Genomic DNA, 144179 nt, shown 5'->3' with positions numbered 1-144179 from the left:
TATATGTAAACGCTGACAGCCTCACTGGTGATTATGTATATGTAAACGCTGACAGCCTCACTGGTGATTATGTATATGTAAACGCTGACAGCCTCACTGGTGATTATGTATATGTAAACGCTGACAGCCTCACTGGTGATTATGTATATGTAAACGCTGACAGCCTCACTGGTGATTATGTATATGTAAACGCTGACAGCCTCACTGGCGATTATGTATATGTAAACGCTGACAGCCTCACTGGTGATTATGTATATGTAAACGCTGACAGCCTCAGCCTCACTGGCGATTATGTATATGTAAACGCTGACAGCCTCACTGGTGATTATGTATATGTAAACGCTGACAGCCTCACTGGTGATTATGTATATGTAAACGCTGACAGCCTCACTGGAGATTATGTATATGTAAACGCTGACAGCCTCACTGTTGATTATGTATATGTAAACGCTGACAGCCTCACTGGTGATTATGTATATGTAAACGCTAACAGCCTCACTGGTGATTATGTATACGTAAACGCTGACAGCCTCACTGGTGATTATGTATATGTAAACGCTGACAGCCTCACTGGTGATTATGTATATGTAAACGCTGACAGCCTCACTGGTGATTGTGTATATGTAAACGCTGACAGCCTCACTGGTGATTATGTATATGTAAACGCTGACAGCCTCCCTGGTGATTATGTATATGTAAACGCTGACAGCCTCACTGGCGATTATGTATATGTAAACGCTGACAGCCTCACTGGTGATTATGTATATGTAAACGCTGACAGCCTCAGCCTCACTGGCGATTATGTATATGTAAACGCTGACAGCCTCACTGGTGATTATGTATATGTAAACGCTGACAGCCTCACTGGTGATTATGTATATGTAAACGCTGACAGCCTCACTGGAGATTATGTATATGTAAACGCTGACAGCCTCACTGTTGATTATGTATATGTAAACGCTGACAGCCTCACTGGTGATTATGTATATGTAAACGCTAACAGCCTCACTGGTGATTATGTATACGTAAACGCTGACAGCCTCACTGGTGATTATGTATATGTAAACGCTGACAGCCTCACTGGTGATTATGTATATGTAAACGCTGACAGCCTCACTGGTGATTGTGTATATGTAAACGCTGACAGCCTCACTGGTGATTATGTATATGTAAACGCTGACAGCCTCCCTGGTGATTATGTATATGTAAACGCTGACAGCCTCACTGGTGATTGTGTATATGTAAACGCTGACAGCCTCACTGGTGATTGTGTATATGTAAACGCTGACAGCCTCACTGGTGATTATGTATATGTAAACGCTGACAGCCTCACTGGTGATTGTGTATATGTAAACGCTGACAGCCTCACTGGTGATTGTGTATATGTAAACGCTGACAGCCTCACTGGTGATTATGTATGTGTAAACGCTGACAGCCTCACTGGTGATTATGTATATGTAAACGCTGACAGCCTCACTGGTGATTATGTATATGTAAACGCTGACAGCCTCACTGGCGATTATGTATATGTAAACGCTGACAGCCTCACTGGCGATTATGTATATGTAAACGCTGACAGCCTCACTGGCGATTATGTATATGTAAACGCTGACAGCCTCACTGGTGATTATGTATATGTAAACGCTGACAGCCTCACTGGTGATTATGTATATGTAAACGCTGACAGCCTCACTGGTGATTATGTATATGTAAACGCTGACAGCCTCACTGGTGATTATGTATATGTAAACGCTGACAGCCTCACTGGTGATTATGTATATGTAAACGCTGACAGCCTCACTGGTGATTATGTATATGTAAACGCTGACAGCCTCACTGGTGATTATGTATATGTAAACGCTGACAGCCTCACTGGTGATTATGTATATGTAAACGCTGACAGCCTCACTGGTGATTATGTATATGTAAACGCTGACAGCCTCACTGGTGATTATGTATATGTAAACGCTGACAGCCTCACTGGTGATTATGTATATGTAAACGCTGACAGCCTCACTGGTGATTATGTATATGTAAACGCTGACAGCCTCACTGGCGATTATGTATATGTAAACGCTGACAGCCTCACTGTTGATTGTGTATATGTAAACGCTGACAGCCTCACTGGCGATTATGTATATGTAAACGCTGACAGCCTCACTGGTGATTATGTATATGTAAACGCTAACAGCCTCACTGGCGATTATGTATATGTAAACGCTGACAGCCTCACTGGTGATTATGTATATGTAAACGCTGACAGCCTCACTGGTGATTATGTATACGTAAACGCTGACAGCCTCACTGGTGATTATGTATATGTAAACGCTGACAGCCTCACTGGTGATTATGTATATGTAAACGCTGACAGCCTCACTGGTGATTATGTATATGTAAACGCTGACAGCCTCACTGGCGATTATGTATATGTAAACGCTGACAGCCTCACTGTTGATTGTGTATATGTAAACGCTGACAGCCTCACTGGCGATTATGTATACGTAAACGCTGACAGCCTCACTGGTGATTATGTATACGTAAATGCTGACAGCCTCACTGGTGATTATGTATATGTAAACGCTGACAGCCTCACTGGTGATTATGTATATGTAAACGCTGACAGCCTCACTGGTGATTGTGTATATGTAAACGCTGACAGCCTCACTGGTGATTATGTATATGTAAACGCTGACAGCCTCACTGGTGATTATGTATATGTAAACGCTGACAGCCTCACTGGTGATTATGTATACGTAAACGCTGACAGCCTCACTGGTGATTGTGTATATGTAAACGCTGACAGCCTCACTGGTGATTATGTATATGTAAACGCTGACAGCCTCACTGGTGATTATGTATATGTAAACGCTGACAGCCTCACTGGTGGTTATGTATATGTAAACGCTGACAGCCTCACTGGTGATTATGTATATGTAAACGCTAACAGCCTCACTGGTGATTATGTATACGTAAACGCTGACAGCCTCACTGGTGATTATGTATATGTAAACGCTGACAGCCTCACTGGTGATTATGTATATGTAAACGCTGACAGCCTCACTGGTGATTGTGTATATGTAAACGCTGACAGCCTCACTGGTGATTATGTATATGTAAACGCTGACAGCCTCACTGGCGATTATGTATATGTAAACGCTGACAGCCTCACTGGTGATTATGTATATGTAAACGCTGACAGCCTCACTGGTGATTATGTATATGTAAACGCTGACAGCCTCACTGGTGATTGTGTATATGTAAACGCTGACAGCCTCACTGGTGATTGTGTATATGTAAACGCTGACAGCCTCACTGGTGATTGTGTATATGTAAACGCTGACAGCCTCACTGGTGATTATGTATATGTAAACGCTGACAGCCTCACTGGTGATTGTGTATATGTAAACGCTGACAGCCTCACTGGTGATTATGTATATGTAAACGCTGACAGCCTCACTGGTGATTGTGTATATGTAAACGCTGACAGCCTCACTGTTGATTGTGTATATGTAAACGCTGACAGCCTCACTGGCGATTATGTATATGTAAACGCTGACAGCCTCACTGGTGATTATGTATATGTAAACGCTGACAGCCTCACTGTTGATTGTGTATATGTAAACGCTGACAGCCTCACTGGCGATTGTGTATATGTAAACGCTGACAGCCTCACTGGTGATTATGTATATGTAAACGCTGACAGCCTCACTGGCGATTATGTATATGTAAACGCTGACAGCCTCACTGTTGATTATGTATATGTAAACGCTGACAGCCTCACTGGCGATTATGTATATGTAAACGCTGACAGCCTCACTGGTGATTATGTATATGTAAACGCTGACAGCCTCACTGGTGATTATGTATATGTAAACGCTGACAGCCTCACTGGTGATTATGTATATGTAAACGCTGACAGCCTCACTGGAGATTATGTATATGTAAACGCTGACAGCCTCACTGTTGATTATGTATATGTAAACGCTGACAGCCTCACTGGTGATTATGTATATGTAAACGCTAACAGCCTCACTGGTGATTATGTATACGTAAACGCTGACAGCCTCACTGGTGATTATGTATATGTAAACGCTGACAGCCTCACTGGTGATTATGTATATGTAAACGCTGACAGCCTCACTGGTGATTGTGTATATGTAAACGCTGACAGCCTCACTGGTGATTATGTATATGTAAACGCTGACAGCCTCACTGGTGATTATGTATATGTAAACGCTGACAGCCTCACTGGTGATTGTGTATATGTAAACGCTGACAGCCTCACTGGTGATTGTGTATATGTAAACGCTGACAGCCTCACTGGTGATTGTGTATATGTAAACGCTGACAGCCTCACTGGTGATTATGTATATGTAAACGCTGACAGCCTCACTGGTGATTGTGTATATGTAAACGCTGACAGCCTCACTGGTGATTGTGTATATGTAAACGCTGACAGCCTCACTGGTGATTATGTATATGTAAACGCTGACAGCCTCACTGGTGATTATGTATATGTAAACGCTGACAGCCTCACTGGTGATTATGTATATGTAAACGCTGACAGCCTCACTGGCGATTATGTATATGTAAACGCTGACAGCCTCACTGGCGATTATGTATATGTAAACGCTGACAGCCTCACTGGCGATTATGTATATGTAAACGCTGACAGCCTCACTGGCGATTATGTATATGTAAACGCTGACAGCCTCACTGGTGATTATGTATATGTAAACGCTGACAGCCTCACTGGTGATTATGTATATGTAAACGCTGACAGCCTCACTGGTGATTATGTATATGTAAACGCTGACAGCCTCACTGGTGATTATGTATATGTAAACGCTGACAGCCTCACTGGTGATTATGTATATGTAAACGCTGACAGCCTCACTGGCGATTATGTATATGTAAACGCTGACAGCCTCACTGTTGATTGTGTATATGTAAACGCTGACAGCCTCACTGGCGATTATGTATATGTAAACGCTGACAGCCTCACTGGCGATTATGTATATGTAAACGCTAACAGCCTCACTGGCGATTATGTATATGTAAACGCTGACAGCCTCACTGGTGATTATGTATATGTAAACGCTGACAGCCTCACTGGTGATTATGTATACGTAAACGCTGACAGCCTCACTGGTGATTATGTATATGTAAACGCTGACAGCCTCACTGGTGATTATGTATATGTAAACGCTGACAGCCTCACTGGTGATTATGTATATGTAAACGCTGACAGCCTCACTGGCGATTATGTATATGTAAACGCTGACAGCCTCACTGTTGATTGTGTATATGTAAACGCTGACAGCCTCACTGGCGATTATGTATACGTAAACGCTGACAGCCTCACTGGTGATTATGTATACGTAAATGCTGACAGCCTCACTGGTGATTATGTATACGTAAACGCTGACAGCCTCACTGGTGATTATGTATACGTAAACGCTGACAGCCTCACTGGTGATTATGTATACGTAAACGCTGACAGCCTCACTGGTGATTATGTATATGTAAACGCTAACAGCCTCACTGGTGATTATGTATACGTAAACGCTGACAGCCTCACTGGTGATTATGTATATGTAAACGCTGACAGCCTCACTGGTGATTATGTATATGTAAACGCTGACAGCCTCACTGGTGATTGTGTATATGTAAACGCTGACAGCCTCACTGGTGATTGTGTATATGTAAACGCTGACAGCCTCACTGGCGATTATGTATATGTAAACGCTGACAGCCTCACTGGCGATTATGTATATGTAAACGCTGACAGCCTCACTGGTGATTATGTATATGTAAACGCTGACAGCCTCACTGGTGATTGTGTATATGTAAACGCTGACAGCCTCACTGGTGATTATGTATATGTAAACGCTGACAGCCTCACTGGTGATTGTGTATATGTAAACGCTGACAGCCTCACTGGTGATTATGTATATGTAAACGCTGACAGCCTCACTGGTGATTATGTATATGTAAACGCTGACAGCCTCACTGGTGATTGTGTATATGTAAACGCTGACAGCCTCACTGGTGATTGTGTATATGTAAACGCTGACAGCCTCACTGGTGATTATGTATATGTAAACGCTGACAGCCTCACTGGTGATTATGTATATGTAAACGCTGACAGCCTCACTGGTGATTATGTATATGTAAACGCTGACAGCCTCACTGGTGATTATGTATATGTAAACGCTGACAGCCTCACTGGTGATTATGTATATGTAAACGCTGACAGCCTCACTGGTGATTATGTATATGTAAACGCTGACAGCCTCACTGGCGATTATGTATATGTAAACGCTGACAGCCTCACTGGCGATTATGTATATGTAAACGCTGACAGCCTCACTGGTGATTATGTATATGTAAACGCTGACAGCCTCACTGGTGATTATGTATATGTAAACGCTGACAGCCTCACTGGTGATTATGTATATGTAAACGCTGACAGCCTCACTGGTGATTATGTATATGTAAACGCTGACAGCCTCACTGGTGATTATGTATATGTAAACGCTGACAGCCTCACTGGTGATTATGTATATGTAAACGCTGACAGCCTCACTGGTGATTATGTATATGTAAACGCTGACAGCCTCACTGGTGATTATGTATATGTAAACGCTGACAGCCTCACTGGTGATTATGTATATGTAAACGCTGACAGCCTCACTGGTGATTATGTATATGTAAACGCTGACAGCCTCACTGGTGATTATGTATATGTAAACGCTGACAGCCTCACTGGTGATTATGTATATGTAAACGCTGACAGCCTCACTGGTGATTATGTATATGTAAACGCTGACAGCCTCACTGGTGATTATGTATATGTAAACGCTGACAGCCTCACTGGTGATTATGTATATGTAAACGCTGACAGCCTCACTGGTGATTATGTATACGTAAACGCTGACAGCCTCACTGGTGATTATGTATATGTAAACGCTGACAGCCTCACTGGTGATTATGTATACGTAAACGCTGACAGCCTCACTGGCGATTATGTATACGTAAACGCTGACAGCCTCACTGGCGATTATGTATATGTAAACGCTGACAGCCTCACTGGTGATTATGTATATGTAAACGCTGACAGCCTCACTGGTGATTATGTATATGTAAACGCTGACAGCCTCACTGGTGATTATGTATATGTAAACGCTGACAGCCTCACTGGTGATTGTGTATATGTAAACGCTGACAGCCTCACTGGTGATTATGTATACGTAAACGCTGACAGCCTCACTGGTGATTATGTATATGTAAACGCTGACAGCCTCACTGGTGATTATGTATACGTAAACGCTGACAGCCTCACTGGTGATTATGTATATGTAAACGCTGACAGCCTCACTGGTGATTATGTATATGTAAACGCTGACAGCCTCACTGGCGATTATGTATACGTAAACGCTGACAGCCTCACTGGCGATTATGTATATGTAAACGCTGACAGCCTCACTGGTGGTTATGTATACGTAAACGCTGACAGCCTCACTGGTGATTATGTATATGTAAACGCTGACAGCCTCACTGGTGATTATGTATATGTAAACGCTGACAGCCTCACTGGTGATTATGTATATGTAAACGCTAACAGCCTCACTGGTGATTATGTATATGTAAACGCTGACAGCCTCACTGGCGATTATGTATACGTAAACGCTGACAGCCTCACTGGCGATTATGTATATGTAAACGCTGACAGCCTCACTGGCGATTATGTATACGTAAACGCTGACAGCCTCACTGGTGATTATGTATATGTAAACGCTGACAGCCTCACTGGTGATTATGTATATGTAAACGCTGACAGCCTCACTGGTGATTATGTATACGTAAACGCTGACAGCCTCACTGGTGATTATGTATATGTAAACGCTGACAGCCTCACTGGTGATTATGTATACGTAAACGCTGACAGCCTCACTGGTGATTATGTATATGTAAACGCTGACAGCCTCACTGGTGATTATGTATATGTAAACGCTGACAGCCTCACTGGTGATTATGTATATGTAAACGCTAACAGCCTCACTGGTGATTATGTATACGTAAACGCTGACAGCCTCACTGGTGATTATGTATATGTAAACGCTGACAGCCTCACTGGTGATTATGTATATGTAAACGCTGACAGCCTCACTGGTGATTATGTATATGTAAACGCTGACAGCCTCACTGGTGATTATGTATATGTAAACGCTGACAGCCTCACTGGTGATTATGTATACGTAAACGCTGACAGCCTCACTGGTGATTATGTATATGTAAACGCTGACAGCCTCACTGGTGATTATGTATATGTAAACGCTGACAGCCTCACTGGTGATTATGTATATGTAAACGCTGACAGCCTCACTGGTGATTATGTATATGTAAACGCTGACAGCCTCACTGGTGATTATGTATATGTAAACGCTGACAGCCTCACTGGTGATTATGTATATGTAAACGCTGACAGCCTCACTGGTGATTATGTATATGTAAACGCTGACAGCCTCACTGGCGATTATGTATATGTAAACGCTGACAGCCTCACTGGTGATTATGTATATGTAAACGCTGACAGCCTCACTGGCGATTATGTATATGTAAACGCTGACAGCCTCACTGGTGATTATGTATATGTAAACGCTGACAGCCTCACTGGTGATTATGTATCTGTAAACGCTGACAGCCTCACTGGTGATTATGTATATGTAAACGCTGACAGCCTCACTGGTGATTGTGTATATGTAAACGCTGACAGCCTCACTGGTGATTGTGTATATGTAAACGCTGACAGCCTCACTGGTGATTATGTATATGTAAACGCTGACAGCCTCACTGGTGATTATGTATATGTAAACGCTGACAGCCTCACTGGTGATTGTGTATATGTAAACGCTGACAGCCTCACTGGCGATTGTGTATATGTAAACGCTGACAGCCTCACTGGTGATTATGTATATGTAAACGCTGACAGCCTCACTGGCGATTATGTATATGTAAACGCTGACAGCCTCACTGTTGATTATGTATATGTAAACGCTGACAGCCTCACTGGCGATTATGTATATGTAAACGCTGACAGCCTCACTGGTGATTATGTATATGTAAACGCTGACAGCCTCACTGGTGATTATGTATATGTAAACGCTGACAGCCTCACTGGTGATTATGTATATGTAAACGCTGACAGCCTCACTGGAGATTATGTATATGTAAACGCTGACAGCCTCACTGTTGATTATGTATATGTAAACGCTGACAGCCTCACTGGTGATTATGTATATGTAAACGCTAACAGCCTCACTGGTGATTATGTATACGTAAACGCTGACAGCCTCACTGGTGATTATGTATATGTAAACGCTGACAGCCTCACTGGTGATTATGTATATGTAAACGCTGACAGCCTCACTGGTGATTGTGTATATGTAAACGCTGACAGCCTCACTGGTGATTATGTATATGTAAACGCTGACAGCCTCACTGGTGATTATGTATATGTAAACGCTGACAGCCTCACTGGTGATTGTGTATATGTAAACGCTGACAGCCTCACTGGTGATTGTGTATATGTAAACGCTGACAGCCTCACTGGTGATTGTGTATATGTAAACGCTGACAGCCTCACTGGTGATTATGTATATGTAAACGCTGACAGCCTCACTGGTGATTGTGTATATGTAAACGCTGACAGCCTCACTGGTGATTGTGTATATGTAAACGCTGACAGCCTCACTGGTGATTATGTATATGTAAACGCTGACAGCCTCACTGGTGATTATGTATATGTAAACGCTGACAGCCTCACTGGTGATTATGTATATGTAAACGCTGACAGCCTCACTGGCGATTATGTATATGTAAACGCTGACAGCCTCACTGGCGATTATGTATATGTAAACGCTGACAGCCTCACTGGCGATTATGTATATGTAAACGCTGACAGCCTCACTGGCGATTATGTATATGTAAACGCTGACAGCCTCACTGGTGATTATGTATATGTAAACGCTGACAGCCTCACTGGTGATTATGTATATGTAAACGCTGACAGCCTCACTGGTGATTATGTATATGTAAACGCTGACAGCCTCACTGGTGATTATGTATATGTAAACGCTGACAGCCTCACTGGTGATTATGTATATGTAAACGCTGACAGCCTCACTGGCGATTATGTATATGTAAACGCTGACAGCCTCACTGTTGATTGTGTATATGTAAACGCTGACAGCCTCACTGGCGATTATGTATATGTAAACGCTGACAGCCTCACTGGCGATTATGTATATGTAAACGCTAACAGCCTCACTGGCGATTATGTATATGTAAACGCTGACAGCCTCACTGGTGATTATGTATATGTAAACGCTGACAGCCTCACTGGTGATTATGTATACGTAAACGCTGACAGCCTCACTGGTGATTATGTATATGTAAACGCTGACAGCCTCACTGGTGATTATGTATATGTAAACGCTGACAGCCTCACTGGTGATTATGTATATGTAAACGCTGACAGCCTCACTGGCGATTATGTATATGTAAACGCTGACAGCCTCACTGTTGATTGTGTATATGTAAACGCTGACAGCCTCACTGGCGATTATGTATACGTAAACGCTGACAGCCTCACTGGTGATTATGTATACGTAAATGCTGACAGCCTCACTGGTGATTATGTATACGTAAACGCTGACAGCCTCACTGGTGATTATGTATACGTAAACGCTGACAGCCTCACTGGTGATTATGTATACGTAAACGCTGACAGCCTCACTGGTGATTATGTATATGTAAACGCTAACAGCCTCACTGGTGATTATGTATACGTAAACGCTGACAGCCTCACTGGTGATTATGTATATGTAAACGCTGACAGCCTCACTGGTGATTATGTATATGTAAACGCTGACAGCCTCACTGGTGATTGTGTATATGTAAACGCTGACAGCCTCACTGGTGATTGTGTATATGTAAACGCTGACAGCCTCACTGGCGATTATGTATATGTAAACGCTGACAGCCTCACTGGCGATTATGTATATGTAAACGCTGACAGCCTCACTGGTGATTATGTATATGTAAACGCTGACAGCCTCACTGGTGATTGTGTATATGTAAACGCTGACAGCCTCACTGGTGATTATGTATATGTAAACGCTGACAGCCTCACTGGTGATTGTGTATATGTAAACGCTGACAGCCTCACTGGTGATTATGTATATGTAAACGCTGACAGCCTCACTGGTGATTATGTATATGTAAACGCTGACAGCCTCACTGGTGATTGTGTATATGTAAACGCTGACAGCCTCACTGGTGATTGTGTATATGTAAACGCTGACAGCCTCACTGGTGATTATGTATATGTAAACGCTGACAGCCTCACTGGTGATTATGTATATGTAAACGCTGACAGCCTCACTGGTGATTATGTATATGTAAACGCTGACAGCCTCACTGGTGATTATGTATATGTAAACGCTGACAGCCTCACTGGTGATTATGTATATGTAAACGCTGACAGCCTCACTGGTGATTATGTATATGTAAACGCTGACAGCCTCACTGGCGATTATGTATATGTAAACGCTGACAGCCTCACTGGCGATTATGTATATGTAAACGCTGACAGCCTCACTGGCGATTATGTATATGTAAACGCTGACAGCCTCACTGGCGATTATGTATATGTAAACGCTGACAGCCTCACTGGTGATTATGTATATGTAAACGCTGACAGCCTCACTGGTGATTATGTATATGTAAACGCTGACAGCCTCACTGGTGATTATGTATATGTAAACGCTGACAGCCTCACTGGTGATTATGTATATGTAAACGCTGACAGCCTCACTGGTGATTATGTATATGTAAACGCTGACAGCCTCACTGGTGATTATGTATATGTAAACGCTGACAGCCTCACTGGTGATTATGTATATGTAAACGCTGACAGCCTCACTGGTGATTATGTATATGTAAACGCTGACAGCCTCACTGGTGATTATGTATATGTAAACGCTGACAGCCTCACTGGTGATTATGTATATGTAAACGCTGACAGCCTCACTGGTGATTATGTATATGTAAACGCTGACAGCCTCACTGGTGATTATGTATATGTAAACGCTGACAGCCTCACTGGTGATTATGTATACGTAAACGCTGACAGCCTCACTGGTGATTATGTATATGTAAACGCTGACAGCCTCACTGGTGATTATGTATACGTAAACGCTGACAGCCTCACTGGCGATTATGTATACGTAAACGCTGACAGCCTCACTGGCGATTATGTATATGTAAACGCTGACAGCCTCACTGGTGATTATGTATATGTAAACGCTGACAGCCTCACTGGTGATTATGTATATGTAAACGCTGACAGCCTCACTGGTGATTATGTATATGTAAACGCTGACAGCCTCACTGGTGATTGTGTATATGTAAACGCTGACAGCCTCACTGGTGATTATGTATATGTAAACGCTGACAGCCTCACTGGTGATTATGTATATGTAAACGCTGACAGCCTCACTGGTGATTATGTATACGTAAACGCTGACAGCCTCACTGGTGATTATGTATATGTAAACGCTGACAGCCTCACTGGTGATTATGTATACGTAAACGCTGACAGCCTCACTGGTGATTATGTATATGTAAACGCTGACAGCCTCACTGGTGATTATGTATATGTAAACGCTGACAGCCTCACTGGTGATTATGTATATGTAAACGCTAACAGCCTCACTGGTGATTATGTATACGTAAACGCTGACAGCCTCACTGGTGATTATGTATATGTAAACGCTGACAGCCTCACTGGTGATTATGTATATGTAAACGCTGACAGCCTCACTGGTGATTATGTATATGTAAACGCTGACAGCCTCACTGGTGATTATGTATATGTAAACGCTGACAGCCTCACTGGTGATTATGTATACGTAAACGCTGACAGCCTCACTGGTGATTATGTATATGTAAACGCTGACAGCCTCACTGGTGATTATGTATATGTAAACGCTGACAGCCTCACTGGTGATTATGTATATGTAAACGCTGACAGCCTCACTGGTGATTATGTATATGTAAACGCTGACAGCCTCACTGGTGATTATGTATATGTAAACGCTGACAGCCTCACTGGTGATTATGTATATGTAAACGCTGACAGCCTCACTGGTGATTATGTATATGTAAACGCTGACAGCCTCACTGGCGATTATGTATATGTAAACGCTGACAGCCTCACTGGTGATTATGTATATGTAAACGCTGACAGCCTCACTGGCGATTATGTATATGTAAACGCTGACAGCCTCACTGGTGATTATGTATATGTAAACGCTGACAGCCTCACTGGTGATTATGTATCTGTAAACGCTGACAGCCTCACTGGTGATTATGTATATGTAAACGCTGACAGCCTCACTGGTGATTGTGTATATGTAAACGCTGACAGCCTCACTGGTGATTATGTATATGTAAACGCTGACAGCCTCACTGGTGATTATGTATATGTAAACGCTGACAGCCTCACTGGTGATTATGTATATGTAAACGCTGACAGCCTCACTGGTGATTGTGTATATGTAAACGCTGACAGCCTCACTGGTGATTGTGTATATGTAAACGCTGACAGCCTCACTGGTGATTGTGTATATGTAAACGCTGACAGCCTCACTGGCGATTATGTATATGTAAACGCTGACAGCCTCACTGGTGATTATGTATATGTAAACGCTGACAGCCTCACTGGTGATTATGTATATGTAAACGCTGACAGCCTCACTGGTGATTATGTATATGTAAACGCTGACAGCCTCACTGGAGATTATGTATATGTAAACGCTGACAGCCTCACTGGAGATTATGTATATGTAAACGCTGACAGCCTCACTGTTGATTATGTATATGTAAACGCTGACAGCCTCACTGTTGATTATGTATATGTAAACGCTGACAGCCTCACTGGAGATTATGTATATGTAAACGCTGACAGCCTCACTGGTGATTATGTATATGTAAACGCTGACAGCCTCACTGGTGATTGTGTATATGTAAACGCTGACAGCCTCACTGGTGATTATGTATATGTAAACGCTGACAGCCTCACTGGAGATTATGTATATGTAAACGCTGACAGCCTCACTGTTGATTATGTATATGTAAACGCTGACAGCCTCACTGTTGATTATGTATATGTAAACGCTGACAGCCTCACTGGAGATTATGTATATGTAAACGCTGACAGCCTCACTGGTGATTATGTATATGTAAACGCTGACAGCCTCACTGGTGATTGTGTATATGTAAACGCTGACAGCCTCACTGGTGATTATGTATAAGTAAACGCTGACAGCCTCACTAGGGCTCTGCAGCGTTGGGAGCGCTGGTGTCCTATCTCCTGTGTCTCCCCTTGCTTGTATTGTATTTCAGGCTGTGTTGTATGTGTATGGGTTCACTACGATATGCCGGCGGTCGGGCTCCCGGCGACCAGCATACCGGCGCCGGGAGCCCGACTGCCGGCTTACCGACAGTGTGACGAGCGCAAATGAGCCCCTTGCGGGCTCGCTGCGCTCGCCACACTACGGGCACTCTCCCTCTAGGGGGGTCATGGACCCCCACGAGGGAAAATAAGTGTCGGTATGCCAGCGGTCGGGCTCCCGGCGCCGGTATACTGAGCGCCGGGAGCCCGACCGCCGGCATACAGAAGACCACCCATGTGTATTGTACCTGTTTTTTTCACAATGGTAAAACAGAAGTTATGCAGTGTATGTAATGCTAGATATTCCCCTAGTTCATCTGACTCCGTATCATGTGAGCAGTGTAGTCAGTCATCACAAAATGCTGATAACAATGTGAGACTCCAGAGCCCTCCTGGCTGGGGGCTATCAAAAGTATGATGTCTGATATGTCATCTCAACTCACTGCAAATGCCAATAAAACTTGGGAACTGCATCAAGCAGTGGCAAATCTAGCTGCAAAACATCCCCCCTGTCCACTGCAGGTGCACAAAAACATGCTCTACCTGCGCTCCTATCAGATACTGATGATGATATACAGGATGATGGTGATGATGTGTATCCCATAAGCGGGGACTCCAACCCTACACAGGGTATTGAACCCCTCATATTGGCTATTTGGGATGTGTTAAAGCTCCCCCTGGAGGATGCTACTAATCAGCAGTCATTTTTCCTCCCACAAGACAAACTTTTCCTGATTCTAAAGAATTAGATTTATTTAAATTAGCCTGGAAAAATTCAGATAAAAAATATCAGGTGTCCAAGAGGTTTTTAAATACCTTCCCTTTTTCCCCTGAAGGCAGGAAATTCTGGGAAGAATCTCCAGCAGTGGACGCCTCAGTCTCTCGCCTTTCTAAAAAGACAGTGCTCCCTGCTCCGTGCTCCTTTACGGTAAAAGATCCGTGGGATAGGAAAATAGAGACCACCCTAAAATCTAGCTACAGTGCTGCAGGTGTAGCTCAAAGGCCGGTCATTGCTGGTTGCTGGATGACACATGCCATTCATACATGGGCTTCTGGAGGGCGTTTCAGGGGATATGACCTTAGTTACTACTGTAACTTTCCTAAAACACATTCAGGACATGGCAAGAGTCCTCTGTGACTCCCTTAAAGAGACTGTCAATATACAGGCTAGAACATCTGCTATGGCGGTGTCTGCTCGCAGAGCCATATGGATGCGTCAGTGGATTGCTGACGCCAAACGTAATGTGGAATCTCCTTCATTCACAGGCGAATGGCTCTTTTGGGGTGAATTGGACGCATGGATCTCCAAATGTCACGATCCGGGTATCTGGACGCCATTACCTGCCGTTTAGGTGTCTTCTGAGACTGGTCCAGCGTTCCAAGTCCGGATCTCATCTGTGTCAACACTCTGCACATCCCTCCTGTCATTCTGAGACACTACCACAGCGGCGCCATGTTTGAATCCAACATGGCGTCTCCCGTCCTCCGCGGCCTCCGCCGCCGTTCCTGTGTTATTGCTGCAGGTTCTCAGAATCATGTATCATGCCTGCCGCGGCCTCCGCTGTCCTCCACGTGTCTCAGCATATAACTGTCATCTGGCGTCTCCTGTCCTCCGCGGCCGGCGCCGCCATTATCACTATGTTTGCACATTTCATTTCAAACCAGTTTTCCCTCCAGGTTCCAGCATGGGCGCAGCCATGTTGGATTTGATCACATGCTCCAATTCCTCCAATCCACCATCCCTGGAATCTGCATAATTGCCCAGCCAATGCCTGCATAGCAGCAGGTATAAGTATCCTGTGTCTGGGCCAGATAGATGTCAGTGCTTTGAATGTCATACCTTGTTCCAGTCTCTCTCTCCTGTGGCTTGTTTCTCCAGGTTCCAGCTCCTGTCTCCATCATCCACAAAGAGACCCGCACCTGCTTTCCATCCTGCGGTGCAGCCTGACTCTACAGTCCTCCGTGGCTGTCCAGTTTCCAGCTATCTACTATCTGCTTCCAGCAGCCTGCTTTCAACTGATTCCAGCTTCTACCAAACACCGGTGCTGATCCAGCGGATCCTATCTTACCAGCAGTATCCACTACCACCGGTAATCATCTTTCAGCTATTCTGTTTCTACGCTCCCTAGCATCTCACATCATCCACTCTGTGTTTCATCACCTGGCTGGTCCCATCCAGCATCCACTCCGTGACTTTAGTACCTGGCTGATTCCATTCAGCATCCACTCTGTGTTTCATTACCTGGCTGATTCCATTCAGCATCCACTCCGTGTCTTACCACCTGGCTGGTTCCATCCAGCTGATACAGCAGCTTACTCAAGTTACCAGATTCACCTGTTACAACTACTGGCATGTTCCTCGGCTATGTCCACTACTACAACCAGGCCTGGTAAGGTTTTTCCATCAAAGGACTATAACATCTGTTCTTAACCTACCAGTGCTCTGTGATACCTTCTATGGTTACGTGTTCCAGGAACTGTGTTATTTGCCACTGTCATTGCTAAACCTGAATGCTGCTTGTTATTTCACGGAGTCTGTTAATAAACTTTTATTTTGAATTTTAACTTGGTTGTCATGGTCACACCTTCGGGTAATCATTCTGCACTTACATGTCCAGGAGTCTGATTAAAACTCCCAAAGTTTAATTTCATCTCAGCCCCTACAACTGAGGCTTCCTCCCGTCAGCCTAAACCCTCAGTTGTGACACCAAAGCTGCCAGAAAATCCACGTTTCTCCCTTCAGAGGCTCCACCTGCTAGACGTACCTACCCGGGACCATCTACACAGTCCTTTCGGTCCTCCAGATTTTGATCTAGGGCCCAGGGTGCCTCCAGTGCAGCTAGAGGCTCCAGAGATAAGCCTAAGAAACCAGCCGTTGGATCTCAGGACCAGAACACCAGTTCAGCTTCCGCTAAGACTGCAGCATGACAGTGCCCACCCACCCCGAGGGGATCTCGCAGTGGGAGCTCAGTTACGTCACTTCAGTCACATCTGTGATGGTTCCTGCCAAGATGCCTGGGTAAGGGACCTTATCTCTCAGGGTTACATGATGGAATTCGACAGTGCTCCTCCACATCAATTTTTCAAATCAGGCTTACTAGCTTTGGAAAATATGCGTGTTACGCTATGACTGGCCATTGACAAGTTGGTCTAGTCCCAGGTCATTGTTCCAGTACCCTTGATACAACAAGGACAAGGTTACAACTCCAGTCTGTTTGTAGTGCCAAAACCAGACAGGTCTGTGAGATCCATTTTAAATCTGAAGTCCTTGAATCCTTACCTGGAGGTTTTCAAATTCAAGATGGAATCTTTGAGAGCGGTGATCGCAGGCCTGGAACAACAAGAATTCCTCATGTCCCTGTATATCAAGGACGCCTACCTGCATATCCCGATTTGGCCTCCTCATCAGGCCTATCTACGGTTCACCCTACTGAACGATCGCTACCAGTTTCTGGCGTTGCCATTTGGCCTGTCTACAGCTCCGAGGGTGTTCACAAAGGTGATACTGGGAATGTTCCAGCTCAGTCCAGGGGGTCAACATCGTACCTTACCTGGACGATCTCCTGATAAAAGGAAGTTCCAGGGAGCTTCTTTTGCTTCATATAGATCGCACTATCCAACTTCTGTCTCACCATCGGTGGATCCTCAATCTTCAGAATTCTCAACTGGAACCATCTCAACGTTTCCTGTTTCTGGGAATGATACTGGATACTGTAGCTCAAAGAGTGTTTCTCCCAGAGGACAAGGTGATATAACACTCCAAGAGATGGTTCGAATGGTTCTCCGTCCTGCTCGAGTTTCCATACACCTTTGCATAAAGTTGTTGGAAAAAATTGCCAGACCTTTCCAAGTGGTCCGGTTCACATCTCCAGATGCACCGACTGATTCAGCTATCACCCCAGGCCAGGATTTCGCTCCTGTGGTGGTTGCAGTATTGTAACCTGCTGGAAGGTCAACATTTCAGGATTCAGGATTGGACCCTCTTCACAACGGATGCGAGTCTGAGAGGATGGGGAGCTGTCACCCAGAGTGCCCAGTTCCAGGGCAGGTGGTCTGCCCAAGAGGCCCTACTCCCGATCAACATTCTGCTCAGGGATCAGGCGATCCAGGTTCAATTGGACAACACCATGGCAGTGGCGTACATCAATCGACAAGAAGGGACAAAAAGCAAGGCCTGCATGCGAGAAGTGTTAAAAATACTTCTCTGGGCAGAAAGAAATGCAAGAGCCCTGTTCGCAATTTTTATTCTGGGTGTGGACAACTGGGAAGCAGACTTCCTGAGTTGCCATGACCTCCACCTGGGGGAGTGGGGATCACATCCTCAGGTGTTTCAACAGATCATCGACAAGTGGGGATACCTGCAGATTGACATGATGGCATCTCGCCTCAACTGCTCGTGAACCAGGGACCCTCAGGCGAGTGCAGTGGATGCACTGACATCACCTTGGCCTTACCAGCTGATCTACATTTCCCCCGCTACCGTTGATCCCAAGGGTACTCCAATAGATCAGACATCACAGAGTACAAGCAATCCTGATTGCGCTGGATTGGGCCCGAAGGGCGTGGTACTCAACTCTTCTGGACATGTCCGTGGAAGACCTTTGGACTCTGCCGTTACGAAAGGATTTTCTTCAGCAAGGACCGTTCCTAGCTTACAAAGGGTTTTCCAAAAAGGTCATTGCCACTAACTATCAGAAAACCTGTGCCGTCAAAACATTATCATCGTATCTGGTGGAGATACATCTCTTGGTGCGAGGAACGCATGTATCCGACTGCGGAGTTTCACTTCGGACGTTTCCTAAGTTTCCTGCAGACTGGTGTGGATAAAAACTTACGTCTGGGTTCCGTTAAGGACCAGATTTCAGCTTTTTCAATTTTCTTTCAGAAGAAATTGGCTGTGTTGCCAGAATTTCAGACCTTCTTACAGGGGGTGCTCCACATACAACCCCCCTTTGTGCCACCTACGGCACATTGGATATAGTGTTGCAATTTCTACAGTCCTCCTGGTTCGAGCCTCTGATGACCGTAGAAGACAAGTACCTCACTTTGAAGACAGTGATGTTGTTGGCCCTGGCTTCTGCTAGACACGTCTCAGAATTGGGGGCCTTATCGTGTAAAAGTCCCTACTTGGTCTATTTCGAGGACAGAGCGGAGCTCCGGACTAGACAGTAGTTCCTGCCGAAGGTTGTCTCCGCCTTCCATCTGAATCAACCTATTGTGGTTCCGTCTTGTTCTGACGCTTTGGCTCCTCCGGAGTCTTTGGATGTGGTGCGTGCTTTGAAGATCTATGTCAGCCCGGGTCAGAAAGACAGATTCCTTGTTCGTGCTCTATGATACGCAGAAGAAGGGTTGTCCTGCTTCAAAGCAGTCCATTGCTCATGTGATTAGGCTTACTATCCAACAGGCCTATGTGTCGGCAGCCTCACCTGTTCCTAAGTCTCTGAAGGCCCACTCTACGAGATCTGTGGGGTCTTCCTGGGCAGCTGCCTGTGGAGTCTTGGCCTTGCAACTGTGCTGAGCTGCTATCTGGTCGGGGAAGAACACCTTTGTGAAATTGTACAAATTTGATACCTGGCCAAAGAGGATACCCAGTTTGGGCAGGCGGTGCTGCAGATGTCTCCGCACGTTCCCGTCCGTTCTGGAAGCTTTGGGACATCCCAGTCGTACTAATTTTGTCCCCAATATCCCTTATGGATGCTAGAGAAAATATGATTTTAAATACCTACCGGTAAATCCTTTTCTTGTAGTCCATAAGGGATATTGGGGGTCATTCCGAGTTTATCGCCGCTGTGCTATATTTAGCACAGCTACGATCATTCACACTGACATGCAGGGGGACGACCAGCACAGGGCTAGTCCGCCCCGCATGTCAGTGCCGCCCCCCCTGCAGAAGTGCAAAGGCATCGCACAGCGGCGATGCCTTTGCACTTCAAAAGTTGCTCCCGCCTCTGTGCGGTTACTTTCTGCAGGTTTCTCGGTTCGGTGTTCCTGTTCAGCTGTTGCTGTTAATGTTGCCAGACGTTGCTGGCTTGGTTTTGTTTCACCACCATTATTATTGTTATGTTCCTTCTCTCAAGTATGTCATTCTCCTTCGGGCACTGTTTTACATATAACTGACCTGTAGGAGGAGGCATAGAAGGGAGGAGCCAGCACACCCAGTTGAAGAAATTTAAAGTGCACTGGCTCCTTTGGACCCATCTATACCCCTTCATACTAATTCTGTCCCCAATATCCCTTATGGATTACGAGAAAAGGATTTACTGGTAGGTATTTAAAATCCTATTTTCTCATTGTTTGGGCCTAGTCAGAGTTTCCCTCCAAGTCCAGACATGGGCACTGTCATCTTGGATTCCATCAGCTGATCCTCCACTGTCCAATCCTGGAGCTCCTTTCATCAGCTGACTGCAACACCCAATGAATCCATACTACAAGGTATAAAGGTAACTTCCTGGGATTACCAATTCATCAGTACAACAGTCTCTATCCAGGAAGTAACAGCTCTGTGCTGAGCACCTTCATCCCAGTGACTTTGTATGATCCAGTCCGTCCTGATTACACTCTGGCTACCATTGTTATATGGACTTTGTCTTTCTTCAATGCTGTCAGTGTTAATATTTCAGATCAAGCCCGATGAGCACTCCATTATTTTATTACTTTATACAAATGTGTATAAAAGAGCAATTGCTCTTTGGGAGGTGTACGTAGCACTACATAGGAGCTTACACATGTTATATTAGAATTGTCTTGGAGATCACCTAAAGTGGGATATATTATTTTTATTTCAAAAACATAAATGTTGTCTTTTTGCTGACGATGTACTATGATTTGTTTCACACCCTTCTTCCTCTCTTCCGTATCAAAATTCTTTACTGAATAGTTTTAGCGAAGTCTCCTATTATAAACTAAACACGACCAAAACGGACGCTTTTCCTATCAACGTGTCCGATGCAGTTCTAGCGTCTTTGCGCTCTCATTGCCCATATCATTGAAAAATGGACTCGCTTACATACCTAGTGTCACGATCCGGGTATCTGGACGCCATTTCTTACCTATCAGATGCCTTCTAAGCCTGGCTCAGCGCTCCAGGACCGGATCCCATCTGTCATCCTGATGTGCACATTCCCGCATCCTCTCCTGTCTCTCTGGACGCAGTCACAGTAACGCCTTATACATCTGGCATGGCGTCTCCCGCGGCCTCCGCCGCCGTCCCTGAGCTTCTGCATTCAGAGTGGCGATTACGTCAGCCGCGGCCTCCGCTGTGTCCGCGTGGTCGGTTGTGCATCTGTCAGCCTGACGTCTCCTGTCTCCGGTGGCCGGCGCCGCCATTACTGTTTTCCAGACCACATGGATTACAATCCAAACTTCCCTCCAAGTGTCTGCATGGGCGCAGCCATCTTGGATTCTGTCAGCTGATCTTTCCTACCAATCCGTTGTCAGTATTATTAATTTGCATAATTGCCTAGCCAATGCCTTCCTTGCTGCAGGTATAAATAGGTTGTGCCTGAGCAAGGAAGGCGTCAGTGCTTTGGTTGTCAAACCTAGTTCCAGTTTGTCTCTCTCCTGTGGTTGTCTTCCAGGTTCCAGCTCCTGTCTCCAGACTTCTGCTATAGAGACCCGCACCAGCATTCCATCTGCGGTGTAGCCTGACTCTCCGATCCATACTGGACTCACCTGTTTCCAGCTACAACATCACCTGCTTCCAGCTCAGCTTCCAGCAGTGTACAGCTTCTCTTAAAGGGCCGGTGTCCTTTCTGCAGTTTACCACTCTCCACCGGTATTATTATTTCTCCGCTCTCAAAGTCTACATTTCATCTACATTGTATCGCTCTCAAGCTTTATTTATTATTTAACTGGTTCCAGCCAGTATCCACTCCGTGCCAACACCTGTCTGGTTCTAACCAGTACCCACAGCAGCATTTTATCTACAGCAGTCCAGCTTTCCCTGGAACACCAGCTGGTACGACCCTGGGCTTTCCTCATTGCTACAGTTGAGCCTGGTAAGGACTTTCCAACTTGCAGATAATAAGAACTGTCTCATACCACCAGAGCTCTGTGGCCCCTGCCACCCTGTAGTACCCAGGAACTGTATTATTATTTCTCTGCTGATTTTTATGTTACTTTTTACTGCTACTGTGATGCATGGAGTTTGTCATAAATAAATATCATTGACTTTTACTCAAGTTGTCGTGGTCACGCCTTCGGGCGGTTTCTCTTCATGTTACTTACATGTCCAGGGGTCTGATACAACCTCCCAGGTTCCGGTACATCTCAGCCCCTACAACTGAGGCTGCCTTCCGTCAGCTCAGGCCCTCAGTTGTGACAGTAAGCACTGACCTAATGAATCCAGCCGGAGACCAGGATCAAGCGGCCAGGCCGATGCAAGAACTGGCAGCCCGACTAGAACATCAGGAGGCTGCACAGGGCCACATCATCCGCTGTCTCCAGGATCTCTCTATTCGGCTAGATGGGATTCAGACAACTCTCCGTGGATCAGGCGCATCTGGGGCGTCAACCACAGTGACTCCAACTATAACCCCACCCACCTTACCCGTTTCTGCTCCACGTCTTCATCTTCCAACGCCAGCAAAATTTGACGGATCTCCAAGATTCTGCAGGGGATTTCTCAACCAGTGTGAGATTCAGTTTGAGCTACAACCTGGCAATTTTCCCAGTGACCGTACAAAAATTGCCTACATCATCTCACTTCTCAGTGGCTCAGCCCTTGACTGGGCATCACCGTTATGGGAGAGGTCCGACACCCTGCTATCTTCTTACACTGCATTCGTGTCAACATTCAGGCGCATCTTCGACGAGCCAGGCCGGGTAACTTCAGCTTCGTCTGAGATTCTCCGTTTACGCCAGGGATCACATACTGTAGGACAGTATCTTATACAGTTCCAGATTCTGGCATCTGAACTGGCATGGAACGACGAGGCCCTGTATGCTGCATTCTGGCATGGTTTATCCGAGCGTATTAAAGATGAGTTAGCTACCAGAGACTTACCCTCCAAATTAGATGAGCTAATCTCACTTTGTACAAAAGTTGACTTACGTTTCAGAGAGAGAGCAACTGAGCGTGGAAGATCATCTGCTCCAAAATCTTCTGCTCCTCCTCCTCGCCAACTGTCACCAACTAAAGATGAACCCATGCAAATTGGCCGTTCCCGTTTAACTCCTGCTGAGCGCCGAAGACGTCTCTCTGAGTCTCTCTGTCTGTATTGTGCAGCTCCGTCTCACACTATTAATGCCTGTCCCAAACGTCCGGGAAAACTCCAAATCCTAGCTCGCCAAGGAGAGGGCCGGCTAGGAGTAATGATCTCCTCTCCATCTCCTCAAGATTGTAATCTCCCAGTCTCACTTCAAGTTGCTCAACGTTATCAGAACGTAATTGCCCTCCTGGATTCCGGAGCAGCTGGGAACTTTATTACCGAAGCCTATGTTAAACGGTGGTCCCTACCCACCGAGAGACTTCCTTCCTCCTTTTCCTTAACTGCCGTGGATGGCAGTAAAATTTTTGATACAGTTATTGCTCTAAGGACTCTACCAGTTCGTCTGAGAGTGGGAGTTCTTCATTCCGAACTTATTTCACTTTTAGTGATTCCAAGAGCCACACATCCTGTGGTCCTGGGCCTTCCATGGCTCCGTCTTCACAATCCTACAATTGATTGGACGACTACGCAAATTCTGGCATGGGGTCCCTCCTGTGCTGAGACATGTTTGTTTAAAGTGTTGCCTGTCTGTTCTTCCTCCCCCAGGTCGTCTGATGTTCCACCTCCTCCATATCAAGATTTCACGGATGTGTTCAGTAAAGCTTCTGCTGATATCCTTCCTCCTCATAGAGAATGGGACTGCCCGATTGATCTCGTTCCAGGGAAGGTTCCACCTCGAGGCCGAACTTATCCGTTGTCTCTGCCTGAGACGCATTCTATGGAGGAATACATTAAAGAGAACCTAGCAAAGGGGTTCATTCGACCTTCTTCTTCTCCAGCCGGCGCAGGCTTCTTTTTTGTAAAAAAGAAAGATGGTGGTCTGCGGCCGTGCATCGACTACAGAGGTTTGAACGACATTACCATCAAGAACCGCTATCCTTTACCCCTGATTACTGAGCTCTTTGACAGAGTTAGCGGAGCTACCATCTTTACAAAGCTGGACCTGAGAGGTGCATACAATCTCATCCGGATCCGTGAGGGTGACGAGTGGAAGACCGCATTTAACACCCGTGACGGACATTTTGAGTACCTCGTCATGCCCTTCGGATTGAGCAATGCTCCAGCTGTCTTCCAGCATTTCGTCAATGAGATTTTCAGAGACATTCTATACCGTCATGTCGTGGTCTATCTAGATGATATCCTCATTTTTGCCAACAATTTAGAGGAACATCGTTTTTGGGTAAAGGAGGTTCTGTCCCGTCTCCGTGTCAATCATCTCTATTGCAAATTAGAGAAATGCGTCTTTGAAGTCAAGTCCATTCCGTTTCTAGGGTACATTGTGTCCGGTTCCGGACTAGAGATGGATCCTGAGAAACTACAAGCAATCCAGAATTGGCCGGTACCCTTAACCCTCAAAGGGGTCCAGAGGTTCTTAGGGTTCGCCAATTATTACCGAAAGTTTATACGAGACTTTTCCACCATTGTGGCGCCTATTACTGCTTTCACCAAGAAGGGTGCTAACCCGTCCAAGTGGTCTGAAGAAGCCATGCAAGCTTTTCATCTTTTAAAACAGAGGTTCATCTCTGCGCCTGTCCTGAAACAGCCTGACATCGACTCTCCTTTCATCCTAGAGGTGGATGCCTCCTCCGTTGGAGTAGGAGCGGTGTTATCTCAGAGGGCTAAAGATGGCCATTTACATCCTTGCAGTTTCTTCTCACGGAAGTTCTCCCCAGCGGAGCGCAACTATGCCATTGGCGACCAGGAGTTGCTAGCCATCAAGCTCGCTCTAGAGGAGTGGAGATATCTGTTGGAGGGAGCTTCTCATTCAATCACCATCCTTACAGACCACAAGAACCTTCTATATCTGAAAGGCACACAATGTCTCAACCCTCGTCAGGCCAGATGGGCACTTTTCTTTTCCAGGTTCGACTTTAAACTCCAGTTCTGTCCGGGCTCTCAGAATCGCAAGGCCGATGCCCTTTCCCGCTCATGGGAGCAAGAAAATGAGTCAGAGTCTTCAGACAAGCATCCTATTATAAATCCGTTGGCATTCTCCACGGTAGGGATGGACTCTACGCCCCCATCAGGGAAAAGTTTTGTGAAGCCGACACTAAGGAAGAAGCTCATGCATTGGGCCCATGCTTCCCGCTTTGCCGGACATACAGGTATCCAAAAAACCCTGGAGTTTATCTCTAGGTCCTATTGGTGGCCAACTCTGAAAAAGGACGTTTTGGAGTTTATTGCATCTTGCCCAAAGTGTGCTCAACATAAAGTATCCCGCCAGTCGCCTGCGGGGCAACTGGTTCCACTATCTGTTCCCCGTCGACCATGGACCCATTTGTCGATGGATTTTATTACAGATTTGCCCATGTGCAACAAGTTTAATACCATCTGGGTGGTAGTTGACCGGTTCACCAAGATGGCACACTTCATTCCTCTCACCGGTCTTCCGTCAGCTTCCAAGTTGGCTCAAATATTCATACAAGAGATCTTCCGACTCCACGGTCTTCCAGAAGAAATTATCTCAGATCGAGGAGTTCAATTCACAGCCAAATTCTGGCGAAGTTTATGTCAAGTCCTCCAAGTCAAGCTAAAGTTTTCCACGGCTTACCATCCTCAGACCAATGGTCAAACTGAGAGGGTGAATCAGGACTTGGAGGCCTTCCTCCGCATCTATGTGTCCTCCTCTCAAGATGACTGGGTTCAATTACTTCCCTGGGCCGAGTTCTGTCATAACAACCAGTATCATTCTTCATCTGCTTCAACACCATTCTTCACTAACTTTGGATTCCACCCTAAAGTCCCTGAGTTCCAACCGCTTCCAGCAACTTCTGTTCCCGCAGTGGATATCACCTTGCATCAGTTTGCCAATATCTGGAAGAGCGTACGATCAGCTCTGCTCAAGGCATCGTTCAGGTACAAGAAGTTTGCGGATAAGAAGCGTCGAGCAGTTCCTGCTCTCAAGGTGGGTGATCGGGTATGGTTATCCACGAAGAATTTGAGGTTAAGAGTTCCCAGTATGAAGTTTGCACCTCGCTACATCGGTCCTTTTAAAATTGATCAAGTCATCAATCCTGTTGCTTACAGACTCCAGTTGCCTCCCTTCTTAAAAATACCCAGGACATTCCATGTTTCCCTGTTGAAACCGCTGATCTTGAATCGGTTTCATTCCTCACTTCCTCCAACTCCGAAAGTCCAAACTCAACGAGGCGTTGAGTATGAAGTAGCCAAGATCCTAGACTCACGTCACCGTTACGGTCAACTTCAGTATCTTATTGACTGGAAGGGTTATGGCCCTGAGGAACGTTCTTGGACCAATGCTTCTGATGTCCACGCTCCTGCCTTGGTCCGGAGATTCCATTCCAAGTTTCCTCAAAAGCCAAAGAAGTGTCCTGGGGCCACTCCTAAAGGGGGGGGTGCTGTCACGATCCGGGTATTTGGACGCCATTTCTTACCTATCAGATGCCTTCTAAGCCTGGCTCAGCGCTCCAGGACCGGATCCCATCTGTCATCCTGATGTGCACATTCCCGCATCCTCTCCTGTCGCTCTGGACACAGTCACAGTAACGCCTTATACATCTGGCATGGCGTCTCCCGCGGCCTCCGCCGCCGTCCCTGAGCTTCTGCATTCAGAGTGGCGATTACGTCAGCCGCGGCCTCCGCTGTGTCCGCGTGGTCGGTTGTGCATCTGTCAGCCTGACGTCTCCTGTCTCCGGTGGCCGGCGCCGCCATTACTGTTTTCCAGACCACATGGATTACAATCCAAACTTCCCTCCAAGTGTCTGCATGGGTGCAGCCATCTTGGATTCTGTCAGCTGATCTTTCCTACCAATCCGTTGTCAGTATTATTAATTTGCATAATTGCCTAGCCGATGCCTTCCTTGCTGCAGGTATAAATAGGTTGTGCCTGAGCAAGGAAGGCGTCAGTGCTTTGGTTGTCAAACCTAGTTCCAGTTTGTCTCTTTACTGTGATTGTCTTCCAGGTTCCAGCTCCTGTCTCCAGACTTCTGCTATAGAGATCCGCACCAGCATTCCATCTGCGGTGTAGCCTGACTCTCCGATCCATTCTGGACTCACCTGTTTCCAGCTACAACATCACCTGCTTCCAGCTCAGCTTCCAGCAGTGTACAGCTTCTCTTAAAGGGCCGGTGTCCTTTCTGCAGTTTACCACTCTCCACCGGTATTATTATTTCTCCGCTCTCAAATTCTACATTTCATCTATATTGCATCGCTCTCAAACTTTATTTATTATTTAACTGGTTCCAGCCAGTATCCACTCCGTGCCAACACCTGTCTGGTTCTAACCAGTACCCACAGCAGCATTTTATCTACAGCAGTCCAGCTTTCCCTGGAATACCAGCTGGTACGACCCTGGGCTTTCCTCATTGCTACAGTTGAGCCTGGTAAGGACTTTCCAACTTGCAGATAATAAGAACTGTCTCATACCACCAGAGCTCTGTGGCCCCTGCCACCCTGTAGTACCCAGGAACTGTATTATTATTTCTCTGCTGATTTTTATGTTACTTTTTACTGCTACTGTGATGCATGGAGTTTGTCATAAATAAATATCATTGACTTTTACTCAAGTTGTCGTGGTCACGCCTTCGGGCGGTTTCTCTTCATGTTACTTACATGTCCAGGGGTCTGATACAACCTCCCAGGTTCCGGTACATCTCAGCCCCTACAACTGAGGCTGCCTTCCGTCAGCTCAGGCCCTCAGTTGTGACACCTAGGGATACATATTCCCTCTTCCACCTCCCCTGATAGCTACTTTCTAAGCCCTGACATCCTCTTGGCTTTAATATGAAATATCCTGGTTGGGACGTCTAGCTGCATTTAAAATGACCTTATTGCCTAAGCTTATGTACCTATTTTGCACTATACCTTATTCTTTCCCGAAGTGTTATCTTGATAAAGGCAGACTTATTCTGACTAAATATATTAGTAAATCTCATCCCCCTAAATTAGCACGTAGTAGAATGATCCTTCCCTATAATCGTGGAGGTCTTGCTCTCCCTGATTTGGCTTTATATCAAGATGCTTGTCGTCTAGCTCAATTAAAACACTGGAGATGATCTCATTCTAAGTCCCTGTGGGCACATATTGAAAGTATAGAATGTTTAGACTAGCCCCTAGAAGACTTGCTGTGGACTCCATCCATTAAATGTATTCGCTTTTCCTTCTACGATCTCATCTCTACATGTGTGGGATACTTTGATAGGTAAACTTCCCGGATATACTGCCCCATTTCCAGCTCTTTCATTGAAGGCTGTAAGTAAGTTGATACCCAATTTAAATATTTCTACTTGGAGCGCTTGCAGTATTTCTACTATAGGAGATCTGCTAGAAGGAAACACTCCTCACGTTTCACCAACTACATTACATGACCGATTCTCTCTCCCTCATAACGAATTCTTTCACTACTTTCAAATCCGACATTTGTTTCAGAGACTGCCCCGTTCACAAACTCCTCCTTGCTCTATCTGTTATGTCCCGTCTCCTTTTGGCCGCTTCCTCTAAAGATATTACTTTTTGGTATAATACATTTATAGCATTGGCCCCTGGGTAAAATTATATTGTTTAACATTCCGTATGAGTAGATGCTTGAATCATTCAGAAATGCATGTCAAACTATTGAATAGATTATATTTAATCTCCGAGAGGCTGCACACCTTTTGGCCTTCCTGTTCTCAATATTGTTGAAGGAACTGTGGAGAAATAGGTCACCTGTTTCATGTTTTTTGGTCATGCCCTTCACTCCGAATTTTTTGGTCAGATGTTTTCAAACTGATTAATAAAGTCTTACAAATATCCCTGAACCCATCCCCCACTTTAGCGTTGCTTCATATTTACCCTATAGAGGTTCCTACTCATCAAAGATATTTATCTGGACATATATACACTGCTCAAAAAAATAAAGGGAACACTAAAATAACACATCCTAGATCTGAATGAATGAAATATTCTTATTAAATACTTTGTTCTTTACATAGTTGAATGTGCTGACAACAAGATCACACAAAAATTATCAATGGAAATCAAATTTATTAACCCATGGAGGTCTGGATTTGGAGTCACACTCAAAATTAAAGTGGAAAAACACTACAGGCTGATCCAACTTTGATGTAATGTCCTTAAAACAAGTCAAAATGAGGCTCAGTAGTGTGTGTGGCCTCCACGTGCCTGTATGACCTCCCTACAATGCCTGGGCATGCTCCTGATGAGGTGGCGGATGGTCTCCTGAGGGATCTCCTCCCAGACCTGGACAAAAGCATCTGCCAACTCCTGGACAGTCTGTGGTGCAACGTGGCGTTGGATGGAGCGAGACATAATGTCCCAGATGTGCTCAATTGGATTCAGGTCTGGGGAATGGGCGGGCCAGTCCATAGCATCAATGCCTTCGTCTTGCAGGAACTGCTGACACACTCCAGCCACATGAGGTCTAGCATTGTCTTGCATTAGGAGGAACCCAGGGCCAACCGCACCAGCATATGGTCTCAGAAGGGGTCTGAGGATCTCATCTCGGTACCTAATGGCAGTCAGGCTACCTCTGGTGAGCACATGGAGGGCTGTGCGGCCCCCCAAAGGAATGCCACCCCACACCATTACTGACCCACTGCCAAACCGGTCATGCTGGAGGATGTTGCAGGCAGCAGAACGTTCTCCTTGGTGTCTCCAGAATCTGTCACATGTGCTCAGTGAGAACCTGCTTTCATCTGTGAAGAGCACAGGGCACCAGTGGCGAATTTGCCAATCTTGGTGTTCTCTGGCAAATGCAAACGTCCTGCACGGTGTTGGGCTGTAAACACAACCCCCACCTGTGGACGTCGGGCCCTCATACCACCCTCATGGAGTCTGTTTCTGATCGTTTGAGTAGACACATGCACATTTGTTGCTTGCTGGAGGTCATTTTGCAGGGCTCTGGCAGTGCTCCTCCTGTTTCTCCTTGCACCAAGGCGGAGGTAGCGGTCCTGCTGCTGGGTTGTTGCCCTCCTACGGCCTCCTCCACATCTCCTGATGTACTGGCCTGTCTCCTGGTAGCGCCTCCATGCTCTGGACACTACGCTGACAGACACAGCAAACCTTCTTGCCACAGCTCGCATTGATGTGCCATCCTGGATGAGCTGCACAACCTAAGCCACTTGTGTGGGTTGTAGACTCCGTCTCATACTACCACTAGAGTGAAAGCACTGCCAGCTTTCAAAAGTGACCAAAACATCAGCCAGAAAGCATAGGAGCTGAGAAGTGGTCTGTGGTCACCACCTGCAGAACAACTCCTTTATTGGGGGTGTCTTGCTAATTGCCTATAATTTCCACCTGTTGTCTGTTCCATTTGCACACCAGCATGTGAAATTGATTGTCAATCAGTGTTGCTTCCTAAGTGGACAGTTTGATTTCACAGAAGTGTGATTGACTTGGAGTTACATTGTGTTGTTTAAGTGTTCCCTTTATTTTTTTGAGCAGTGTATATAGCTGCAAGAGCCACTATAGCTCAAGCTTGGAAGCAATCGGTGGCACCCCCTTGTTATAAAGGTTTTTCACAAGATTAACTTTCACCATACCACTGAGACTGCTTACGTTCCTTATTCCTCTGCCGCTTCTTTACCTTCTATGAGATGGCTGCCCTGTTATTACATCCTTCTGTTTAGTCTAAATGAAAATCCAGCTTCTTACTGTTTCTTCAGATGTGATAACTGTATTTCCATTATTCCATTTTTAAATTGTTATTGATTTTGAAGTTATTCTCCTCTGCATATTGTTCCTATGGATGTGTCTGATGTTATTGATGTGTACATCCCCCCTCCCCTTTGTTCCTGTCCCCTCCTTATTCCCTATTCTTTTTTCTGTACCCCCTTATTCGTATAAAAGTTCAATAAAAACTATTAATGTTAAAAACAAAAACACACACATAAATGTTGTTCCCTATCGTCTCAATTGGGAATAAAAATTCTTAATGTTATACCACAAACTATTTTTATTGAAAGATCACATCTAATCAAATGATTGCTATTGGAATGATTGTATAGCTGTACAGACCACCCCTCAGAAGAAGTCCTTATAGGACGAAACGCGTCAGGGTTGAGGAGAGCAATACCGCTTCGAAAATTGTATTGACACAAATATATTGTCAAGAAATCTATATCTACATGATGAAAGGGTTTGCATCTATGGGGGTCATTCTGACCCGTTCGCATGGAGCGGTTTATCGCTGAGGTGTGAACGGGTATGGAATGTGCATGCGTGGCGGCAGCAGTGCGCGTGCGCGACACTGCCCGTTACATTGTGATTTACAAAGGAAGCGGACGCAGAGCCGCAAAGAAGATTGACAGGAAGAAGGCGTTCCAGGGTGTATCCGGAGGGTTTGGAGCCGTTTTCGGGAAGTGGTGAGTAAAACGCAGGCGTGTCCAGGAGAACGGAGGGCGGAGGAGTGACGTCAAAGCTGGGCCCATCATCGCTGGATCCATCGCACAGGGTAAGTATGTCCAGGCCTAGTCTTTTTTTGCTTGAAATTTTTTAGCTTAGCAGGACTGCACAAGCAACCGCAACCCTGCTAAGCTAAAATACACTCCCCCATAGGCGTGTACTATTGATCGCAGCCTTGCTATGCTGTAATACACTCCCCCATAGGTGTGGACTATTGATCACAGCCTTGCTATGCTGTAATACACTCCCCCATAGGCGTGGACTATTGATCGCAGCCTTGCTATGCTGTAATACACTCCCCCATAGGTGTGGACTATTGATCGCAGCCTTGCTATGCTGTAATACACTCCCCCATAGGCGTGGACTATTGATCGCAGCCTTGCTATGCTGTAATACACTCCCCCATAGGCGTGGACTATTGATCGCAGCCTTGCTATGCTGTAATACACTCCCCCATAGGCGTGGACTATTCATCGCAGCCTTGCTATGCTGTAATATACTCCACCATAGGCGTGGACTATTCATCGCAGCCTTGCTATGCTGTAATACACTCCCCCATAGGCGTGGACTATTGATCACAGCCTTGCTATGCTGTAATACACTCCACCATAGGCGTGGACTATTGATCGCAGCCTTGCTATGCTGTAATACACTCCCCCATAGGTGTGGACTATTCATCGCAGCCTTGCTATGCTGTAATACACTCCCCCATAGGTGTGTAATATTCATCGCAGCCTTGCTATGCTGTAATACACTCCCCCATAGGCGTGGACTATTGATCGCAGCCTTGCTATGCTGTAATACACTCCACCATAGGCGTGAACTATTGATCGCAGCCTTGCTATGCTGTAATACACTCCACCATAGGCGTAGACCATTGATCGCAGCCTTGCTATGCTGTAATACACTTCCCCATAGGTCTGTACTATTGATCGCAGCCTTGCTATGCTGTAATACACTCCCCCATAGGTGTGTACTATTTATTGCAGCCTTGCTATGCTGAAATACACTCCCCCATAGGCGTGGACTATTGATCGCAGCCTTGCTATGCTGTAATACACTCCCCCATAGGCGTGGACTATTGATCGCAGCCTTGCTATGCTGTAATACACTCCCCCATAGGCGTGGACTATTGATCGCAGCCTTGCTATGCTGTAATATACTCCACCATACGCGTGGACTATTGATCGCTGCCTTGCTATGCTGTAATACACTCCCCCATAGGCGTGGACTATTGATCGCAGCCTTGCTATGCTGTAATACACTCCCCCATAGGCGTGGACTATTGATCGCAGCCTTGCTATGCTGTAATACACTCCCCCATAGGCGTGGACTATTGATCGCAGCCTTGCTATGCTGTAATACACTCCCCCATAGGCGTGGACGATTCATCGCAGCCTTGCTATCCTATAATACACTCCCCCATAGGCGTGGACTATTGATCGCAGCCTTGCTATGCTGTAATACACTCCCCCATAGGCGTGGACTATTGATCGCAGCCTTGCTATGCTGTAATATACTCCACCATAGGCGTGGACTATTCATCGCAGCCTTGCTATGCTGTAATACACTCCCCCATAGGCGTGGACTATTGATCACAGCCTTGCTATGCTGTAATACACTCCACCATAGGCGTGGACTATTGATCGCAGCCTTGCTATGCTGTAATACACTCCCCCATAGGTGTGGACTATTCATCGCAGCCTTGCTATGCTGTAATACACTCCCCCATAGGTGTGTAATATTCATCGCAGCCTTGCTATGCTGTAATACACTCCCCCATAGGCGTGGACTATTGATCGCAGCCTTGCTATGCTGTAATACACTCCACCATAGGCGTGAACTATTGATCGCAGCCTTGCTATGCTGTAATACACTCCACCATAGGCGTAGACCATTGATCGCAGCCTTGCTATGCTGTAATAAACTTCCCCATAGGTCTGTACTATTGATCGCAGCCTTGCTATGCTGTAATACACTCCCCCATAGGTGTGTACTATTTATTGCAGCCTTGCTATGCTGAAATACACTCCCCCATAGGCGTGGACTATTGATCGCAGCCTTGCTATGCTGTAATACACTCCCCCATAGGCGTGGACTATTGATCGCAGCCTTGCTATGCTGTAATACACTCCCCCATAGGCGTGGACTATTGATCGCAGCCTTGCTATGCTGTAATATACTCCACCATACGCGTGGACTATTGATCGCTGCCTTGCTATGCTGTAATACACTCCCCCATAGGCGTGGACTATTGATCGCAGCCTTGCTATGCTGTAATACACTCCCCCATAGGCGTGGACTATTGATCGCAGCCTTGCTATGCTGTAATACACTCCCCCATAGGCGTGGACTATTGATCGCAGCCTTGCTATGCTGTAATACACTCCCCCATAGGCGTGGACGATTCATCGCAGCCTTGCTATCCTATAATACACTCCCCCATAGGCGTGGACTATTGATCGCAGCCTTGCTATGCTGTAATACACTCCCCCATAGGCGTGGACTATTGATCGCAGCCTTGCTATGCTGTAATATACTCCACCATAGGCGTGGACTATTCATCGCAGCCTTGCTATGCTGTAATACACTCCCCCATAGGCGTGGACTATTGATCGCAGCCTTGCTATGCTGTAATACACTCCACCATAGGCGTGGACTATTGATCGCAGCCTTGCTATGCTGTAATACACTCCCCCATAGGTGTGGACTATTCATCGCAGCCTTGCTATGCTGTAATACACTCCCCCATAGGTGTGTACTATTCATCGCAGCCTTGCTATGCTGTAATACACTCCCCCATAGGCGTGGACTATTGATCGCAGCCTTGCTATGCTGTAATATACTCCACCATAGGCGTGGACTATTGATCGCAGCCTTGCTATGCTGTAATACACTCCCCCATAGGCGGGGACTATTGATCGCAGCCTTGCTATGCTGTAATACACTCCACCATAGGCGTAGACTATTGATCGCAGCCTTGCTATGCTGTAATACACTTCCCCATAGGTCTGTACTATTGATCGCAGCCTTGCTATGCTGTAATACACTCCCCCATAGGTGTGTACTATTTATTGCAGCCTTGCTATGCTGTAATACACTCCCCCATAGGCGTGGACTATTGATCGCAGCCTTGCTATGCTGTAATACACTCCCTCATAGGCGTGGGCTATTGATCGCAGCCTTGCTATGCTGTAATACACTCCCCCATAGGCGTGGACTATTGATCGCAGCCTTGCTATGCTGTAATATACTCCACCATACGCGTGGACTATTGATCGCAGCCTTGCTATGCTGTAATACACTCCCCCATAGGCGTGGACTATTGATCGCAGCCTTGCTATGCTGTAATACACTCCCCCATAGGCGTGGACTATTGATCGCAGCCTTGCTATGCTGTAATACACTCCCCCATTGGTGTGGACTATTGATCGCAGCCTTGCTATGCTGTAATACACTCCCCCATAGGCGTGTACTATTGATCGCAGCCTTGCTATGCTGTAATACACTCCCCCATAGGCGTGGACTATTGATCGCAGCCTTGCTATGCTGTAATATACTCCCCCATAGGTGTGGACTATTGATCGCAGCCTTGCTATGCTGTAATACACTCCCCCATAGGCGTGTACTATTGATCGCAGCCTTGCTATGCTGTAATACACTCCCCCATAGGCGTGGACTATTCATCGCAGCCTTGCTATCCTATAATACACTCTCCCATAGGCGTGGACTATTGATCGCAGCCTTGCTATGCTGTAATACACTCCCCAATAGGCGTGGACTATTGATCGCAGCCTTGCTATGCTGTAATATACTCCACCATAGGCGTGGACTATTCATCGCAGCCTTGCTATGCTGTAATACACTCCCCCATAGGCGTGGACTATTGATCACAGCCTTGCTATGCTGTAATACACTGCACCATAGGCGTGGACTATTGATCGCAGCCTTGCTATGCTGTAATACACTCCCCCATAGGTGTGGACTATTCATCGCAGCCTTGCTATGCTGTAATACACTCCCCCATAGGTGTGTACTATTCATCGCAGCCTTGCTATGCTGTAATACACTCCCCCATAGGCGTGGACTATTGATCGCAGCCTTGCTATGCTGTAATATACTCCACCATAGGCGTGAACTATTGATCGCAGCCTTGCTATGCTGTAATACACTCCCCCATAGGCGGGGACTATTGATCGCAGCCTTGCTATGCTGTAATACACTCCACCATAGGCGTAGACTATTGATCGCAGCCTTGCTATGCTGTAATACACTCCCCCATAGGTCTGTACTATTGATCGCAGCCTTGCTATGCTGTAATACACTCCCCCATAGGTGTGTACTATTTATTGCAGCCTTGCTATGCTGTAATACACTCCCCCATAGGCGTGGACTATTGATCGCAGCCTTGCTATGCTGTAATACGCTCCCCCATAGGCGTGGACTATTGATCGCAGCCTTGCTATGCTGTAATACACTCCCCCATAGGCGTGGACTATTGATCGCAGCCTTGCTATGCTGTAATATATTCCACCATACGCGTGGACTATTGATCGCAGCCTTGCTATGCTGTAATACACTCCCCCATAGGTGTGGACTATTGATCGCAGCCTTGCTATGCTGTAATACACTCCCCCATAGGCGTGGACTATTGATCGCAGCCTTGCTATGCTGTAATACACTCCACCAAAGGCGTGGACTATTGATCCCAGCCTTGCTATGCTGTAATATACTCAACCATAGGCGTGGACTATTGATCGCAGCCTTGCTATGCTGTAATACACTCCCCCATAGGCGTGGACTATTGATCGCAGCCTTGCTATGCTGTAATACACTCCGCCATAGGCGTGTACTATTGATCGCAGCCTTGCTATGCTGTAATATACTCCACCATAGGCGTGGACTATTGATCGCAGCCTTGCTATGCTGTAATATACTCCACCATAGGAGTGGACTATTGATCGCAGCCTTGCTATGCTGTAATACACTCCACCATAGGCGTGGACTATTGATCGCAGCCTTGCTATGCTGTAATACACTCCCCCATAGGCGTGGACTATTGATCGCAGCCTTGCTATGCTGTAATACACTCCCCCATAGGCGTGGACTATTGATCGCAGCCTTGCTATGCTGTAATACACTCCCCCATAGGCGTGGACTATTGATCGCAGCCTTGCTATGCTGTAATACACTCTCCCATAGGCGTGGACTATTCATCGCAGCCTTGCTATGCTGTAATATACTCCACCATAGGCGTGGACTATTCATCGCAGCCTTGCTATGCTGTAATACACTCCCCCATAGGCGTGGACTATTGATCACAGCCTTGCTATGCTGTAATACACTCCACCATAGGCGTGGACTATTGATCGCAGCCTTGCTATGCTGTAATACACTCCCCCATAGGCGTGGACTATTGATCGCAGCCTTGCTATGCTGTAATACACTCCCCCATAGGCGTGGACTATTCATCGCAGCCTTGCTATGCTGTAATATACTCCACCATAGGCGTGGACTATTCATCGCAGCCTTGCTATGCTGTAATACACTCCCCCATAGGCGTGGACTATTGATCACAGCCTTGCTATGCTGTAATACACTCCCCCATAGGCGTGGACTATTGATCGCAGCCTTGCTATGCTGTAATACACTCCCCCATAGGCGTGGACTATTGATCGCAGCCTTGCTATGCTGTAATACACTCCCCCATAGGTCTGTACTATTGATCGCAGCCTTGCTATGCTGTAATACACTCCCCCATAGGTGTGTACTATTTATTGCAGCCTTGCTATGCTGTAATACACTCCCCCATAGGCGTGGACTATTGATCGCAGCCTTGCTATGCTGTAATACACTCCCCCATAGGCGTGGACTATTGATCGCAGCCTTGCTATGCTGTAATACACTCCCCCATAGGCGTGGACTATTGATCGCAGCCTTGCTATGCTGTAATATACTCCACCATACGCGTGGACTATTGATCGCAGCCTTGCTATGCTGTAATATACTCCCCCATAGGTGTGGACTATTGATCGCAGCCTTGCTATGCTGTAATACACTCCCCCATAGGCGTGGACTATTGATCGCAGCCTTGCTATGCTGTAATACACTCCACCAAAGGCGTGGACTATTGATCCCAGCCTTGCTATGCTGTAATATACTCAACCATAGGCGTGGACTATTGATCGCAGCCTTGCTATGCTGTAATACACTCCCCCATAGGCGTGGACTATTGATCGCAGCCTTGCTATGCTGTAATACACTCCGCCATAGGCGTGTACTATTGATCGCAGCCTTGCTATGCTGTAATATACTCCACCATAGGCGTGGACTATTGATCGCAGCCTTGCTATGCTGTAATATACTCCACCATAGGAGTGGACTATTGATCGCAGCCTTGCTATGCTGTAATACACTCCACCATAGGCGTGGACTATTGATCGCAGCCTTGCTATGCTGTAATACACTCCCCCATAGGCGTGGACTATTGATCGCAGCCTTGCTATGCTGTAATACACTCCCCCATAGGCGTGGACTATTGATCGCAGCCTTGCTATGCTGTAATACACTCCCCCATAGGCGTGGACTATTGATCGCAGCCTTGCTATGCTGTAATACACTCTCCCATAGGCGTGGACTATTCATCGCAGCCTTGCTATGCTGTAATATACTCCACCATAGGCGTGGACTATTCATCGCAGCCTTGCTATGCTGTAATACACTCCCCCATAGGCGTGGACTATTGATCACAGCCTTGCTATGCTGTAATACACTCCACCATAGGCGTGGACTATTGATCGCAGCCTTGCTATGCTGTAATACACTCCCCCATAGGCGTGGACTATTGATCGCAGCCTTGCTATGCTGTAATACACTCCCCCATAGGCGTGGACTATTCATCGCAGCCTTGCTATGCTGTAATACACTCCCCCATAGGCGTGGACTATTGATCGCAGCCTTGCTATGCTGTAATATACTCCACCATAGGCGTGAACTATTGATCGCAGCCTTGCTATGCTGTAATACACTCCCCCATAGGCGGGGACTATTGATCGCAGCCTTGCTATGCTGTAGTACACTCCACCATAGGCGTAGACTATTGATCGCAGCCTTGCTATGCTGTAATACACTCCCCCATAGGTCTGTACTATTGATCGCAGCCTTGCTATGCTGTAATACACTCCCCCATAGGTGTGTACTATTTATTGCAGCCTTGCTATGCTGTAATACACTCCCCCATAGGCGTGGACTATTGATCGCAGCCTTGCTATGCTGTAATACGCTCCCCCATAGGCGTGGACTATTGATCGCAGCCTTGCTATGCTGTAATACACTCCCCCATAGGCGTGGACTATTGATCGCAGCCTTGCTATGCTGTAATATACTCCACCATACGCGTGGACTATTGATCGCAGCCTTGCTATGCTGTAATACACTCCCCCATAGGTGTGGACTATTGATCGCAGCCTTGCTATGCTGTAATACACTCCCCCATAGGCGTGGACTATTGATCGCAGCCTTGCTATGCTGTAATACACTCCACCAAAGGCGTGGACTATTGATCCCAGCCTTGCTATGCTGTAATATACTCAACCATAGGCGTGGACTATTGATCGCAGCCTTGCTATGCTGTAATACACTCCCCCATAGGCGTGGACTATTGATCGCAGCCTTGCTATGCTGTAATACACTCCGCCATAGGCGTGTACTATTGATCGCAGCCTTGCTATGCTGTAATATACTCCACCATAGGCGTGGACTATTGATCGCAGCCTTGCTATGCTGTAATATACTCCACCATAGGAGTGGACTATTGATCGCAGCCTTGCTATGCTGTAATACACTCCACCATAGGCGTGGACTATTGATCGCAGCCTTGCTATGCTGTAATACACTCCCCCATAGGCGTGGACTATTGATCGCAGCCTTGCTATGCTGTAATACACTCCCCCATAGGCGTGGACTATTGATCGCAGCCTTGCTATGCTGTAATACACTCCCCCATAGGCGTGGACTATTGATCGCAGCCTTGCTATGCTGTAATACACTCTCCCATAGGCGTGGACTATTCATCGCAGCCTTGCTATGCTGTAATATACTCCACCATAGGCGTGGACTATTCATCGCAGCCTTGCTATGCTGTAATACACTCCCCCATAGGCGTGGACTATTGATCACAGCCTTGCTATGCTGTAATACACTCCACCATAGGCGTGGACTATTGATCGCAGCCTTGCTATGCTGTAATACACTCCCCCATAGGCGTGGACTATTGATCGCAGCCTTGCTATGCTGTAATACACTCCCCCATAGGCGTGGACTATTCATCGCAGCCTTGCTATGCTGTAATATACTCCACCATAGGCGTGGACTATTCATCGCAGCCTTGCTATGCTGTAATACACTCCCCCATAGGCGTGGACTATTGATCACAGCCTTGCTATGCTGTAATACACTCCCCCATAGGCGTGGACTATTGATCGCAGCCTTGCTATGCTGTAATACACTCCCCCATAGGTCTGTACTATTGATCGCAGCCTTGCTATGCTGTAATACACTCCCCCATAGGTGTGTACTATTTATTGCAGCCTTGCTATGCTGTAATACACTCCCCCATAGGCGTGGACTATTGATCGCAGCCTTGCTATGCTGTAATACACTCCCCCATAGGCGTGGACTATTGATCGCAGCCTTGCTATGCTGTAATACACTCCCCCATAGGCGTGGACTATTGATCGCAGCCTTGCTATGCTGTAATATACTCCACCATACGCGTGGACTATTGATCGCAGCCTTGCTATGCTGTAATATACTCCCCCATAGGTGTGGACTATTGATCGCAGCCTTGCTATGCTGTAATACACTCCCCCATAGGCGTGGACTATTGATCGCAGCCTTGCTATGCTGTAATACACTCCACCAAAGGCGTGGACTATTGATCCCAGCCTTGCTATGCTGTAATATACTCAACCATAGGCGTGGACTATTGATCGCAGCCTTGCTATGCTGTAATACACTCCCCCATAGGCGTGGACTATTGATCGCAGCCTTGCTATGCTGTAATACACTCCGCCATAGGCGTGTACTATTGATCGCAGCCTTGCTATGCTGTAATATACTCCACCATAGGCGTGGACTATTGATCGCAGCCTTGCTATGCTGTAATATACTCCACCATAGGAGTGGACTATTGATCGCAGCCTTGCTATGCTGTAATACACTCCACCATAGGCGTGGACTATTGATCGCAGCCTTGCTATGCTGTAATACACTCCCCCATAGGCGTGGACTATTGATCGCAGCCTTGCTATGCTGTAATACACTCCCCCATAGGCGTGGACTATTGATCGCAGCCTTGCTATGCTGTAATACACTCCCCCATAGGCGTGGACTATTGATCGCAGCCTTGCTATGCTGTAATACACTCCCCCATAGGCGTGGACTATTCATCGCAGCCTTGCTATGCTGTAATATACTCCACCATAGGCGTGGACTATTCATCGCAGCCTTGCTATGCTGTAATACACTCCCCCATAGGCGTGGACTATTGATCACAGCCTTGCTATGCTGTAATACACTCCACCATAGGCGTGGACTATTGATCGCAGCCTTGCTATGCTGTAATACACTCCCCCATAGGCGTGGACTATTGATCGCAGCCTTGCTATGCTGTAATACACTCCCCCATAGGCGTGGACTATTCATCGCAGCCTTGCTATGCTGTAATATACTCCACCATAGGCGTGGACTATTCATCGCAGCCTTGCTATGCTGTAATACACTCCCCCATAGGCGTGGACTATTGATCGCAGCCTTGCTATGCTGTAATACACTCCCCCATAGGCGTGGACTATTGATCGCAGCCTTGCTATGCTGTAATACACTCCCCCATAGGCGTGGACTATTGATCGCAGCCTTGCTATGCTGTAATACACTCCACCATAGGCGTGGACTATTGATCGCAGCCTTGCTATGCTGTAATACACTCCACCATAGGCGTGGACTATTGATCGCAGCCTTGCTATGCTGTAATACACTCCCCCATAGGCGTGCACTATTGATCGCAGCCTTGCTATGCTGTAATATACTCCACCATAGGCGTGGACTATTGATCGCAGCCTTGCTATGCTGTAATATACTCCCCCATAGGCGTGGACTATTGATCGCAGCCTTGCTATGCTGTAATACACTCCACCATAGGCGTGGACTATTGATCGCAGCCTTGCTATGCTGTAATACACTCCCCCATAGGCGTGGACTATTGATCGCAGCCTTGCTATGCTGTAATACACTCCACCATAGGCGTGGACTATTGATCGCAGCCTTGCTATGCTGTAATACACTCCACCATAGGCGTGGACTATTGATCGCAGCCTTGCTATGCTGTAATACACTCCCCCATAGGCGTGGACTATTGATCGCAGCCTTGCTATGCTGTAATACACTCCCCCATAGGCGTGGACTATTGATCGCAGCCTTGCTATGCTGTAATACACTCCCCCATAGGCGTGGACTATTGATCGCAGCCTTGCTATGCTGTAGTACACTCCCCCATAGGCGTGGACTATTGATCGCAGCCTTGCTATGCTGTAATACACTCCCCCATAGGCGTGGACTATTCATCGCAGCCTTGCTATGCTGTAATATACTCCACCATAGGCGTGGACTATTCATCGCAGCCTTGCTATGCTGTAATACACTCCCCCATAGGCGTGGACTATTGATCACAGCCTTGCTATGCTGTAATACACTCCACCATAGGCGTGGACTATTGATCGCAGCCTTGCTATGCTGTAATACACTCCCCCATAGGCGTGGACTATTGATCGCAGCCTTGCTATGCTGTAATACACTCCCCCATAGGCGTGGACTATTCATCGCAGCCTTGCTATGCTGTAATATACTCCACCATAGGCGTGGACTATTCATCGCAGCCTTGCTATGCTGTAATACACTCCCCCATAGGCGTGGACTATTGATCACAGCCTTGCTATGCTGTAATACACTCCCCCATAGGCGTGGACTATTGATCGCAGCCTTGCTATGCTGTAATACACTCCCCCATAGGCGTGGACTATTGATCGCAGCCTTGCTATGCTGTAATACACTCCACCATAGGCGTGGACTATTGATCGCAGCCTTGCTATGCTGTAATACACTCCACCATAGGCGTGGACTATTGATCGCAGCCTTGCTATGCTGTAATATACTCCACCATAGGCGTGGACTATTGATCGCAGCCTTGCTATGCTGTAATATACTCCCCCATAGGCGTGGACTATTGATCGCAGCCTTGCTATGCTGTAATACACTCCACCATAGGCGTGGACTATTGATCGCAGCCTTGCTATGCTGTAATACACTCCCCCATAGGCGTGGACTATTGATCGCAGCCTTGCTATGCTGTAATACACTCCACCATAGGCGTGGACTATTGATCGCAGCCTTGCTATGCTGTAATACACTCCACCATAGGCGTGGACTATTGATCGCAGCCTTGCTATGCTGTAATACACTCCACCATAGGCGTGGACTATTGATCGCAGCCTTGCTATGCTGTAATACACTCCCCCATAGGCGTGGACTATTCATCGCAGCCTTGCTATGCTGTAATACACTCCACCATAGGCGTGGACTATTGATCGCAGCCTTGCTATGCTGTAATACACTCCACCATAGGCGTGGACTATTGATCGCAGCCTTGCTATGCTGTAATACACTCCCCCATAGGCGTGGACTATTGATCGCAGCCTTGCTATGCTGTAATACACGCCACCATAGGCGTGGACTATTGATCGCAGCCTTGCTATGCTGTAATACACTCCACCATAGGCGTGGACTATTGATCGCAGCCTTGCTATGCTGTAATACACTCCCCCATAGGCGTGGACTATTGATCGCAGCCTTGCTATGCTGTAATACACTCCACCATAGGCGTGGACTATTGATCGCAGCCTTGCTATGCTGTAATACACTCCCCCATAGGCGTGGACTATTGATCGCAGCCTTGCTATGCTGTAATACACTCCCCCATAGGCGTGGACTATTCATCGCAGCCTTGCTATGCTGTAATATACTCCACCATAGGCGTGGACTATTCATCGCAGCCTTGCTATGCTGTAATACACTCCCCCATAGGCGTGGACTATTGATCGCAGCCTTGCTATGCTGTAATACACTCCCCCATAGGCGTGGACTATTGATCGCAGCCTTGCTATGCTGTAATACACTCCCCCATAGGCGTGGACTATTGATCGCAGCCTTGCTATGCTGTAATACACTCCACCATAGGCGTGGACTATTGATCGCAGCCTTGCTATGCTGTAATACACTCCACCATAGGCGTGGACTATTGATCGCAGCCTTGCTATGCTGTAATACACTCCCCCATAGGCGTGGACTATTGATCGCAGCCTTGCTATGCTGTAATATACTCCACCATAGGCGTGGACTATTGATCGCAGCCTTGCTATGCTGTAATATACTCCCCCATAGGCGTGGACTATTGATCGCAGCCTTGCTATGCTGTAATACACTCCACCATAGGCGTGGACTATTGATCGCAGCCTTGCTATGCTGTAATACACTCCCCCATAGGCGTGGACTATTGATCGCAGCCTTGCTATGCTGTAATACACTCCACCATAGGCGTGGACTATTGATCGCAGCCTTGCTATGCTGTAATACACTCCACCATAGGCGTGGACTATTGATCGCAGCCTTGCTATGCTGTAATACACTCCCCCATAGGCGTGGACTATTGATCGCAGCCTTGCTATGCTGTAATACACTCCCCCATAGGCGTGGACTATTGATCGCAGCCTTGCTATGCTGTAATACACTCCCCCATAGGCGTGGACTATTGATCGCAGCCTTGCTATGCTGTAATACACTCCCCCATAGGCGTGGACTATTGATCGCAGCCTTGCTATGCTGTAATACACTCCCCCATAGGCGTGGACTATTCATCGCAGCCTTGCTATGCTGTAATATACTCCACCATAGGCGTGGACTATTCATCGCAGCCTTGCTATGCTGTAATACACTCCCCCATAGGCGTGGACTATTGATCACAGCCTTGCTATGCTGTAATACACTCCACCATAGGCGTGGACTATTGATTGCAGCCTTGCTATGCTGTAATACACTCCCCCATAGGCGTGGACTATTGATCGCAGCCTTGCTATGCTGTAATACACTCCCCCATAGGCGTGGACTATTCATCGCAGCCTTGCTATGCTGTAATATACTCCACCATAGGCGTGGACTATTCATCGCAGCCTTGCTATGCTGTAATACACTCCCCCATAGGCGTGGACTATTGATCGCAGCCTTGCTATGCTGTAATACACTCCCCCATAGGCGTGGACTATTGATCGCAGCCTTGCTATGCTGTAATACACTCCCCCATAGGCGTGGACTATTGATCGCAGCCTTGCTATGCTGTAATACACTCCACCATAGGCGTGGACTATTGATCGCAGCCTTGCTATGCTGTAATACACTCCACCATAGGCGTGGACTATTGATCGCAGCCTTGCTATGCTGTAATATACTCCACCATAGGCGTGGACTATTGATCGCAGCCTTGCTATGCTGTAATATACTCCCCCATAGGCGTGGACTATTGATCGCAGCCTTGCTATGCTGTAATACACTCCACCATAGGCGTGGACTATTGATCGCAGCCTTGCTATGCTGTAATACACTCCCCCATAGGCGTGGACTATTGATCGCAGCCTTGCTATGCTGTAATACACTCCACCATAGGCGTGGACTATTGATCGCAGCCTTGCTATGCTGTAATACACTCCACCATAGGCGTGGACTATTGATCGCAGCCTTGCTATGCTGTAATACACTCCACCATAGGCGTGGACTATTGATCGCAGCCTTGCTATGCTGTAATACACTCCCCCATAGGCGTGGACTATTGATCGCAGCCTTGCTATGCTGTAATACACTCCACCATAGGCGTGGACTATTGATCGCAGCCTTGCTATGCTGTAATACACTCCCCCATAGGCGTGGACTATTGATCGCAGCCTTGCTATGCTGTAATACACTCCACCATAGGCGTGGACTATTGATCGCAGCCTTGCTATGCTGTAATACACTCCACCATAGGCGTGGACTATTGATCGCAGCCTTGCTATGCTGTAATACACTCCACCATAGGCGTGGACTATTGATCGCAGCCTTGCTATGCTGTAATACACTCCCCCATAGGCGTGGACTATTGATCGCAGCCTTGCTATGCTGTAATACACTCCCCCATAGGCGTGGACTATTGATCGCAGCCTTGCTATGCTGTAATACACTCCACCATAGGCGTGGACTATTGATCGCAGCCTTGCTATGCTGTAATACACTCCACCATAGGCGTGGACTATTGATCGCAGCCTTGCTATGCTGTAATACACTCCCCCATAGGCGTGGACTATTGATCGCAGCCTTGCTATGCTGTAATACACTCCCCCATAGGCGTGGACTATTGATCGCAGCCTTGCTATGCTGTAATACACTCCACCATAGGCGTGGACTATTGATCGCAGCCTTGCTATGCTGTAATACACTCCACCATAGGCGTGGACTATTGATCGCAGCCTTGCTATGCTGTAATATACTCCACCATAGGCGTGGACTATTGATCGCAGCCTTGCTATGCTGTAATACACTCCCCCATAGGCGTGGACTATTGATCGCAGCGATCAACTCGGAATGACCACTTATATCTGTTAAGCACGAAGTATGTTTTTAATAAATTTTGGATAAAGTGTATTTGTCATATGTACGAATTGCTGGTATCATTTCAGGTAGTGGTTCTAGCGCCTTCTGATCGATTTGGTGGCTGTATGTGTATGGAATCCTCTCTAACAGGAGGGTTGCATTGGAGGTGCTGCTGATTTAACAGCGCAAGATAAGGGCAAAATTTGTGGTTATTATAGAAATAGATATATATATATATATATATAATTTTACAAGCTGATTTAAAGTATTTTCTGACAGAGCTCAAGAAAGGGCAATGACCATCGTCTGGTTATATGAGACCAAACAAGACAAGTGTTTGGAGTTGGACATATGTCAACATTAGATCCTTGCTCCTTAATACTGGGACAATGGTGTTCATCTTGTGTCTTAAATCCACATAATCCATGTTAAACTATGTATGTATATGTTATTGCTAACACTCAAAATTTAGGCAACAGTGCTCCCTGTTTTTTTTTAGCATTTAAGTATATTTCCTAAATTGATCTTTGTACATATGAAATTGCGTATTCAGGAGTTTTCCAGCCTATATAAGATGGAATATGTCAATGTTAAAATAGCCTTACCAGTCTGGATGAAAACACAAAAAGTGCCAGGATGATCTAAATATAACTTGGCCTCTATACGCAGAAGGCGGGGCTCCTGAGTTTGATGATGTGATTGCTGTATTGAACATCTGCTGAATTGATCAATAACCTTAGCTAATTATACAATAAATTCATATTTATATAGTCAAGTTATTTGCTGAAGTACTTTTCTGTGAATCCACCCATCTGAAGCACCATCCAATGTCCTATTTGGACACAATGAACAATAGCAGAAGCTCATTGTCCGATATGTGTGTGCCTGACTTCCTACTTTTTACACAAACTTTGCAGGTCAAAATGTATTTTTGTTAGAATTAATGCTTCAAGACTTTATATGTATTGCTGTATTCTCAGCACCACAGCTCCAAGACCTTTTCATGGACTTTATGTTGATTATACCATTGCTGTGACCATCTCTGGTGGTTGTTTCCCTGGCGGCCTCTCTGAGTGTTGTGCTGAGTCTCCAGTGTTGTGGTCTATTCTGGGGACTGGATCTTAGTTCCTCTTTGAGGATTCAGGTTCCAGTTCACAGCTCACATCATTGTATTGAATCATATTGGATTCCAGACAGGCTATTGATTATGTTTATCCTCTATTCTACTCCTGAATTTGCAAGCACTGGTTACGAACTCACAGTCCTGAGGTTCAGGCCTGGGGTTGAGTTCAACTCAATTGGTTCCAGGAGCCAGCTTAGGGTTTCCAGTGGTTGCTAGCCTCTCTGATGACACTAGGGGGTAAATTTACTAAGGTGGGAGATTTTTTAGAACTGGTGATGTTGCCCATAGCAACCAATCAGATTATATCTATTATCTGCTAGAAGCAGCTAGATAAATGGTAAGTAGAATCTGATTGGTTGCCATGGGCAACATCACCAGTTCTAAAAATCTCCCACCTTAGTAAATTTACCCCTAGGCTACCTTTTCTGCATTTGGTTAATTCATGAATAAAACTTCAGATGATTTTCATGTTTCAAGTGTAACTCATCAGCCCAGTCCATGGGTCCGAAACCAGGTCTGATCTCCAAATCCATGATAGAATCCTTTTGGTTGTTGGAGCCCTTGTATGGGTCATTCCATGTCAAATCAACACACTTTTTGTTAAAATTATACCTCACCAGCCATTTTAGTTCACATTTGGAGAGTATATTTGTAGTCTTAGAAAAATACAAAAGGTTTTATATAAGTATCTCATGCCATTTCCAAATTATGGCTTTGTAAAGTTTTCAAAAATGTGTCAAAAATGCACAACCTGCATATTGTCAAAACGCCATAGCAGCTCTCCTCATTAAGCTAGAGAGGTTCTTAAGAAAAGGTGCTTTGCTTATGTGATGGACAAGAATGAAGATGAAGAATTGAAAGTGACCTTCCTTCATCCATCTGGACCTTCACCATCATTCTTCTATTCAAGGAAGCATGATGTACTAATAGATGTCTTATGCAAAGTCAACCCTATAATTACGAATTTATGTTATGTGTCCTGATATCACTTTAAAAACCACTGAGGCATTGTCAAACTATCTTCAGCTAACATTGTTGACTGACTAATACAATGGGGTATATTCAATTACAGTCGGAAACTGCTGTCTTGTCGGAAAGATGTCAGTTTCCGTCTGGAATAGGTTGGAAGGGGTTCCAACCTATTCAACCCGGCCTCATTTTTTCCAACAAGTTGGGAAATCCGACTTGTCGGAAAGCTGTCGAAAAGCACGTGGATCGGCGGAATAGCCGCCAATCCACGTGCTTCTGTCGGAAAGGGGACCAAATCCGACAGGTTTTGGACCCGTTTCCGACAATGTCAATCCGACTTTGTAAAAAGTCGGATTGACATTGCCGCTGCCTCCTCCATCCACTCTGTGGGGAGCAGCACCGGGGTGTGGAGAGCGGCGCCGGGGTGAGGGAAGTGGTGTAGGGGTGAAGCGAGCAGTTCCGGGGTTGAGTGGAGTGGCGCCGCGGCAAGGAGAGAGGGGAGGTGAGCAGCAGCAGTGGCCAAATCCGACAGTCAGATTTGGCCACTCTTTGAATAGGGGTTGTCGGATCCATTCCGACAAATGCATGTCAGAATGGATCTGACTCTTATTGAATATACCCCATTGTCAAATATTTCTGTTCACCTTGATTTCTATAATTAAACTAATGAAGCCATCAAATCTATTATTACCTATTACTACTTGTAATACACCCAGCTTTTTTTAATAAACTAAGTTACCTGTTTCCTGAATTTTTTGTAATTTCTTCTCGACACACATTTTGAGATAATCCGGATTAAAAATTTCATTTTTTCCTCACAAAGCCTATTGTGTTGTATATCATAGGAAAGGACATAAAATACACAGTACAATGACACCACTCCCACCTCTAGCATAATTAGGTTAGCTGCTATGGTGATTTGAAAACATTCTAATTGTGAGTTTGACAGATTTTTGAAAACGTTACATAACCATAATTTGGAAACGGCATGAGATATTTTAATAATTTTTTGTATTTTTCTTAGACTACATATATACTCTCCATACACCAAATTTTATCCAAATCTGAGCTGGTGAGGAATGACCCATGTATCCACTATACATTTATATAATATCTGATTGACTCTAATGCCCTAGTTACGCAGCAGGCCTGTATAACACAACTGCTCTGCATCTATACCCCAACTCTGCCAGGCTCCACACTACAACCTTTCACTTAAAGACCAATTCAAATGCCTTGCTCTCATCTATAAAGTCCACCCATCTAACCTTTTCTCCCATCACACTCCCCTACTTCACTCTTACTGCTGACTCTTCTCCCAATTGATAACCTATACCCTACTCCCCAAATAACTCCCCCTCTCTGCAAATATTCAAATGGACTCTCCAAAATGATTTCTTTTCTAAAGCACATCAGGTTTCATCCTGGCACTCCCTTTTCTGTTCTATCATACTGACTCACCTCTCAGTACCAACCTTGTCTGCCCCCCACCCCATTAGCATTTACAAACAGGACCCGCTTCCCTTAGTTACTCTTTTGTACCTCTCAAATGTTTGTTATATAGCTTGATATTACTCTAATGTTATGCACTTTATAAGACGCTGTGGACTCTTGATGTGCTCTATAAAGGCAAATAATAATAAAAAATACATAATAATCATGCTGACCACTTGGAAATGAGAAATATGAGGAACCTTCTGAACATCAAAGTGACATTTGGCCACATTATAGCAAAAAGTCCGTACACAAAACAATGTAATTATAATCAAGAAATTGAGAAAAGCTAAATCGTATTTTTACTCTTGAAAGTCCATTTATAATTCATGTTTAAATAAATCTTTTTCAAAAGAAAAAAGTAGATAATGAATTTGGTTTTTAAAAATGATAAATTCTGATTTAATAAACATATATACAGTAACATTGAGGGAAAAATCATATACAATTATGCACAGATTATATTATGAGTTTAATAAAAGTATAAAAAGAAATCTGAAAACAAATTCCCTCAACACAAACTTCAAAAACACATACATAAAAGTTTTCTATATTTAAGGCAATTCCACCAGTAATGATATAACCTTTTTATAGTAATATACTCTATTCATCATACAACTCCCTCTATTAATGTGAAAATAACCCAACAGCCCTTAATAAAACCCCATATAAAATACCATTAGAATAGCTTATCCTTAATAAATCAGCCCACTTTCAATGTGGAGAATGGAGTCACCATTTATCAGACATGTTACTCTGTGTACACAACATTCTTACAATCAGCTTCCAGAATTAATTTTAGATTTTCACATATTGCAAGATGGGGACATGTACAGAAAGGTGATAAAAGTATGACAATTTGTGTGACAGACTCACCATGGTGTAGTAATGGAATCACCAAGTGGTAAAGTGTACTGACTACAATATGCTTGCTACCTACTAATGCAACTACTACAGTATTATATATTTAAAGACAAACTTACACAATTTGAAATGTATCAACATGGCTGAATATTTGGAATGCTTGTTAGTAAAAGGTGACAGAAACATAGATTCAGATAACTACAAATAGCTCCATGCACAACAACCTCACTAGATTCATGAAGTGCAGCCTGTACGGAGCTCTGGAACGCACCGGGAATATGCTGACATTTCTTGGCAATAAAACACTTCCTCAGGATTATTACTCATTGCAGTGTGTGGAATCAATGACGGAGATCAGCTGGAAGATCTGTTTCCTACAGACGTGTCCTCATACATTATTGGTTCGGTCTCTCAGCGCACCAGGTCCCTTGTGACTGTTCTAGCACCAGGCGTGTTTTTACCTACTTAGTCGTCACTAGGACGCACAGTCCTCGGATGAATCTGTGTACAAATTGCTACGATGCAGATGACATAGCTTTTCTACATGCCAGGACAAGTCGCATACCATATACAAGTAGGGGAAACCCAATTAATCAGTAACGTTTCCCTTTGCATGCTAGTTGCATGACATTACGCCTAAAACACATTTTAGGGTAAAAAGACTCAAAATAATGTGATTCCGTTACATTAAATTACAGCTGGTAAAAATGTTAAGACCATCTAAAACTTAACTTGCATTTAGAAAAAATTATATATAAATTATGAGGGGATATCTTGAAATCAGGACAATTAAACTTTTTTTTACCTTTTTGGGTATGTTTTAATTTAACCATATCATGGGAAGATAATTATTTATAGTTCTTAAACTGATTATTTTCTAATATTAACTTTGATAGTGAGATATGTGATAACTGAATCAAATACCTATATTATTATTGCTTTACAGTATATAAAGATAAATGAAAGTCTGCTGATAATATTGTTTTCAGTCAACATTGACTGCATAAGGATCTAATATAAAGCAAATGATATTCCTCTATTAGCAAAATAGAAGATTTCTGATATGTTTTAGGCTCTATTTCCGGATTTTCATGGAATTGCCCTTTATTCTTCTTCAATATATGGTTCACTGGGTCAATGGCACTCCTCTAATCTTACAATAGTATGAAATTAACGCTACAAACGCTGACTTGAGTAATATTTCTCCAACTAAACCATTTTATTTTATTTGGAGCAGTATTATTATTTCTTTAGACCAGATGGAGGACAAAAAATAGATGAACTTAATTTCACTTAGATTTTTAAGGCGTTTATAATTTGAATGAAAGTTTGAAACCCATTTGCCAGATGAATCTATTTAGATAATTACCTATTCTTTTGATTTTAAGGCTTCAATTTTTATTTCTCTTCTTTTGTAATTAGAAATTTCTAATTTGTCTTGTTATTTTGCTTATATAATTACAGAACAAAAAAATTACCACCAGCTTCTTTTTGAGTAGCCTTCCACAAAGATATTATAAAGAAGCATTTCTCTTGTTTCATAATTCTGATTTTATTTTTTTCTTGTTTACAAAATTTGCTTCATATAGACAAAAAATGCCCCTATTGTCTCTTAGAATATAACATATTGCCATGATAGCCTTCAACAAAGATATTATAAAGAAACATTATACCTTGCTCACTAGTAAAAAATGTCCCACATGTAGAACAAGATTATGGCTAGTCTCTGCTATGTGTTTTATGTCCTTTTGTTTCTAGATAATTACAGGTAACCTGTGATGTATAACATGCTGTGACTGTTCTGAGTTTTCCATTGAATAAGTCTCGCTGCTTCCGAATAAGGCTTTTATCCAACACGTGTAAAACATTTCCCACGTTCAAAAAAGGAATACAGGTTCTATCCAGTGTGACACTTCTGGTGGTTTAGAAAGGCTGATTTCCTAACAAAACATTTCCCACATTTAGAGCAAAAATAAGGGATCTCTCCAGTATGGAGCTTCTGATGCTTCTTCAGATTCCATTTACTGAATAAACATTTCCCGCACTCAGAACAGGAATATGGATTCTCTCCTGTGTGGAGTCTCCGATGCTTCTTCAGACTTGAGTTACTGGTATAACATTTCCCACACTCAGGGCAGGAGAACAGCTTCTCTCCTCTGTGGGTTTTCTGATGCTTTATAAGATCTGCTGTACTAATAAATCTTTTTCCACATTCAGAGCAAGAAAATGGTTTCTCTCCTGTGTGAATTCTCAGATGTACAACAAGATATGAATGACGTCTAAAACATTTCCCGCACTCGGAGCAAGGATACGGTCTATCTCCTGTTGCAGGTCTCTGATGATTCTTGAAAATTGATTTACTGGTAAAACACTTCCCACTTTCAGAAGAATGTGAGTTCTCTCTGTGGGTTTTCTGATGCTTTATAAGATCTGATGAACTGATAAATCTTTCCCCACAGACAGAGCAAGAAAATGGTTTCTCTCCTGTGTGAATTCTCTGATGTACAACAAGAAATGAATGACGTCTAAAACATTTCCCGCACTCAGAGCAAGGATACGGTCTCTCTCCTGTTGCAGGTCTCTGATGATTCCCACTTTCAGAAGAATGTGAGTTCTCTCTGTGGGGTTTCTGATGCTTTATAAGATCTGATGTACTGATAAATCTTTTCCCACAGACAGAGCAAGAATATGGTTTCTCTCCTGTGTGGATTCTCTGATGCTCAGCAAAGTATGATTTACTCCTATAAAATTTCCCACATTCAGAGCAGGAATATGGTTTTTCTTCTGTGTGAATAATCTGATGTCTTATCAGATTTGGTTTCCTAGAAAAATATTTCCCACACTCAGAGCAGGAATACGGTCGCTCTCCTGTGTGACATATCTGATGCTTCTGCAAGGCTGTTTTACTGGTAAAACATTTTCCACACTCAGAGCAGGAATATGGTCTCTCTCCTGTGTGGGTTTTCTGGTGATTAACAAAATATGATTTACGTCTAAAACATTTCCCACACTCAGAGCAACAATACGGTCTCTCTCCTGTATGCACACTCTGATGTATTAATAGACCAGATTTAGTGGTAAAACATTTCCCACACTCAGAGCAGGAGTACGGCTTCTCTCCTGTATGGGTTCTCTGATGCTTTATCAAACAAGATGCATTTATAAAACATTTCCCACACTCAGAGCAGGAATATGGCTTCTCTCTTGTGTGGGTTTTCTGATGCTTTATCAAATCTGACGTACTGATAAATCTTTTCCCACATACACTACAAGAATATGGTTTCTCTCCTGTGTGAATTCTCTGATGTACTATAAGATAAGCATTACATCTAAAACATTTCCCGCACTCAGAGCAGGAATACGGTCTCTCTCCTGTGTGCAGACTCTGATGCAGAAATACATTTCCTTTCATTTTATAACATTTTACACATTCGGAGCAGGAACAAGCTTGGTCTTCAGAGAGATTAATCTGTTTTTCCTTCTGGTGTCTATAATAGCTGCTCTGTTCATTAACACAAATTTCACCACTGTAAGATCCTGATTCTGCCATAATATGAGATGTATCCTGTGTATGATCTGTGGGTGCATAAGTGACACTGTCTGTGAGGGTTCCTCCATCACAGGAGACTGGTTCCTCCTTAATATGAGTAGCTGTATACTGTGTATGATCTGTGGGTGTATAAATGGCACGGTCTGTGAGGGTTCCTCCATCACATGAGACTGGTTCCTCCTTAATATGAGTAGATGTATACTGTGTATGATCTGTGGGTGTATAAATGTCACTGTCTCTGAGGGTTCCTCCATCACATGAGACTGGTTCCTCCTTAATATGAGTAGATATATACTGTGTATGATCTGTTGTGTCTCTGAGGGTTCCTCCATCACATGAGCCTGGTTCCTCCTTAATATGAGTAGCTGTATACTGTGTATGATCTGTGGGTGTATAAATGTCACTATCTGTGAGGGTTCCTCCATCACATGAGACTGGTTCCTGCATAATATGAGTAGATGAATCCTGTGTATGATCTGTGGGTGTATAAATGACACTGTCTGTGAGGGTTCCTCCATCACATGAGACTGGTTCCTCCTTAATATGAGTAGATGTATACTGTGTATGATCTGTGGGTGTATAGATGTTGGTGTCTGTGAGGGTTCCTCCATCACATGAGACTGGTTCCTCCTTAATATGGGTAGCTGTATCCTGTATATGATCTGTGGGTGTATAAATGTCACTGTCTGTGAGGGTTCCTCCATCACATGAGACTGGTCCCTCCATAATATGAGTAGATGAATCCTGTGTATGATCTGTGGGTGTATAAATGACACTCTCTGTGAGGGTTCCACCATCACATGAGACTGGTTCCTCCATAATATGAGTAGATGTATCCTGTGTATAATCTTTGGGTGTATAAAGGTCACTGTCTCTGAGGGTTCCTCCATCACATAAGACTGGTTCCTCCTTAAATTGAGTAGAAGGATCTTTAGGTTGTTCTGCTGGGAAAGATGTAGAGGTTAGAGTTATAAAATACAATTGTCATTTTAATTCCATAGCAGCCATAATGAATGGGTTAATTATTCAGCAGGTGAACAGAGACAGGTAGAAACAACCCCCGGTAGACATTCATCCTTCCCTTTGGTGTTTTTCATTCCTTTCTCAGCTAAGTGAGGTAGTGTTTAGTTAACGGATTGTTGTGTTTATTACTTTGTGGGCTATAATTCCTGCCAGGACCCTCTGAGTGTGAAAGCAGAGGATAATGGGTGTCTTACTAGAAAAGTGCAATATCTACTGTACTTTGTTAAACATAGCAAAGCACAGGCTGCAGAAAGGGATGAGTTATGTGATGGAATCTCACTGTTAGACTCTGTAATAAGCACAGCTTATAAAATCATGGTCAGGTTAGTTCTGTGAGCTCCAGTCAGTCTCCTGGTAACCAACCATCTGTGCAAACTAGGGTTCATTGTGCTGGGCTTAATTCTGACTTCTGATGGTTGCAGCGGGAGTTAAAATATTGCTTGGTCCTTTGGTGATGATTGGATGTTCAACCCTTATAGGGAGTGTGCTTGGACACTCTGTTGTAGACTGTAATCAGTCTGATCCTGTCTTGTCTACATGCATACAGTAAATGGATCAGCCAAGTTCTTCTGTTTGTATCATGTGGAAAGCCTGTTACCTGCTGTTATGGTGAAGCTAAGCTGAACTCTGTGAAAGATCTGCTAAGTATCTAATTATTTGTACCTATTGAAAAGAACTGTTGCTAGTAATCTGGAGTATGCTGAAGACCTACTGAATGGCTTGCTGTTGTGCAAATTACTTAAATTGTTCAGGAAATAGATTAGCAAATATCTACTGTGAAATATACTTGTGCTATTGGAAAGAATTGTGCAGTATTTCTCTAAAAGGTATTTACTAAAGCATGCAAAAAATCTGTTACTTCTCACCAATTCTCTATTGTGGAAAAGACTTGTATTAGAGAATTGTTTTGTAAAACATTTATTAGTGCTATTTGGAAAGCTGAAAATTACATGCGACACTGAAGATCTGATATGGGGTTTTCTGTATATAGTTTTATTAGTCTCTGAGGTGTCCATTTTCTTATAAATATATTTGTCTGTGATCTTGAGTTTACACTACTAAGAGATGAAGTCCTGGTGGCCACAGAGTGCCAGTGAACGACTGTAATTCTGGGAAAAGGGGCTGTTATAAGCAATCGGAAAATTGGTTTTGTAAGTTCAAGGTTGTGGTACACACTCATAACACTCACCTAGAACTATGGGGGTCACTCCGAGTTGATCGCTCACTAGCAGTTTTTAGCAGCCGTGCAAACGTATTGTCGCCACCCACTGGGAGTGTATTTTCGCTTTGCAGAACTGCGAACGCCTGTGCAGCAGAGCGCCTGCAAAAACATTGTGTGCAAAACAAGACCAGCCCTGGACTTACTCTTCGTGTGCAATGAATCTAACGTTGGAGGGTTGGCTTTTGACCTCACACACCCGTCCAGTGTTCGCCCAGCCATGTCTGCGTTTTCCCTGGCACGTCTGTGTTTTTCCAAACACTCCCAGAAAATGGTCAGTTGACACCCAGAGACGCCCACTTCCTGTCAATCTTCTTGCGGCCGCCAGTGCGAATGTAAACGTTGCTAGAACCTGTGTAAAACCACAAAGGCCTTTGTACCCCTACGTCACGCGTGCGCATTGCGGTGCGGTGCATACGCAGAAATGCAGATTTTAGCCCGATCACTGCGCTGCGAACAACTGCAGCTAACGATCAACTCAGAATGACCACCTATGTCACTACAGTGGTGACCAGGCTACTGCTGTGCAGCGACCATGGATGATAGACACATGCACCCATTTCTTATTGTCTTCCTCTCTGGTGAAAACCTGAACACAATGATTCACATTATTACTGGGGCAGAACTGATGGAACGGGGATTTACCTGGACGTAATCAGCCAGGAAAGCAGCATAAAGATGTGTCCACTTGTAACTTTGTCCCATTGCATGCGCATCACGGCGTGTATTACCTGAGAGTCGCAGGTGCACGTGTACGCTCGCTCCCGCAATCCAATCACTGCAATGAGAGACCCGCGTCTGCGCCCAGCTTCCCGTTTTCTAAGGTTTTAGCGCATTTTCATATGTACTAACACCCGACCGCCGCGTTTTCCCCAAACAGGGTATTGATAACCTACAGAATGCAATGGGCTTCTTAACGCCGGCCGACGCAACCCCCCGGCAGCCCTGGACCCGGAAGGTAATCTCCTGCTCCCCTTAGCAACGCAGCTGGAGGTCCTTCCGGCTACAGGGGGGAGGAGGAGGCGCCGGGGACAGACAGCTGCTGCTTCCCGGCAAGGGAACAGGGGAAGAGTCCAGGGAGGTGACGGAGACCCCCACACACCACCTCACAGGTATAACGGGGGGCCTCCGTCACTGTGTTGTGATATTGATAGCATATCTTATTACATCCCGCCAATGGTGTACTATTATACAGTATACACATAACACGGTATACATATATATATTTATATACACATAGTGTGACATCTCCTATATACACATAGTGGTGACTTCTCGTATATACACATAGTGGTGACCTCTCCTATATACACATACTGGTGACATATCCTATATACACATAGTGGTGACATCTCCTCTATACACATAGTGGTGACATCTCCTATATACACATAGTGGTGACATCTCCTATATACACATAGTGGTGACTTCTCGTATATACATATAGTGGTGACCTCTCCTATATACACATACTGGTGACATATCCTATAAACACATAGTGGTGACGTCTCCTATATACTGTGACAAGAACACTGGGATAGTGTTTGAGGGCAGGTATGTTTGTCCCAGGTTCTTGTCTTACATGTTTTAGAAAGTGTTAAATTCTAGGAAAAATGCTTTTGGTTTTGTCTGAACCTTTTCAGTTTGCTGTAAAAGCTGGGTATAGGCTCTAAGAGAGAGATAAGGAGAGTTCTAGACATTGGGCCCAGATGGCCCACAGAGGGCTAATCAGGGTTTCAGCTGTGTAAGAGTGTTATAGGGCTGCTAGTCTGATTAGTATGAGCAGACTGCCTGGGAAGGCTGCAGGATCTGTGTGGAAGAGACACGCTTTCTGGTACAAGTAAGCTATACAGCATTTACTGAAGAACTCTTAGTTTTGTGTTTAGTGACAGTTAGGAATATCCTGTGTTTAGTTAGTGCCGGACAGGCAAGGTATTTTCTTTTGGTGTTTTGTTTTATTTTCTGTTTCAATAAAACTGTCCGGGGCCAGTTGTACCAGAAACTGGACTTGTGTTGTTACTCAGCTGCTGCGTGCTGCCATATTCCCCAGGAAAAGGCGCCTTGCACCCCTACAGTGTTACAACTCACATAGTGATGACATCCCCTATATACACATAGTGGTGACATCTCCTATATACACATAGAGGTGACATCTCCTATATACACATAGTGGTGACGTCTCCTATATACACATAGTGGTGACATCTCCTATATACACATAGTGGTGACATCTCCTATATACACATAGTGGTGACATCTCCTATATACACATAGTGGTGACATCTCCTATATACACAGTGGTGACATCTCCTATATACACATAGTGATGACCTCTGCTATATACACATAGTGGTGACATCTCCTATATACACATAGTGGTGACCTCTCCTATATACACATAGTGGTGACCTCTCCTATATACACATAGTGGTGACCTCTCCTATATACACATAGTGGTGACCTCTCCTATATACACATAGTGGTGACATCTCCTATATACACATAGTGGTCACATCTCCTATATACACATAGTGTGACATTTCCTATATACACATAGTGGTGACTTCTCCTATATACACATAGTGGTGACCTTTCCTATATACACATAGTGGTCACATCTCCTATATACACTTAGTGTGACATCTCATATATACCCATAGTGATGACTTCTCCTATATACACATAGTGGTGACCTCTCCTATATACACATAGTGGTGACATATCCTATATACACATAATGGTGACAACTCCTATATACACATAGTGGTGACAACTCCTATATACACATAATGGTGACATCTCCTATATACACAGGTAGGTCTGTGATATAACCTTCTCTTACCCAGTGATGTGAGGGGCCGGTGATTCTCCATCATCACGTCCTTGTACCCCTGTGTTCCGCTATATACTCCACCTCCTGCATGGAGACATAGACAGTGACATCCTGACACCTTATAGGAACCTGACACACACAGTGATACAGTCATCACCCAGACACATCCCCCGGTGTTACTGTATAATGCCCCATTCCCAGCAGTCACCTCTCCAGTCATCACCCAGACACGTCCCCCGATGTTACTGTATAATATCCCATTCCCAGCAGTCACCTCTCCAGTCATCACCCAGACACATCCCCTGGTGTTACTGTATAATGTCCCATTCCCAGCAGTCACCTCTCCAGTCATCACCCAGACACGTTACCTGGTGTTACTGTATAATGACCCATTCCCAGCAGTCACCTCTCCAGTCATCACCCAGACACATCCCCTGGTGTTACTGTATAATGTCCCATTCCCAGCAGTCACCTCTCCAGTCATCACCCAGACACATCCCCTGGTGTTACTGTATAATGTCCCATTCCCAGCAGTCACCTCTCCAGTCATCACCCAGACACATCCCCTGGTGTTACTGTATAATGTCCCATTCCAAGCAGTCACCTCTCCAGTCATCACTCAGACACATCCCCCGGTGTTACTGTATAATGTCCCATTCCCAGCAGTCACCTACACATCCCCTGGTGTTACTGTATAATGTCCCATTCCCAGCAGTCACCTCTCCAGTCATCACCCAGACACATCCCTCGGTGTTACTGTATAATGTCCCATTCCCGGCAGTCACCTCTCCAGTCATCACCCAGACACATCCCCCGCTGTTACTGTATAATGTCCCATTCCCAGCAGTCACCTCTCCAGTCATCACCCAGACACATCCCCTGGTGTTATTGTATAATGTCCCATACCCAGCAGTCACCTCTCCATTCATCACCCGGACATGTCTCCTGGTGTTACTGTATAATGTCCCATTCCCAGCAGTCACCCCTCCAGTCATCACCCAGACACATCCCCTGGTGTTACTGTATAATGTCCCATTCCCAGCAGTCACCTCTCCATTCATCACCCGGACATGTCTCCTGGTGTTACTGTATAATGTCCCATTCCCAGCAGTCACCCCTCCAGTCATCACCCAGACACATCCCCTGGTGTTACTGTATAATGTCCCATTCCCGGCAGTCACCTCTCCAGTCATCACCCAGACACATCTCCCGGTGTTACTGTATAATGTCCCATTCCCAGCAGTCACCTCTCCAGTCATCACCCAGACACATCCCCCGGTGTTACTATATAATGTCCCATTCCCAGCAGTCACCTTTCCAGTCATCACTCAGACACATCCCCCGGTGTTACTGTAGAATGTCCCATTCCCAGCAGTCGCCTCTCCAGTCATCACCCAGACACATCCTCTGGTGTTACTGTATAATGTCCCATTCCCAGCAGTCACTTCTCCAGTCATCACCCAGACACATCCCCTGGTGTTACTGTATAATGCCCCATTCCCAGCAGTCACCTCTCCAGTCATCACCCAGACACGTCTCCTGGTGTACTGTATAATGTCTCATTCCCAGCAGTCACCTCTCCAGTCATCACCCAGACACGTCCCCTGGTGTTACTGTATAATGTCCCATTCCCAGCAGTCACCTCTCCAGTCATCACCCAGACACGTCTCCTGGTGTACTGTATAATGGCCCTCATTCCGAGTTGTTCGCTCTGTATTTTTCATCGCATCGATTTTCCGCTTATTGCGCATGCGCACTGTCCGCACTGCGACTGCGCCAAGTAAATTTGCTATGCAGTTAGGTATTTTACTCACGGCTTTTTCATCGTTCTGGTGATCGTAATGTGATTGACAGGAAGTGGGTGTTACTGGGCGGAAACTGGCCGTTTTATGGGTGTGTGCGGAAAAATGGGAAAAACGCGGGAGTGGCTGGAGAAACGGAGGAGTGTCTGGGCGAACGCTGGGTGTGTTTGTGACGTCAAACCAGGAACGACAAGCACTGAACTGATCGCAGATGCCGAGTAAGTCTGGAGCTACTCCTAAGAGAGGTCTAATCACAATATTGCGAATCCGTCGGTCGCAATTTTAAGAAGCTAAGATTCACTCCCAGTAGGCGGCGGCTTAGCATGAGTAAATCTGCTAAAAGCGGCTTGCGAGCGAACAACTCGGAATGAGGACCAATGTCCCATTCCCAGCAGTCACCTCTCCAGTCTTCACCCAGACACGTCCCCTGGTGTTACTGTATAATATCCCATTCCCAGCAGACACCTCTCCAGTCATCACCCAGACACGTCCCCTGGTGTTACTGTATAATGTCCCATTCCCAGCAGTCACCTCTCCAGTCATCACCCAGACACATCCCCTGGTGTTACTGTATAATGTCCCATTCCCAGCAGTCACCTCTCCAGTCATCACCCAGACACATCCCCTGGTGTTACTGTATAATGCGCCATTCCCAGCAGTCACCTCTCCAGTCATCACCCAGACATGTCCCCTGGTGTTACTGTATAATGTCCCATTCCCGGCAGTCATCTCTCCAATCATCACTCAGAGATATCCCCCGGTGTTACTATATAATGCCCCATTCCCAGCAGTCACCTCTCCAGTCATCACCCAGACACGTCCCCTGGTGTTACTGTATAATGTCCCATTCCCAGCAGTCACCTCTCCAGTCATCACCCAGACACATCCCCTGGTGTTACTGTATAATGCGCCATTCCCAGCAGTCACCTCTCCAGTCATCACCCAGACATGTCCCCTGGTGTTACTGTATAATGTCCCATTCCCGGCAGTCACCTCTCCAGTCATCACCCAGACACGTCCCCTAGTGTTAATGTATAATGTCCCATTCCCGGCAGTCACCTCTCCAGTCATCACCCAGACACGTCCCCTGGTGTTAATGTATAATGTCCCATTCACAGCATTCACCTCTCCAGTCATCACCCAGACACGTCCCCCAGTGTTACTGTATAATGCCTCATTCCCAGGCGTCACCTCTCCAGTCATCACCCAGACACGTCCCCCGATGTTACTGTATAATGTCCCATTCCCAGCAGTCACCTCTCCAGTCATCACCCAGACACGTCCCCCTGTGTGACTGTATAATATCCCATTCCCAGCAGTCACCTCTCCCGTCATCACCCAGACACGTCCCTTGGTGTTACTGTATAATGTCCCATTCCCAGCAGTCACCTCTCCAGTCATCACCCAGACACATCCCCTGGTGTTACTGTATAATGTCCCATTCCCAGCAGTCACCTCTCCAGTCTTCACCCAGACACATCCCCTGGTGTTACTGTATAATGCCCCATTCCCAGCAGTCACCTCTCCAGTCATCACCCAGACACGTCCCCTGGTGTTACCGTATAATGCCCCATTCCCAGCAGTCACCTCTCCAGTCATCACCCAGACACATCCCCCGGTGTTACTGTATACTGTCCCATTGCCAGCAGTCACCTCTCCAGTCATCACCCAGACACATCCCCTGGTGTTACTGTATAATGTCCCATTCCCAGCAGTCACCTCTCCAGTCATCACCCAGACACGTCTCCTGGTGTACTGTATAATGTCCCATTCCCAGCAGTCACCTCTCCAGTCATCACCCAGACACGTCCCCCGGTGTTACTGTATAATGTCTCATTCCCAGCAGTCACCTCTCCAGTCATCACCCAGACACGTCCCCCGGTGTTACTGTATAATGCCCCATTCCCAGCAGTCATCTCTCCAATCATCACCCAGAGATATCCCCCGCTGTTACTGTATAATGTCCCATTCCCAGCATTCACCTCTCCAGTCATCACCCAGACACGTCCCCCAGTGTTACTGTATAATGCCTCATTCCCAGGCGTCACCTCTCCAGTCATCACCCAGACACATCCCCTGGTGTTACTGTATAATGTCCCATTCCCAGCAGTCACCTCTCCAGTCATCACCCAGACACGTCCCCCAGTGTTACTGTATAATGCCTCATTCCCAGGCGTCACCTCTCCAGTCATCACCCAGACACATCCCGTTACTGTATAATGTCCCATTCCCAGCAGTCACCTCTCCAGTCATCACCCAGACACATCTCCTGGTGTTACTGTATAATGTCCCATTCCCAGCAGTCACCTCTCCAGTCATCACCCAGACACGTCCCCCGGTGTTACTGTATAATGTCTCATTCCCAGCAGTCGCCTCTCCAGTCATCACCCAGACACGTCCCCCGGTGTTACTGTATAATGTCCCAAACCCAGCAGTCACCTCTCCAATCATCACCCAGAGATATCCCCCGGTGTTACTGTATAATGTCCCATTCCCAGCAGTCACCTCTCCAGTCATCACCCAGACACATCCCCTGGTGTTACTGTATAATGTCCCATTCCCAGCAGTCACCTCTCCAGTCATCACACAGACACATCCCCTGGTGTTACTGTATAATGTCCCATTCCCAGCAGTCACATCTCCAGTCATCACCCAGACACGTCCCTTGGTGTTACTGTATAATGCCCCATTCCCAGCAGTCACCTCTCCAGTCATCACCCAGACACGTCTCCTGGTGTACTATATAATGGCCCTCATTCCGAGTTGTTCGCTCTGTATTTTTCATGGCATCGTAGCGATTTTCCGCTTATTGCGCATGCGCAATGTCGCACTGCGACTGCGCCAAGTAAATTTGCTATGCAGTTAGTTATTTTACTCACGGCTTTTTCATCGTTCTGGTGATCGTTCTGGGATTGACAGGAAGTGGGTGTTACTGGGCGGAAACTGTCCGTTTTATGGATGTGTGCGGAAAAACGCTACCGTTTCTGGGAAAAACGCGGGAGTGGCTGGAAAAACGGAGGAGTGTCAGGGCGAACGCTGGGTGTGTTTGTGACGTCAAACCAGGAACGACAAGCACTGAACTGATCGCAGATGCCGAGTAAGTCTGGAGCTACTCAGAAACTGCTGAGAGAGGTCTAATCGCAATATTGCAAATCCGTCGGTCGCAATTTTAAGAAGCTAAGATTCACTCCCAGTAGGCGGCGGCTTAGCGTGAGTAAATCTGCTAAAAGCGGCTTGCGAGCGAACAACTCGGAATGAGGGCCAATGTCCCATTCCCAGCAGTCACCTCTCCAGTCATCACCCAGACACGTCCCCTGGTGTTACTGTATAATGTCCCATTCCCAGCAGTCACCTCTCCAGTCATCACCCAGACACGTCCCCTGGTGTTACTGTATAATGTCCCATTACCAGCAGTCACCTCTCCAGTCATCACCCAGACACATCCCCTGGTGTTACTGTATAATGCCCCATTCCCAGCAGTCACCTCTCCAGTCATCACCCAGACACGTCTCCTGGTGTACTGTATAATGTCCCATTCCCAGCAGTCACCTCTCCAGTCATCACCCAGACACTCCCCCTGGTGTTACTGTATAATGTCCCATTCCCAGCAGTCACCTCTCCAGTCATCACCCAGACACGTCCCCCTGGTGTTACTGCATAATGTCCCATTCCCAGCAGTCACCTCTCCAATCATCACCCAGACACGTCCCCCTGTTGTTACTGCATAATGTCCCATTCCCAGCAGTCATCTCTGCAGTTAATCACCCAGACACGTCCCCCTGGTGTTACTGCATAATGTCCCATTCCCAGCAGTCACCTCTCCAGTCATCACCCAGACACGTCCCCTGGTGTTACTGTATAATGTCCCATTCCCAGCAGTCACCTCTCCAGTCATCACCCAGACACGTCCCCTGGTGCTACTGTATAATGCCCCATGCCCAGCAGTCACCTCTCCAGTCATCACCCAGACACATCCCCTGGTGTTACTGTATACTGCCCCATTCCCAGCAGTCACCCTTTCCAGTCATCACCCAGACACGTCCCCCGGTGTTACTATATAATACACCATTCCCAGCAGTCACCTGTCCAGTCATCATCCAGACACGTCCCAGAGTGCTACTGTATAATGTCCCATTCCCAGCAGTCACCTCTCCAGTCATCACCCAGACATGTCCCCCGGTGTTACTATATAATGTCCCATTCCCAGCAGTCACCTCTCCAGTCATCACCCAGACACGTCCCCTGGTGTTACTGTAAAATGCCTCATTACCGACAGTCACCTCTCCAGTCTTCACCAGGACACGTCCCCCGGTGTTACTGTATAATGTCCCATTCACAGCAGTCACCTCTCCAGTCATCACCCAGACACATCCCCTGGTGTAACTGTATAATGTCCCATTCACAGCAATCACCTCTCCAGTCATCCCCCAGACACGTCCCCTGGTGTTACTGTATAATGTCCCATCCCCAGCAGTCACCTCTCCAGTCATCACCCAGACACATCCCCTGGTGTTACTGTATAATGTCCCATTCCCAGCAATCACCTCTCCAGTCATCACCCATACACGTCCCCTGGTGTTACTGTATAATGTCCCATTCCCAGCAGTCACCTCTCCAGTCATCACCCAGACACATCCTCTGGTGTTACTGTATAATGTCCCATTCCCAGCAGTCACCTATACAGTCATCACCCTGACACGTCCCCCGGTGTTACTGTATAACGTCCCATTCTCGGCAGTCACCTCTCCAGTCATCACCCAGACACATCCCCCGGTGATACTGTATAATGCCTCATTCCCAGGTGTCACCTCTCCAGTCATCACCCAGTGTTATTCCCCCTCATATATCACTGTACGGTCCCCTCTCTCCTATATAATAATAATACCACATATCAGTGTGTGCCGGGAGCTGTGTTATTCCTCATCATATATCGCTGTACGGTACCCTCTCCCCTATATAACAATAATACCACATATCAGTGTGTGCCGGGAGCTGTGTTATTCCCCCTCATATATCACTGTACGGTCCCCTCTCCTCTATATAATAATAATACCACATATCAGTGTGTGCCGGGAGCTGTGTTATTCCTCCTCATATATCACTGTACGGTACCCTCTCCCCTATATAATAATAATACCACATATCAGCGTGTGCCGGGAACTGTGTTAATTCCTCCTCATATATCACTGTATGGTCCCCTCTCCACTATATAATAATACCACATATCAGTGTGTGCCGGGAGCTGTGTTATTCCCCCTCATATTTCACTGTACGGTCCCCTCTCCTCTATATAATAATAATACCACATATCAGTGTGTGCCGGTAGATGTGTTATTCCCCCTCATATATCACTGTACGGTCCCCTCTCCCCTATATAATAATAATATCACATATAAGCGTGTGCCGGGAGCTGTGTTATTCCTCCTCATATATCACTGTACGGTCCCCTCTCCCCTATATAATAATAATACCACATATCAGTGTGTGCCGGTAGATGTGTTATTCCCCCTCATATATCACTGTACGGTCCCCTCTCCCCTATATAATAATAATACCACATATCAGCGTGTGCCGGGAGCTGTGTTATTCCCCCTCATATATCACTGTACGGTCCCCTCTCCCCTATATAATAATAATACCACATATCAGCGTGTGCCGGGAGCTGTGTTATTCCCCCTCATATATCACTGTACGGTCCCCTCTCCTCTATATAATAATAATACCACATATCAGCGTGTGCCGGGAGCTGTGTTATTCCTCCTCATATATCACTGTACTGTCCCCTCTCCTCTATATAATAATAATACCACATATCAGTGTGTGCCGGGAGCTGTGTTATTCCTCCTCATATATCACTGTACGGTCCCCTCTCCCCTATATAATAATATTACCACATATCAGTGTGTGCCGGGAGCTGTGTTATTCCTCCTCATATATCACTGTACGGTCCCCCTCTCCCCTATATAATAATAATACCACATATCAGTGTGTGCCGGGAGCTGTGTTATTCCTCCTCATATATCACTGTACGGTCCCCTCTCCCCTATATAAGAATAATACCACATATCAGTGTGCCGGGGGCTGTGTTATTCCTCCTCATATATCACTGTACGGTCCCCTCTCCCCTATATAAGAATAATACCACATATCAGTGTGTGCCGGGAGCTGTGTTATTCCTCCTCATATATCACTGTACGGTCCACTCTCCACTATATAATAATAATACCACATATCAGTGTGCCGGGGGCTGTGTTATTCCTCCTCATATATCACTGTACGGTCCCCTCTCCTCTATATAATAATAATACCACATATCAGTGTGTGCCGGGAGCTGTGTTATTCCCCCTCATATATCACTGTACTGTCCCCTCTCCTCTATATAATAATAATACCACATATCAGTGTGTGCCGGGAGCTGTGTTATTCCCCCTCATATATCACTGTACTGTCCCCTCTCCCCTATATAATAATAATACCACATATCAGCGTGTGCCGGGAGCTGTGTTATTCCTCCTCATATATCACTGTACGGTCCCCTCTCCTCTATATAATAATAATACCACATATCAGTGTGTGCCGGGAGCTGTGTTATTCCTCCTCATATATCACTGTACGGTCCCCTCTCCCCTATATAATAATAATACCACATATCAGTGTGTGCCGGGAGCTGTGTTATTCCCCCTCATATATCACTGTACGGTCCCCTCTCCTCTATATAATAATAATACCACATATCAGTGTGTGCCGGGAGCTGTGTTATTCCCCCTCATATATCACTGTACGGTCCCCTCTCCCCTGTATAATAATAATACCACATATCAGTGTGTGCCGGGAGCGGTGTTATTCCCCCTCATATATCACTGTACGGTCCCCTCTCCCCTATATAATAATAATACCACATATCAGTGTGTGCCGGGAGCGGTGTTATTCCCCCTCATATATCACGGTATGGTCGCCTCTCCCCTATATAATAATAATACCACATATCAGTGTGTGCCGGGAGCTGTGTTATTCCCCCTCATATATCACTGTATGGTCCCCTCTCCTCTATATAATAATAATACCACATATCAGCGTGTGCCGGGAGCTGTGTTATTCCTCTCATATATCACTGTACGGTCCCTCTCCCCTATATAATAATAATACCACATATCAGTGTGCCGGGACCTGTGTTATTCCTCCTCATATATCACTGTACGGTCTCCTCTCCTCTATATAATAATAATACCACATATCAGTGTGTGCCGGGAGCTGTGTTATTCCCCCTCATATATCACTGTACGGCCCCCTCTACCCTATATAATAATAATACCACATAGCAGCGTGTGCCGGGAGCTGTGTTATTCCCCTCATATATCACTGTACGATCCCCTCTCCTCTATATAATAATAATACCACATATCAGCGTGTGCCGGGAGCTGTGTTATTCCTCCTCATATATCACTGTACGGTCCCCTCTCTCCTATATAATAATAATACCACATATCAGCGTGTGCCGGGAGCTGTGTTATTCCCCCTCATATATCACTGTACGGTCCCCTCTCCCCTGTATAATAATAATACCACATATCAGTGTGTGCCGGGAGCTGTGTTATTCCCCCTCATATATCACTGTATGGTCCCCTCTCCCCTATATAATAAGATTTTACTTACCGATAAATCTATTTCTCATAGTCCGTAGTGGATGCTGGGGACTCCGTCAGGACCATGGGGAATAGCGGCTCCGCAGGAGACAGGGCACAAAAGCAAGCTTTTAGGATCACATGGTGTGTACTGGCTCCTCCCCCTATGACCCTCCTCCAAGCCTCAGTTAGGTACTGTGCCCGGACGAGCGTACACAATAAGGAAGGATCTTGAATCCCGGGTAAGACTCATACCAGCCACACCAATCACACCGTACAACTTGTGATTTGAACCCAGTTAACAGTATGATAACAATGAAGTAGCCTCTAAAAAAGATGGCTCACAACAATAATAACCCGATTTTTTTGTAACAATAACTATGTACAAGTAATGCAGACAATCCGCACTTGGGATGGGCGCCCAGCATCCACTACGGACTATGAGAAATAGATTTATCGGTAAGTAAAATCTTATTTTCTCTAACGTCCTAGTGGATGCTGGGGACTCCGTCAGGACCATGGGGATTATACCAAAGCTCCCAAACGGGCGGGAGAGTGCGGATGACTCTGCAGCACCGAATGAGAGAACTCCAGGTCCTCCTCAGCCAGGGTATCAAATTTGTAGAATTTAGCAAACGTGTTTGCCCCTGACCAAGTAGCTGCTCGGCAAAGTTGTAAAGCCGAGACCCCTCGGGCAGCCGCCCAAGATGAGCCCACCTTCCTTGTGGAATGGGCATTTACATATTTTGGCTGTGGCAGGCCTGCCACAGAATGTGCAAGCTGAATTGTACTACAAATCCAACGAGCAATAGTCTGCTTAGAAGCAGGAGCACCCAGCTTTTTGGGTGCCTACAATATAAACAGCAAGTCAGACTTTCTGACTCCAGCCGTCCTGGGATTATATATATATATATATATATATATATATATATATATATTTCAGGGCCCTGACAACGTCTAGCAACTTGGAGTCCTCCAAGTCCCTAGTAGCCGCAGGCACCACAATAGGTTGTTTCAGGTGAAACGCTGACACCACCTTAGGAAGAAACTGGGGACGAGTCCGCAGTTCTGCCCTGTCCGAATGGAAAATCAAATATGGGCTTTTGTAAGACAAAGCCGCCAATTTTGACAATCGCCTGGCCGAGGCCAGGGCCAACAGCATGGTCACTTTCCATGTGAGATATTTCAAATCCACAGATTTGAGTGGTTCAAACCAATATGATTTGAGGAATCCCAACACTACGTTGAGATCCCACGGTGCCACTGGAGGCACACAAGGGCTGTATATGCAATACTCCCTTGACAAACGTCTGGACTTCAGGAACTGAAGCCAATTCTTTTTGGAAGAAAATCTATAGGGCCGAAACTTGAACCTTAATGGACCCCAATTTGAGGCTCATAGACACTCCTGTTTGCAGGAAGTGCAGAAATCGACCTAGTTGAAATTTTTTCGTGGGGCCTTCCTGGCCTCACCCACGCAACATATTTTTACCACATGTGGTGATAACGTTGTGCGGTCACCTCCTTCCTGGCTTTGACCAGGGTAGGTATGACCTCTTCCGGAATGCCTTTTCCCTTAGGATCCGGCGTTCAAACCGCCATGCCGTCAAACGCAGTCGCGGTAAGTCTTGGAACAGACAAGGTCCCTGCTGGAGCAGGTCCTTTCTTAAAGGCCGATGCCACGGTTCCTCTTGGAACAGACATGGTACTTGCTGAAAGCAAATCCCTTCTTAGCTCCCGAGGCCATTAGTCCTCTGTGAGCATCTCTTGAAGTTCCGGTTACCAAGTCCCTCTTGGCCAATCCGGAGCCACGAGTATAGTTCTTACTCCTCTATGTCTTTTAATTCTCAATACCTTGGTTATGAGAAGCAGAGGAGGGAACACATACACCGACTGTTACACCCACGGTGTTACCAGGACGTCCACAGCTATCGCCTGAAGGTCTCGTGACCTGGCGCAATACCTGTCCCATTTTTTGTTCGGGCGGGACGCCATCATGTCCACCTTTGGTCTTTCCCAACGGTTCCCAATCATGCGGAAAACTTCCCGATGAAGTTCCCACTCTCCCGGGTGGAGGTCGTGCCTGCTGAGGAAGTCTGCTTCCCAGTCGTCCACTCCCGGAATGAACACTGCTGACAGTGCTATCACATGATTTTCCGCCTAGCGAAAAATCCTTGCAGTTTTGCCACTGCCCTCCTGCTTCTTGTGCCGCCCTTTCTGTTTACGTGGGCGACTGCCGTGATGTTATCCCACTGGATCAATACCGGCTGACCTTGAAGCAGAGGTCTTGCTAAGCTTAGAGCATTATAAATTTGCTCTTAGCTCCAGTATATTTATGTGGAGAGAATTCTCCAGACTTGATCACACTCCTTGTGTGACTGCTCCCCAGCCTCTCAGGCTGGCCTCCGTGGTCACGAGCATCCAATCCTGAATGCCGAATCTGCGGCCCTCTAGAAGATGAGCACTCTGTAATCACCACAGGAGAGACACCCTTGTCCTTGGATATAGGGTTATCCGCTGATGCATCTGAAGATGCGATCCGGACCATTTGTCCAGCAGATCCCACTGAAGAGTTCTTGCGTGAAATCTGCCGAATGGAAGCGCTTCGTAATAAGCCACCATTTTTTACCAGGACTCTTGTGCAATGATGCACTGACACTTTTCCTGGTTTTAGGAGGATCCCGATTAGCTCGGATAACTCCCTGGCTTTCTCCTCTGGGAGAAACACCTTTTCCTGGACTGTGTCCAAAATCATCCCTAGGACCAGCAGACGTGTCGTCGGAACAACTGCGGTTTTGGAATATTTAGAATCCACCCGTGCTGTCGTAGAACTACTTGAGATAGTGCTACTCCGACCTCCAACTGTTCTCTGGACCTTGTTCTTATCAGGAGGTCGTCCATTTTCTTTGAAGACGAATCCTCCTTTCGGTCATTACCTTGGTAAGGACCCCGGGGTGCCTTGGACAATCCAACGGCATCGTCTTGAAACTGATAGTGACAGTTCTGTACCACGAACTTGAGGTACCCTTGGTGAGATAAGGCAAATTTTGGGACATGGAGGTAAGCATCCCTGATGTCCCGGGACTCCCCTTTTTCTTTGCTATCACTGCTCTGAGTGACTCTATCTGGATTTGAACCCTTGTAAGTGTTCAAATTTTTCAGATTTAGAATAGGTCTCACCTAGCCTTCAGTACCACCATATAGTGTGGAGTAATACCCCTTTCCTTGTTGTCGGAGGGGTAATTTTATTATCACCTGCTGGGAATACAGCTTGTGAATTGTTTTCAATACTGCCTCCCTGTCGGAGGGAGACATTGGTACAGCAGACTACAGGAACCTGCGAGGGGGGAAACCTCTCGACATTCCAATCTGTACCCCTTGGATACTACTTGTAGGATCCAGGGGTCCTGTACGGTCCCAGCGTCATGCTGAGAACTTGGTAGAAGCGGTGGAGGGCTTCTGTTCCTGGGAATGGGCTGCCTGCTGCAGTCTTCTTCCCTTTCCTCTATCCCTGGGCAGATATGACTCTTATAGGGACGAAAGGACTGAGGCTGAAAAGACGGTGTCTTTTTCTGCAGAGATGTGACTTAGGGTAAAAAACGGTGGATTTTCCAGCAGTTGCCCTGGCCACCAGGTCCCATGGACCGACCCCAAATAACTCCTCCCCTTTATACGGCAATACATCTTTGTGCCGTTTGGAATCTGCATCACCTGACCACTGTCGTGTCCATAAACATCTTCTTGCAGATATGGACATCGCATTTACTCTTGATGCCAGAGTGCAAATATCCCTCTGCGCATCTCGCATATATAGAAATGCATCCTTTAAATGCTCTATAGTCAATAAAATACTGTCCCTGTCAAAGGTATCAATATTTTTAGTCAGGGAATCCGACCAAGCCACCTCAGCTCTGCACATCCAGGCTGAGGCGATCGCTGGTCGCAGTATAACACCAGCATGTGTGTGTTTACTTTTTAGGATATTTTTCAGCCTCCTATCAGCTGGCTCCTTAAGTACGGCCCTATCCGTAGATGGTACCGCCACTTGTTCTGATAAGCGTGTGAGCGCCTTATCCACCCTGAGGGGTGTTTCCCACCGCGCCTTAACTTCTGGCGGGAAAGGGTATACCGCCAATAATTTTCTATCGGGGGAAACCCACGCATCATCACACACTTCATTTAATTTATCTGATTCAGGAAAAACTACAGGTAGTTTTTTCACCTCACACATAATACCCTTTTTTGTGGTACTTGGAGTATCAGAAATATGTAACACCTCCTTCATTGCCCTTAACGTGTGGCCCTAAAAGAAAATACGTTTGTTTCTTCACCGTCGACACTGAAATCAGTGTCCGTGTCTGGGTCTGTGTCGACCGACTGAGGTAAATGGGCATTTTACAGCCCCTGACGGTGTTTGAGACGCCTGGACAGATACTAATTTGTTCGCCGGCCCTCTCATGTCGTCAACCGGCTTGCAGCGTGTTGACATTGTCACGTAATTTCCATAAATAAGCCATCCATTCCGGTGTCGACTCCCTAGAGAGTGACATCACCATTACAGGCAATTTGCTCCGCCTCCTCACCAATATTTTCCTCATACATGTCGACACACACGTACCGACATACAGCACACACATAGGGAATGCTCTGATAGAGGACAGGACCCACTAGCCCTTTGGGGAGACAGAGGGAGAGTTTGCCAGCACACACCAAAAGCGCTATAAATGTATATAAACAACCCTAGAAGGTGTTGTTTACTATATATGCGCTCTTAATATATAAATATCGCCAATTTATGCCCCCCTTCTCTTTGTTACCCTGTTTCTGTAGTGCAGTGCAGGGGAGAGTCCTGGGAGCCTTCCTCACCAGCGGAGCTGAGCAGGAAAATGGCGCTGAGTGCTGAGGAGAATAAGCTCCGCCCCTTTTCCGGCGGGCTTCTTCTCCCGGTTTTTAATAAACTGGCCTGGGTTAAAATACATACATATAGCCTTAATGGCTATATGTGATGTATTTATTTTGCCACTAAAGGTAATTATATTGCTGCCCAGGGCGCCCCCAGCAGCGCCCTGCACCCTCCGTGACTGAGTCAGTGAGCCGTGTGACAACAATGGCGCACAGCTGCAGTGCTGTGCGCTACCTTCATGAAGACTGTGGAGTCTTCTGCCGCCTGTTTTCCGGACCTCCGTTCTGCCGTCTCTTCAGCGTCTGTAAGGGGGATCGGCGGCGCGGCTCCGGGACGAACCCCAGGCTGACCTGTGTTCCGACTCCCTCTGGAGCTAAGTGTCCAGTAGCCTAAGACTCCAATCCATCCTGCACGCAGGTGAGTTGGAAATCTCTCCCCTAAGTCCCTCGATGCAGTGATCCTGTTGCCAGCAGGAATCACTGAGATTGAAACCTAAAAAAAAACTTTTCTAAACAGCTCTTTAGGAGAGCCACCTAGATTGGACCCTCTCGGACGGGCACAAAAACCTAACTGAGGCTTGGAGGAGGGTCATAGGGGGAGGAGCCAGTACACACCATGTGATCCTAAAAGCTTGCTTTTGTGCCCTGTCTCCTGCGGAGCCGCTATTCCCCATGGTCCTGACGGAGTCCCCAGCATCCACTAGGACGTTAGAGAAAATAATAATACCACATATCAGTGTGTGCCGGGAGCTGTGTTATTCCCCCTCATATATCACTGTATGGTCCCCTCTCCTCTATATAATAATAATACCACATATCAGCGTGTGCCGGGAGCTGTGTTATTCCTCTCATATATCACTGTACGGTACCCTCTCCCCTATATAATAATAATACCACATATCAGTGTGTGCCGGGAGCTGTGTTATTCCACCTCATATATCACTGTACGGTCCCCTCTCCTCTATATAATAATACCACATATCAGCGTGTGCCGGGAGCTGTGTTATTCCCCCTCATATATCACTGTATGGTCCCCTCTCCTCTATATAATAATAATACCACATATCAGTGTGTGCCGGGAGCTGTGTTATTCCCCTCATATATCACTGTACGGTCCCCTCTCCTCTATATAATAATACCACATATCAGCGTGTGCCGGGAGCTGTGTTATTCCCCCTCATATATCACTGTATGGTCCCCTCTCCTCTATATAATAATAATACCACATATCAGCGTGTGCCGGGAGCTGTGTTATTCCTCTCATATATCACTGTACGGTCCCCTCTCCCCTATATAATAATAATACCACATATCAGTGTGTGCCGGGAGCTGTGTTATTCCTCCTCATATATCACTGTACTGTCCCCTCTCCTCTATATAATAATAATACCACATATCAGTGTGTGCCGGGACCTGTGTTATTCCTCCTCATATATCACTGTACGGTCCCCTCTCCCCTATATAATAATACCACATATCAGTGTGTGCCGGGAGCTGTGTTATTCCTCCTCATATATCACTGTACGGTCCCTCTCCCCTATATAATAATAATACCACATATCAGTGTGTGCCGGGAGCTGTGTTATTCCTCCTCATATATCACTGTACGGTCCCCTCTCCCCTATATAATAATAATACCACATATCAGTGTGTGCCGGGACCTGTGTTATTCCTCCTCATATATCACTGTACGGTCTCCTCTCCTCTATATAATAATAATACCACATATCAGTGTGTGCCGGGAGCTGTGTTATTCCCCCTCATATATCACTGTACGGTCCCCTCTCCCCTATATAATAATAATACCACATATCAGTGTGTGCCGGGACCTGTGTTATTCCTCCTCATATATCACTGTACGGTCCCCTCTCCCCTATATAATAATAATACCACATATCAGTGTGTGCCGGGACCTGTGTTATTCCCCCTCATATATCACTGTACGGTCCCCTCTCCCCTATATAATAATAATACCACATATCAGTGTGTGCCGGGAGCTGTGTTATTCCCCCTCATATATCACTGTACGGTCCCCTCTCCCCTATATAATAATAATACCACATATCAGTGTGTGCCGGGACCTGTGTTATTCCTCCTCATATATCACTGTACGGTCTCCTCTCCTCTATATAATAATAATACCACATATCAGTGTGTGCCGGGAGCTGTGTTATTCCCCCTCATATATCACTGTACGGCCCCCTCTCCCCTATATAATAATAATACCACATATCAGTGTGTGCCGGGAGCTGTGTTATTCCCCCTCATATATCACTGTACGGTCCCCTCTCCCCTATAATAAGAATTTACTTACCGATAATTCTATTTCTCGGAGTCCGTAGTGGATGCTGGGGTTCCTGAAAGGACCATGGGGAATAGCGGCTCCGCAGGAGACAGGGCACAAAAAGTAAAGCTTTAGGATCAGGTGGTGTGCACTGGCTCCTCCCCCTATGACCCTCCTCCAAGCCTCAGTTAGGATACTGTGCCCGGACGAGCGTACACAATAAGGAAGGATTTATGAATCCCGGGTAAGACTCATACCAGCCACACCAATCACACTGTACAAACTGTGATCTGAACCCAGTTAACAGTATGATAACAGCGGAGCCTCTGAAAAGATGGCTCACAACAATAATAACCCGATTTTTGTAACTATGTACAAGTAATGCAGATAATCCGCACTTGGGATGGGCGCCCAGCATCCACTACGGACTCTGAGAAATAGAATTATCGGCAAGTAAATTCTTATTTTCTCTATCGTCCTAGTGGATGCTGGGGTTCCTGAAAGGACCATGGGGATTATACCAAAGCTCCCAAACGGGCGGGAGAGTGCGGATGACTCTGCAGCACCGAATGAGAGAACTCCAGGTCCTCCTTAGCCAGGGTATCAAATTTGTAGGATTTTACAAACGTGTTTGCCCCTGATTAAATAGCCGCTCGGCAAAGTTGTAAAGCCGAGACCCCTCGGGCAGCCGCCCAAGATGAGCCCACCTTCCTTGTGGAATGGGCATTTACATATTTTGGCTGTGGCAGGCCTGCCACAGAATGTGCAAGCTGAATTGTATTACACATCCAACTAGCAAAAGTCTGCTTAAAAGCAAGAGCACCCAGTTTGTTGGGTGCATACAGGATAACAGCAAGTCAGTTCTCCTGACTTCAGCCGTCCTGGAACCTATATTTTCAGGGCCCTGACCACATCTAGCAACTTGGAGTCCTCCAAGTCCCTAGTAGGCGCAAGACACCACAATAAGCTGGTTCAGGTGAAACACTGACACCACCTTAGGGAGAGAACTGGGGACGAGTCCGCAGCTCTGCCCTGTCCGAATGGACAAACAGATATGGGCTTTTTTGAGAAAAAAAACCACCAATTTGACACTCGCCTGATCCAGGCCAGGTCCAAGAGCATGTTCACTTTTCATGTGAGATGCTTCAAATCCACAGATTTGACTGGTTTTAAACCAATGTGTTTTGAGGAATCCCAGAACTACGTTGAGATCCCACAGTGCCACTGGAGGCACAAAAGGGGGTTGTATATGCAATACTCCCTTGACAAACTTCTGGACTTCAGGAAACTGAAGCCAATTCTTTCTGGAAGAAAAATCGACAGGGCCGAAATTTGAACCTTAATGGACCCCAATTTGAGGCCCATAGACACTCCTGTTTGCAAGAAATGCAGGAATCGACCGAGTTGAGATTTCTTCGTGGGGCCTTCCTGGCCTCACACCACGCAACATATTTTCGCCACATGTGGTGATAATGTTGTGCGGTCACCTCCTTTCTGGCTTTGACCAGGGTAGGAATGACCTCTTCCTGAATGCCTTTTCCCTTAGGATCCGGCGTTCCACCGCCATGCCGTCAAACGCAGCTGCGGTAAGTCTTGGAACAGACATGGTACTTGCTGAAACAAGTCCCTTCTTAGCGGCAGAGGCCATAAGTCCTCTGTGAGCATCTCTTGAAGTTCCGGGTACCAAGTCCTTCTTGGCCAATCCGGAGCCATGAGTATAGTTCTTACTCCTCTACGTCTTATAATTCTCAGTACCTTAGGTATGAAAAGCAGAGGATGGAACACATAAACCGACTGGTACACCCACGGTGTTACCAGAAACGTCCACAGCTATTGCCTGAGGGTCTCTTAACCTGGCGCAATACCTGTCCCGTTTTTTGTTCAGACGGGACGCCATCATGTCCACCTTTGGTAATTCCCAACGGTTTACAATTATGTGGAAAACTTCCCCATGAAGTTCCCACTCTGCCGGGTGGAGGTCGTGCCTACTGAGGAAGTCTGCTTCCCAGTTTCCATTCCCGGAATGAAACACTGCTGACAGTGCTATCACATGATTTTCCGCCCAGCGAAAAGTCCTTGCAGTTTTTGCCACTGCCCTCCTGCTTCTTGTGCCGCCCTGTCTATTTACGTGGGCGACTGCCGTGATGTTTTATCCCACTGGATCAATACCGGCTGACCTTGAAGCAGAGGTCTTGCTAAGCTTAGAGCATTATAAATTTACCCTTAGCTATATTTATGTGGAGAAAAATCTCCAGACTTGATCACACTCCCTGGAAATTTTTTCCTTGTGTGACTGCTCCCCAGCCTCTCGGGCTGGCCTCCGTGGTCACCAACATCCAAAACTGAATGCCGAATCTGCGGCCCTCTAGAAGATGAGCACTCTGTAACCACCACAGGAGAGACACCCTTGTCCTTGGATATAGGGTTATCCGCTGATGCATCTGAAGATGCGATCCGGACCATTTGTCCAGCAGATCCCACTGAAAAGTTCTTGCATGAAATCTGCCGACTGGAATTGCTTCGAAGGAAGTCACCATTTTTTTTACCATGGCCCTTGTGCAATGATGCACTGATTTTAGGAGGTTCCTGACTAGCTCGGATAACTCCCTGGCTTTCTCTTCCGGGAGAAACACCTTTTTCTGGACTGTGTCCAGAATCATCCCTAAGCACAGGAGACTTGTTGTCGGGATCAGCTGCGATTTTGGAATCTTTAGAATCCACCCCTGCTGTTGTAACAGTATCCGAGATAGTGCTACTCCGACCTCCAACTGTTCCCTGGACTTTGCCCTTATCAGGAGATCGTCCAAGTAAGGGATAATTAAGACGCCTTTTCTTCGAAGAAGAACCATCATTTCGGCCATTACCTTGGTAAAGACCCGGGGTGCCGTAGACAATCCAAACGGCAGCGTCTGAAACTGATAGTGACAGTTTTATACCACGAACCTGAGGTACCCTTAGTGATAAGGGCAAATTTGGGACATGGAGGTAAGCATCCCTGATGTCTCGGGACACCAGATAGTCCCCTTCTTCCCGGTTCGTTATCACTGCTCTGAGTGACTACATCTTGATTTGAACCTTTGTAAGTGTTCAAATTTTTTTAGATTTAGAATAGGTCTCACCTAGCCTTCTGGCTTCAGTACCACAATATAGTGTGGAATAATACCCCTTTTCTTGTTGTAGGAGGGGTAATTTTAATTATCACCTGCTGGGAATACAGCTCGTGAATTTTTTCCCATACTGCCTCCTTGTCGGAGGGAGACCTTGGTAAAGCAGCCTTCAGGAGCCTGCGCAGGGGAAACGTCTCGACATTCCAAACTGTACCCCTGGGATACTACTTGTAGGATCCAGGGGTCCTGTACGGTCTCAGCGTCATGCTGAGAGCTTGTCAGAAGCGGTGGAACGCTTCTGTTCCTGGGAATGGGCTGCCTGCTGCAGTCTTCTTCCCTTTCCTCTATCCCTGGGCAGATATGACTCTTATAGGGACGAAAGGACTGAAGCTGAAAAGACGGTGTCTTTTTCTGCAGAGATGTGACTTAGGGTAAAAACGGTGGATTTTCCAGCAGTTGCCGTGGCCACCAGGTCCGATGGACCGACCCCAAATAACTCCTCTTCCTTTATACGGCAATACACCTTTGTGCCGTTTGGAATCTGCATCACCTGACCACTGTCGTGTCCATAAACATCTTCTGGCAGATATGGACATCGCACTTACTCTTGATGCCAGAGTGCAAATATCCCTCTGTGCATCTCGCATATATAGAAATACATCCTTTAAATGCTCTATAGTCAATAAAATACTGTCCCTGTCAAGGGTATCAATATTTTTAGTCAGGGAATCCGACCAAGCCACCCCAGCTCTGCACATCCAGGCTGAGGCGATCGCTGGTCGCAGTATAACACCAGTATGTGTGTATATACTTTTTATGATATTTTCCAGCCTCCTGTCAGCTGGCTCCTTGAGGACGGCCCTATCTATAGACGGTACCGCCACTTGTTCTGATAAGCGTGTGAGCGCCTTATCCACCCTAGGGGGTGTTTCCCAACGCGCCCTAACTTCTGGCGGGAAAGGGTATACCGCCCATAATTTTCTATCGGGGGGAACCCACGCATCATCACACACTTTATTTAATTTTTCTGATTCAGGAAAAACTACGGTAGTTTTTTCACATCCCACATAATACCCTCTTTTGTGGTACTTGTAGTATCAGAAATATGTAACACCTCCTTCATTGCCCTTAACGTGTGGCCCTAATAAGGAATACGTTTGTTTATTCACCGTCGACACTGGATTCAGTGTCCCTGTCTGTGTCTGTGTCGACCGACTAAAGTAAACGGGCGTTTTAAAACCCCTGACGGTGTTTTTGAGACGTCTGGACCGGTACTAATTGTTTGTCGGCCGTCTCATGTCGTCAACCGACCTTGGCGCGTGTTGACATTATCACGTAATTCCCTAAATAAGCCATCCATTCTGGTGTCGACTCCCTAGAGAGTGACATCACCATTACAGGCAATTGCTCCGCCTCCTCACCAACATCGTCCTCATACATGTCGACACACACGTACCGACACACAGCACACACACAGGGAATGCTCTGATAGAGGACAGGACCTACTAGCCCTTTGGAGAGACAGAGGGAGAGTTTGCCAGCACACACCAAAAACGCTATAATTATATAGGGACAACCTTATATAAGTGTTTTCCCTTATAGCATCTTTTTTATATATTTCTAACGCCAAATTAGTGCCCCCCCTCTCTGTTTTAACCCTGTTTCTGTAGTGCAGTGCAGGGGAGAGCCTGGGAGCCTTCCCTCCAGCCTTTCTGTGAGGGAAAATGGCGCTGTGTGCTGAGGAGATAGGCCCCGCCCCTTTTTCGGCGGACTCGTCTCCCGCTCTTAACGGATTCTGGCAGGGGTTAAATATCTCCATATAGCCCCCGGAGGCTATATGTGAGGTATTTTTAGCCAAAAAAGGTTTTCATTTGCCTCCCAGGGCGCCCCCCTCCCAGCGCCCTGCACCCTCAGTGACTGCCGTGTGAAGTGTGCTGAGAGGAAAATGGCGCACAGCTGCAGTGCTGTGCGCTACCTTAAGAAGACTGAGGAGTCTTCTGCCGCCGATTCTGGACCTCTTCTCGTTTCAGCATCTGCAAGGGGGCCGGCGGCGAGGCTCCGGTGACCATCCAGGCTGTACCTGTGATCGTCCCTCTGGAGCTGATGTCCAGTAGCCAAAGAAGCCAATCCATCCTGCACGCAGGTGAGTTCACTTCTTCTCCCCTAAGTCCCTCGTTGCAGTGATCCTGTTGCCAGCAGGACTCACTGTAAAATAAAAAACCTAAGCTAAACTTTTCTAAGCAGCTCTTTAGGAGAGCCACCTAGATTGCACCCTTCTCGGCCGGGCACAAAAATCTAACTGAGGCTTGGAGGAGGGTCATAGGGGGAGGAGCCAGTGCACACCACCTGATCCTAAAGCTTTACTTTTTGTGCCCTGTCTCCTGCGGAGCCGCTATTCCCCATGGTCCTTTCAGGAACCCCAGCATCCACTAGGACGATAGAGAAATAATAATACCACATATCAGTGTGTGCCGGGAGCTGTGTTATTCCTCCTCATATATCACTGTACGGTCCTTTCTCCCCTATATAATAATAATACCACATATCAGTGTGTGCCGGGACCTGTGTTATTCCTCCTCATATATCACTGTACTGTCCCCTCTCCTCTATATAATAATACCACATATCAGTGTGTGCCGGGAGCTGTGTTATTCCCCCTCATATATCACTGTACGGCCCCCTCTCCCCTATATAATAATAATACCACATATCAGTGTGTGCCGGGAGCTGTGTTATTCCCCCTCATATATCACTGTACGGTCCCCTCTCCCCTATATAATAATAATACCACATATCAGTGTGTGCCGGGAGCTGTGTTATTCCCCCTCATATATCACTGTACTGTCCCCTCTCCCCTATATAATAATAATACCACATATCAGTGTGTGCCGGGAGCTGTGTTATTCCCCCTCATATATCACTGTACGGTCCCCTCTCCCCTATATAATAATAATACCACATATCAGTGTGTGCCGGGAGCTGTGTTATTCCCCTCATATATCACTGTACGGTCCCCTCTCCTCTATATAATAATAATACCACATATCAGTGTGTGCCGGGAGCTGTGTTATTCCTCCTCATATATCACTGTACTGTCCCCTCTCCTCTATATAATAATAATACCACATATCAGTGTGTGCCGGGAGCTGTGTTATTCCTCCTCATATATCACTGTACTGTCCCCTCTCCTCTATATAATAATAATACCACATATCAGTGTGTGCCGGGAGCTGTGTTATTCCTCCTCATATATCACTGTACGGTCACCTCTCCTCTATATAATAATAATACCACATATCAGTGTGTGCCGGGAGCTGTGTTATTCCCCCTCATATATCACTGTACGGTCCCCTCTTCCCTATATAATAATAATACCACATATCAGCGTGTGCCGGGAGCTGTGTTATTCCTCCTCATATATCACTGTATGGCCCCCTCTCCCCTATATAATAATAATACCACATATCAGTGTGTGCCGGGAGCTGTGTTATTCCCCCTCATATATCACTGTACTGTCCCCTCTCCTCTATATAATAATAACACCACATATCAGCGTGTGCCGGGAGCTGTGTTATTCCTCCTCATATATCACTGTACGGTCCCCTCTCCCCTATATAATAATAATACCACATATCAGTGTGTGCCGGGAGATGTGTTATTCCTCTCATATATCACTGTACGGTCCCCTCTCCTCTATATAATAATAATACCACATATCAGCGTGTGCCGGGAGCTGTGTTATTCCCCCTCATATATCACTGTACAGTCCTCTCTCCCCTATATAATAATAATACCACATATCAGCGTGTGCCGGGAGCTGTGTTATTCCCCCTCATATATCACTGTACGGTCCCCTCTCCCCTATATAATAATAATACCACATATCAGTGTGTGCCGGGAGCTGTTATTCCCCCTCGTATATCACTGTACGGTCCCATCTCCTCTATATAATAATAATACCACATATCAGTGTGTGCCGGGAGCTGTGTTATTCCCCCTCATATATCACTGTACGGTACCCTCTCCCCTATATAATAATAATACCACATATCAGCGTGTGTCGGGAGCTGTGTTATTCCTCCTCATATATCACTGTACGGTCCCCTCTCCCCTATATAATAATAATACCACATATCAGTGTGTGCCGGGAGCTGTGTTATTCCTCCTCATATATCACTGTACGGTCCCCTCTCCCCTATATAATAATAATACCACATATCAGTGTGTGCCGGGAGCTGTGTTATTCATCCTCATATATCACTGTACGGTCCCCTCTCCCCTATATAATAATAATACCACATATCAGTGTGTGCCGGGAGCTGTGTTATTCCCCCTCATATATCACTGTACGTTCCACTCTCCTCTATATAATAATAATACCACATATCAGCGTGTGCCGGGAGCTGTGTTATTCCTCCTCATATATCACTGTACGGTCCCCTCTCCCCTATATAATAATAATACCACATATCAGTGTGTGCCGGGAGCTGTGTTATTCCTCCTCATATATCACTGTACGGTCCCCTCTCCCCTATATAATAATAATACCACATATCAGTGTGTGCCGGGAGCTGTGTTATTCCCCCTCATATATCACTGTACGGTCCCCTCTCCCCTATATAATAATACCACATATCAGTGTGTGCCGGGAGATGTGTTATTCCTTCTCATATATCACTGTACTGTCCCCTATATAATAATAATACCACATATCAGTGTGTGCCGGGAGCTGTGTTATTCCTCCTCATATATCACTGTACTGTCCCCTCTCCTCTATATAATAATACCACATATCAGTGTGTGCCGGGAGCTGTGTTATTCCTTCTCATATATCACTGTACTGTCCCCTATATAATAATAATACCACATATCAGTGTGTGCCGGGAGCTGTGTTATTCCTCTCATATATCACTGTATGGCCCCCTCTCCCCTATATAATAATAATACCACATATCAGTGTGTGCCGGGAGCTGTGTTATTCCTCCTCATATATCACTGTACGGTCCCCTCTCCCCTATATAATAATAATACCACATATCAGTGTGTGCCGGGAGCTGTGTTATTCCACCTCATATATCACTGTACAGTCCCCTCTCCTCTATATAATAATAATACCACATATCAGTGTGTGCCGGGAGCTGTGTTATTCCTCCTCATATATCACTGTACAGTCCCCTCTCCCCTATATAATAATAATACCACATATCAGTGTGTGCCGGGAGCTGTGTTATTCCTACTCATATATCACTGTACGGTCCCCTCTCCCCTATATAATAATAATACCACATATCAGTGTGTGCCGGGAGCTGTGTTATTCCTCCTCATATATCACTGTACGGTCCCCTCTCCCCTATATAATAATAATACCACATATCAGTGTGTGCCGGGAGCTGTGTTATTCCTCCTCATATATCACTGTATGGTCCCCTCTCCCCTATATAATAATAATACCACATATCAGTGTGTGCCGGGAGCTGTGTTATTCCCCCTCATATATCACTGTACGGTCCCCTCTCCCCTATATAATAATAATACCACATATCAGTGTGTGCCGGGAGCTGTGTTATTCCTCCTCATATATCACTGTACTGTCCTCTCTCCCCTATATAATAATAATACCACATATCAGCGTGTGCCGGGAGCTGTGTTATTCCTCCTCATATATCACTGTACGGTCCCCTCTCCCCTATATAATAATAATACCACATATCAGTGTGTGCCGGGAGCTGTGTTATTCCCCCTCATATATCACTGTACGGTCCCCTCTCCTCTATATAATAATAATACCACATATCAGTGTGTGCCGGGAGCTGTGTTATTCCACCTCATATATCACTGTACGGTCCCCTCTCCCCTATATAATAATAATACCACATATCAGCGTGTGCCGGGAGCTGTGTTATTCCCCCTCATATATCACTGTACGGTCCCCTCTCCCCTATATAATAATAATACCACATATCAGTGTGTGCCGGGAGCTGTGTTATTCCCCCTCGTATATCACTGTACTGTCCCCTCTCCCCTATATAATAATAATACCATATATCAGTGTGTGCCGGGAGCTGTGTTATTCCCCCTCATATATCACTGTACGGTCCCCTCTCCCCTATATAATAATAATACCACATATCAGTGTGTGCCGGGAGCTGTGTTATTCCCCCTCATATATCACTGTACGGTCCCCTCTCCCCTATATAATAATAATACCACATATCAGCGTGTGCCGGGAGCTGTGTTATCCCCCTCATATATCACTGTACGGTCCCCTCTCCCCTATATAATAATAATACCACATATCAGCGTGTGCCGGGAGCTGTGTTATCCCCCTCATATATCACTGTACTGTCCCCTCTCCCCTATATAATAATAATACCACATATCAGCGTGTGCCGGGAGCTGTGTTATTCCCCATCATACATCACTGTACTGTCCCCTCTCCCCTATATAATAATAATACCACATATCAGCGTGTGCCGGGAGCTGTGTTATTCCCCATCATATATCACTGTACGGTCCCCTCTCCCCTATATAATAATAATACCACATATCAGTGTGTGCCGGGACCTGTGTTATTCCTCCTCATATATCACTGTACTGTCCCCTCTCCTCTATATAATAATAATACCACATATCAGCGTGTGCCGGAAGCTGTGTTATTCCCCCTCATATATCACTGTACGGTCCCCTCTCCCCTATATAATAATAATACCACATATCAGTGTGTGCCGGGAGCTGTGTTATTCCCCCTCATATATCACTGTACGGTCCCCTCTCCCCTATATAATAATAATAATATCACATATCAGTGTGTGCCGGGAGCTGTGTTATTCCTCCTCATATATCACTGTACGGTCCCCTCTCCTCTATATAATAATACCACATATCAGTGTGCCGGGAGCTGTGTTATTCCTCCTCATATATCACTGTACGGTCCCCTCTCCCCTATATAATAATACCACATATCAGTGTGCCGGGAGCTGTGTTATTCCTCCTCATATCACTGTACGGTCCCCTCTCCCCTATATAATAATAATACCACATATCAGTGTGTGCCGGGAGCTGTGTTATTCCCCCTCATATATCACTGTACGGTCCCCTCTCCCCTGTATAATAATAATACCACATATCAGCGTGTGCCGGGAGCTGTGTTATTCCCCTCATATATCACTGTACGGTCCCCTCTCCCCTATATAATAATAATACCACATATCAGTGTGTGCCGGGAGCTGTGTTATTCCTCCTCATATAACACTGTACGGTCCCCTCTCCCCTATATAATAATAATACCACATATCAGCGTGTGCCGGGAGCTGTGTTATTCCCCCTCATATATCACTGTACGGCCCCCTCTCCCCTATATAATAATAATACCATATATCAGCGTGTGCCGGGAGCTGTGTTATTCCCCCTCATATATCACTGTACTGTCCCCTCTCCCCTATATAATAATAATAATATCACATATCAGTGTGTGCCGGGAGCTGTGTTATTCCTCCTCATATATCACTGTACTGTCCCCTCTCTCCTATATAATAATAATACCACATATCAGTGTGCCGGGAGCTGTGTTATTCCTCCTCATATATCACTGTACAGTCCCCTCTCCCCTATATAATAATAATACCACATATCAGCGTGTGCCGGGAGCTGTGTTATTCCCCCCCTCATATATCACTGTACGGTCCCCTCTCCCCTATATAATAATAATACCACATATCAGTGTGTGCCGGGAGCAGTGTTATTCCCCCTCATATATCACTGTACGGTCCCCTCTCCCCTATATAATAATAATACCACATATCAGTGTGTGCCGGGAGCTGTGTTATTCCTCCTCATATATCACTGTACGGTCACCTCTCCTCTATATAATAATAATACCACATATCAGTGTGTGCCGGGAGCTGTGTTATTCCTCCTCATATATCACTGTACTGTCCCCTCTCCTCTATATAATAATAATACCACATATCAGTGTGCCGGGAGCTGTGTTATTCCCCCTCATATATCACTGTACGGTCCCCTCTCTCCTATATAATAATAATACCACATATCAGTGTGTGCCGGGAGCTGTGTTATTCCTCCTCATATATCACTGTACGGTCCCCTTTCCTCTATATAATAATAATACCACATATCAGTGTGTGCCGGGAGCTGTGTTATTCCTCCTCATATATCACTGTACGGTCCCCTCTCCTCTATATAATAATAATACCACATATCAGTGTGTGCCGGGAGCTGTGTTATTCCTCCTCATATATCACTGTACTGTCCCCTCTCCCCTATATAATAATAATACCACATATCAGAGTGTGCCGGGAGCTGTGTTATTCCTCCTCATATATCACTGTACGGTCCCCTCTCCTCTATATAATAATAATACCACATATCAGTGTGTGCCGGGAGCTGTGTTATTCCTCCTCATATATCACTGTACGGTCCCCTCTCCCCTATATAATAATAATACCACATATCAGTGTGTGCCGGGAGCTGTGTTATTCCCCTCATATATCACTGTACAGTCCCCTCTCCTCTATATAATAATAATACCACATATCAGTGTGTGCCGGGAGCTGTGTTATTCCTCCTCATATATCACTGTACGGTCCCCTTTCCTCTATATAATAATAATACCACATATCAGTGTGTGCCGGGAGCTGTGTTATTCCTCCTCATATATCACTGTACGGTCCCCTCTCCCCTATATAATAATAATACCACATATCAGTGTGTGCCGGGAGCTGTGTTATTCCTCCTCATATATCACTGTACGGTCCCCTCTCCCCTATATAATAATAATACCACATATCAGTGTGTGCCGGGAGCTGTGTTATTCCTCCTCATATATCACTGTACAGTCTCCTCTCCTCTATATAATAATAATACCACATATCAGCGTGTGCCGGGAGCAGTGTTATTCTCCTCATATATCACTGTACGGTCCCCTCTCCTCTATATAATAATAATACCACATATCAGCATGTGCCGGGAGCTGTGTTATTCCTCCTCATATATCACTGTACTGTCCCCTCTCCCCTATATAATAATAATACCACATATCAGCGTGTGCCGGGAGCTGTGTTATTCCTCCTCATATATCACTGTACGGTCCCCTCTCCTCTATATAATAATAATACCACATATCAGTGTGTGCCGGGAGCTGTGTTATTCCTCCTCATATATCACTGTACGGTCCCCTCTCCCCTATATAATAATAATACCACATATCAGTGTGTGCCGGGAGCTGTGTTATTCCTCCTCATATATCACTGTACGGTCCCCTCTCCCCTATATAATAATAATACCACATATCAGCGTGTGCCGGGAGCTGTGTTATTCTCCTCATATATCACTGTACGGTCCCCTCTCCCCTATATAATAATAATACCACATATCAGTGTGTGCCGGGGGCTGTGTTATTCCCCCTCATATATCACTGTACGGTCCCCTCTCCTCTATATAATAATAATACCACATATCAGCATGTGCCGGGAGCTGTGTTATTCCTCCTCATATATCACTGTACGGTCCCCTCTCCCCTATATAATAATAATACCACATATCAGTGTGCCGGGAGCTGTGTTATTCCCCCTCATATATCACTGTACTGTCCCCTCTCATCTATATAATAATAATACCACATATCAGTGTGTGCAGGGAGCTGTGTTATTCCTCCTCATATATCACTGTACGGTCCCCTCTCCTCTATATAATAAGAATTTACTTACCGATAATTCTATTTCTCGGAGTCCGTAGTGGATGCTGGGGTTCCTGAAAGGACCATGGGGAATAGCGGCTCCGCAGGAGACAGGGCACAAAAAAGTAAAGCTTTACTAGGTCAGGTGGTGTGCACTGGCTCCTCCCCCTATGACCCTCCTCCAGACTCCAGTTAGGTACTGTGCCCGGACGAGCATACACAATAAGGGAGGCATTTTGAATCCCGGGTAAGACTCATACCAGCCACACCAATCACACCGTACAACTTGTGATCTAAACCCAGTTAACAGTATGACAACAGAAAGGGCCTCTTAAAGATGGCTCCTTAACAATAACCCGAATTAGTTAACAATAACTATGTACAAGTATTGCAGATAATCCGCACTTGGGATGGGCGCCCAGCATCCACTACGGACTCCGAGAAATAGAATTATCGGTAAGTAAATTCTTATTTTCTCTATCGTCCTAAGTGGATGCTGGGGTTCCTGAAAGGACCATGGGGATTATACCAAAGCTCCCAAACGGGCGGGAGAGTGCGGATGACTCTGCAGCACCGAATGAGAGAACTCCAGGTCCTCCTTTGCCAGGGTATCAAATTTGTAAAATTTTACAAACGTGTTCTCCCCCGACCACGTAGCTGCTCGGCAGAGTTGTAATGCCGAGACCCCTCGGGCAGCCGCCCAAGATGAGCCCACCTTCCTTGTGGAGTGGGCTTTTACAGTTTTAGGCTGTGGCAGGCCTGCCACAGAATGTGCAAGTTGAATTGTGTTACAAATCCAACGAGCAATCGACTGCTTAGAAGCAGGTGCGCCCAACTTGTTGGGTGCATACAATATAAACAGCGAGTCAGATTTTCTGACTCCAGCCGTCCTTGCAATGTATATTTTTAAGGCTCTGACAACGTCCAACAACTTGGAGTCCTCCAAGTCGCTAGTGGCCGCAGGCACCACAATAGGTTGGTTCAGATGAAATGCTGATACCACTTTAGGGAGAAAATGCGGACGAGTCCGCAGTTCTGCCCTATCCGAATGGAAGATTAGATAAGGACTTTTATAAGATAAAGCCGCCAATTCAGATACTCTCCTGGCAGAGGCCAGGGCTAGTAACATAGTCACTTTCAATGTGAGATATTTCAAATCCACCTTTTTCAATGGTTCAAACCAATGGGATTTGAGGAAATCTAAAACTACATTTAGATCCCACGGTGCCACCGGAGGCACCACAGGAGGCTGTATATGCAGTACTCCCTTGACAAAAGTCTGGACCTCAGGGACAGAGGCCAATTCTTTTTGGAAGAATATTGACAGGGCCGAAATTTGAACCTTAATGGATCCCAATTTGAGACCCATAGATAATCCTGATTGCAGGAAATGTAGGAAACGACCCAGTTGGAATTCCTCCGTCGGAACCCTCCGATCCTCGCACCACGCTACATATTTTCGCCAAATGCGGTGATAATGTTTCACGGTGACTTCCTTCCGTGCCTTAATCAAGGTAGGAATGACTTCTTCTGGAATGCCTTTCCCTTTTAGGATCTGGCGTTCAACCGCCATGCCGTCAAACGCAGCCGCGGTAAGTCTTGAAAAAGACAGGGACCCTGCTGTAGCAGGTCCCTTCTCAGAGGTAGAGGCCACGGTTCGTCCGTGAGCATCTCTTGAAGTTCCGGATACCAAGTCCTTCTCGGCCAATCCGGAACCACTAGTATTGTTCTTACTCTTCTTTGCCGTATGATCTTCAATACCTTTGGTATGAGCGGCAGAGGAGGAAACACATACACTGACTGGTACACCCAAGGAGTTACCAGTGCGTCCACAGCTATTGCCTGTGGATCTCTTGACCTGGCGCAATATTTGTCCAGTTTCTTGTTGAGGCGAGACGCCATCATGTCTACAATTGGTCTTTCCCAACGGTCTATTAACATGTTGAAGACTTCTGGATGTAGACCCCACTCTCCCGGATGAAGATCGTGTCTGCTGAGGAAGTCTGCTTCCCAGTTGTCCACGCCCGGGATGAACACTGCTGACAGTGCTATCACGTGATTCTCCGCCCAGCGAAGAATCTTGGCAGCTTCTGCCATTGCACTCCTGCTTCTTGTGCCGCCCTGCCTGTTTACATGGGCGACCGCCGTGATGTTGTCCGACTGAATCAACACCGGCTTTCCTTGCAGGAGAAGTTCCGCCTGGCTTAGAGCATTGTAGATTGCTCTTAGTTCCAGAATGTTTATGTGAAGAGACTTTTCCAGACTCGTCCATACTCCCTGGAAGTTTCTTCCTTGTGTGACTGCTCCCCAGCCTCTCAGGCTGGCGTCCGTGGTCACCAGGATCCAATCCTGAATGCCGAATCTGCGGCCTTCTAATAGGTGAGCCTTCTGCAACCACCACAGAAGTGACACCCTTGTCTTTGGTGACAGGGTTTGCATGGAATCTGCCGAATGGAATTGCTTCGTAAGAAGCCACCATTTTTCCCAGGACTCTTGTGCATTGATGTACTGACACTTTTCCTGGTTTTAGGAGGTTCCTGACCAGATCGGATAACTCCTTGGCTTTTTCCTCTGGAAGGAAAACCTTTTTCTGAACCGTGTCCAGAATCATTCCTAGGAACAGCAGACGAGTTGTCGGGATTAAATGGGATTTTGGAATATTCAGAATCCACCCGTGTTGTCTTAGCACCTCTTGAGATAGTGCTAAAGCTGTCTCCAGCTGTTCTCTGGACCTTGCCCTTATTAGGAGATCGTCCAAGTATGGGATAACTAATACGCCTTTTCTTCGAAGAAGAATCATCATCTCGGCCATTACCTTGGTAAAGACCCGAGGCGCCGTGGACAATCCGAACGGCAGCGTCTGAAACTGATAGTGACAGTTTTGAACAATGAACCTGAGGTACCCCTGGTGTGCGGGGTAAATCGGAACGTGTAGATACGCATCCTTGATGTCCAAGGATACCATAAAGTCCCCTTCTTCCAGGTTCGCTATCACTGCTCTGAGTGACTCCATCTTGAACTTGAACTTTTTTATGTAGAGGTTCAAGGACTTCAGATTTAGAATAGGCCTTACCGAGCCATCCGGCTTCGGTACCACAAATAGAGTGGAATAATACCCCTTTCCTTGTTGTAATAGGGGTACTTTGACTATCACCTGCTGAGCGTACAGCTTGTGAATGGCTTCCAACACCCTCTCCCTTTCGGAAGAGACGGTTGGTAAGGCAGACTTCAGGAAACGATGAGGAGGATCCGTCTCTAATTCCAACCTGTACCCCTGAGATATTATCTGCAGGATCCAGGGGTCTACCTGCGAGTGAGCCCACTGCGCGCTGTAATTTTTGAGACGGCCCCCCACTGTCCCCGAGTCCGCTTGAGAGGCCCCAGCGTCATGCTGAGGTTTTTGCAGGAGCCGGGGAGGGCTTCTGTTCCTGGGAAGGAGCTGCCTGTTGGTGTCTCTTCCCTCTTCCTCTGCCTCGTGGCAGGTACGACAAGCCCTTTGCTCTCTTATTTTTGTAGGAGCGAAAAGGCTGCGGTTGAAAGGTCGGTGCCTTTCTCTGTTGGGGAGTGACTTGAGGTAAAAAAGTGGATTTCCCGGCAGTAGCCGTGGCCACCAAGTCTGATAGACCAACTCCAAATAACTCCTCCCCTTTATACGGCAAAACCTCCATGTGACGTTTTGAATCCGCATCGCCTGTCCACTGTCGTGTCCATAAGGCTCTTCTGGCTGAAATGGACATAGCACTCACCCGAGATGCCAGTGTGCAAATATCCCTCTGTGCATCACGCATATAGATAAATGCATCCTTTATTTGTTCTAACGACAGTAAAACATTGTCCCTATCTAGGGTATCAATATTTTCAATCAGGGATTCTGACCAAACTACTCCAGCACTGCACATCCAGGCAGTTGCTATAGCTGGTCGTAGTATAACACCTGCATGTGTGTATATATTCTTTTGAATAACTTCCATCTTTCTATCTGATGGATCCTTAAGTGCGGCCGTCTCAGGAGAGGGTAACGCCACTTGTTTGGATAAGCGTGTGAGCGCCTTGTCCACCTTAGGGGGTGTTTCCCAGCGCGCCCTAACCTCTGGCGGGAAAGGGTATAATGCCAATAACTTTTTTGAAATTATCAACTTTTTATCAGGAGCAACCCACGCTTCATCACACACGTCATTTAATTCTTCTGATTCAGGAAAAACTGTTTGTAGTTTTTTCACACCATACATAATACCCTGTTTTACGGTATCTGTAGTATCAGCTAAATGTAACGTCTCCTTCATTGCCAAAATCATATAACGTGTGGCCCTACTGGAAAATACGTTTGAATTTCTACCGTCGTCACTGGAATCAGTGCCCGTGTCTGGGTCTGTGTCGACCGACTGAGGCAAAGGGCGTTTTACAGCCCCTGACGGTGTTTGAGGCGCCTGGACAGGCATTAATTGATTGTCCGGCCGCCTCATGTCCTCAACTGACTGTTTAAGGGAAGATAAACCATCACGTAATTCCACAAATAAAGGCATCCATTCTGGTGTCGACCCCCTGGGGGGTGACATCTGCATATTTGGCAATTGCTCCGCCTCCACACCAATATCGTCCTCATACATGTCGACACCACGTACCGACACACACCGCAAACTCACAGGGAATGCTCTAATGAAGACAGGACCCACTAGCCCTTTTGGGGAGACAGAGGGAGAGTCTGCCAGCACACACCACAAAGCGCTATATATACAAGGGATATCCTTATATTAAGTGCTCCCTTATAGCTGCTTTAATATATATATATATAGCCATTAATGTGCCCCCCCTCTCTGTTTTACCCTGTTTCTGTAGTGCAGTGCAGGGGAGAGACCTGGGAGCCGTTCTGACCAGCGGAGCTGTGACAGAAAATGGCGCCGTGTGCTGAGGAGATAGGCCCCGCCCCTTTTTCGGCGGGTTCTTCTCCCGCTATTTTTCCAGTCAGGCAGGGGTTAAATATCTCCATATAGCCCCTATGGGCTATATGTGAGGTATTTTTAGCCTTGTATAAGGTTTATATTTGCCTCTCAGAGCGCCCCCCCCCAGCGCTCTGCACCCTCAGTGACTGCCCAGTGAAGTGTGCTGAGAGGAAAATGGCGCACAGCTGCAGTGCTGTGCGCTACCTTATGAAGACTGAGGAGTCTTCAGCCGCCGGTTTCCGGACCTCTTCACGCTTCAGCATCTGCAAGGGGGTCGGCGGCGCGGCTCCGGGACCGGACTCCACGGCTGGGCCTGTGTTCGATCCCTCTGGAGCTAATGGTGTCCAGTAGCCAAGCAGCAAATCCACTCTGCATGCAGGTGAGTTTACTACTTTCCCCCTAAGTCCCACGTTGCAGTGATCCTGTTGCCAGCAGGACTCACTGTAAAGAAAAAAAACCTAAACTAAACTTTCTCTAAGCAGCTCTTTAGGAGAGCCACCTAGATTGCACCCTTCTCGTTCGGGCACAAAATCTAACTGGAGTCTGGAGGAGGGTCATAGGGGGAGGAGCCAGTGCACACCACCTGACCTAGTAAAGCTTTACTTTTTTGTGCCCTGTCTCCTGCGGAGCCGCTATTCCCCATGGTCCTTTCAGGAACCCCAGCATCCACTTAGGACGATAGAGAAAATAATAATACCACATATCAGCATGTGCCGGGAGCTGTGTTATTCCCCCTCATATATCACTGTACTGTCCCCTCTCCCCTATATAATAATAATAACACATATCAGCGTGTGCCGGGAGCTGTGTTATTCCTCCTCATATATCACTGTACTGTCCCCTCTCCTCTATATAATAATAATACCACATATCAGTGTGTGCCGGGAGCTGTGTTATTCCTCCTCATATATCACTGTACGGTCCCCTCTCCCCTATATAATAATAATACCACATATCAGCGTGTGCCGGGAGCTGTGTTATTCTCCTCATATATCACTGTACGGTCCCCTCTCCCCTATATAATAATAATACCACATATCAGTGTGTGCCGGGGGCTGTGTTATTCCCCCTCATATATCACTGTACGGTCCCCTCTCCTCTATATAATAATAATACCACATATCAGCATGTGCCGGGAGCTGTGTTATTCCTCCTCATATATCACTGTACGGTCCCCTCTCCCCTATATAATAATAATACCACATATCAGCGTGTGCGGGGAGCTGTGTTATTCCTCCTCATATATCACTGTACGGTCCCCTCTCCCCTATATAATAATAATACCACATATCAGTGTGTGCCGGGAGCTGTGTTATTCCCCCTCATATATCACTGTACGGTCTCCTCTCCTCTACATAATAATACCACATATCAGAGTGTGCCGGGAGCTGTTATTCCCCCTCATATATCACTGTACGGTCTCCTCTCCTCTACATAATAATAATACCACATATCAGAGTGTGCCGGGAGCTGTTATTCCCCCTCATATATCACTGTACGGTCCCCTCTCCCCTATATAATAATAATACCACATATCAGTGTGTGCCGGGAGCTGTGTTATTCCCCTCATATATCACTGTACGGTCCCCTCTCCCCTATATAATAATAATACCACATATCAGTGTGTGCCAGGAGCTGTGTTATTCCCCCTCATATATCACTGTACGGTACCCTCTCCCCTATATAATAATAATACCACATATCAGTGTGTGCCGGGAGCTGTGTTATTCCTCCTCATATATCACTGTACGGTCCCCTCTCCCCTATATAATAATAATACCACATATCAGCATGTGCCGGGAGCTGTGTTATTCCTCCTCATATATCACTGTACGGTCCCCTCTCCCCTATATAATAATAATACCACATATCAGTGTGTGCCGGGAGCTGTGTTATTCCCCCTCATATATCACTGTACGGTCCCCTCTCCTCTATATAATAATAATACCACATATCAGCGTGTGCCGGGAGCTGTGTTATTCCCCTCATATATCACTGTACGGTCCCCTCTCCTCTATATAATAATAATACCACATATCAGTGTGTGCCGGGAGCTGTGTTATTCCTCCTCATATATCACTGTACGGTCCCCTCTCCCATATATAATAATAATACCACATATCAGTGTGTGCCGGGAGCTGTGTTATTCCTCCTCATATATCACTGTACGGTCCCCTCTACTCTATATAATAATAATACCACATATCAGTGTGTGCTGGGAGCTGTGTTATTCCTCCTCATATATCACTGTACGGTCCCCTCTCCCCTATATAATAATAATACCACATATCAGTGTGTGCCGGGAGCTGTGTTATTCCTCCTCATATATCACTGTACGGTCCCCTCTCCCCTATATAATAATAATACCACATATCAGCGTGTGCCGGGAGCTGTGTTATTCCTCCTCATATATCACTGTACGGTCCCCTCTCCCCTATATAATAATAATACCACATATCAGTGTGTGCCGGGAGCTGTGTTATTCCTCCTCATATATCACTGTACTGTACCCTCTCCCCTATATAATAATAATACCACATATCAGTGTGTGCCGGGAGCTGTGTTATTCCTCCTCATATATCACTGTACGGTCCCCTCTCTCCTATATAATAATAATACCACATATCAGTGTGTGCCGGGAGCTGTGTTATTCCCCCTCATATATCACTGTACTGTCCTCTCTCCCCTATATAATAATAATACCACATATCAGTGTGCCGGGAGCTGTGTTATTCCTCCTCATATATCACTGTACGGTCCCCTCTCCCCTATATAATAATAATACCACATATCAGCGTGTGCCGGGAGCTGTGTTATTCCTCCTCATATATCACTGTACGGTCCCCTCTCCTCTATATAATAATAATACCACATATCAGTGTGTGCCGGGAGCTGTGTTATTCCCCCTCATATATCACTGTACGGTCCCCTCTCCCCTATATAATAATAATACCACATATCAGTGTGTGCCGGGAGCTGTGTTATTCCTCTCATATATCACTGTACGGTCCCTCTCCACTATATAATAATAATACCACATATCAGTGTGTGCCGGGAGCTGTGTTATTCCTCCTCATATATCACTGTACGGTCCCCTCTTCCCTATATAATAATAATACCACATATCAGAGTGTGCCGGGAGCTGTGTTATTCCTCCTCATATATCACTGTACGGTCCCCTCTCCCCTATATAATAATAATACCACATATCAGTGTGTTCCGGGAGCTGTGTTATTCCCCCTCATATATCACTGTACGGTCCCCTCTCCTCTATATAATAATAATACCACATATCAGCGTGTGCCGGGAGCTGTGTTATTCCTCCTCATATATCACTGTACAGTCCCCTCTCCCCTATATAATAATAATACCACATATCAGTGTGTGCCGGGAGCTGTGTTATTCCTCCTCATATATCACTGTACGGTCCCCTCTCCTCTATATAATAATAATACCACATATCAGTGTGTGCCGGGAGCTGTGTTATTCCACCTCATATATCACTGTACTGTCCCCTCTCCTCTATATAATAATAATACCACATATCAGTGTGTGCCGGGAGCTGTGTTATTCCCCCTCATATATCACTGTACGGTCCCCTCTCCCCTATATAATAATAATACCACATATCAGTGTGTGCCGGGAGCTGTGTTATTCCCCCTCATATATCACTGTACGGTCCCCTCTCCCCTATATAATAATAATACCACATATCAGTGTGTGCCGGGACCTGTGTTATTCCTCCTCATATATCACTGTACGGTCTCCTCTCCTCTACATAATAATAATACCACATATCAGAGTGTGCCGGGAGCTGTTATTCCCCCTCATATCACTGTACGGTCCCCTCTCCCCTATATAATAATAATACCACATATCAGTGTGTGCCGGGAGCTGTGTTATTCCCCTCATATATCACTGTACGGTCCCCTCTCCCCTATATAATAATAATACCACATATCAGTGTGTGCCAGGAGCTGTGTTATTCCCCCTCATATATCACTGTACGGTACCCTCTCCCCTATATAATAATAATACCACATATCAGTGTGTGCCGGGAGCTGTGTTATTCCTCCTCATATATCACTGTACGGTCCCCTCTCCCCTATATAATAATAATACCACATATCAGCATGTGCCGGGAGCTGTGTTATTCCTCCTCATATATCACTGTACGGTCCCCTCTCCCCTATATAATAATAATACCACATATCAGTGTGTGCCGGGAGCTGTGTTATTCCCCCTCATATATCACTGTACGGTCCCCTCTCCTCTATATAATAATAATACCACATATCAGCGTGTGCCGGGAGCTGTGTTATTCCCCTCATATATCACTGTACGGTCCCCTCTCCTCTATATAATAATAATACCACATATCAGTGTGTGCCGGGAGCTGTGTTATTCCTCCTCATATATCACTGTACGGTCCCCTCTCCCATATATAATAATAATACCACATATCAGTGTGTGCCGGGAGCTGTGTTATTCCTCCTCATATATCACTGTACGGTCCCCTCTACTCTATATAATAATAATACCACATATCAGTGTGTGCTGGGAGCTGTGTTATTCCTCCTCATATATCACTGTACGGTCCCCTCTCCCCTATATAATAATAATACCACATATCAGTGTGTGCCGGGAGCTGTGTTATTCCTCCTCATATATCACTGTACGGTCCCCTCTCCCCTATATAATAATAATACCACATATCAGCGTGTGCCGGGAGCTGTGTTATTCCTCCTCATATATCACTGTACGGTCCCCTCTCCCCTATATAATAATAATACCACATATCAGTGTGTGCCGGGAGCTGTGTTATTCCTCCTCATATATCACTGTACTGTACCCTCTCCCCTATATAATAATAATACCACATATCAGTGTGTGCCGGGAGCTGTGTTATTCCTCCTCATATATCACTGTACGGTCCCCTCTCTCCTATATAATAATAATACCACATATCAGTGTGTGCCGGGAGCTGTGTTATTCCCCCTCATATATCACTGTACTGTCCTCTCTCCCCTATATAATAATAATACCACATATCAGTGTGCCGGGAGCTGTGTTATTCCTCCTCATATATCACTGTACGGTCCCCTCTCCCCTATATAATAATAATACCACATATCAGCGTGTGCCGGGAGCTGTGTTATTCCTCCTCATATATCACTGTACGGTCCCCTCTCCTCTATATAATAATAATACCACATATCAGTGTGTGCCGGGAGCTGTGTTATTCCCCCTCATATATCACTGTACGGTCCCCTCTCCCCTATATAATAATAATACCACATATCAGTGTGTGCCGGGAGCTGTGTTATTCCTCTCATATATCACTGTACGGTCCCTCTCCACTATATAATAATAATACCACATATCAGTGTGTGCCGGGAGCTGTGTTATTCCTCCTCATATATCACTGTACGGTCCCCTCTTCCCTATATAATAATAATACCACATATCAGAGTGTGCCGGGAGCTGTGTTATTCCTCCTCATATATCACTGTACGGTCCCCTCTCCCCTATATAATAATAATACCACATATCAGTGTGTTCCGGGAGCTGTGTTATTCCCCCTCATATATCACTGTACGGTCCCCTCTCCTCTATATAATAATAATACCACATATCAGCGTGTGCCGGGAGCTGTGTTATTCCTCCTCATATATCACTGTACAGTCCCCTCTCCCCTATATAATAATAATACCACATATCAGTGTGTGCCGGGAGCTGTGTTATTCCTCCTCATATATCACTGTACGGTCCCCTCTCCTCTATATAATAATAATACCACATATCAGTGTGTGCCGGGAGCTGTGTTATTCCACCTCATATATCACTGTACTGTCCCCTCTCCTCTATATAATAATAATACCACATATCAGTGTGTGCCGGGAGCTGTGTTATTCCCCCTCATATATCACTGTACGGTCCCCTCTCCCCTATATAATAATAATACCACATATCAGTGTGTGCCGGGAGCTGTGTTATTCCCCCTCATATATCACTGTACGGTCCCCTCTCCCCTATATAATAATAATACCACATATCAGTGTGTGCCGGGACCTGTGTTATTCCTCCTCATATATCACTGTACGGTCTCCTCTCCTCTACATAATAATAATACCACATATCAGAGTGTGCCGGGAGCTGTTATTCCCCCTCATATCACTGTACGGTCCCCTCTCCCCTATATAATAATAATACCACATATCAGTGTGTGCCGGGAGCTGTGTTATTCCCCTCATATATCACTGTACGGTCCCCTCTCCCCTATATAATAATAATACCACATATCAGTGTGTGCCAGGAGCTGTGTTATTCCCCCTCATATATCACTGTACGGTACCCTCTCCCCTATATAATAATAATACCACATATCAGTGTGTGCCGGGAGCTGTGTTATTCCTCCTCATATATCACTGTACGGTCCCCTCTCCCCTATATAATAATAATACCACATATCAGCATGTGCCGGGAGCTGTGTTATTCCTCCTCATATATCACTGTACGGTCCCCTCTCCCCTATATAATAATAATACCACATATCAGTGTGTGCCGGGAGCTGTGTTATTCCCCCTCATATATCACTGTACGGTCCCCTCTCCTCTATATAATAATAATACCACATATCAGTGTGTGCCGGGAGCTGTGTTATTCCTCCTCATATATCACTGTACGGTCCCCTCTCCCATATATAATAATAATACCACATATCAGTGTGTGCCGGGAGCTGTGTTATTCCTCCTCATATATCACTGTACGGTCCCCTCTACTCTATATAATAATAATACCACATATCAGTGTGTGCTGGGAGCTGTGTTATTCCTCCTCATATATCACTGTACGGTCCCCTCTCCCCTATATAATAATAATACCACATATCAGTGTGTGCCGGGAGCTGTGTTATTCCTCCTCATATATCACTGTACGGTCCCCTCTCCCCTATATAATAATAATACCACATATCAGCGTGTGCCGGGAGCTGTGTTATTCCTCCTCATATATCACTGTACAGTCCCCTCTCCTCTATATAATAATAATACCACATATCAGTGTGTGCCGGGAGCTGTGTTATTCCTCCTCATATATCACTGTACAGTCCCCTCTCCTCTATATAATAATAATACCACATATCAGTGTGCCGGGAGCTGTGTTATTCCTCCTCATATATCACTGTACGGTCCCCTCTCCCCTATATAATAATAATACCACATATCAGTGTGTGCCGGGAGCTGTGTTATTCCTCCTCATATATCACTGTACAGTCCCCTCTCCTCTATATAATAATAATACCACATATCAGTGTGCCGGGAGCTGTGTTATTCCTCCTCATATATCACTGTACGGTCCCCTCTCCCCTATATAATAATAATACCACATATCAGCGTGTGCCGGGAGCTGTGTTATTCCTCCTCATATATCACTGTACGGTCCACTCTCCCCTATATAATAATAATACCACATATCAGTGTGTGCCGGGAGCTGTGTTATTCCCCCTCATATATCACTGTACGGTCCCCTCTCCTCTATATAATAATAATACCACATATCAGCGTGTGCCGGGAGCTGTGTTATTCCCCCTCATATATCACTGTACGGTCCCCTCTCTCCTATATAATAATAATACCACATATCAGTGTGTGCCGGGAGCTGTGTTATTCCCCATCATATATCACTGTACGGTCCCCTCTCCTCTATATAATAATAATACCACATATCAGTGTGCCGGGAGCTGTGTTATTCCCCCTCATATATCACTGTACTGTCCCCTCTCCTCTATATAATAATAATACCACATATCAGTGTGCCGGGAGCTGTGTTATTCCTCCTCATATATCACTGTACGGTCCCCTCTCCCCTATATAATAATAATACCACATATCAGTGTGCCGGGAGCTGTGTTATTCCTCCTCATATATCACTGTACGGTCCCCTCTCCCCTATATAATAATAATACCACATATCAGCGTGTGCCGGGAGCTGTGTTATTCCCCCTCATATATCACTGTACTGTCCCCTCTCCTCTATATAATAATAATACCACATATCAGCGTGTGCCGGGAGCTGTGTTATTCCCCCTCATATATCACTGTACTGTCCCCTCTTCCCTATATAATAATAATACCACATATCAGAGTGTGCCGGGAGCTGTGTTATTCCTCCTCATATATCACTGTACTGTCCCCTCTTCCCTATATAATAATAATACCACATATCAGAGTGTGCCGGGAGCTGTGTTATTCCCCCTCATATATCACTGTACGGTCCCCTCTTCCCTATATAATAATAATACCACATATCAGAGTGTGCCGGGAGCTGTGTTATTCCCCCTCATATATCACTGTACGGTCCCCTCTCCTCTATATAATAATAATACCACATATCAGCGTGTGCCGGGAGCTGTGTTATTCCCCCTCATATATCACTGTACGGCCCCCTCTCCCCTATATAATAATAATACCACATATCAGTGTGTGCCGGGAGCTGTGTTATTCCCCCTCATATATCACTGTACTGTCCCCTCTCCTCTATATAATAATAATACCACATATCAGCGTGTGCCGGGAGCTGTGTTATTCCCCCTCATATATCACTGTACTGTCCCCTCTTCCCTATATAATAATAATACCACATATCAGAGTGTGCCGGGAGCTGTGTTATTCCTCCTCATATATCACTGTACAGTCCCCTCTCTCCTCTATATAATAATAATACCACATATCAGTGTGTGCCGGGAGCTGTGTTATTCCTCCTCATATATCACTGTACTGTCCCCTCTCCCCTATATAATAATAATATCACATATCAGTGTGTGCCGGGAGCTGTGTTATTCCTCCTCATATATCACTGTACTGTCCCCTCTCCCCTATATAATAATAATACCACATATCAGTGTGTGCCGGGAGCTGTGTTATTCCTCCTCATATATCACTGTACTGTCCCCTCTCCTCTATATAATAATAATACCACATATCAGTGTGTGCCGGGAGCTGTGTTATTCCCCCTCATATATCACTGTACGGTCCCCTCTCCCCTATATAATAATAATACCACATATCAGCGTGTGCCGGGAGCTGTGTTATTCCTCCTCATATATCACTGTACGGTCCCCTCTCCCCTATATAATAATAATACCACATATCAGCGTGTGCCGGGAGCTGTGTTATTCCCCCTCATATATCACTGTACGGCCCCCTCTCCCCTATATAATAAGAATTTACTTACCGATAATTCTATTTCTCGGAGTCCGTAGTGGATGCTGGGGTTCCTGAAAGGACCATGGGGAATAGCGGCTCCGCAGGAGACAGGGCACAAAAAAGTAAAGCTTTTACCAGATCAGGTGGTGTGCACTGGCTCCTCCCCCTATGACCCTCCTCCAGACTCCAGTTAGGTACTGTGCCCGGACGAGCGTACACAATAAGGGAGGCAATTTGAATCCCGGGTAAGACTCATACCAGCCACACCAATCACACCGTACAACTTGTGATCTAAACCCAGTTAACAGTATGATAACAGAAAGAGCCTCTTAAAGATGGCTCCTTAACAATATAACCCGAATTTGTTAACAATAACTATGTACAGTATTGCAGATAATCCGCACTTGGGATGGGCGCCCAGCATCCACTACGGACTCCGAGAAATAGAATTATCGGTAAGTAAATTCTTATTTTCTCTATCGTCCTAAGTGGATGCTGGGGTTCCTGAAAGGACCATGGGGATTATACCAAAGCTCCCAAACGGGCGGGAGAGTGCGGATGACTCTGCAGCACCGAATGAGAGAATTCCAAGTCCTCTTTTGCCAGGGTATCAAATTTGTAGAATTTTACAAACGTGTTTTCCCCCGACCACGTAGCTGCTCGACAGAATTGTAATGCCGAGACCCCTCGGGCAGCCGCCCAAGATGAGCCCACCTTCCTTGTGGAATGGGCCTTAACAGATTTAGGCTGTGGCAGGCCTGCCACAGAATGAGCAAGTTGAATTGTGTTACAAATCCAACGAGCAATCGTCTGCTTAGAAGCAGGGGCACCCAACTTGTTGGGTGCATATAGTATCAACAGCGAGTCAGATTTTCTGACTTCAGCCGTCCTTGAAATGTATATTTTTAAGGCTCTGACAACGTCCAACAACTTGGAGTCCTCCAAGTCGCCAGTGGCCGCAGGCACCACAATAGGTTGGTTCAGGTGAAACGCTGATACCACCTTAGGGAGAAAATGCGGACGAGTCCTCAGTTCTGCCCTATCCGAATGGAAGATTAGATAAGGGCTTTTATAAGATAAAGCCGCCAATTCAGATACTCTCCTGGCGGAAGCCAGGGCCAGTAACATAGTCACTTTCCATGTGAGATATTTAAAATCCACCTTTTTCAATGGTTCAAACCAATGGGATTTGAGGAAATCTAAAACTACATTTAGATCCCACGGTGCCACCGGAGGCACCACAGGAGGCTGTATATGCAGTACTCCTTTAACAAAAGTCTGTACCTCAGGAACTGAGGCCAATTCTTTTTGGAAGAATATTGACAGGGCCGAAATTTGAACCTTAATAGATCTCAATTTGAGACCCATAGACAATCCTGATTGTAGGAAATGTAGGAAACGACCCAGTTGAAATTCCTCCGTCGGAACACTCCGATCCTCGCACCACGCGACATATTTTCGCCAAATGCGGTGATAATGTTTCGCGGTGACTTCCTTCCTTGCCTTAATCAAGGTAGGAATGACTTCTTCTGGAATGCCTTTCCCTTTTAGGATCTGGCGTTCAACCGCCATGCCGTCAAACGCAGCCGCGGTAAGTCTTGAAAGAGACAGGGACCCTGTTGTAGCAGGTCCCTTCTCAGAAGTAGAGGGCACGGGTCGTCCGTGACCAACTCTTGAAGTTCCGGGTACCAAGTCCTTCTTGGCCAATCCGGAGCCACTAGTATTGTTCTTACTCCTCCTCACCGTATAATCTTCAATACCTTTGGTATGAGAGGCAGAGGAGGAAACACATATACTGATTTGTACACCCAAGGTGTTACCAGTGCGTCCACAGCTATTGCCTGTGGATCTCTTGACCTGGCGCAATACTTGTCCAGTTTCTTGTTGAGGCGAGACGCCATCATGTCTACCATTGGTCTTTCCCAACAGTTTATTAGCATGTGGAAGACTTCTGGATGAAGACCCCCCTCTCCCGGGTGAATATCGTGTCTGCTGAGGAAGTCTGCTTCCCAGTTGTCCACGCCCGGGAAGAACACTGCTGACAGTGCTATTACGTGATTCTCCGCCCAGCGAAGAATCTTGGCAGCTTCTGCCATTGCACTCCTGCTTCTTGTGCCGCCCTGTCTGTTTACATGGGCGACCGCCGTGATGTTGTCCGACTGAATCAACACCGGTTTTCCTTGCAGGAGTGGTTCCGCCTGGCTTAGAGCATTTTAGATTGCTCTTAGTACCAGAATGTTTATGTGAAGAGACTTTTCCAGGTTCGTCCATACCCCCTGGAAGTTTCTTCCTTGTGTGACTGCTCCCCAACCTCTCAGGCTGGCGTCCGTGGTCACCAGGATCAAATCCTGTATGCCGAATCTGCGGCCCTCCAATAGATGAGCCTTTTGCAACCACCACAGAAGATATACCCTTGTCCTTGGCGACAGGGTTATTCGCAGGTGCATCTGAGGATGCGACCCTGACCATTTGTCCAACAGATCCCTTTGGAAAATTCTTGCATGGAATCTGCCGAATGGAATTGCTTCGTAAAAAGCCACCATTTTTCCCAGGACTCTTGTGCATTGATGTACAGACACCTTTCCTGGTTTTAGGAGGTTCCTGACAGGTCGGATAACTCCTTGGCTTTTTCCTCGGGAAGAAAAACCTTTTTCTGAACCGTGTCCAGAATCATCCCTAGGAACAGCAGACGTATCGTCGGAAAACAGCTGCGATTCTTGGAATATTTAGAATCCAGTCGTGCCGTCGAAGAATTACTTTAGATAGTGCTCTTCCGACCTCCAACTGTTCTCTGGAACTTGCCCTTTTTAGGTCGTGCAAGTAAGGGATAATTTAGATGCCTTTTTTCTTTGAAGAAACATCTTTTCGGCCATTACCTTGGTAAAAAGGCCCGGGGTGCCGTGGATAATTCAAACGGCATCGTCTGAAACTGATATTGACAGTTCTGTACCACGAACCAGAGGTACCCTTGATGAGAAGGACAAAATTTGGACATGGAGGTAATCCTTGATGTCCAGGGACACCATATAGTCCCCTTTTTTCCGGTTCGCTATCACTGCTCTGAGTGACTTTATCTCGATTTGAACCTTTTATGTAAGTGTTCAAAACATTTTAGATTTAGACTATGTGTCACCAAGCCGTCTGGCTTCAGTACCACAATATAGTGTGGAAAAATAATACCCTTTTCCTTGTCGTAGGAGGGGTACTTTGATTATCACCTGCTGGATATACAGCTTGTGAATTGTTTCCAATGCTGCCTCCCTGTCGGAGGGAGCCGTTGGTAAAGCAGACTTCAGGAACCTGCGAGGAGAAGATGTCTCGACTCTCCAATCTTTACCCCTGGGATAATACTCGTACGATCTAGGGGTCAACTTGCGAGTGATCCCACTGCGCCCTGAGACTCTTGAGACTACCCCCCCACCTTGAGTCCGCTTGCACGGCCCCAGCGTCATGCTGAGGACTTGGCAGACGCGGTGGAGGGCTTCTTTTCCTGGGAAAGGGCTGCCTGCTGCAGTCTACTTCCCTTACCTCTATGTCTGGGCAGATATGACTGGCCTTTTGCCTGCATGCCCTCATGGGAAAGGAAAGATTGAGGCTGAAAAGACGGTGTCTTTTTTAGCTGAGATGTAACTTGGGGTAAAAAAGGTTGGATTTCCCAGCTGTTGCTGTGGTCCCCAGGTCCGATGGACCGACCCCCAAATAACTCCTTCCCTTTATACAGCAATACTTCCATCTGCCGTATGGGATCTGTATCACCTGACCACTGTCGTGTCCCTGACATCTTCTGGGAGATATGGACAACGCACTTATCTTGATGCCAGAGAGCAAATATCCCTCTGTGCATCTCACATACATATATATAGAATGCATCCTATTAAATGCTCTACATGAATAAAATATTTTCAGTCAGGGAATCCGACCAAGCCAACCCAGCACTGCATCTCCAGGCTGATGGCGATCGCTGGTCGCAGTATAACCACCGTATGTGTGTATATACTTTTTAGGATATTTTTCCAGCTTCCTATCAGCTGGCTCCTTGAGGGCGGCCGTATCTGGAGACGGTAACGCCACTTGATAAGCGTGTGAGCGCCTTATCACCCTAAGGGGTGTTTCCCAACGTACCCTAATTTCTGGCGGGAAAGGGTATAACGCCAATATTTGCTATCGGGGTAACCCTACGCATCATCACACACTTCATTTTATTTTATCTGATTCAGGAAAAACTACAGGTAGTTTTTTCCACTCCCACATAATACCCTTTCTTGTGGTACTTGTAGTATCAGAAACACGTAACACCTCCTTCATTGCCCTTAACGTGTGGCCCTAATGAGAAATACGTTTGTTTATTCACCGTCGACACTGTATTCAGTGTCCGTGTCTGTGTCGACCGACTGAGGTAAATGGGCGTTTTTAAACCCCTGACGGTGTTTCTGAGACGCCTGGACCGGTCCTAATAGATTGTCGGCCGTCTCATGTCGTCAACCGACCTTGCAGCGTGTTGACATTCTCACGTAATTCTCTAAATAAGCCATCCATTCCGGTGTCGACTCCCTAGAGAGTGACATCACCATTACAGGCAATTTCTCCGCCTCCTCACCAACATCGTCCTCATACATGTCGACACACACGTACCGACACACAGCACACACACCGGGAATGCTCTGACAGAGGACAGGACCCACTAGCCCTTTGGGGAGACAGAGGGAGAGTCTGCCAGCACACACCAAAAACGCTATAATTATATAGGGACAACCTTATATAAGTGTTTCTCCCTTATAGCATCTTTTATATATATACAATATCGCCAAAATCAGTGCCCCCCCTCTCTGTTTTAACCCTGTTTCTGTAGTGCAGTGCAGGGGAGAGCCTGGGAGCCTTCTCTCCAGCTTTTCTGTGAGAGAAAATGGCGCTGTGTGCTGAGGAGATAGGCCCCGCCCCTTTTACGGCGGGCTCGTCTCCCGCTATTTTTGAAGTTAGGCAGGGGTTAAATATCTCCATATAGCCTCTGTGGGCTATATGTGAGGTATTTTTTGCCTCTAATAAGGTTTTTATTTGCCTCTCAGAGCGCCCCCCCCAGCGCTCTGCACCCTCAGTGACTGTTGTGTGAAGTGTGCTGAGAGGAAAATGGCGCACAGCTGCAGTGCTGTGCGCTACCTTTATGAAGACTCAGGAGTCTTCAGCCGCCGATTTTGGACCTCTTCTCTCTTCAGCGTCTGCAAGGGGGCCGGCGGCGCGGCTCCGGTGACCATCCAGGCTGTACCTGTGATCGTCCCTCTGGAGCTAGTGTCCAGTAGCCAAGCAGCAAATCCACTCTGCACGCAGGTGAGTTCACTACTTCTCCCCTAAGTCCCTCGTTGCAGTGATCCTGTTGCCAGCAGGACTCACTGTAAAGTAAAAAACCTAAGCTAAACTTTCTCTAAGCAGCTCTTTAGGAGAGCCACCTAGATTGCACCCTTCTCGTTCGGGCACAAAATCTAACTGGAGTCTGGAGGAGGGTCATAGGGGGAGGAGCCAGTGCACACCACCTGATCTGGTAAAAGCTTTACTTTTTTGTGCCCTGTCTCCTGCGGAGCCGCTATTCCCCATGGTCCTTTCAGGAACCCCAGCATCCACTTAGGACGATAGAGAAAATAATAATACCACATATCAGTGTGTGCCGGGAGCTGTGTTATTCCCCCTCATATATCACTGTACTGTCCCCTCTCCTCTATATAATAATAATACCACATATCAGCGTGTGCCGGGAGCTGTGTTATTCCCCCTCATATATCACTGTACGGTCCCCTCTCTCCTATATAATAATAATACCACATATCAGTGTGTGCCGGGAGCTGTGTTATTCCCCCTCATATATCACTGTACAGTCCCCTCTCTCCTATATAATAATAATACCACATATCAGCGTGTGCCGGGAGCTGTGTTATTCCTCCTCATATATCACTGTATGGTCCCCTCTCCCCTATATAATAATAATACCACATATCAGCGTGTGCCGGGAGTTGTGTTATTCCCCCTCATATATCACTGTACAGTCCCCTCTCCCCTATATAATAATAATACCACATATCAGTGTGTGCCGGGAGATGTGTTATTCCTCCTCATATATCACTGTATGGTCCCCTCTCCACTATATAATAATAATACCACATATCAGCGTGTGCCGGGAGCTGTGTTATTCCTCCTCATATATCACTGTACTGTCCCCTCTTCCCTATATAATAATAATACCACATATCAGAGTGTGCCGGGAGCTGTGTTATTCCTCCTCATATATCACTGTACGGTCCCCTCTCCCCTATATAATAATAATACCACATATCAGAGTGTGCCGGGAGCTGTGTTATTCCTCCTCATATATCACTGTACGGTCCCCTCTCCTCTATATAATAATAATACCACATATCAGTGTGTGCCGGGAGCTGTGTTATTCCCCCTCATATATCACTGTACAGTCCCCTCTCCCCTATATAATAATAATACCACATATCAGCGTGTGCCGGGAGTTGTGTTATTCCCCCTCATATATCACTGTACAGTCCCCTCTCCCCTATATAATAATAATACCACATATCAGTGTGTGCCGGGAGATGTGTTATTCCTCCTCATATATCACTGTATGGTCCCCTCTCCACTATATAATAATAATACCACATATCAGCGTGTGCCGGGAGCTGTGTTATTCCCCCTCATATATCACTGTACAGTCCCCTCTCCCCTATATAATAATAATAACACATATCAGTGTGTGCCGGGAGCTGTGTTATTCCCCCTCATATATCACTGTACTGTCCCCTCTCCCCTATATAATAATAATACCACATATCAGTGTGTGCCGGGAGCTGTGTTATTCCTCCTCATATATCACTGTACGGTCCCCTCTCCCCTATATAATAATAATACCACATATCAGAGTGTGCCGGGAGCTGTGTTATTCCTCCTCATATATCACTGTACGGTCCCCTCTCCTCTATATAATAATAATACCACATATCAGTGTGTGCCGGGAGCTGTGTTATTCCCCCTCATATATCACTGTACAGTCCCCTCTCCCCTATATAATAATAATACCACATATCAGCGTGTGCCGGGAGTTGTGTTATTCCCCCTCATATATCACTGTACAGTCCCCTCTCCCCTATATAATAATAATACCACATATCAGTGTGTGCCGGGAGATGTGTTATTCCTCCTCATATATCACTGTATGGTCCCCTCTCCACTATATAATAATAATACCACATATCAGCGTGTGCCGGGAGCTGTGTTATTCCCCCTCATATATCACTGTACAGTCCCCTCTCCCCTATATAATAATAATAACACATATCAGTGTGTGCCGGGAGCTGTGTTATTCCCCCTCATATATCACTGTACTGTCCCCTCTCCCCTATATAATAATAATACCACATATCAGTGTGTGCCGGGAGCTGTGTTATTCCCCCTCATATATCACTGTACAGTCCCCTCTCCCCTATATAATAATAATAACACATATCAGTGTGTGCCGGGAGCTGTGTTATTCCCCCTCATATATCACTGTATGGTCCCCTCTCCCCTATATAATAATAATACCACATATCAGCGTGTGCCGGGAGTTGTGTTATTCCCCCTCATATATCACTGTACAGTCCCCTCTCCCCTATATAATAATAATACCACATATCAGTGTGTGCCGGGAGATGTGTTATTCCTCCTCATATATCACTGTATGGTCCCCTCTCCACTATATAATAATAATACCACATATCAGCGTGTGCCGGGAGCTGTGTTATTCCTCCTCATATATCACTGTACTGTCCCCTCTTCCCTATATAATAATAATACCACATATCAGAGTGTGCCGGGAGCTGTGTTATTCCTCCTCATATATCACTGTACGGTCCCCTCTCCCCTATATAATAATAATACCACATATCAGAGTGTGCCGGGAGCTGTGTTATTCCTCCTCATATATCACTGTACGGTCCCCTCTCCTCTATATAATAATAATACCACATATCAGTGTGTGCCGGGAGCTGTGTTATTCCCCCTCATATATCACTGTACAGTCCCCTCTCACCTATATAATAATAATACCACATATCAGCGTGTGCCGGGAGCTGTGTTATTCCTCCTCATATATCACTGTACTGTCCCCTCTCCTCTATATAATAATAATACCACATATCAGCGTGTGCCGGGAGCTGTGTTATTCCTCCTCATATATCACTGTACGGTCCCCTCTCCCCTATATAATAATAATACCACATATCAGCGTGTGCCGGGAGCTGTGTTATTCCTCCTCATATATCACTGTACGGTCCCCTCTCCTCTATATAATAATAATACCACATATCAGTGTGTGCCGGGAGTTGTGTTATTCCCCTCATATATCACTGTACTGTCCCCTCTCCCCTATATAATAATAATACCACATATCAGTGTGTGCCGGGAGCTGTGTTATTCCTCCTCATATATCACTGTACGGTCCCCTCTCCCCTATATAATAATAATACCACATATCAGCGTGTGCCGGGAGCTGTGTTATTCATCCTCATATATCACTGTACGGTCCCCTCTCCCCTATATAATAATAATACCACATATCAGTGTGTGCCGGGAGCTGTGTTATTCCCCCTAATATATCACTGTACGGTCCCCTCTCCCCTATATAATAATAATACCACATATCAGTGTGTGCCGGGAGCTGTGTTATTCCTCCTCATATATCACTGTACGGTCCCCTCTCCCCTATATAATAATAATACCACATATCAGCGTGTGCCGGGAGCTGTGTTATTCCTCCTCATATATCACTGTACGGTCCCCTCTCCCCTATATAATAATAATACCACATATCAGTGTGTGCCGGGAGCTGTGTTATTCCTCTCATATATCACTGTACGGTCCCCTCTCCTCTATATAATAATAATACCACATATCAGTGTGTGCCGGGAGCTGTGTTATTCCCCCTCATATATCACTGTACGGTCCCCTCTCCCCTATATAATAATAATACCACATATCAGTGTGTGCCGGGAGCTGTGTTATTCCCCCTCATATATCACTGTACGGTCCCCTCTCCTCTATATAATAATAATACCACATATCAGTGTGTGCCGGGAGCTGTGTTATTCCTCCTCATATATCACTGTACTGTCCCCTCTCCTCTATATAATAATAATACCACATATCAGTGTGTGCCGGGAGCTGTGTTATTCCTCCTCATATATCACTGTACTGTCCCCTCTCCTCTATATAATAATAATACCACATATCAGTGTGTGCCGGGAGCTGTGTTATTCCTTCTCATATATCACTGTACGGTCCCCTCTCCCTATATAATAATAATACCACATATCAGTGTGTGCCGGGAGCTGTGTTATTCCCCCTCATATATCACTGTACGGTCCCCTCTCCCCTATATAATAATAATACCACATATCAGTGTGTGCCGGGAGCTGTGTTATTCCTCCTCATATATCACTGTACGGTCCCCTCTCCCCTATATAATAATAATACCACATATCAGTGTGTGCCGGGAGCTGTGTTATTCCCCCTCATATATCACTGTACTGTCCCCTCTCCCCTATATAATAATAATACCACATATCAGGGTGTGACGGGAGCTGTGTTATTCCCCCTCATATATCACTGTACTGTCCCCTCTCCCCTATATAATAATAATACCACATATCAGGGTGTGACGGGAGCTGTGTTATTCCCCCTCATATATCACTGTACGGTCCCCTCTCCCCTATATAATAATAATACCACATATCAGGGTGTGACGGGAGCTGTGTTATTCCCCCTCATATATAACTGTATGGTCCCCTCTCCTCTATATAATAATAATACCACATATCAGTGTGTGCCGGGAGCTGTGTTATTCCCCCTCATATATCACTGTACTGTCCCCTCTCCCCTATATAATAATAATACCACATATCAGGGTGTGACGGGAGCTGTGTTATTCCCCCTCATATATCACTGTACGGTCCCCTCTCCCCTATATAATAATAATACCACATATCAGTGTGTGCCGGGAGCTGTGTTATTCCCCCTCATATATCACTGTACTGTCCCCTCTCCCCTATATAATAATAATACCACATATCAGTGTGTGCCGGGAGCTGTGTTATTCCCCCTCATAGATCACTGTACAGTCCCCTGTATATAATAAGATAACGATATATAATACATCACCTGGATACAGGCCGGAGAAGGAGTCAGTGTGAGGTGAGGATAGGATTAGTCAGTGAGGTCAGGACTACAAGAACATGGCCGCCGGTATTAGTACAGGATATCTAGTATAGTAGTGATACCACGGAATAATGGCCGCCCTGTGTCAGTACAGTGATTGTGTAGGTATGATTGCGCTGTACACAGCGTCCTCTAGTGTCTGTCCTCACCAGTCTTCCAATGAGCTGTGGAGCCGGGATCTGGGGGTAGCTCTGTGCCCGGGCCCCAGTGATCAGTGCGGGAGGAGCGGAGTCCCCTGAATGCGGCGGCGCTTCTGCTCATTACTCCCAATATCACCCCTGACCGCCAGGTGGCGCCAGCTCTCTGCAGCAGATGAATACAGGGCAGAGTCACTAACCCCTCCCACCAGCGTCACCGCTACTAATAACCCCTCCCACCAGCGTCACCGCTAGTATTAACCCCTCCCACCACTGTCACCGCTAGTATTAACCCCTCCCACCAGCGTCACCACTAGTATTAACCCCTCCCACCACGGTCACCGCTACTATTAACCCCTCCCACCAGCGTCACCGCTACTGATAACCCCTCCCACCAGTGTCACCGCTAGTATTAACCCCTCCCACCAGCGTCACCACTAGTATTAACCCCTCCCACCAGTGTCACCACTAGTATTAACCCCTCCCACCAGTGTCACCACTAGTATTAACCCCTCCCACCACGGTCACCGCTTCTATTAACCCCTCCCACCAGCGTCACCGCTACTAATAACCCCTCCCACCAGTGTCACCGCTACTATTAACCCCTCCCACCACTGTCACCGCTAGTATTAACCCCTCCCACCAGCGTCACCACTAGTATTAACCCCTCCCACCACGGTCACCGCTACTATTAACCCCTCCCACCAGCGTCACCGCAACTATTAACCCCTCCCACCACTGTCACCGCTACTATTAACCCCTCCCACCAGCGTCACCACTAGTATTAACCCCTCCCACCAGCGTCACCGCTACTATTAACCCCTCCCACCACTGTCACCACTAGTATTAACCCCTCCCACCAGTGTCACCGCTATTATTAACCCCTCCCACCACTGTCACCGCTACTATTAACCCCTCCCACCACTGTCACCGCTACTATTAACCCCTCCCACCAGCGTCACCACTAGTATTAACCCCTCCCACCAGTGTCACCACTAGTATTAACCCCTCCCACCAGTGTCACCACTAGTATTAACCCCTCCCACCACGGTCACCGCTACTATTAACCCCTCTCACCAGCGTCACGCTACTATTAACCCCTCCCACCACTGTCACCGCTAGTATTATCCCCTCCCACCACTGTCACCGCTAGTATTAACCCCTCCCACCACTGTCACCGCTACTATTAACCCCTCCCACCAGCGTCACCGCTACTATTAACCCCTCCCCACCACTGTCACCACTAGTATTAACCCCTCCCACCAGTGTCACCGCTAGTATTTACCCCTCCCACCACTGTCACCGCTAGTATTAACCCCTCCCACTACTGTCACCGCTACTATTAACCCCTCCCACCACTGTCACCGCTAGTATTAACCCCTCCCACCAGCGTCACCACTAGTATTAACCCCTCCCACCACTGTCACCGCTACTATTAACCCCTCCCACCACTGTCACCGCTACTATTAACCCCTCCCACCAGCGTCACCGCTACTAATAACCCCTCCCACCACTGTCACCGCTACTATTAACCCCTCTCACCAGCGTCACGCTACTATTAACCCCTCCCACCACTGTCACCGCTAGTATTATCCCCTCCCCACCACTGTCACCGCTACTATTAACCCCTCCCACCACTGTCACCGCTAGTATTAACCCCTCCCACCACTGTCACCGCTACTATTAACCCCTCCCACCACTGTCACCACTAGTATTAACCCCTCCCACCAGTGTCACCGCTAGTATTTACCCCTCCCACCACTGTCACCGCTAGTATTAACCCCTCCCACCACTGTCACCGCTACTATTAACCCCTCCCACCACTGTCACCGCTAGTATTAACCCCTCCCACCAGCGTCACCACTAGTATTAACCCCTCCCACCACTGTCACCGCTACTATTAACCCCTCCCACCACTGTCACCGCTACTATTAACCCCTCCCACCAGCGTCACCGCTACTAATAACCCCTCCCACCACTGTCACCGCTAGTATTAACCCCTCCCACCACTGTCACCGCTAGTATTAACCCCTCCCACCACTGTCACCACTACTATTAACCCCTCCCACCACTGTCACCGCTACTAATAACCCCTCCCACCAGCGTCACCGCTACTAATAACCCCTCCCACCAGTGTCACCGCTAGTACTAACCCCTCCCACCACTGTCACCGCTACTATTAACCCCTCCCACCACTGTCACCGCTACTATTAACCCCTCCCACCACTGTCACCGCTAGTATTAACCCCTCCCACCAGCGTCACCGCTAGTATTAACCCCTCCCACCAGCGTAACCGCTACTATTAACCCCTCCCACCACTGTCACCGCTACTATTAACCCCTCCCACCACTGTCACCGCTAGTATTAACCCCTCCCACCAGCGTCACCACTAGTATTAACCCCTCCCACCAGTGTCACCGCTACTATTAACCCCTCCCACCACTGTCACCACTAGTATTAACCCCTCCCACCAGTGTCACCACTAGTATTAACCCCTCCCACCAGTGTCACCGCTACTATTAACCCCTCCCACCACTGTCACCACTAGTATTAACCCCTCCCACCACTGTCACCGCTAGTATTAACCCCTCCCACCAGTGTCACCGCTACTATTAACCCCTCCCACCAGCGTCACCACTAGTATTAACCCCTCCCACCAGTGTCACCGCTACTATTAACCCCTCCCACCACTGTCACCGCTAGTATTAACCCCTCCCACCACTGTCACCACTAGTATTAACCCCTCCCACCACTGTCACCGCTACTATTAACCCCTCCCACCAGCGTCACCGCTAGTATTAACCCCTCCCACCACTGTCACCGCTACTATTAACCCCTCCCACCACTGTCACCGCTACTATTAACCCCTCCTACCACTGTCACCGCTAGTATTAACCCCTCCCACCAGTGTCACCACTAGTATTAACCCCTCCCACCACTGTCACCGCTAGTTTTAACCCCTCCCACCAGTGTCACCACTAGTATTAACCCCTCCCACCACTGTCACCACTAGTATTAACCCCTCCCACCACTGTGACCGCTACTATTAACCCCTCCCACCACTGTCACCACTAGTATTAACCCCTCCCACCACTGTCACCGCTAGTATTAACCCCTCCCACCACTGTCACGGCTACTATTAACCCCTCCCACCACTGTCACCGCTAGCATTAACCCCTCCCACCAGTGTCTCCGCTACTATTAGCCCCTCCCACCACTGTCACCACTAGTATTTACCCCTCCCACCACTGTCACCGCTAGTTTTTACCCCTCCCACCACTGTCACCGCTAGTATTTACCCCTCCCACCACTGTCACCGCTAGTATTTACCCCTCCCACCACTGTCACCGCTAGTATTTACCCCTCCCACCACTGTCACCGCTAGTATTTACCCCTCCCACCACTGTCACCGCTACTATTAACCCCTCCTACCACTGTCACCACTAGTATTTACCCCTCCCACCAGTGTCACCCCTAGTATTTACCCCTCCCACCACTGTCACCACTAGTATTTACCCCTCCCACCACTGTCACCGCTAGTATTTACCCCTCCCACCACTGTCACCGCTAGTATTTACCCCTCCCACCACTGTCACCGCTAGTATTTACCCCTCCCACCACTGTGACCGCTAGTATTAACCCCTCCCACCAGTGTCACCGCTAGTATTTACCCCTCCCACCACTGTCACCGCTAGTATTTACCCCTCCCACCACTGTCACCGCTAGTATTTACCCCTCCCACCACTGTCACCGCTAGTATTAACCCCTCCCACCAGTGTCACCACTAGTATTTACCCCTCCCACCACTGTCACCACTAGTATTTACCCCTCCCACCACTGTCACCGCTAGTATTTACCCCTCCCACCACTGTCACCGCTAGTATTTACCCCTCCCACCACTGTCACCGCTAGTATTTACCCCTCCCACCACTGTCACCGCTAGTATTTACCCCTCCCACCACTGTCACCGCTAGTATTAACCCCTCCCACCAGTGTCACCACTAGTATTTACCCCTCCCACCACTGTCACCGCTAGTATTTACCCCCCCCACCACTGTCACCGCTAGTATTTACCCCTCCCACCACTGTCACCGCTAGTATTTACCCCTCCCACCACTGTCACCGCTAGTATTAACCCCTCCCACCAGTGTCACCACTAGTATTTACCCCTCCCACCACTGTCACCGCTAGTATTTACCCCTCCCACCACTGTCACCGCTAGTATTTACCCCTCCCACCACTGTCACCGCTAGTATTTACCCCTCCCACCACTGTCACCGCTAGTATTTACCCCTCCCACCACTGTCACCGCTAGTATTTACCCCTCCCACCACTGTCACCGCTAGTATTAACCCCTCCCACCAGTGTCAGTGATGTCACCTATGATGAGACATATGACATTGATCGTTCCCTTTATTCCTATCACAGAGCATGTACAGAATAGGCGATGGCTATCGGCTTTCTTATAGTAATACAATGGAAAACGTGTTGGTGGTAAGAGAGGGAATGAGGCAGAAAGAGCTGCTGGGGAATGGAGAGGGTGACAGATGATGGAGATAAGAAAGTAAAGGAGGAAGTCAGGTGCAGGGGGGTAAAATGGAGTGAGGGTGCTGGGATAAGAGGGAAGAAGGGAGTGAGAGTGCTGGGGTAAGGGAAGAAGGGAGTGAGAGTGCTGGGGTAAGAGGGAAGAAGGGAGTGAGAGTGCTGGGGTAAGAGGGAAGAAGGGAGTGAGAGTGCTGGGGTAATAGGGAGTGAGGGGTGCTGGGGTAAGAGGGAAGAAGGGAGTGAGAGTGCTGGGGTAATAGGGAGTGAGGGGTGCTGGGGTAAGAGGGAAGAAGGGAGTGAGAGTGCTGGGGTAAGGGAAGAAGGGAGTGAGAGTGCTGGGGTAAGAGGGAAGAAGGGAGTGAGAGTGCTGGGGTAAGAGGGAAGAAGGGAGTGAGAGTGCTGGGGTAAGAGGGAAGAAGGGAGTGAGAGTGCTGGGGTAATAGGGAGTGAGGGGTGCTGGGGTAAGAGGGAAGAAGGGAGTGAGAGTGCTGGGGTAATAGGGAGTGAGGGGTGCTGGGGTAAGAGGGAAGAAGGGAGTGAGAGTGCTGGGGTAAGGGAAGAAGGGAGTGAGGGGTGCTGGGGTAAGGGGAGAAGGGAGTGAGGGGTGCTGGTGGTGACAGGGTAAAATGGAGTAAGGGTGCTGGGGTAAGAGATGGAAGGAGGGATTGAGGGGTGCTGGGGGTGACAGCGGGTAAAATGGAGTGAGGGTGCTTGAGTAAGAGAGGGAAGAAGGGAGTGAGAGTGCTGGGGTAATAGGGAATAAGGGAGTGAGGGGTGCTGGGTTAAGAGGGAAGAAGGGAGTGAGAGTGCTGGGGTAAGAGGGAAGAAGGGAGTGAGAGTGCTGGGGTAATAGGGAATAAGGGAGTGAGGGGTGCTGGGTTAATAGGGAATAAGGGAGTGAGGGGTGCTGGGGTAAGAGGGAAGAAGGGAGTGAGAGTGCTGGGGTAATAGGGAGTGAGGGGTGCTGGGGTAAGAGGGAAGAAGGGAGTGAGAGTGCTGGGGTAAGAGGGAAGAAGGGAGTGAAGGGTGCTTGGGGGTGACAGAGGGTAAAATGGGGTGAGGGTTCTGAGGTAAGAGAGGGAAAAAGGGAGTGAGGATGCTGGGAGTGACAGAGTAAAATGGAGTGAGGGTGCTTGGGTAAGAGAGGGAAGAAGGGAGTGAGGGTTCTGAGGTAAGAGAGGGAAGAAGAGAGTGAGAGTGCTCTGGTAAGAGGGAAGAAGGGAGTGAGGGGTGCTGGGGGTGACGGAGGGTAAAATGGGGTGAGGGTTCTGAGGTAAGAGAGGGAAGAAGGGAGTGAGGATGCTGGGAGTGACAGAGTAAAATGGAGTGAGGGTGCTTGGGTAAGAGAGGGAAGAAGGGAGTGAGGGTTCTGAGGTAAGAGAGGGAAGAAGAGAGTGAGAGTGCTGAGGTAAAGGAAGAAGGGAGTGAGGGGTGCTGGGGTAAGAGAAGAAGGGAGTGAGGGGTGCTGGGGGTGACAGAGGGTAAAATGGAGTGAGGGTGCTGAGGTAAGGGAAGAAGGGAGTGAGGGTTCTGAGGTAAGAGAGGGAAGAAGAGAGTGAGAGTGCTGAGGTAAGGGAAGAAGGGAGTGAGGGGTGCTGGGGTAAGAGAAGAAGGGAGTGAGGGGTGCTGGGGGTGACAGAGGGTAAAATGGAGTGAGGGTGCTGAGGTAAGGGAAGAAGGGAGTGAGGGGTGCTGGAGGTGACAGGGTAAAATGGAGTGACAATGCTGAGGTAAGAGATGGAAGAAGGGATTGAGGGTTGCCAGATGTCACGGGTAATGGGGTTGGCAGAGGGTAAAACGGAGTGAGGGTGCTGGGGTAAGAGAGGGAAGAAGGTAGTGAGGGGTGCTGTGGAGGACAGAGGGTAAAATGGAGTAAGGGTGCTGGGGTAAGAGAGGGAAGAAGGGAGTGACGGGTGCTGGGGGTGACGGGGTAAAATGGGGTGAGGGTGCTGAGGTAAGGGAGAGCAGAAGGTAGTGAGGGGTGATGGGGTTACAGAGGGTAAAATGGAGTGAGGGTGCTGGGGTAAGAGAGGGAAGAAGGTAGTGAGGGGTGCTGGGGGTGACGGTAAAATGGAGTGAGGGTGCTGGGGTAAGAGAGGGAAGAAGGTAGTGAGGGGTGCTGTGGGGGACGGAGGGTAAAATGGAGTAAGGGTGCTGGGGTAAGAGTGGGAAGAAGGGAGTGAGGGTGCTGGGGGTAAGAGGATAAAATGTAGTGAGGGGTGCTGGGGTGACAGATGGCAAAAAGGAGTGTGGGCGCTGGGGTAAGAGAGAAGGGAGTGAGGGGTGCTGGGGGTGACAGAGGGTAAAATGGAGTGAGGGTGCCGGGGTAAAAGGGAATAAGAGGGTAAAATGGAGTGAGGGTTGCTGGGGGAAGAAGGGAGTGAGGGGTGCTGGGGTGACAGATGGTAAAATGGAGTGAGGGTTGAAGGGAGTGAGGGTTCTGAGGTAAGAGAGGGAAGAAGGGAGTGAGGGTGCTGGGGTTGTAGGGAAGAAGGGAGTGCTGGGGGTGACAGATGTCAAAAAGGAGTGAGGGTGCTGAGGTAAGAGAGGGAAGAAGGGAGTGAGGGTGCTGACAGCGGGTAAAATGGAGTGATGGTGCTGGGGTAAGAGAGGGAAGAAGGGAGTGAGAGTGCTGGGGTAAGAGGGAAGAAGGGAGTGAGAGTGCTGGGGTAAGAGGGAAGAAGGGAGTGAGAGTGCTGGGGTAAGAGGGAAGAAGGGTGTGAGAGTGCTGGGGTAAGAGGAAAGAAGGGAGTGAGGGGTGCTGGGGGTGACAGGGTAAAATGGAGTTAGGGGTGCTGTGGTAAGAGAAGAAGGGAGTGAGGGTACTGGGGTTGACAGAGGGTAAAATGAAGTGAGGGTGCTGAGGTAAGAGAGGGAAGAAGGGAGTGACGGGTGCTGAGGATGACAAAGGGTAAAATGGAGTGAGGGTGCTGGGGCAAGAGGAAGAAGGTAGTGAGGGGTGCTGAGGATGACAAAGGGTAAAATGGAGTGAGGGTGCTGGGGTAAGAGAGGGAAGATGGTAGTGAGGGGTGCTGAGGATGACAGAGGGTAAAATGAAAGGAGGGTGCTGGGGTAAGAGAGGGAAGAAGGGAATGAGGGGTGCTGTGGGGGAAAGAGGGCAAAATGGAGTGTGGGTGTGGGTGCTGGGGTAAGAGAGGGAAGAAGGTAGTGAGGGGTGCTGTGGGGGACGGAGGGTAAAGTGGAGGGAGGGTGCTGGGGTAAGAGGGAAGAAGGGAGTGAGGGGTGCTGGGGGTGACAGAGGGTAAAATGGAGTGGGGGTGCTGGGGTAAGAGGGAAGAAGGTAGTGAGGGGTGCTGGGGGTGACAGAGGGTAAAATGGGGTGAGGGTTCTGTGGTAAGAGAGGGAAGAAGGGAGTGAGGATGCTGGGAGTGACAGAGTAAAATGGAGTGAGGGTGCTTGGGTAAGAGAGGGAAGAAGGGAGTGAGGGTTCTGAGGTAAGAGAGGGAAGAAGAGAGTGAGAGTGCTGGGGTAAGAGGGAAGAAGGGAGTGAGGGGTGCTGGGGGTGACAGAGGGTAAAATGGAGTGAGGGTGCTGAGGTAAGGGAAGAAGGGAGTGAGGGGTGCTGGAGGTGACAGGGTAAAATGGAGTGACAATACTGAGGTAAGAGATGGAAGAAGGGATTGAGGGTTGCCAGATGTCAAAAAGGAGTTAGGATGCTGGGGTAAGAGGGAAGAAGGTAGTGAAGGTTCTGGGGTTGACAAAGGGTAAAATGGAGTGAGGGTGCTGAGGTAAGAGAGGGAAGAAGGGAGTGAGGGGTGCTGGGGGTGACGGGGTAAAATGGAGTGAGGGTGCTGAGGTAAGGGAGGGAAGAAGGTAGTGATGGGTGCTGGGGTTGACAGAGGGTAAAATGGAGTGAGGCTGCTGGGGTAAGAGAGGGAAGAAGGTAGTGAGGGGTGCTGTGGGGGACGGAGGGTAAAATGGAATGAGGGTGTTGAGGTAAGAAGGGAGTGAGGGGTGCTGGGGGTGATAGAGGGTAAAATGGAGTAAGGTGTGCTGGGGTAAAAGGGAATAAGGGGTGCTGGGGGTGACAGATGGTAAAATGGAGTGAGGGGTGCTGGGGAAGAAGGGAGTGTGGGATGCTGGGGTGACAGTGTGTAAAATGGAGTGAGGTGTGCTGGGGTAGAAGGGAATGAGGGGTGCTGGGGGTGATAGAGGGTAAAATGGAGTGAAGGTTTCTGGGGGAAGAAGGTAGTGAGGGGTGCTGGGGGTGACAGATGGTAAAATGGAGTGAGGGTGCTGGGGTAAGAGAGGGAAGAAGGTAGTGAGGGGTGCTGTGGGGGACGGAGGGTAAAATGGAGTGAGGGTGTTGAGGTAAGAAGGGAGTGAGGGGTGCTGGGGGTGATAGAGGGTAAAATGGAGTGAGGGTTGCTGGGGGAAGAAGGGAGTGAGGGGTGCTGGGGGTGACAGATGGTAAAATGGAGTGAGGGGTGCTGGGGGAAGAAGGGAGTGTGGGATGCTGGGGTGACAGTGTGTAAAATGGAGTGAAGTGTGCTGGTAAGAGAGGGAAGCAGGGAGTGAGCGGTGCTGGTGGTGAGAGAGGGAAGGAGTGAGAGTTGCACGGGATGAGACTTGCTGGGAGTGAGAGAGTGAAGCTGGGTGTGAGAGGTGCAGGGGGTGAGAGAGGAAATGAGGGAGAGGTGCTGGGGGTAAGTGAGGGAAGCAAGGAGTGTGGTGCTGGGGTGAGGGAAGCAGGGAGAGGTGTTAGTGGTGAGAGGTGCAGTGGTGACAGAGAGATGCTGGGGATGAGGGAAGGATTGAGGTGCAGGGGGTGAACGAAGGAAGTGAGGGAGTGAAAGGTGCTGGGGGTGAGAGAGGGAAGCATGCAGTGAGGTGCTGGGGGTGAGAGAGGGAAGGAGGGAGATAGAGGTGCTGGGGGAAGAGAGGGAAGCATGGAGAGAGGTGCTGGTGGTGAGAGGGAAGCATAGAGTGAGGTGCTGGGGATGAGAGGGGGAAGGAGGGAGTGAGAGGTGCTGGGGTGAGAGAGAGAAGGAGGGAGTGAGGTGCTGGGGTAAGGGAAGCAGGGAGAGGTGTTGGTGGTGAGAGTGAAGCATGCAGTGAGGTGCTGGGGGTGAGAGAGGGAAGGAGGGAGTGAAAGGTGCTGGGGGTGAGAGAGGGAAGCATGGAGTGAGATGCTGGGGGTGAGAGAGGGAAGGAGGGAGTGAGAGGCGCTGGGGTGAGAGGGAAGCATGCAGTGAGGTGCTGGGGGTGAGAGAGGGAAGGAGGAAGTGAGAGGTGCTGGGGTGAGAGGGAAGCATGGAATGAGGTGCTGGAGTGAGAGAGAGAGGGAAGGAGGGAGTGAGGTGCTGGGGTAAGGGAAGCAGGGAGGGGTGTTGGTGGTGAGAGGGATGTAGTAAGAGTTGCAGGGGGTGAGAGAGACTTGGAAATCACAGTGAGCTGGAACAACACCAGAGACTTGGTAATCACAGTGGCCCTCATACAGATGTATTTGGGGGTGCAACCATCAGTGCCAAGTACCGATTTTTGGTATTTAGTGCATGCACAGGACCCATTATGGGTAAACCTCGCAAATGGCTTGCTTGGGAACCTTCGGTGGAGCTGATGTGCATGAATATACAAGGCCTTGCTTGACCCAACAGTGCTCCTCAGGACCAAACCCCTTCCAGTCAACCAGATATTGAACAAAACCTCTAAAAATTTGGGAGTCCAAGATCTGCCTCACTTCATATTCCTCCTGATGGTCAACTCTAGTAACAGAAGGGGGTCGTCTGGATGATGAAAACCAGTTAATAACTAGAGGTTTGAGTTGGGATTTTAAGTGTAGCAGAAACTTTTTTTAACCTGATGGCCACTGGAATAAACAGATGTAGGACTTGAAAAGGCCCATTGAACCTGGGAGCTAATTTCATGGTGGGATTTCACCTGGTTCTAACAAGGGACCTTTCCTCTTTCATTCTGAATAAAAAAAGGGGAATAACCTGAGGCCATATGAAATAGGTTATTATGAGTGAACTCAGCCCATGGTAGCAGAGAGAGGGATCCGGTCTTTAGGTCGACAGTAAGCTAGTCGACCACTATTGGTCGACAGTAAGTAGGTCGACATGACAAAAGGTTGACACTAGTTTTTCACATTTTTTATTCTTCATTTTTTGACTTTTTCATACTTTACGATCCACGTGGACTTCAACTGGGAACAGTAACCGTGAACGGTAACCATGCCAAAAGCATGACGAGCGAAGCAAGCCACGCAAGGGGACACAGTGCACTGATTGGGGTTCCCGGTCACTGTATGGAGAAAACGACGCCAAAAAAAGTCAAAAAAACTTATGTCGACCTAGAAACCATGTCGACCTAGAAACCATGTCGACCTACTTACTGCCGACCAATAATGGTCGACCTAGACACTGTCGACCTAAGTCTAATCTACTTAACATACCACACCCGCAGAGAGACCCAATTGTCTGGGTTAGCAGCTACATAAATTCTGATACATTTTTCGAGATCTTGTTTCATTCTCTCGGTTTGTTCATTGCTTTCTGGATGATAAACTGAAGAAAAGATTAGATTAATATTGAAACATTTACATAAAGCTCTCCAGAATTTTGAAGTTAAGTGCACCCGTCTATCTAAAAGAGTGTCCTTAGGAAACCCATGCAGGCTAAAAATCTCCTTAATACTTCCGCTAACTTGGGAGGAGAGAGTAATCCCTTCAAAGGAATGAAATGAGCTGCCTTAGAGAATCTGTCCACTGTCGCCTAGATGGTATCATACCCTTGGCTAGAAGTCCATAGAAATATGCATACGTGGATTGTCGGGAACTGGCAGAGGATGTAATAGGCCCATTTAGGATTGAGGTGGAATTCTGTGCTGAGTGCATGTAGAACAGGCAGACACAAAGTCATTAACATCTTGACAGAAAGTTGGCCACCAATAATTCCTGCCGATCAATTCCTGAAACTTTGTGCCCACTGTAGTACTTTTGCATGCAAGTTTGGGGTCACAAATGTTTTCCCAGGAAGTACCTTAAGCTTGTTGGTTAATGCCATGAAGCAAGCAGGATACCGATTATCTTTCCAAACGTCATCCTTCTCCTTCGAACTGAATGCGTGCAACTAAGGACCAGCTTTCACATTTTTGCTGCCTGGTCAGTAGACGATTATCAGATTGAAGCTATCAGAGTAGTGACCATCTTGACTGGCCGTAGTTCAGACAGTGAACAATTTTGAGATCTGTCAGTATTTTATGGTCCATGAATACTGTCAATGGGAATTTTGCTCCATCCAGCAGAAAATGCCACTCCTGTAAGGCAAGTTTAATGGCTAAAAGGTCCTAGTCTCCGACAACATCATTCTTTTCGGGAGCAGAAAATTTGAAAGTGAAAAGTAGCCACACAAATACCACTTCCCTGCTTTGTAGCTTTGTGACAACAATGCCCCAACATCAACCTTAAGAGACATCTACCTTCAGGACGAAAGGCTGATCACTACTTGCCCCAGGATGGCTGCTGAAAGGAAACACTTGTATTGAGTAAATGCTTCTTCAGCTTCAGGAGTCCACATCTTATCATCCTATCCTTTCTTTGTGAGTACAGTAATGGGATCTGCTACATACAAATAATTCCTAAAGAATTGTGTGTGAAGATTACAGAATCCCAGAAAGCATTGAATTGCTTTCAACCCACCTGGACGAGGATCCATCCAGAGGCTGAAACCTGATATACTGTAATGTATTTCAGAAATGTGATTTCACTTTGCTCAAAATCATACTTCTCTGGCTTACAATAAAGCCAACTGGTGTGAAGTCGGGAAAGGACTTCACATACATGCTTACGATAACTTCCCAGATTCCCAGAAAATAAGAGGATGTCATCCATATAGACCAAGCGAACTGGTATTAAAGGTCTCGGAAGATGCTGTTTATATATTCCAGAAAAACAGCAGGAGCATTGCTCAATCCGAATAGCATAACTAGATACTCATAGCGGCCATCCTGAGTATTCAATGGAATTTTCCATCATCACCAGGGCTAATTCAAATCAGATTACAAGGCCCCCTGAAAGACTAAGTAAAAACATTTGCTCCTTTAACTCTGTCGAAGAACTAAGAGATCAAAGGTAGAGTGTGTAAATCCTTAATTGTGATAGCATTAAGGTGGTCATTCCGAGTTGTTCGCTCGTTGATGATTTTCGCTATGCTGCGATTTGTTGGTAAATGTGCATGGTACGCAGAGCGCATGCACTTACTTATTTAACACAAAACTTAGTAGATTTGCTGGTGTTCGTGCGGCGCTTTTCAGGTGCACTGCTGGTCGGTGAATGATTGACTGGAAAGGGGCATTTCTGGGAGGTAACTGAGCGTTTTCCGGGAGTGTGCTAAAAAACGCAGGCGTGCCAGGGAAAAACGTGGGAGTGTCTGGAGAAACGGGGGAGTGGCTGGCCGAACGCAGGGCGTGTTTGTGATGTCAAACCAGGAACTAAACGGACTGAGGTGATCGCAATCTGTGAGTAGGTCTGGAGCTACTCAGAAACTGCAAAGATTTATTTAGTAGCAGTTCTGCTAAGCTAAGATACACTCCCAGAGGGCGGCGGCTTAGCGTGTGCAATGCTGCTAAAAGCAGCTAGCGATCGAACAACTCAGAATGACCACCCAAGATCGCAGAAATCGATACAAGGTCTTAAACCACCATACCTAGCTCCAGAAGGTGATTTAAGAAGGGTACACATTGGACAACTTTTTGAACGATATGGCCGATTCCGATATTTCTGAACGATATATTGTACAAATTGTCAAGTGGGTACCCGCTATGTCGGCACTGCAGCGAAGCGTGCTTCTACAGGTCGCTTGAGACATCACCCGTCGGCTGTACATGCAGCTCAATCTGGCGATGTCGCAAGCGATGCCATGCTGCCGAACATGCCATGGCCAGGCTCCTCACCCCGCCGCACCCAGCATTGGCAAGTATGTATGCACTTACCGATGTCGGCACCCCACCAGGACCTGATGCAACCTATATCGCCAGGTACACACACATCGTCTAGTGTGTACCTGGCATAAGACTCCCTTATAAACCCAAGTTCAAGCTTCTCCTTGATATACCCACTACCTGCCTGGTTTCTGGAAGCGACGAAGGGAATACTCTTCCTCATGGAGGCATCTTCCCGGGTAACATTAATTGGGCAGTTCCACTCCTTATGAGAGGGAAGTACTGTCTCTGGGGTGTTTCTGCTGAAAACATCTGAGTGATTCCAAATAGCAGCAGGGGAATGTTTCCAGGTTGCAATGGGCTTGTAGTGTCCAATAGGGGCAAAGAGTCCAATTAATACCGGAGATGGTATGTGGGTCCAAGGCTGTTGGTCAGTGTCCTTTACTCAACGCGTTTCGCTGGTCTAATGGCTGCCAGCTTCCTCAGGAGCATATGATCCTGAGGAAGCTGGCAGCCATTAGACCAGCGAAACGCTATTTGGAATCTCACCTGCTAAATTGAGTTCCTGGGGACAACATCCATAAGGACTGGGTAACTATTATCATCTCAAGTGAACCAAAAATAATGAGGAGGGAGTCCTAACCGGAGACTGTGCATATATAATATATATTATGAGTGGGATCCAACTGGTCCTAATCAACACCGCTTAACATCCTCTGTTTCTGATTCAAGAACAGATAACGATATTCTGACCACATCTGATTTACCTATAATTGTTTTTATTATGTTTATTAAAAGCTTGTGATTTTTTATCTTAATCAATTATCGTCCCTTATTTGGTTCAAACAGCCGGCGCTAGTTCATATTTTCCCCAAAGAATGTCCTTTGTCTGAATCAGTGCCAAGTATATGTTTATTGGCAGGCAAATTTCTTCCCTGGTCCATTGCCCCTGAAAACACAGTCTTCCTGACTCCAGCTGTTCTGGATACATAAATCTTCAAAGCCCTGACTACTTCCAGCAACTTGGAGTCCTCCAAGCCACTAGTAGCCACAGGCACCACAATAGGTTGGTTCAAATGAAAAGATGACACCACCTTTGGCAGGAATTGTGGACGAGTCCGCAATTCTGCCCTGTCCATATGGAAAACCAGATAGGGGCTTATACATGACAAAGCCGCCAATTCCGACACACGCCTAGCCGAAGCTAAGGCCAACAGCATGACCACTTTCCACGTGAAATACTTGAGCTCCACGGTCTTAAGTGGCTCAAACCCGTGGGATTTCAGGAAATCCAACACCACGTTAAGATCCCAAGGTGCCACTGGTGGCACAAAAGGGGGGTGAATATGCAGCACTCCCTTAACAAACGTTTGAACCTCAGGCAGTGAAGCCAGTTCTTTTTGAAAGAAAATGGATAGGGCCAAAATCTGGACCTTTATGGACCCCAAATTTAGGCCCATAGTCACTCCTGACTGTAGGAAGTGCAGGAATCGACCCAGCTGGAATTCCTCTGTTGGGGCCTTCCTGGCCTCACACCAAGCAACATATTTTCGCCATATACGGTTATAATGCTTTGATGTCATGTCCTTCCTAGCCTTTATCAGCGTAGGAATAACTTCATCCGGAATGCCCTTTCCTGCTAGGATCCGGCGCTCAACCGCCATGCCGTAAAACGCAGCCACAGTAAGTCTTGGAACAGACAGGGCCCCTGTTGCAACAGGTCCTGTCTGAGAGGCAGAGGCCATGGGTCCTCTGTGAGCATTTCTTGTAGTGTGGGTACCAAGTCCTTCTTGGCCAATCTGGAACCACGAGAATTGTCCTCACTCCTCTTTTTCTTACGATTCTCAGCACCTTGGGTATGAGAGGAAGAGGAGGAAACACATAGACCGACTGGAACACCCACGGTGTTACCAGTACGTCCACAGCTATCGCCTGAGGGTCCCTTTTTGTTGAGGCGGGACGCCATCATGTCCACCTGTGGCAGTTCCCATCGATTTGCAATCTGCATGAAGACTTCTTGATGAAGTCCCCACTCTCCCGGGTGGAGGTCGTGCCTGCTGAGGAAGTCTGCTTCCCAGTTGTCCACTCCCGGAATGAACACTGCTGACAGTGCACTTACGTGATTCTCCGCTCAGCAAAGAATTCTGGTGGCTTCTACCATCGCCACCCTGCTCCTTGTGCCGCCCTGGCGGTTTACATGAGCCACTGCGGTCTGACTGAATCAGAACCGGTTGGTCGCGAAGCAGGGTCTCTGCTTGACTTAAGGCGTTGTATATGGCCCTTAGTTCCAGGATATTGATGTGAAGGCAAGTTTCCTGACTTGACCACAGCCCTTGGAAATTTCTTCCCTGTGTCACTGCCCCCCACCCTCAGAGGCTTGCATCCGTGGTCACCAGGACCCATTCCTGAATGCCGAATCTGCGACCTTCGAGAAGGTGAGCACTCTGCAGTCACCACAGGAGATACACCCTGGCGTTGGGGGATAGGGTGATTAACCGATGCATCCGAAGATGTGATCCGGACCACTTGTCCAGTAAGTCCCAATGTAAGGTCCTCGCATGGAACCTGCCGAAGGGAATGGCCTCGAATGAAGCCACCCTCTTTCCCAGGACTCGAGTGCAGTGATGCACTGACACCTGTTTTTGGTTTTAATAGATTCCTGACCAGTGTCACGAACTCCTGAGCTCTCCATATCGGGAGATAAACCCTTTTCTGGTCTGTGTCTAGGTTCATACCTAGGAGAAGTAGATGAGCTGTAAGAACCCACTGCGACTTTGGAATATATAGAATCCAGCCGTGTTGCCGTTACACTTCCAGAGAAAGTGATACGCTGTTCGGCAACTGCTCTCTTGATCTCGCTATTATGAGGAGATCGTCCAAGAACGTGATAATAGTGACACCTTGCTTCTGCAGGAGCACCATCATTTCCGCCATTACCTTGGTGAATATTCTCAAGGCCCTGGAGATACCAAACGGCAACGTCTGAAATTGGTAATGACCATCCTGTACCGCAATTCTGAGGTACGCCTGATGAGGTGGATAAATGGGGACATGAAGGTATGCATCCTTTATGTCCCGAGTCACCATAAAATCTCCCCCTTTCAGGCTTGCAATAACCGCTCTTAGCGATTCCATCTTGAACTTGAACCCTTTCAGGTATATGTTCAGGGATTTGAAATTCAATATGGGTCCGACCAAACCTTCTGGTTTCGGGACTACAACCTGGTCAAATAATAATCCCCTCCTTGTTGGAGGAGGGGAACCTAGACCACCACCTGTTGAAGATACAATTTGTGAATTGCAGTTAACACTGTTTCCCTCTCGTGAGGGGAAGCCGGCAGGGCCGTCAGTGAGGGGGCATCTTCCCAAAGTCCAGCTTGTATCCCTGAGACACAATATCTATTGCCCAGGGATCTAACAGGGAGTGAACCCACTTGTGGCTGAACTTACGAAGGCGTGTCCCCACCAGGCCTAGCTCCGCCTGTGGAGCCCCAGCGACATGTGGTGGATTTTTGTAGAGGCCGGGGGGGACTTCTGTTCCTGGGAACTGGCTGTGTTGTGCAGCTTCTTTCCTCTGCCCCCGCTTCTGGCAAGAAAGGACGCACCTCTGACTTTCTTGTTTCTTTGTTCGGAATGCTGCATTTGATAATGTCGTGCTTTCCTAGGCTGTGCAGGAATATAGGGCAAAATATCAGAATTACCAGCTATAGCTGTGGAGACCAGGTCCGAGAACCCTTCTCCACACCATCCTCAGCCTTCCACATGCCTCTTAAGTCGGCATCATCTGTCCATTGCATATTCTACAGGACACGTCAAGCAGAAATCGACATAGCTTTGACTCTAGGACCCAGTATACTCATGTCTCTTTTAGCATGTTTTATTTATATACCTATCACTTAAGACAGCATCTTTAATATATATATTTCTATATATACATATAGTATAGTTATGTTTAGTGTTATATATACATATATATATATATCTATATCTATATGCATCCTAGGGTCTCAATCTCTGTTGATAAGGTACCTGTCCACGCTGCCACAGCGTTATAAACCCATACCGACACAATCGCCGGTCTGAGTAGTATACTAGAATGTGCACGCTATCTGCAGGATCCCTGAGAATAGCTAGTGCTACCGTCTGTGCAAACATGACACCCTAGGGGAAGATTCCCATCACATCCTGGCCCTAGTGGGGAAAGGATACTGCCTGAGAATTCTTTGTGGGAAGCTGCCGTCTCTTGTCTGGAGATTCCCGCTCCTTTTCCTCATGAGAGGAGGGAAATTTACCTCAGCATTCTTCCCCTTACACCTGTGTACCCTCATGTCAGGGACAGATGAGTCATCAGTGATATGCAAATCATCTTTCATTACAATAATCATATATTGAATACCTTTCAGCTATCCAGGCTGTAACTTTGCATTATCGTAGCCGACACTGGAGTCAAACTCTGTGTCGACATCAGTGTTTATTATTTTTAGTATTTCAATGGTGTGCTGCCCTGGGGTGGTCGGGCCTGAGCCGACTTTGTGGGGTCCAAGCCTTGGGTCCTGTAGTGCCATTTGGAGGATACAGGGGTGCCTCCAGGTAAACTAGCTCTCAATCTGGATATGTTCTGTATGTGCCATTATCATGTGGCCATATATTAAGCAATTGTATGACCCATAGTGGATGTTATTATTATTATGCTGTGTATGGGTTTGGGGAGTGGTACCCCCCGGGTCTGGTGGGGCTGGGCCACCTTGGGGTAGCATGCCATATTATTTATTTAGCACTTATGTAACACTCCTATTTTTTCACTAATATTACTCTTTTGAGTATTTTATTAACACCCTTATTTTTGTAGCACTTTCTAACCCATAGCTTCTGCTTCTTTCTTAACACATATTAACACTTTAGTATTTCAATGGTGTGCTGCCCTGGGGTGGTCGGGCCTGAGCCGACTTTGTGGGGTCCAAGCCCTGGACCTATGCTTAGTTAGGGACCTCCAGTAATAGAGCAGCCGTGAAGTGGCCTGGAGGCTTATCATATCTTTTGCAAAACATATGTAACGAAGAGCTCTAAATTTCCTATTATTACATAGTATATAGTTCTTCTTACTAACAGCCAGCAGAGTGCGTGGGAAAAATCCCTTTTGTATTTCTTGTCTAGAGTAACCCCCTCCCGCAGCACCTGGGGATTGTTACCAGCTTGATTAGAGCAGTTTTCCACTATTTATTGCAGTTCAGAGAGGCATAGATGGAGCCAGCATTAGGAGGGCATGCTGGGTCCTGTGGTGCCATTTGGAGGATACAGGGGTGCCTCCAGGTAAACTAGCTCTCAATCTGGATATGTTCTGTATGTGCCATTATCATGTGGCCATACATTAAGCAATTGTATGACCCATAGTGGATGTTATTATCATTATGCTGTGTATGGGTTTGGGGAGTGGTACCCCCCGGGTCTGGTGGGGCTGGGCCACCTTGGGGTAGCATGCCATATTATTTATTTAGCACTTATGTAACACTCCTATTTTTTCACTAATATTACTCTTTTGAGTATTTTATTAACACCCTTATTTTTGTAGCACTTTCTAACCCATAGCTTCTGCTTCTTTCTTAACACATATTAACACTTTAGTATTTCAATGGTGTGCTGCCCTGGGGTGGTCGGGCCTGAGCCGACTTTGTGGGGTCCAAGCCCTGGACCTATGCTTAGTTAGGGACCTCCAGTAATAGAGCAGCCGTGAAGTGGCCTGGAGGCTTATCATATCTTTTGCAAAACATATGTAACGAAGAGCTCTAAATTTCCTATTATTACATAGTATATAGCTCTTCTTACTAACAGCCAGCAGAGTGCGTGGGAAAAATCCCTTTTGTATTTCTTGTCTAGAGTAACCCCCTCCCGCAGCACCTGGGGATTGTTACCAGCTTGATTAGAGCAGTTTTCCACTATTTATTTATTATTTTTGGATAGTGAGCATTGAGAGACTCTGAAGGTCTCTGTGACATAGGGACAGACATGGGTAGATTCCCTGTCTGTTCTCTAATCTTTTGTACCATAAATTCACCTCAGCACCTACACATATCCAAACAAGTGTCGGCGTTGTCGACGGAGACACCCTCTCACACACATATTTGCTCCATCTCCTCCTTAGGAGAGCCTTTTACCTCAGACATATCGACACACACGTACCGACACACCACACACACAGGGGATGCTCTATTTGAAGACAGTTCCCCCACAAGGCCCTTTGGAGAGACAGAGAGAGAGTATGCCAGCACACACCCCAGCGCTATATGACCCAGGAATCACACAGTAACTTAGTGTTAACCCAGTAGCTGCTGTATATATTGTTTTTACGCCAATTTTATGTGCCCCCCCCTCTCTTTTTCCCCCTCTCTATCGTGCAGGGGAGCCTGGGGAGCTTCTCTCAGCGGATCTGTGGAGAGAAAATGGCGCTGGTGAGTGCTGAGGAAGAAGGCCCCGCCCCCTCAGCGGCGGGATTCTGTCCCGCAATTTTGTGTAAAATTAATGGCGGGGGCTCATGCATATAACAGTGTCCAACTGTATATATGCTGCTTTTGCCAGGAGGTATCCCAATTGCTGCCCAGGGCGCCCCCCCCTGCTCCCTGCACCCTACAGTGACCGGAGTGTGTGGTGTGCAGTGGGAGCAATGGCGCACAGCTGCTGTGCTGTGCGCTACCTCATGTGAAGACAGGAGTCTTCTGCCGCCGATTTCGATGTCTTCTTGCTTCTGCCGGTCTTCTGTACTTCTGGCTCTGCGAGGGGGACGGCGGCGCGGCTCCGGGAACGGACGATCGAGGACAGGTGCCTGTGTTCGATCCCTCTGGAGCTAATGGTGCCCAGTAGCCTAAGAAGCGCAACCTAGCCGCAGATAGTAGGTTTGCTTCTCTCCCCTCATCCCACGTAGCAGTGAGTCTGTTGCCAGCAGAAGCTCTCTGAAAATAAAAAACCTAACAAATACTTTCTTTACTAGCAGGCTCAGGAGAGCCCACTAGGAGCACCCAGCTCTGTCCGGGCACAGATTCTAACTGAGGTCTGGAGGAGGGGCATAGGGGGAGGAGCCAGTGCACACCAGATAGTACCTAATCTTTCTTTAGAGTGCCCAGTCTCCTGCGGAGCCCGTCTATTCCCCATGGTCCTTACGGAGTCCCCAGCATCCATGAAGGACGTTAGAGAAATGGGGTTTAACAATACAAATTATGCACTACAATACAACAGAGTAAATGGCTACAGTCAATGTACATACATGAGAATATTCGCATGCGCTTCCCGGTCCGGTCCTCTGCTATTCAGGTTGACAGCATTGAGAGTCCTGTGTCTGGCCGGGCAGAAGCAGGCTTTATTTATACAATACTTCCAAAAGCAATACAATGGATACTGTAATCCCTTTGTCCATTGGACACAGAGATGCACTTTTACAGTACAGGAGAGGTCATAGGTTGATTTGAAAAGGTGGGCGATGTCTTTCTTAACTGCTCTTGTGGGTGGTCTCCTCTGGTTTCCTGCTGCATACATAATATACAGTAAATACAGTTTATATCTATATTCTACTTCTGCATATAACTATCCTCAGGAACATGCTATCTTCCGCAGTCCAACACCGGAATGTTTCCCTTAAAATACCCTACAGCTGGATACCAAACGCCACCTTATACCTTAGTCTGTCCCCTCTTATCCTGTAAAGATGAATCCCTTTGATCTGGAATCATTTAAACTGTTGATACTTGCTGATGTGGTGCGAGGAGGCTTTGTGTACAATGTGCGCTATTTGGATTAAATATGTAATGTTTTGATAGCCCTCCATGCGTTCACAAACTCCGCCATAAATATCCATATCACGTGCAGGAACGCGGCAGCGATCATACGCAAATTGTGGATATATACGCACGGCGGAACAAGGGCACGCGCAGCGGGCATGTGTGTGTGGTTAGTACGTAATGTGTGTACTGCAATATTTTTTGACTTTGACAAGGAACATATAGGTAAGCATCCTGTATATCAAGGGATACCATATATTACCCTGGTTCTATGGCCAAAATGATGGAACGTAAAGTCTCAATGTAAAAATGAGGTACCCAAATGTATTTGTTCAGTACTTTGTGATTGAGAAAGGGGCCGAAAAGACCCATTTGGCTTCTGAACTAAAAACCGGTTGGAGTGAAAACCCCGTCCTCGTTGTGCAGGAGGAACTGGAATGACTACTCCTGACTGAAGCAATTTCTGAACTGCCTCTAACAAAGCCCCGGCCTTCATCTCCACCCAAGATGGGCTGGTACAAAAAACCTTCGAGGAGGGAGATTCTTGAAGGTAAAAGTATAACCTAGAGATACCGCCTCCTGCACCCAGGCATCTGTTGTAGACTGCGGCCAGATCTGTGCAAACTGAAGTCGGCCCCCCTCCCGGCGATCTCCCAGGTGGAGGCCCGCACCATCAGGCTGATGGTTTAATATCTGTCTTTCCAACCGGCCCTCTAGTAGCAAAATGCTTTTTAGTCTTACCAGACTTGTTGTATTGGGCTTGCCATCACTTTTTCCTTTAGCTTTTCCTTGAGATCAAAAGAGTGAAATATAGATATTGTGATAACTGCGCAATAGTACAGTGTTAGATTAGCAGCATACACATTTACAGAAAAAATCACCACATTTTTCACAAATTGCAGTACGTAGTAAATAAAATGTATAATTGCGCTTACACTGTACAAAGATGAAAAGGTTCTAGATGCGAAGTTCACATGTAGTCAAAAGCATGGAACAATGAATCAAATGGGAATAATCCCTTGAATGGTATAGCTATAAAAGAAAATACACAATAGTGCAAATATGCTAATGTAAAATATAATTTCCTTTAATGATCTGTATATTGAACTCACAAACGCAGGTTTTTTGAGAGCATGTCACAGTAAAGGTGGTTGACGATTAGGAACAGTTGGTGAGATCCATACTTCTTTCTTATGACAAGATTAGGAATACTGGAAGATAATAAAAAGTGCAATAGTGCAAAACCTGATTATATAATAATAAATTATAAATGGATAAATGGAGTCACATATACTTATCAAAAGATAAGTCTCGCAGAGGTCCCACAGGGACAAACGCTTCTGAGGAAGAACCCGTTGGTTCGAAATGCATTAAGCAGCTGTGGCTACCTTTGGACTAACTGGAATTGGAATCTCCTTGAGAAACCCCCCTGAGTATCCGGAACCCTGTGGGACCTCTGCGAGACTTATCTTTTGATAAGTATATGTGACTCCATTTATCCAGCATTTTATTACAAGCCTCTTTTTAATTCATGTTTGTGAGTGCATTTGGTGCTAATTAAATTGTTCATTTGCACATCAGGTTTTGCACTATTGCACTTTTTTTATTATCTTCCAGTATTCCTAATCTTGTCATAAGAAAGAAGTATGGATCTCACCAACTGTTCCTAATCGTCAACCACCTTTACTGTGACATGCTCTCAAAAAACCTGCGTTTGTGAGTTCAATATACAGATCATTAAAGGAAATTATATTTTTCATTAGCATATTTGCACTATTGTGTATTTTCTTTTATAGCTATACCATTCAAGGGATTATTCCCATTTGATTCATTGTTCCATGCTTTTGACTACATGTGAACTTCGCATCTAGAACCTTTTCATCTTTGTACAGTGTAAGCGCAATTATACATTTTATTTACTACGTACTTGAGATCAAAAGAGCCAAAAAGCTGGAACTTTAGGTTTGAAATTGTATGTGGAAGGAAACTTGACCTTTTTGGAGTCTGCTTCTGACAGGTCAGGTAACAAGACATGTGCAACAGTATACTGTGTATGAAAATCACATAGAGAACTGCAGTCGTGTTAATACTGTAGATGTGTAAATGGTACAGTAGCAGTGATCCCTTCTCATTAAGTACAACAACACAGATTCTCTAACGCCAACGATCTACAGTATTGTGTTGCTCGAACAGTTAATTGCATCAGATTATACTAATTTATATTTACTGGTATGTCTACAGGTGCTCATTACCACTGCGTATTTTAGATAGCGAATGAGTCGCTCCTGCAGCTTCACCCCTATTTGTGTGAAACCTGTGTGCACCTTTCCATTGAATGTTTTACAATGGATTACACAGAAAAAAATAATAATAAAGTGAATGTCACGTGAACACAAAAAAAAACAGATTGGCACTTTGGGAATCGAACCCGGGACTCTCAGCTTGGCAGGTAGGAGTCTTCATCGCTAGCCCACGACACTGCATGGAAGATTCACAAGTTCATATGTAAAAGTACTGCAAAGAGCGATTCCTTCCCATTGGTGTTGGTTTATGCCTTAGGGGACTCGGACGCTCATATTTCAAAAGCACGGTATTTAGTGCACTGTACATACTTTAAAGTCAATGAGCTACATTATTCCTTTCACACATTAGTTGCGTCTGCATACACAATCTTTAGTTACATCTGCATACACAAGTGTTTTAACATGTTCGTTTGTATCTGTATAAACTATTTTTTGTTTTAACTCTCTCTGTCTGACCATTGGTCACCATCTGTGTGTACAGTATGCAGTACAGGACTGTATATTAACATTACAGTCATCACTGACCATTTGCCAGAGCTTGTAGATCAATCCGCTGCTATTCGATCTAAAGTACTGGATTAGTGGAGCATTAGCCACCCAGTGGTGATGTGTATTGAATGCTGAGTACCTAGTCACGCCTCAACGCGCCTGTCTGTGATTACTCAGCAACCTAAGCTATCGCCTAGGCGTGACTAAACCTCCATCTAGGTGCAGAAAGAGCCAAGATAACGGAGAACCCATCTGTACCCATATCCAATGCTGCTTCTTTCAGGAACATTGCAGCCTGTTTTATATGAGCTATATGAAATTTTTGCTCTCTATAAGCTATAGAAAAATCCCCCTCCAATGCATCAGCCTAGGCAGCCACTGCCTTTACCATCCAAGCTGAGGCCATGGCTGGCCTTATGACTGCCCCAGACAGGGAAAAAAAAGGTTTTTAGAAAACCATCCACTCTCCTATCTGTGACATCATTTAATGATGTTGAAGGCAAAGGTAATGTAGATTTTTGCACTGATCAAATTACATGCGTATCTACTTTAGGAGCCACCTCCCTTTTTAAACAATCCCCAGCTGGAAGAGAATAATTGGAATTCCATTTCTTAGGAATTCTAAACTTCTTATTGGGCATAGCCCAAGCTTCTTCCATAATTTCCGTCAGCTGATCTGACCCTGGAAACTCAGTCTTAACTGTTTTGGGATGTTTAAACACAGGTGCTTTGGTTTTTAACACAGGCTCTGCTGAATCCTCTAAGGATAGAATAGCTTTCATAGCTTTAATTAATTCAGCTATATCCACTGAGCTGAGACCTTCCTCCTCCTCTTCATATGCTGAAGTAGAATTGAGCTTTCAGCTTCCGATGAATCCTCATCTGAATCATGTGTAGCCTGTGAGGGTGAAGATTTACTTACCACCGGTTTATCGCTTGTTTCGTTTGAGAAACTGCTGCTGGACGTGATACACCATAGGTGGGGAGCTGCATGTAAGGGTTAATAGTGTAACCTATCCCTGGTACAGGAGTTGGAGGAATTATCCGTTCAGCTATACTGGATAAAGCCTGTGCAAACATAGCCCAAGGTGGATCCATCTGCACACGAATCTGCCTTGTATTTTTCATTAACCCCTGATGAAAGCTAAAACAATTTGCACACAAACCATCCTGAACCAGATCCTGAGAGGATAACACCGCTTTGCAAGACAAACATGATATGTGTATTGGTGTTGCTGTGAGTGTACCTTCCTCACCTTTGCCGCTCTTAGACATGATAAATAATCAACACTTACAGTGTACAACACAATTTGTAACTGTAATCACTTTAAATTTCTTAAAGTGACATACAATCCAACCCTACCCATGCACCAGCATTGAGGATCAGGATAAACAAACTGACAAAAATATAGTCAAGTCAGCAATCACACTAGCAGTCAGTCACATGTTATACATTAGTATATTAATCAATATGAGCACATTATCAACTACAATGAAATTTTAAGTATGTAGGAAAACATATTACTGCATCATGTTTAAACAGATCTAACGTATTCAGACGCAAATGCGAAAGAAAATGTAGACTTATATGCAATAGGAACTTATCTAACTATTCGTACTCAAAAGGTAGAGACTTTAGTGTTATGTAACCCGTACTCAGTAGAGTGGGACACAGGGAGACTCACCTCGCTTCCAGGACCAATCAATACGTCAGCAAACGCTGAGTGGATCCAGAAGCTACTAGTGTACACTGCCGCTCCATGAACCTATAGAGAACACAGACACACCAGTCACACAGCCGCCTATGCTGCGACTGGGCCCCCTATGTGACGAAAGCGGGAAACAGTTCATGGCGGGAGACTCAGAGGAAACTGGTCATGAACCGGGGTGGGAAGGGGGTGCATGACCATGAGAGCGTCTGACTCCCCACTGCTGACATAAACCCTAGGGATCGTGTCCTCATACTATTCCTGGAGCCTCCGATCTCTAAGGCCTAGCGCTGGAGCACCCGAGGTGACAGCCACGTCAGCGACTGTTTGGTAGTCTCCTCCCAAAACAGTGCAGCTGTGTCTGTATTCCCCTTCTAAGCGGAACTGATGCCTTACCTTCTCCCCGTGCTCCGGCCACAGCCTGGTAACGTCTGCTGGACCTGCATGTATATCCGACACAGACACCCACCAAAACAGCACTTGTACTCGTGGGTAAGCGATGTCGCGACCTGGTGGAGAGCTGTTGGAGCGACTCTTTCTAAGGTATGTGTGGCCGGACCGCACTAGTGGCCACATGATTAATGGCGGCCATGGCACTTTAGGGGTTAACCCCTAGTGCCCGGCGCCATTATGGGGACAATGGGTGCTTGGTGCCATATTTAAAATGTTGTCGGCGCTAGGCGCCGTGTGTTTAAACTGTTTAAAAATGTATTTTCAGCATCTGCCGTGGTCCCAGACCTCTCCGGAAACCGCAGCAGTGAGGGCAGCCCCCGGCACGCACACAGAGCTCAGTGCGCTGGGAGAGGGGAGCCGGTGACTGCCGGAGTCCAGGAGCTCAACGGCAGCGGTCAGTACAGCCCCCGGTGCACTAGCTACGTGCACGCCGGGGGAGAAGGAGGAGCCGCTGCTGCTGGGAGATCAGCTCCTGCTGCAGTGCGCTCTGAACGTGCCTCTGCTGGCGGTCCTGGCGCCTCAGCGCTACATAGATGGCTGGACACAGCAGCCGGGATGAACGCGTCCCAGGCTCCTGCTAGCCGGCTTCCTAGCAGCGGAGGCAAGTAAAGGGCAGTGGACACTGAGGACCGGGAGCTATGCCCCCGCCGCCTCAGTGCTCCAGAAACACAGAGCTGCGGCGGCCGGGACAAGCATCCTGAGCCGCCGGTCTTTAGATCAGGGGGGTGCGCCGAGGCCACAAAGTGAGTGCCGCACTGGGGGGACAGGGAGAGCCAGCTCCCTGGACCCCAGTGGCAGGCAGGCAGGCAGGCTGGAGGATGGGGGGGAAGCCCGGACCCATACCTCCAGCACTGAGAGAGAGAGCCCTAGAAGCCAGGCTGCAGAGCTAGGGGAGCCCAGCGTTGAGCGCTGGGCACAGTATTTAAAAAAAACAACAACATTGTTTTAAATGTAATAAAATATATATTGTGATGTGAGGCACTGCAGTGCCTGGGTATGTGGAGCCTGTGCAGGGCACAGGCTCAGTGTATGTTTAAAGGGGAATGTACAGTGTATTTTAAATGTGATGCATTTAAAGGTAAATTGCACTTACTTGGTTGTGTGTCCCAGGAGGGGGGAATTCATGGCTGTGCAGGCTGATGGATTCTCCCAGACCTTTTCCCCAAAAACGGAATACTTTCCCTTCCAGCCTTACACTTGAAAGTTGGCTTGGAAGAGAGAGGAGAAGCTCAGCTTTGAAACAAGCTGATTGGTTTTCTGGAGCTCCATGGAGGTCACCCGTAGTGGCCCGGAAACCCTGACCGGGGATCTAGGCTGCCCAGCTCTGGAGCCCAAATCCAGGCTGCAGACAGTGGGCTAGGTCCCGGGCAGGTTTCTGGAAGTCAGTTTAGGCGGGAAAACTTCCTCCAGCCTAGACTGAACGGCACCGGGGTGTATCCTGATCCTCCAGGATGGGACGGTCAAAGGAGAGTGACCACTCCCCACTGTCCATAGAGGACAGTGGTAGCTGTACATGTGACCAAGGCATGCACAGCCCATGGGTAAACATTGATTGGTTGTAAACCACAGGGCGGACTTACCCCCTGTGGTAGTGAGTATTGGAGTAGGATAAAAGGAGGGCAGTTGCCCCATGAAAATTTTATTATACCAACTACTTTCTGATGTAACATCTTGCTGTATTGCTCAGCCTTTTTGAAGGCTGTATTTGGGCAAATAAAGATCTTCTGCCTAAAGACAATGCTTCATCTTGTGACCTGCAGGCATATGCAAAACATAGCCCCATTCTCCGGCTGTCCCGGGAGCACCCCAATGTCTCCAAGTTCCGCCTTCCACCAGCTACTGGTAGAGGACTAGTGGGGATTCGTCCATACCACACAGGTGTGGTAAGGCAGCATGTCGGCACATACAGAGCAGAACTATGGTTCCAAATGCCACGGCAGGTTAGGAGTTTGGTGGTGGCAGCATAAACCTTCCCACAGCACAGTGGGTGGAGTCAGTAACAGGCGGTTACTGACGGTAAGCGGGAATCCCCTATGTGGCCAGGTCCCGTGTGACCTGAACATCCAATCTGTGTACTGGGGACGGGATGCGAAAGCGGTGACTGCTTTTCATACGAGACCGTTCGGTCACAGAAAGTATAAGTTGCTGTTTAGAAAGATCACTCAAAATAATAGTAAGACTATAAAAAAAAAATAAGAAAGATTAGGGCTGCTAAAAACCAGCAGCCCACTGACCATGGTCCGGCTGCTGCCGCACCAAACAAAAAACTGATTTGCACGAGCAAGGAGGTGGGGATATATGGACGGGCCTGTTGCATGCTGGGAGTCCGCAAAAGCTTTGACTGATTGGTGCAAATCCGCTGTTGCTTCATCATATCCCATTGTTATCCTGTGGATAACCTGTGGACCCTGTCAAAGAAAATGAGATTGTGGGAGGTGAGGTTATTCGGGAAGGAAGGAAGATGATCAGCTTGGTCTTAGACATGTTAAGTTTAAGAAAGCACTGGGACATCCAAACAGAGATAGCAGAGAGACAGTTGGAGATATGAGTGAGGAAAGCAGGGGAGAGGTCTGGAGAGGAAAGATAGATTTGGGTGTCATCAGCATAGAGATGATATTGGAAACCAAAAGAACTAATGAGCTTACTTAGTGAGGACGTATAGAGAGAAAAGGACCAAGGACAGAGCCTTGGGGTACCCCTACAGTTAGTGGAAGTGAGTGGGAGGTGGAGTCATGAGAGGAGACAGAGAATGAATGGTCAGAGACATAGTAAGACAGCCAAGAGAGGGCAGTATCACACAGACCAATGGAGTGAAGGATTTGCAGGAGTGGGTGGTCCACAATGTCAAAAGCAGCAATAGGTCAAGAATAAGCAGAGAGTAGTGGCCCTTAGACTTGGTAGCATGGAGGTCATTGTAGACTTTTGTAAGGGCAGTTTCAGTGGAGTGGAGAGGACGGAAGCCAGACTGGAATGGGTCAAGCAGTGAGTGTGAGGAAAGAAAGGAAGTAAGGCGGTTGTAGACAATACGCTCAAGGAGTTTGGAGGCAAAAGGGAGAAGAGAGATGGGTCGGTAGTTGGAGAGTGTTTGGATCAAGGGTGGATTTTTTAAGGAGAGATGAGTGCATGCTTGAAGGCAGAAGGGACAGTGCCTGATGAGAGGGAGAGATTGAGAAGGTGGGAAAGATGGGAACAGGCAGAAGGAGAGAGGTAGCGGAGAAGGTGGGAGGGGATAGGGTCAAGAGGGGAGGTGGTGAGGGGACAGGAACTAATGAGGGCCATGACTTCCTCACCAGATGCATGGGAGAAAGATGTCAGAGTTGGTGAGAGGGATGGGGAGAGGTGGTAAGGGATGGGAAACTGGTTACTGATGGTCTTATGTGATGTGATGTCCGGAGTCAATTTTGGATGTGAAGTAAGTGGCAAAGTCAAGAGCAGAGAGTGAGGAAGGAAGACGAGGTGCAGGTTGGCAGAGGAGTGAGTTGAGAGTGGCAAAGAGGCGCCGGGTTGGAAGACTGTGAGGAGATTGCGGTGTTAATGGGAGGCCCCCAGCAGAGAGAGCAGCAGAAGTAGTGTTAAATGGAGTAATCCAGGTTTCAGTAATGTCTAGTAGGTGCAGGGAGTTGGAAATGAAAAGGTCATGAGTGGGGATTCCAGAGGGCACATTATAGGGGGTATGAGTTTGTGGGAGAGATGTGAATGAGATTATCAGGGTTGCTGTAGCGATGAGATGAGTAACGTTGAGGGCAGGGATGATGAGAGAGTAGTGATGGTGCGGGTGCCAGAGCTAGGAAACAAAGCTGCAGGAGGTGGGCAAGGAGGGAGTTCAGTGTGATGTGGATGGGGGTGTGGGGAGGTGACAGGGAAGGGAGGTAGGACCAAGGGGCAGAGGTGAATGAAAGTGGGGTAACAGGAAAGGAAACAGAGGGATGGAGGGGAGACAGAGGAGGGGAGAGAGGAGGAGGTGTAGGAGACTAGGGGGAAGGATAAAGATACATGATTAGGTAGACACTGAGTGATGTGAGGAGAAGAAGAAAGCCTGGACATAGTGTTAAGTAGGTAAATAGGTTGAGGGAAAGTGGAAGTAGGAGTGGAGACTGTAAGGGAATCAGAGCAGAAGAATTGCAGAAATGCGGGTGAGAAAAGCAGTGTAGACTCAATGGGGTATATTTACTAAAAT

The 144179-nt window shown here is 46.6% G+C and overlaps 1 protein-coding gene across 4 annotated transcripts; it reads right to left on the bottom strand.

The window, feature by feature from the left end:
- Positions 1-50846: 50846 nt before the first annotated feature.
- On the bottom strand, positions 50847-114031 carry LOC134983556 (zinc finger protein 665-like). 4 transcript variants are annotated; one of them, XM_063949207.1, is made up of 3 exons: positions 113848-114031; positions 59909-59983; positions 50847-55768 (listed from the first exon to the last, which is right to left on the bottom strand). In XM_063949207.1, the coding sequence occupies exons 1-3, from the start codon at positions 113957-113959 to the stop codon at positions 53172-53174; spliced, it is 2784 nt and encodes a 927-aa protein (XP_063805277.1). In that variant the 5' UTR covers positions 113960-114031; the 3' UTR covers positions 50847-53171. The 4 variants fall into 4 exon arrangements, with proteins under 4 accessions (XP_063805277.1, XP_063805278.1, XP_063805279.1 ...); XM_063949208.1 differs by having other exon boundaries at positions 50847-55765; XM_063949209.1 differs by lacking the exon at positions 113848-114031 and adding an exon at positions 113642-113801.
- Between the last annotated feature and the right edge of the window lie 30148 nt (positions 114032-144179).

Source organism: Pseudophryne corroboree (assembly GCF_028390025.1).
Source record: "Pseudophryne corroboree isolate aPseCor3 chromosome 3 unlocalized genomic scaffold, aPseCor3.hap2 SUPER_3_unloc_18, whole genome shotgun sequence".
In the NCBI taxonomy this organism is placed as follows: Eukaryota; Metazoa; Chordata; class Amphibia; order Anura; family Myobatrachidae; genus Pseudophryne; species Pseudophryne corroboree.
The sequence above is the reverse complement of the archived record's forward strand: the minus strand, read 5'-3'. Positions and strand labels throughout refer to the sequence as shown.

Bases quoted from the DNA above. Each gene is read 5' to 3' on its own strand.
- LOC134983556 (XM_063949207.1), bottom strand. From the start codon at position 113,959: ATGAGCAGAAGCGCCGCCGCATTCAGGGGACTCCGCTCCTCCCGCACT. The intron at 59,984-113,847 runs GTGAGGACAGAC...GTCTCCATGCAG, and splicing joins CACAGCTCATTGGAAGACTG to GAGGTGGAGTATATAGCGGA. The intron at 55,769-59,908 runs GTAAGAGAAGGT...CATCTTTCCCAG, and splicing joins CCGGCCCCTCACATCACTGG to CAGAACAACCTAAAGATCCT.